This window comes from Gadus morhua, chromosome 2, assembly GCF_902167405.1.
Source record: "Gadus morhua chromosome 2, gadMor3.0, whole genome shotgun sequence".
NCBI classification, from domain to species: Eukaryota; Metazoa; Chordata; class Actinopteri; order Gadiformes; family Gadidae; genus Gadus; species Gadus morhua.
In genome coordinates, this window is record NC_044049.1 from 15,780,155 (window position 1) to 15,887,654 (window position 107,500).

Sequence of the window (107,500 nt, forward strand, 5' to 3'; positions counted from 1 at the left end):
AGATACGCTCCCCTAATCCAGCTTGCTCTTTCGTTGTACTGTCCGCTATTCCAGTTAGCCATATTGTTCTCATGCTAGCGAATTGTTTCTTCTGCTACACACTGATCCAGGTAGCTGCTTGATTCTCCTGCTAGCCCGCTAATCTAGGTAGCTTCTTCATTCTCCTGCTAGTCTGCTATTCCAGCTAGCTCCTTCGTTTTACTGCTAGGCCCCTTAATCCAACTAGCTGCCTGTTTCTCCTGCTTTCCCATTACTTCAGCCAGCTCCTTCATTCACCTGCTAGCCCGTTAATCCAGCTAACTGCTGGTTTGTCCTGCTAGCACGCAGCACGCTAGTGCAGCTAGTTCTCTTATGCTCCTGCTGGTCCTCTAATCCAGCTAGCTCCATTGTTCTCCTGCCTGTCCACTTTTCCAGTTAGCCATCTGCTTCTTCTGCAAGCACACTAATCCAGCTAGCTTCCTTTTTATCCCGCTAGCCTGCTAATCCAGTTTGCTCCTTCATCCATCTTGTCCACTATTCCAGCTAGCTCCTAGCAGGAATCCTGTTAGCACACATATCCATCTGGCTGACATTTTCTCCTGCTAGCAGAGCCTATTTGTCCTGCAAGCCCAGTATTCCAGCTAGTGGCTAGTGTGCTATTCCAGCAGACTATGATTATTATATTCATTGTCCCGTTGGATCACTATTACAGTTTGCTACACGTTTCTCCTGCTAGCGCGCTAATCTAGCTAGCTGCCCATTTCTCCTGCTAGCATGATAATCCAGCTAGCTGCCTGTTTCCCCTGCTAGAACACTAATCCAGCTCGCGGTGGCTCTGGGGGCATAATCCAGGATTAGGACCTCCTCCCTGCAGAGAGGCCTGGGGTCACATTATCGGGGCTCCCCCACCCACCCCCGTTGAATGTGCCTGAGGCATCTCAGCTCTCTACCCAGCATACGTGCGTGTGTGTGTGTGTGTGTGTGTGTGTGTGTGTGTGTGTGTGTGTGTGTGTGTGTGTGTGTGTGTGTGTGTGTGTGTGTGTGTGTGTGTGTGTGTGTGCGTGTGTGTGCGCGCGTGTGTGTGTGTGTGTGTGTGTGTGTGTGTGTGTGAGTGATTAGCGCTGCATTGCATCAGACCCGGACTTGTCACCCTGAGGGGGAAACTGCAGTGTTGTTGAAATGAATAGAGGTTAAAACAGGGGATATGGGTGGCGTGTGTTACCACCAGATCCTTTCATTTGTCATTCTAACCCTTTCACTGAGGGAGTCAAAAACTAGATTTCTTCAGCTACACCAGTACCCCATGTTTCTGCAATTGTCGTTTGAGAAAGGAATATATTGGGATTTAGGTGGCACACGTTGAAATGTACGTGTTGGCACATATTCACTGTGCTGTAACACAATTTCCATAACTAGGATTTGGGCTGTCTGAAACGCAACCGCCTTTTTCAGTATAGAGGCAGAGACTCTGTCTACTGCAGGTCACCAAACCCAACCAAGGTAGTTAGAAACTAATTAAGGTACTTGAGAGGATCTTTAGCATTTATAGAATTACGTTAGGGGGATCATTATAGGGGAAGGATCCTGTAGTAGCTGGGGTGTTTGACTCCCAGCCAAAACAATGTTGCTTCGATCTCCCATGTTCACAGTCTATTTCTCAATACTCTTGAGGGAGGTGCCCCAGCCTGTACATGGTTAGTAATTAGCTGTGTCTAAGTTCATTGTAGGTCAGTTTGGACAAAAGCGTCTGATAAATAACTGAATAGTAATCATGACTCTGGATTGCAACTAGTAAAGACATGGTAAAATTCCAAAAGGTTTTTTGAACTGAGTGGTGGCCTCCAGTACCTAAGGAACATTCACATAAATGAGAGAACAAGTAAAATGTAACAATTCATAAAATATGACAATAAACAACAATAGCTAAATATGATCTACGTCATTAAAAAATTACAATAGCCTTTACCCTATTACAATATTCCATGAGACTATATGCATTTTGAATGAATTTGATACATTTATATTGACATGAAGTTATTTAGCAGACGCTTTTTTCCAAAGTGGCTTGAGGGTTCAGGGGCGAGTACTATCAATATTGGACTATACAAAAAGTAAAGGTAAATATGAATCACTACAGTACAAGGTTATTTGTGGTAGGCCTATTCATGCACACAACAGGATAATGTATAACAAACAAACACAGTAAAACACAAGTCATTTGAGGCGCACACATTGACCAGTTTATCAGCCATCATCATCATCATCATCATCATCATCATCATCATCATCATCATCCCTTGTTATTCCTTCGGCTAGCATTTCCCTGCCCATGTGGGATTCCAACTTGCGTCAGTGCTCGCGACCCAAGGGCCCCGCGGTATAGCGCGCAAGGGAATAGCAACCAATAGCCAAAGCTGTAACTCTTTGTAGTTAGCGCTGCTGGTTTTCAGGATGAGTCAGGCACTTAAAAAACACATAAAGCAGACGACATGTGACAGAAAAGTGATGATCTTAGCCCAAGCTCCAATTAATAAAGACTAAGATGCTGAGATATATGTAGGCCTATAGAGGTAGCCTACACTCCATAAAAATCCAAAACGGAGGACTATATCTATGAGACTGTAGGCTATATCTCTCGTCTCATTTGACTACCGTTTGACTATCAAAAATCTATAGGCCTATTTGATCACTGAGTCTAACGGCCTATCGTCTGATAAAGGAATAACAAGTAGGCCTAACTGGACGAACGATATTGGTATATAGGGTGCAATGCCTTTAATTCAAATGATACATTAGCCTACGATTTCTACATTTAACAAATGTAAGCCAAACTCTAAACCTAAAATATTTGGATTTAAGAACTGAACAATTTTACATGAACATTCAAAAAAACGCCAGTGTATCCCTAAAACATTTTGCATCAACACTTAACGAGCTCTCAGTCTCACAGTGCAAAAGCATGGCTACGCGCCGTCCTTTCCCCCCGTTACTGCTATCATTCGCAGGGGCGACAGCAGCAGCTATTTTCAGACACGCCTCATTTTCCCCTCAATCTTCCCCTGACAAAACGCGCGGCGCCGACCTCTTCACTTAAACACCGACTCGGAGCTTGGCACGAGAGAGCGAGGCAAGGTTGAGAGATCTCGCATTGTTATGATAAGAGTGCCAAGTCAAACCCATTTGCATTCAAGTGTGAGGAGAAGACATCTATTTTCGTGTTATGTGTACATGAATAGAACGAGCGAGAGAGAGGGAGAGTGAGGGGATACGAGCTAGACAGCTAGGTGGTGAGATAGGGGTAGAGAGAGAGAGAGAGAGAGAGAGAGAGAGAGAGAGAGAGAGAGAGAGAGAGAGAGAGAGAGAGAGAGAGAGAGAGAGAGAGAGAGAGAGAGAGAGAGAGAGAGAGAGAGAGAGAGAGAGAGAGAGAGAGAGAGAGAGAGAGAGAGAGAGAGAGTCAACATACAAAGCCTTCTTAAAAAAAGTATTTTTTAATGCAATTCATAATACTCTCGAGTTCTTTGCAACAGAAAAAAATCGAATAACCTTGAAGTAAAGCAAAGGAACAAGGGTCAACTCAGGCATAGATTACATGCAGTTACAGCCAGTGATGATAATACGTCGAAAAAATTATAATATGATAATATGACTCACGAAGAACGGTTTTTATCACCAACCATACCTCAACAGAATGGTTCTAATAAACCTTCAAAGGCCTGTCACAGTACAGACTTGGAAATAATTTCAAATATTCAACTCAATGTATTCATCTCACTAACTGGAGTCAGAACAAGGCCGGTTTCCAGATCGAGATAAATAAGTAATGTGTTAGAAAGGCTTATTTGCTTCACATCCAGACCACAAAAGACCTTTTGTTGTCCATGTTAAAGAAAAACTGCTATTTGTTGCTGTCGAAGGGCAGTAATAATCACTGGATCATCGAAGCACGTCCAATCATTTAATTCTGCCCGAATTAAATTGAAATTTGCCTTCCTGGTCTACCCAGCTACCTGAGTATACCAGAAGGCTAGGCAGACCTCACACTAAAGCTATGAAGTTAGTCATGTGTTTTGGGGGAAGGATTTTTGGACGATTCTTGTTCCGGTTAGATACAACTAAATCTAATTTACCCTGGCAGCTTTCTCTAAATTGCGTACCTGTTGTTACCCCTTCAGAAAATGAAGAAAACAGTCACCAAGATATATTAAGATTATTTTATATACATTATATAATAATTATGTGATTATAATTATATGATTATATATTTATTTTTCTATTATATGTAAATGTTATAATGATGCAACATTTTATTCATTTAGGGAGGGTTGGGATTTTTTTTCCCGGTTGAATTCCTTTTTAATCTAGCGTGCTCTGGCTGGGTTCTATCAATTGCCTATAGCTGTCTCTGCACTTTCAGAAAATTCAACATTTTATACACATTAAAAAATGTTAACTAAATTTTTGTATTTTTTTTTAAAGCACACACACATATATATATATATATATATATATATATATATATATATATATATATATATATATTGGTAAAAAAGAGTGTGGCTTTTCACAGTGCCCCTTAACACAACATGCACCCCTCTCTCCCTCCTAAATCCATTAACAGCTGCCTTGATGGAGCAGCCGGTGGTGGTGTAGTCCGCAGTGCAGCAGTGGCAGGTCCATTAACACCTCCAGAGGCAGAGGGCCCGGCCCCCTCCATAAACAGCCCGGTCGGGGGTCCTTCCTAATGGTCTAGGCTCATTCCCTGCCCAGCCTGCTCCAGGTGTGGAAGTCGGGCCCTGTAATTGATAATTAGGGGGCAATAACCCCATGGTCAACGCAGGCCTTGTGACGACAGAGGGAGAGGGAGGGGAGGGAGAAGTGGGAGGAGGGAGTTGTCACTCACTCACAGGAGAGAGAGAGAGAGAGAGAGAGAGAGAGAGAGAGAGAGAGAGAGAGAAAGAGAGAGAGAGAGAGAGAGAGAGAGAGAGAGAGAGAGAGAGAGAGAGAGAGAGAGAGAGAGAGAGAGATCAGGCTGTAATTTGACCAAGACAGTAAGGTGGTGCGTGTGTGCGGTGAAATTACATGTTTTGACTCCATTAATATAACTACAAACATTATTTGCTTTCATATTATGTTTATTGATGATCGTGGTTTGGGCTTTTTGGTTTTTATCCAAATGACACAATGAATTAAGATACAACACAGATGTCTAATACAATTAACGCAATGGTTGATGCAGATATTTATCCTTAATCATTGATACTTGTACATTTGTTTGATTTGATTAAGTTGATTCATCCCTGAGGGAAAAGAAGGGTGTTTCTCCCCAGCAATGCAACACACATTACTTCAACTGCTCATAAAATCACTAGATGGGATGAGCATGTTATATACTAAACAATGTTCCTTGTTTTGGGTTTTTGAACCAACATTAAAAATGAAAGCAGCAGCAATAGCAGCATTAGACAGACCAGCTGAGGATCAGGACAGACCTGTAATGCATACCTCCGTACCCACAGCTTGGCTCCCAGCCGTACGGTTAAGCCACAGACAGATCTTATCGATGGTAAAACCAGCAAATTCACTTCTCCAATTCATGTTCTCCTCCTGTGAACATCCGGGCACTGCCCCAATATTCCTGAGGAGGATGGTGATAAGCTTATCATTAAACTACCTTCTTTGGCATCAGAAAACCAATATGGAATCGAATCCCCATGTTGGTCATCCAAATGTAATTTACATGCTTATTGTCATTTTCCCTTTATCATGTTTGGTGCTCTCTTGAAATGCATTAACCTTGAGAGAAGACATCAATCTGGAGATAATGGCTGTAATTGCAGGCAGACAGACCTCGACATCAGAGGCAGCCGAGCTTGGTCTCACAAACGTGCATCCCCCCCCCCCCCCCCCCACACACACACACACACACACACAGTACCAGGGACACACATGCAGAGGCACACTCCCATGCCTACATACGGCACAAGGGCACACATGTCCACACGTTCGCGCACTCACCTAACGGACGACGGACACAGGCTTGTGTGAGCACACACACAAACATAATTGCTTACAATGATTTAGGTCCCCGGGTGATCTTATGGTTTCGGTTCGGAACATTGCCAGCAAATTTTCCTCTGGAAATCCATTATCCACTTCTCTCACTTCTAAGGAGAATAAGGACCTGAAACCCAATAGGAACAAGTAAAGGGGGACGTTGTCACAAAAACACAACATGAGGAATAGAAAACCACCAGGCAAAGGTGTTTTGGTAATCTTAAAACAATGCCAAGCTGTGATCCAATTTTTATGAATTTGTTAAAGTATAGATGATGTTTAGATATTTTCCAAGAACAGCCATGAAAATATATATAAAAAGGCATAGAACTAGGCCATCCTTGAAAGTCTGAGAAACACTAGAGTGTGTGTGTGTGTGTGTGTGTGTGTGTGTGTGTGTGTGTGTGTGTGTGTGTGTGTGTGTGTGTGTGTGTGTGTGTGTGTGTGTGTGTGTGTGTTTGTGTGTGTGTGTGAGCCCCCCTGAGAACACACACCTGATGTCGGTGTCTGATGCTATCTCCACAGCTGTCCTTGACAGTAAGTTGATCGTTGCCATGTACCAGAGTCTGAGCCCCTTCTCTCTGTCAGACAGCCGAAGCAGGCGTAGAGATAAGCTTGTTTGGGATCACTACGGGTTACGTTCTATGAAAAACACATGTTGACAGTTAACCTTAACATGTTTGATTGGCCACAGAGTGTGGAGGGTGTGGGCTTTTAGTCATGGGGGTAAAAATGCAACACAAATGAAAAATTGAATCGTTTTTAAAGCTTTTTGTTTATGTCATTTCTATCAAAGGATTTTTAAAAACATATATTTCAATTCTTTTAAAAAAATAATTGCATCAAAGGATCTTGAGACAGGAGGAAGAAAATGGCGATTGTGTGATGTAGTTGTAGGCTGTTCATGCACCACAGAGAGGATCAGCGCTCAGCACAGACCGCATACGGGCACGCTTACTGCCACATGCACCATTAGGTTCAAATAAATCCCTCTTCAGCGAAAAAATATTTTCCATCTTCCTAGACGTATATAAAAATAAAATAAAAAATATAAACTCTGTTTTTGGATGAACTGCAGATATAACTGTTGAGTGTGTAGGACATGAAATTAAACAGACTATCAGGGTAATTGTAACACAAGTATTCCCTTTTTAATAATATGCAAAATGAATAAAAAGCATTTTTGCAATGTGTACAATAATGGACAGACAAAGTGTAACGGTAGTGTACATTCAACACTGTGTTCCCCGTATGCTGCAAACTCGCAGTGTGTGTATGTGGATGTGCAGACAATCATTGATTTGTTTGTTCGGAAAATAACATTTGAATAGAAATGTACACATGGACACACGCATTCATCTGCATGTGTGCAACGACGACCCACACGCACACAAACGCACACAGACACTCTCACACACCAATTACTTTCCAGCTGTGCACTTCTGGATTCGCTCACTTCAGAACCTCCATCCAGCCTCAACAGTCTCCCAGACGTTTGAGGAAGGCAGCTGCACATGATAACTAATGGAGAGGAGCGCAGAGCAATACACAACGCCATTTACCTCGACTGCATGGTGACAACCAGACTGGGAGAGGAGAGAGCGAGGGGGGAGGTGGATTTATGGAGAGAGAGAGGGGGGGGGGGGGGGGGGGTAGAGAGCCAGAGAGAGGTGGAAAGAGGGAGATGGAGAGAAAGGATGAGTGAGAGAAGGTGAGAAAGGGAGACAAGAATGGGGGTGAGGGAAGAAGTTTAGTGAGAAAGAGGAGAGGGGGGAGTGAGTGGGAAAGAGTGGTGGGAGTGAGCAAGAGAGGATGGATGGGGTGGATTTAAAGATCCTAATGCTAGCTTTTAGCAGCAATCTGAAGACGCCGGGGTCCCAGTAGGCCACTTCAGCAGCCCACCTGGGACCACCGCACAGCTGGGACTTGCAAATCTGCAGAGCACTACAGTCAAACTCCCCCCCCCCCCCCCCACAAACACACACACACACACACTCTGGTTTTATGTTCTCCTCCACAGTGACAAGACGGAGACCCTGAATGGTTGGTCGTTCTCTTTGCTCTTTTTTTTTTCTACGTGATGACTGGTATAATTAGGGGATTGGGAGGGTGGGGGGGTTGGGGAGGGGGGACATCAAAGACCCCTGCTCCTCTAACTCATTACCAGATGTGTGGAGGTCACAGCCGTGTGTACACACACACACACACACACACACACACACACAGACACACAGACACACACCCGGACACGCTCGCACAAACCTACACGTGCTAAATGAAAGTACTTGTTAGTGGATACATTCGTGTGGACAGACCCGGTTGGTTTGGTGTAAACAGTGCATTGACGTTGTCATTCGTTTGAAGGTGAGGGTGGAACGATTGCAAAAAAACTTTCAGAAAAACAGAAAACCACAGAACTTAGCTGCGGCCTGTTCTTCATCGCCCTGGACATGATTGAACACAAGGTGTGTGGTGATTTAAAATACATCCACCATAAATCTGTCTCCCTTTGTCGGGCGACAATGACTCATCCATAGCCCACTCGTCTTCTTTATTTGACAGAAATGTTGTGAGTAACGCGTTCTATGCTTCCATCTTTTCTTCACAGGACACCCTCTTACAGGATATCAATGTGATCAAGACATACTCCCCCCCCCCCCCCCCCCCTATCCTCCTCCTACCTGATGCCAGTGGGCGGGGTATTTAAAGCAGAGAGAAAGTATGACTATGAGGTCTGTCGTAGTTTATTTTTACAATAATCTGATTTGGGAAATATGTTGAGCCCCTACCCTAAAGGAAGTGTTTTGTTTTGTGTTAACACATTATTGTTGTATATAGTTTTTTTTTTAAAGAATTGCTCATGCAAGGATATATCTTTATCATATTGCTAAATATTTGTAATAACTGCTTGAAATGCAAATACACAGTTGCGAGAGAAAAGCAACAGATAATTCTTTGTAATCTTCTTTGTGAGTTCACCCTTCTAGCTTTTGGAGGATTGGGTTTCACATTGAGAGAAAGGCATTTGCCTTGCACTGACTTCAGATAGGCATAACATATATTCCTTATTCACACTGACATTCCACACCTTGTGTTATCCCAACCAGTGACATATTTGTTCAAGATCAAAAAACAACAACCGGTCCGTACAGATTCATTCCGGTCTTCAACGTGGCTCCTTCCCGTAAAGCCTCTGGCCTCAGCCCCAGTGAGCAGCAGGGTGCAACCTGGAGTTCCTGTGGACCGGCGACGCCGATGATTGTCAGCTTTTAGCTCGACCAATAGAAAAGAGCTTCCCTGGCCTCCCTTCCTCAGTGTACAGCGCCCCACCCATTAGGGGGTTGGTCTCGCGCCGCAGTGAGCATCTTGTTGAATCCATTTCCAGTAAGGCAGTGAAGAGGAAGTCCTGAACCGGGCGCTGTACCAAAATGGCGGCGGCGGCCTTCGGAGGAGGAGAGACTGAGGAGGGGGATCCCTGCACTATCCTCGGCCGATGCCAACAGTAATGGCGAGCGACCAAGCAGCCGGAGGCCATTGAAACCCCCTGGTCCCCTTCCTCTGTACGTCCCACGCCGCTTTAAGACTTGCGGAAGGTGAAAATGTCCCTGGCCTTTGAGCCCCTCTTGCCCTCGGGGGAGGGGGTGGGCGTGGGGTTGGGGGTGGAGGCGGGGGAGGGCGAGCAGGGCTGGGGGACGGGGGTGCCTCCATAGGGGCAGCTCTGGGAGTCTGGGTGCTCCCCGGAACACTCCACGGTGGGGATGTAGCGGCTGTCCCACATGCCCGGCCCGCACAGCTTACACAGGTCGTGGAGGCTGCAAGGGATTCTGGGTAGGAGGCGGAACTGGTAGAGCAGACTGCGAGCCTGTTTGGATGGAAGAGGAACAATAGAGGGTGTGGGAGCTGGGACAAGGCATAGCTGCGGGGGGCAGGGTTAGGGTTAGCATCCTTGAGCAAGATACATGAAACCAAAAATAAATAAATAAAGATACTGTTTTTTCGGTGTGTGACAGTTGAAAGATTTAAGTCAATCAACATCCTTGTTCCGTCTTGTTCCTGATGTCATCCTGCAGTATCCTCACTACAAGTATATTTCGTAGTGAGTAACATGAGTAAAAATGTCTTAGAAAATACCAAAACACAAGTAAAGATACTCCAAAAACTAAGTAACGTAACAAAGTATTTCTAGTTTGAACCAGAGTTAGTTAGTTTACTTCACACTGTTGGGGTTCAACTGATCTGTTTATTTACAGTAAAAATACCCCTGCTTAATAATTGCCCCCACACAAACGCTGCATGGTAACCAGGAAAATGGTCCATACGTCTTAGTTGCAGCAAGGCTAACACACACCCAGCTACTGTACAAAGCACAGTAACTGGGCAAGGTAGAGACTCAAACAAACCATAAATCTTGTGCATTGCTAGGAAACCATTCAGCACTTCAAGGCACTTGATCTATATACACTACATCAAGGTTACCCTCCCACAGCCTAGACTGGGGCTGCATAGTGCTCTAAAGTACAGTACTCTACCTGACCTGCATGGCTGAATAAACAAACACATCTTGTGAGGATATTTACAGACTCCGGGTAAGCAGGTTTACACAGCAGTATAAAGAGCAGAAAAACATGTTTAACATACAAATAACGTTCAGTTAAAGGGATATTTCCCTAATTTCTCAAGTTGTCCGTTGCAGTTAATAGTAAATGGATTGTTTAAGGCTTTAAAAGCCATCAAGATCTGGACAATTCAAACACAAACACACACTATATATGACACAGAAATGAATGAAATTTCAAATGTTTCAAAATGTCATTCTGAAAAAGGTTTTAGATTATGTTTTGTTTCATCCAAGTAGCATTTCTTAGCATAGATTAGCATGTCTTGCCGTTACCTTCCGTAGCACCAGCTCTCCATTCATGTGCATGGACAGGTTGCTGAAGTGAAGCAGCATTTGGTCGGTGGCTAGCTGCTGTTCGGTCACATCCTCGCCATACAGCACGATGATGGCCACACACAGAAACAGGTGGAAGTAGTCCGTCTGTGGAGAGGAACCGGCTGTTTACCCAGCAGAACTACTGCGTCACATAGAGAATCATAACCATAACAATTATTTCATCTGCATAGCATTTTTATGTTTCATTCCAGCTGCACTTTTAAGACAGTTTAGATAGATGAAGGTCAACGACGTCATTGTGGATGAAAAGGAACGTGCTTGGGTTAGAGCCAGTTGATATCGTAATGTTCAATATTAACTGGATGAGCTGTAATGGCTCTATGTAATTGGTCGTTATATCCCAGGGGTGTGGTTTCATTTCCCATTTCGGAATACAACAGACCTTTCCTCTTTTCTAATAAAAAACATTTCTGTCACAGCAACTTTACATTAAGAGGTTTTTGGGAACTAGTAATAGATAGCAACTTGACTTGGAAATCAATTAAATGTTACTCTTGCACAGATAAATATATATACTATATTGATATATTTTACAATTTAAAAATGACGCCAAAATCATAGTCTCCAAATCCCACTCCTTTGATAGACCTACATTATAACCACAGAGAAATGATACCTGTTCCCATACATGTGAGAGCAAGTAGAAGCATTAATATTACCAATAACATTATCACCATCATCATCATTTCCACCAGCAATGAAAATGTTGATATTGACATGAATAATGATAGCATCGTTATTGTATTTAGGATATGGAAAGCAATAAGTAAATATGAAATCCGACATTTCTTCTGTCCCTCGTCCATCCCTCCCAGCCCATAAGGGAGCTCATTTTGTGACCTTACCTAAAAAAAACACACAACAGATCCCACCCCCCTGGGACCTTGGCTGCGGTTGCATGAGAACAGGCAACCCTGTTATCACCCACACACCTTGTTATTCTCCATCCGGCAACAATGAGTGCAGTCATTTGTGCCATGAAATCACAGAGGAGAGCGAGCGACAAGGGACAACACAACACACATGCATAGAACACAAGTATGCAATACATGCAGTCTTCTTCTGTTAGAATCCAAGCTAATATAAGGTATGCCTCTTAGGGCTGTACACTGCGCGTTAACCTCCAGCTCGTGTGTCCTGCATGAGAACAGTTTTTCGTTTCAAGAGCGATCTATAATATGATCTAGAATTATATAGATTCAGAATATGGACTTCTTCATTTCGCTGAAGGATTATAAAGTGCTTATTATTGATTTAACATCCGAGGTTCGCCACGTTTTTTTAGCTCCTCGCACATCTAGTATTTCATGATTTAATATCTAGTGTTTATTTATTCTAATTCTAATCTGACAACTAAATGGTAACTTGCATTGTAATCAGAGCATACTTGAGAATGAGAATGTCACGTCTCAATGTGTCTTCTTCTGCTGGATAAATAAAGGTTTTGGTTGACACATGATATGCATACTTTCGGTCATCAACCGATACTCTGGCACCTGGCAAGCCTGAGCAAGGCTTGTGTTCTGATGCAGAGGTCTGAAAGCAGCTCTATGACAGCCGGGACAGCATCTGGGAACGAGGAGCACTACAAGCCAGGAGGATACTATATATTTCCGAGAGTCACACAACAGCCCTTCCCTAAGATGGCATTCACGGACCATCTGCAGACGCACATTATTTCCCCTCACTTCCACTCTCTCTCCATTGGGGTCAAACTCATTCCTTTATTCTGTCTTTCCCTTCGCCGTCATTCCCCACCGTCTGAGCGTCTGTCTGCCGGACGTCTTGTTTTCCACTTGCTCCGATGTCATAGGACCACACCTCAGGAGGGTCTCTGCATGTGTTTTATCCCCACTCCCCCCTCCCCCCTCCCTCCTCCTCCACATTAGACTCTGCCCGCCCTTTAGAGAAGAGGCCCCTTTCCCGCTCACTGAGCCGTTTGTTATGTTTAATTCCCCTGTTTCCACATCCTCCCTGTTGCTCGGCTCATTAGATTCATTTAGATTGATCGCCTCTTGTTGTTGTAACTCCCAGGACCCTATGACCTGCTGTTGGAACAGACATCATTGAATGAAATATATATGTATATATATGTACTCAACAACGACAAGCGTTGGATTCAGCGACCGACGTCGTCAGTCCCTAGTACAACACAATGTTTCCAACGCTAAATAAAGTCCCAGTGTCTGAAAACCCCGCTTCAAACACTGCTTCCAACCAGTCTAATCATTTCTCTCCAGCAACTTTTCCATGACCACACGTCTAGACCTAGACCCAAGCTAGCCACAACATGCGGAACCATGACCCCAACCTTTTTTCTGCGCGCGCGTGTGTGTGTGTATGTGTGTGTGTGTGTGTGTGTGTGTGTGTGTGTGTGTGTGTGTGTGTGTGTGTGTGTGTGTGTGTGTGTGTGTGTGTGTGTGTGTGTGTGTGTGTGTGTGTTTGTGTGTGTGTGTGTGTGTGTGTGCATACATGTGTGATTGCTTGCATGCGCGCTTGCTTGCATGTTTCCATGCTTTTATGTGTGTATGCTTGCGTCTGTGCACATGTTTGCATGTGTGCGAATGTATGTATCTGTTTGGATGTTTACGTGTTTGTATTTGTGAGTGTAAACATGTGTACGCACGTGTGTGCTACGTTTATATACTAGGGCTGTCAATTGCTTCCTCTTTTTTTATCTGATTAATCACATTATAATTATGGGATTTATCGTGTATCGTTATCTATGCACATTCATTACTCAATACACAGCAGGTGTACAGCCTCAAAGTCCAATCAGTCTGACTCGTGCCCGGTGAGGCTGCTTATACCAGCCATCAACCACACAGACTCCACAATATCAAAGTTAGCTTGGAAAAGCCCCCGATATTTAAATTTAAAATACATTAAATTGTTGTGGAAGATGAGTAGAGCATTGAAAAGCATTGAACACCCTGGTAGAATATGCTTAATTACACCTCTTATCATCACTACTGTGACCTAACTTTTAGCCTTTTCAATGATTCCCCTATCAGAATGTACCAGAATACATCATAATGTGGCTTGTGTTCTTTATTTAAAATACTAAATAAACGTACATATACCATACCCTTGGCTGATACAAACTTTGTTTTGCCAAGGCTTGCATGAGAAACACAACATCACCCCATGATGACTTTAGTAATGATCATTTCCTGATTCATTAATAAACAATGACCGAAACACAATTATCAACATTCCTATGCTTCTATTCCACAGAAATGGAGTGGGCATTAAGAGCTGTCGTCACCGGTACAAGCCCTATTGCACAAGGGAGCTCTATTCACCTCGCAACGCACATGTGTGTAAATGCGCGTACATGTGTGCGGGTATCTGCCCGCTATGTGTGCATGAGTGTCTGCGCGCCAGGTTAAAGCTCCAGGGCAGAGACCTCATGCGGGCCTCCCTCACCTGGTAGTGGGCCCAGCATGCCTCCCACATGCGCAGGGCGTCGTTGTCGGGGAACTCCCTCTTGAAGCAGAGCAGCACCCAGCGGTGGCAGAAGAGCAGCTGCAGGCCGTCCTCCCCCAGCTGGGTGAGGTGCTGGTGGAACGGCGGCAGCATCAGACGCAGCAGCTCCCGCAGGTACATCTGCAGAGGTGGACGGGGAGGGGGAGGAGGGAGGTGATGGGGGGGGGGGGGGGGGGAGGGGCAGTGGGAGAGTCGATGGGAGTGGAAGTAGGCCAGTTGATGAGGGTGGTGTTGTTGGGTTGATGGAGGGGGGGGGGGGGGGGGGGGGCGCGTGGGTGAGTTGATGGCGGGGGGGGGGGGGGGGGGGAAGGGATGGGGGGGTATTTAGGGGGGGCGAGGGTGTTGTTGGAAGAGGAGAGGATGGAGAAGGTGGAGGTGATTGGGGGGAGGGGTGTTACGGAAGAGGTGAAGTGGTGGTGGTGGAAGTGGTGGTGGTGGTGATGGTGTTGGTGTTGAAGGTAAAGGGGAGAGGGTGATGGAGTTGATTGGGTAGTTGTGATGGTGTTAAAGATAGGGTTAGGGTTAGGGATATAGAGATAATTTATTAATGATTAACAAATTACACAGTATTTCCCCTATACTTTTACTGCATAGATATAATATATTTGAAGTAAAAGATACAAAAATCAGGATTATCTTTTCCTAATTGTTGTAAGCGACATACAAACTAAGACTGTGTCTGACACACACACACACACACACACCAACCCAGCCCCTAACCCCCCCCCCCCCGTCAGTACCAGCTGGCGCTCCATGTCCTCGTCGCGGGGCGAGCTGATGAAGATGGTGTTCTCCATCAGGCCCACAAAGCACCAGAAGGTGTCGCTCTCGTCCTGGACCTCCGTCAGCAGGGGGGCCACCAGGTCAGACATGCCCTGGCAGTAGCCCATGTCCGGGTTAAACACGGCGTAGTTCAGCAGGGTCCGCCTGCAGGGAAGGGGTGGAGGGGAGGGACGCAGGCCGAGATAGGAAACGTCACCTACCGCTACACTCACTTGACATTTAGGCCCAATCCCATTTCTACCCCTTACCCCTTCCCCTTGTTTTGAAGGGGTAAGGGGTAGAAATGGGATTGGGCCTAAGGCCCAATCCCATTTCTACCTCTTACCCCTTCAAAACAAGGGGGAGGGGTAAGGGGTAGAAATTGGGCCATATCATTTGGTCATTTAGCAGAAGGTTTCTAGAGACTACCAGTGATAGTTTCTAATGAGCTGGATTAAGGACGCCTACGGCGATCGTAGTAGACTCAAACCCACAACCTCCCGGCTGAGCGTCGACAACCTCACGCTGCTACCCACAACCGGAGACAACCCCTTTTTTTGGAAACCCAAGAACTTGAACCACTTACAGCACAGCCCACTGACATTGTTGTTGTTACATGATTCACCCTTTCTTATGCAACAGTGGCTTTGGTAACAGAACAAACGCCGAATGGCACCACCCAAATTCCAATCATTATCATTGTTACTTCCAAGTCTCACTGTACTTCCTCGACTGGTTGCAGACTTTATGAAAGCAGTAATGAAAAACAGCTGTCTTTCTTGAATTGCCAGTATTTGGCTAAGCAAATTAACAGTATATGTTTACGTGTTATTATTTCCATACAGGGTTAGTTAAGGGTTCAGGCCTTTTCAGATTACTCAAGTGGTTAGACAGGAGCAGTGAGACCATGTTTTTTTCGATTGGTTCAGTGATCCCCCCTGTACATAACCAGTAGCCGTTGGCATAAGCGCAGCGTTAGTTAATTCCCAGTGCCAGAGCATTATCTCCACAACTGCTCTTAATACAGCCTCTATATAATGCAAACATGAATCTATTGTCGTGTGTATTAGCTTTTGTTTTCATTTCTTCGAGCAGACTATCCTATGCAATAATATATTTGTTCAAACTTAAAGTTGATTCTGATAATCAAATCAAAAATGCAATGAAACCGTCACAGTCGTCACAGGAATGTGACGACTGATAACACTCTGTGTGTGCCATGCTAACGCTATGCTATGCATATTAAACAGCTGTGGCAGGTGCCACTGGCTACATTTAACACACTCACATAAGTGAGAAGCTCTCTGCGCCTCAACTCGACACATTATATCCAGACACGTACCAACGGCCATAATGAGAGTCGCATCCCTAGCACGCTATTCAAATCCTCTTGTCCCTACTATTCATAAATAAATAAATAAATGAAAGCCATTAGCAGTGAGTGTGAGTCAATCGTGTGGTCGGGGGCTTAGTCGGACTCAACAAAGCGTGAAACATGTTAGCCGTTTCCCCGAGGGCTTGGTGGTATGAAATGAAGAGGTACTAGAGTGTACAGAGTCAGGCGATGAGCAAGGCAGGTATGAAAATGTGGAGGAACAGGCAGAGAAAATCAGTGGATTGAGAGACGGAAAGAGGGAGCTTTTATAAATAGATTTGGTCTCTTCAGATATCATTTAAACTTTTAAGTTGTGTTCTGCATTTTATGGTGTTTTTTTAGTATAATTATTTTTGTATGCATGTCAAAATCATTATTTATACTTTGTTTCATTCTTTTTATTGAAATAAGGGAATGCAAGCAGCAGATAAGAGACGAGAGAAAGATTTTGAAAGGGGAGACAGACAGACAGATATGTCTGAAATATAAAGTGTGAACAGAGTGAAGCTTGAGGGGGTGAAAATGGGCCAACAATTAAGTGTGGAAATGAAAAAAGAGTGACAGTTGAAGCAAAGGGGAACTGATAAAGAGGAGTGAGTGAAAGCGACAGAGAGAGGGAGCGAGAGAGACGGAGCGAGAGAGACGGAGCGGCCGTGAGAGAGAAAGATTTTCCCCAGACCTCATGATCTCCACATTGGGGTTGTTCTCCCCTCTGAAGAAGAGGTTGCTGCGGTCCGTCCTCACCACGTCCTTGTCCACCGTGAACTGGACCTTCCTCCAGAACTCGCTGTGCTCCTCAGGGGTCATGGACAACCTGCACGGGCCCCAGACCAGGACCCAGTTAAAGACACACAGAGGAAACCACATTCACAGCGTCTTTTAAAAGCTTGTATTTTGTATGTACTTCATAGATGTCACGATAACTGAGTTTGACTTGTAGTTGTTACTGTGGTGTAAAAGATTGTTGATTGGCTCGCAAAGGCGGAGGTATAGGAAAACAGAGGAGAAGGGAGGGTAGATGAGTGGTTGGAAGCAGTGGGGAGGTCATTTCTCCATCAAAGACACTCCTCAAAGAACAACCACAAGCCCGCAACAATACACAGTTATCATTGTATTATGTATCTTGCAGGTAATAAAGCGGGGCTGTCCTTTGGAGCGGTGTGTGTGTGTGTATTTAGATAACACCGTTTCCTTCATGAAAACCCACAAGGAACCACACCTGATGCCGTTGGAAAAGTTGGGCAACTTCAGTTATAGGTCTGGGATTTGAATTCTCCATCGGACAGATTCAGCAAAACAAAGCCAAACGGTCCAACCTTTTAGCGGAGACGGAGTTGACATTGCAGGCTGCAGTTTCTTTCTCAATACCCATATGAAGCAGCATTATCTTACATTAAAAATGATCCCAGAGTGATGGTTCCTCTTTAATACCCAATGCTGTTGGCATTTTAACATTAACGTTTACTAGCAACTGTCAACGGCTCTGACATGTATAAAGGGGAATGTCACAGTTTAAGAAAACAAAGTTGGCATCAGGTGTGGTTCCTTGTGAGACACTGACAATGGAGGAAGTAGTCATTCTTCAGCTACTATGGCGGAATTTAGGAAAGGAAAATATGTGACTATGTAGAGATTATATATACGGCATATCATTTATTTTGGTGTTTACTGATCAAAGTCACTTTAAAAGAAAGGTAGACTTGTAAATGTGACTGTGTAAAAGATTAATGATTAGCTCATAAACGCAGGGGTGTAGGGGAATAGAGGAGAAGGGGGGAGGGTGGATGCGTGGTTGAAGGTGGAGGGGAGGTCATTTCTCCATCAAAGACACTCCTCAAAGGACAACAACACCCCTGCAACAATACACAGTTATTATTGTATTATTCACCTTGCAGGTAATAAAGCAGCGCTGTCCTTTGTGGGGTGTGTGTGTGTGTGTGTGTGTGTGAGAGTGTGTGTGAGTGTGCGTGTGTGTGTGAAGGGTGGGGGGATTTAATTAACACTGTTTGTTTTCCATGAAACCCCACAAGGAACAATGGCAGCACACCTGATGCAATGCCGCGCAACTGTGTGTTTGGTGGTGTCCTTCTGGTTGCGTTGCTGGTGCCTCCCAGGGCACCTAGGTACCTGTTTTCACTCTCTTTCACTCTCCTAAAATACTGTAGAGTTCGGTACATATTTTTGCGATATTTGTTTTTTTCGCTAACAGGTAATCAGCCTAACACAAATAGGAGTCAAACTGTCAAACTCAGCTGTTGTGTGTGGTTGAAAAGTACATGTTGTTTAATTCTCTATTCTGGAACAGTCTGGTTCCGTGGTAAAACTGAAGAAAAATGTCCACCGTGAAAATAAACCGCTTAAATAACAGAAATGGAAAAGTATCGATTTTTCCCTACACCCATCAATTTTTCATAACATACTCATCATAAAATCCTACTGATGAGTCTTTATTATACAATCATGATCCGTTATTGACGAACACGCCTTTTATTGACTTCAAGGGGAATGGTTAATTCCCCACTATAGTCCGTAATCCAAAAGCAGAGGCCATCATTTGCACCAGAGGGAGGTGAATTACAACCGCAGGATCTCAACTCAACGCTGGAAAACATCTACATGCTTCAATGCAGCTATGTGGCTGTTAAACTACTAAAATATATAAATATATACTATATATCTTTTCACAATATTACAGTGTACAACTGCCTGCCAAGGGCATCGAAAGGGGGTTTAAATTGAGTTTCAATTGAGATTACCGAGATGACGCTGAAGCCTTGGTTCTTAATTGATCCAAGCTGCGCTTCCCTGGGGGGCTCCCAGTCAAGTGGGGGTTTCAGGAGGAGTCCAGAGTACCAGAGTACCAGCGGGCTCTAATTACTGGACTTAAGATGGGACCCGGTGAACTATTCAATATGTTAATAGAGCACACCGCCCACCCCCTCTAATTACCATCTTTATGACGGTGACGGAGGAAGGGGACCGGGTTGAAACACACACACACACACACACACACACACACACACACAATGACACTCACACACACACACACAATGACAGACGTACGCGATGATAATGACACTTGCACACACACACACAAACACACGATTACAGAAAACAAAAACACACACAAATATGCAAAAGAAATCACAGACAAATACACAAATACACACATCACAACTACACAATAAAGGACGCAAGTCGTGATAACAATGACACATGCACACACATACTGACACACACAATGATAGACATTCACACACAATTAAAAACACACACGGACAGACGCAAAAACACAAATCCAGACACACACGTATAACAACACACACACACACACACACACACACACACACACACACACACACACACACTGTATGTTGTGGCACAGCTCGGTGTTGATGTGAATATATGAAGAGATACGCGTTGACATGCCGTTTCCCCCAGAGAACATTTACTGCACACCTGCTGCGTTCCCTTAACACCCCTTCAGAGAAAGCGCCTTATTGATAGTCAGGAAACCACAAACAAATGTGTGGTTTGTCTGTGTTTGCATGTGTGCATGTGCGTGAGAGAGAGCGACTGAGTGAGGGAGAATTTTGGCAGCCACTGTGGCGACAATGTCATCGCTCATTAAATGCATCAATGTCAGGATATCGAGACTTCATTTTCTCTGCATGAATTTGTTCCGGCGTCCATGGATATGATTTACGTGGCTGCACTTAAATTTGACCTGAACATATTTATCACAGACAACAGTACAGGCACTTAAACTCTCTCACTCACACACACACACACACACACACACACACACACACACACACACACACACACACACACACACACACACACACACACACACACACACACACACACACACACACACACACGCGTGCGCCCACCTGCGCTGTTGCACGTCGTGGTAGTGCGTGCGCTTCTGCAGCCTCCAGGCCTCACGTTGCTCGGAAGAGGAGTCACAGCTGTAGTAGCCGAGCAGGAAGGGCCACACCTCGCCTCTGATGGACGGGTCGATACCACCGAAAAAGATGGCCTGGAGGCCGGGGGAGGAGAGAGGGGGTGGAGGAGGGTAGGGAGGAGGTTTCAGGCAACCGTTTGGTCAAATCTTATTTAAATCCCAGAGGACATATTTGGGTGTCACAGCAGAGCATATACGGGTATCTTCCATAATTGATGGCAGATAAAATAATCAAAAATAGAATGAAGAAATGTAATTTAAGAATAAGTACAACTCCCATAACATATACAAACAATATATCTATATACATAAGGACGACATATGTGAATAAATAGGCCAGATTTGGACTAACACTCAAAAGGGTAACAGGAAGAGGGAAGGAAGGGACAGGATAGTTTAGCTGCTAGGTTGTTTCAATCCCATCTAAAAGGGTACTGGGTTCGATCCCCAATATCCCCAGATGACTGGAAGGGTTTACTTCATCAATCAAAAAGGCTCTAGCCCCCCTACTGCTTAATGACCTTTCTCCCTGAATTCACTGGATTGCTCTGGATACAACTTCTGAATAGCATTTCATGCATTTGTATTTAACCATTGTCAAACCCACGAACTTGGTCTCATTGAGATTACAACCTATTTTTCAAGAGAGAGCTTGTGAGTGCTCTGAGGTAGTAGCCATCTTGCATTGTTTAACGAAGATCTACATCTAGAAAGAGGTTCATGAATGACAATGCTTAAAACACACTATGCAATGGTCACTGAGTTATCTCAGTACCTCCAGTGTGCTGCACGAAGCACAGATGACTCAGCATATAAAAGCTCAACCTCGCCCCTGACGAGGTGGTGCGCTGCAAGTTCCCCGTATGACTGGAACGATTTGTCATGTTTCAGTTTGATGACTAAAAAGAGGAAACAGACTCCGGAGCTAAAAGCAGCAGGTTTTGTTTTGTGCAGGGGTTAAACCAGCATTCAAATTAAGATCTCGGGGGGAACATGAATCAAGACATCATGTGATCTTTGACATCCACGAGATAACATAATTAATACTTAGATATAGCTAATATATCTTGTACCGTGAATATGAGACAGAAATATATATATATATATATATATATATATATATATATATATATATATACACATATACTTGATTCTTACTGGGTGTTAATTAACTTTCAATAACCGCACAGCTATGACGTACTCATAACATAACAGCACAGCTACAGTCTCATCACCACTCACTAAAATAAATGTGCAACCTTTTGTCCAATCAGCTGGCCAGCATGCCGTGAGCTAAAATAACCTTGTTAACTTTCATAGCCTACAGCAGAATAAAGAACCCAAAATAAAAATCTTCCTGAAAGTTATGTTATTTTCTGGCGTTGGCATCACTAAATCTGTTGTTCCACTGAAAACGGGATAGCTAAAAAATGAATGCAGAATTCAGGGCTGCAGTGGCTACATTTTTATGATATGAAAAAAGAAAGACTCATAGAATATCTTAGTTAATATACTGAGCCAACCAAAGCATTTTTGTGCAAATGTGCACAAAATTATTCAGTTTGGGACTCAAGGGGATATTTTGCAAATGACTGGAGCATTTATGACACTGGATTTACTATCATACTTTTCAAATATGTTCCATTCTCTCCCCCAATCTCCTTCTCTCTCTCCAACACAGGAACACCCCCCCCCCCCCCCCCCCCGTCAACAACACACCTTGCGCAGCTTGTACTCCTCCTCCACCTGTCCGTTGCGGTTGAAGTGCCTCAGCCAGGTGTTGACCTCCAGCCGGCGGTAAAGCCGCTCCTCCGGGTGGCTCTCTGCCGACGGCAGCACCGGTCTGCGGATGGAGAACTGCATGCAGGACTTCTCATCCACCACCTGAGTGAGAGTGAGAGAGTGAGAGAGTGAGTGAGTGAGGGAGAGAGTGAGCGAGTGAGTGAGGGAGAGAGTGAGTGAGTGAGTGAGAGTTAGTGAGAAAACAGAAATGGAAGAAAGAAAGTATACCAGGATAAAACAATTTATGTTCCCTGGATGGAACTACTCGTCGACGGGCGCGTTCTATTCATCGAGAAACGTTGGGAGTTCAGACGTATTTTTTAATGGAGTTAATTGCTGCGGTCGAAACGTGACACAGTGCAGGTTAAAATGGCGCTCTCCTGACCTGGTCTTTGAGCTGGGTCTCCCTGCAGCACTTCCACTGGTGGAAGACCTCGGCCAGCTTGTCCAGGCCGGCGTGGTGGAAGTGGAGGATCTTGTACTGGCTCTCTCTGCTGGCGATCACCAGCTGCCCACTGGTGCACGCCTCATCGCTGCCAGGGCACACAAACAACACAGTGCTTCAAAGGCTCCCACGATACAATAGCTCACAGTTTTCTCTGGCACAAAGACCCCCTTTCTCTCCCTGCGATAGGTGTGCACAAGAAGCGCCCGAATCGTGCCCGACATTCGCAAAACGGAGGATTCACTTCAATCCTAGATAATAGACCATAATTTGGCAATTACGAAAATGGGTTTACAGCATTGTCTGTTACTACACGCCAACCAGGTGGGTGCCACACTCCACCTAGGTGACTTTTCTTTTGGGCTCCTCAAGGCAAAGGACCACGGGGAAAGTGAATCCCGAGAGGTCGCTGAGGTCACGAAAACAACATGAGCGCCTGCCGACCTCCTCTCAACCCTGTGGACCCCTGCCGACTGACCTGAAGAAGAGTCGAAGGGATCGCATGTGACCCAGGTCCACCCGGAACACGCCGCACAGCTGCTCCAGCGCCAGGGCCTTCTGCTGCTCCTCCCAGCGCATGCCCTGCGATTGGCTGCTGCACTCGGAAGGGGCGTGGCTGTCCAGGCTGGAGGCGGAGCTTACTGAGGGGGTCATGGATTCGTCGCACATCTCCCTGGGGAGGAACACAGACAAGGAGGGGAACCCATGAAGATGAGATACTTGATTGACGATAGAGACCAAGCGTGTTTTTTGTTGGCGTCTTTAACAGTCTTGGAGTGAGAGCTGCGTCAAAAGAATTGTAAAGGCCTGCAAAGAAGGTTTTTTGTAAATCACTTCATTTTTTACCCGTTGGTTGGGTTATGCCTGAAGCCAAATTCTCACGATGAAAATTGCATAATAGATAATATCAATATTCCCTAAATCAGGGCTTTATTAATGCTTGTCTTGGCTTGACAAAAAGGCGTAGCCGTCTCGTAAACTCGTAGTTTTGTGGTTGAGTCCTCTGATGAAGGCTCAGACATATTGCCTAAGCCTGGACTCTCTGCTGATTCTGCCCTGTTGTCTTGTGTCTCAATATGGCTGAGACTGGGAGGAATGCATGGAGGCTGCACACACACACACACACAAACACACACACACACACACACACACACACAAATCACACTCTGCGCTGTCCAATTTCCTTGTCATTCCCCCAAGGCGGCCATGCTGTTCCCGTCATTGAAACCTGAGCTTTGGTTCCACTGCTGTAGGAGAAGAGACATGTGCATGTACACATACACAAAAATGTACACACACACACACGCACACTCAAACACGTACACACACACAAAAGGCCTGAATCTCTTTGAGGCCAACAAATGGGAATACCCAGGAAGAGCACACAAACAAGTTGTTTTTTTACAACACTCTGTGTGCTCGTGTTATGTTCCTATGTGCATTTGTCCTGCAGTTTATTAGGACTGGTGCAATAAACTGTAGCACACATGTGCGCGCACACACACACACACACACACACACACACACACACACACACACACACACACACACACACACACACACACACACACACACACACACACACACACACACACACACAAAGATTTGATAGAGCATGGCTAATGTCCATAATGGACTCTCACACACGCCTCTGACGAGCTAGCAGATCGGGAAGTGTTAACTGTTAGAAAGCCTTTGACACTCAAGACAGTCTATAACATACCTCTCCCACAATACGTTTACACAAGCCTAATCTCCAGACAGGAGTAGCCAACACGACTTCTACGGGTTTGAATAACAAAAACAAAAAAGAAAACACGTATTGGGCAGTTATTGTGCAAAGAGCAGATCAATGTACATTTTATTGAAGCCCACGGTGGAACAGGGAAATGTTTTGAGTCAAGCAGTTAACACTTCCTGAAATAAAGATTGGCAAATGAAAACACGCTCTACTAAAATAGAAAGAACAGATCATTGACAAGAGAGAGAGAGACACACATCTTCCGTTTAAACTGCCTTTTCAGTAAAAGGGACAAAATTCACTTCTAGACGACTTGAAATGTATCCCTACATTTGACACCTTCAACAGAAACACAAAGTTCTGGCTAATTCAGCAACAAACTTGCTGGCATACTTTGTTTTTTTACAATGTTCTCTCTCTATATCTTCTTTTCTTTTTCATTTTATGTTATTTCCACTAAAATGCAAACAACGGATGACTGTCTCAAGCTTATCGATGTTTCTTTATCTGTTCCTATTCAAATAAACCTCAAATAAATAAAGAAATACATAAACACGAGGCAGAGAGAGAGTTGTAAAGGGAAGAAAAAAGGGTTGCAGTAGGAAAGAGACAGAAGAACAGAAGAAGGGGGGGGGGGGGGAGAGAGAGAGAGAGAGAGAGAGAGAGAGAGAGAGAGAGAGAGAGAGAGAGAGAAAGAAGAAGAAGAAGAAGAAGAGACAGGGAAAATGAGAGACAGAGAAAGAGAGAGCGAGCAAGAGAGAGATAGACACAGAGGAAGAGAAAGAGAGGGGGAAAAGAGAAAAAAGAGGGGAATGGCTGATTCCTCCCACCCTGAATCAATCATGTCTTGCTAATCATTTCCCTTGTCGGCAGATGAGAAGCTAACAAGGCTGATCAATCCAAGCTGCAGCCTGGTTTATTTGCCCGCTAACCCCTGCATCAAACCATACAACTAGACGCTTAGCAGCCCAGGCCTGGAGCTCAGGGGTGAGGCCTAGGCCTGGAGCCCAGGGGTAAGACCTAGGCATGTAGCCCAGGATTGAATCCTAGTTCTGGAGCCCAGGGGGAGGCCTAGGCGTGGAGCCCAGGGGTGAAGTCCGGAGCCCAGGGGGAGGCCTAGGCCTGGATCCCAGTGGGGAGGCCTCAGGCCTTAGGCAAAGGGGTAGGGAGAGCAGGGGGATGGGGGCTTAAGTGACCTCAAATATGGAAGATACCATATTATTGTTTGAAATGTATACATACATTTCCTTTTTTTCTGTAGACCTGCGGATCGTCAAAGTTTGCGTTGTGTTTACGAGTCCAATTGGGCTGCTTGTGGAAATCAACAAATAATAAATAAACACATTAAACACACTCTCTTGGGACCTCTATGTGTGGATCGAGACACTGCGTTCCCTTCGTGTACGAAATGTTAATTCCGTCGACCCTATGAAAAAAGGTGTCAAGTGACCAGCTCTGGTCCTCATCAAGACCAGGGGGAAAAATAAAGAAAACAACAGTTGAAAAAAAGGGAAAAAAGGGAGTGAGAGAGAGTGAGGTAGGGGTGGGGGTGGGGTGGCAGTGTAAATCCAAAGAACCCGTCGTGTCAACAAGCTGTTTTAGAAACGGTGCGGCATTTTGAAACGGCTCGTCCCTCCAGGCCCGAGGTGTGACTGCCCCAAGGCGAGCAACACTTTCTCTCTCCCTCCCTCCCTCCCTCCCTCCCTCCCTCCCTCCCTCCCTCTCTCGTCCTCGCGTGTCATTCCCTGCCCAACTCCCCCCAGAGACACGACCTTCCATTGCACTCACAGAGAACCAGGGGCTTGGACCAGGGACGTCTGGAGACCGTCTCGTGGGAAACGCACCAACCTCCATCTAACCCTGGGATAGACAGACAGCTGTGTGGCCAACAGTCCTCAGAAAGTAGACATCTGTAACCTGTAAACTCTAAACAGGAATTGGTTTTCAGGCGTTTTTCTCCCCCCTTTAACATATTAAGTCTTGAATGGAGCTTCATGGTTTGATTTGGGTAGAAATCTGGAACGATCTATGTGGTGGTCTGTGAAGCACAAGCCAAACGCGCAGAAAAATTGTATTCCAAAGTGCGCACACCCGTACGCAAAAGTCACCGATTATTATTATTTTTTTTAAACATTAGGAGATTTTAATGCTGCAAACCTGCATGTCAGCCTCATTGGGGATTCATAATGAACAGAATATGAATAATCAAGTGAAACTAGCTAAATCAAATATGAACTCCCTTTCTCTCCCTGTATTGTCTCTGTATTATGTTGATGCCCGCTCGCTCAGCTCTCTCTATGTGAATGATTCCAAGTGACATGTTTCCATTTCCTGGCCCCTTAACAGTGTCAATTAGAGAGAGAAGGGCAGGGAGGGCGGGAGGGAGAGAGAACTGACATTCAGCCCAGCAACACCAACACACACACAGAGTCAGCGAAGAGGGTTGGGGAGAAAATAGAGAGAGAGAGAAAGAAATAGAGGAGCGGAGATAGTAGAAAAGCAGACAAAGAGAGAGAGAGAGGAAGAGAAAGAGAGGACAAACGATAAGGAGAGGGCTGTATGGGGAGCAGGGGGCATGTTGGAGGGTTGGTGACTAAAGTTAAGGGCAGAAAGAGGAGGGAGGGATGATGGAGATGGAGAGCATGGCAGGGCAAAGAATGAAGGTGGCGAGAGAGAGAGACATCTGAATGGAGCTGCGGGAGGAGAGAGAGCGAGGAATGAATGGTTGGTGCCAGCCAGGGTGCTGGAGGAGAAGGAGGAGGAGGAGGAGGAGGAGAGGCCTGACAGTTAAACAGGTCGCACAGCAGTGGAGGAGGAGGAGGGAGAGTTGAGAGGAGAAGCTGTGCACCAGGGAGCCTCGCTGCCAAGTCACACACTGCCTGCATTTCCAGAAAACCAGGCTCTGAGTAGTTAAAGCAGTCGCACACACAAATTCATTCTCTCTCTCTCTCTCTCTCTCTCTCTCTCTCTCTCTCTCTCTCTCTCTCTCTCTCTCTCTCTCTCTCTCTCTCTCTCTCTCTCTCTCTCTCTCTCTCTCTCTCTCTCTCTCTCTCTGACACACACACACACACTAACGCTCTCTTTCACAAAAAACACACATACAGGGCAGTTCCTCAACCAAATGGCTGTGTGGAAACAGGCTATGAGGGAATCGTAAAGTCAAATGGCTGTAAGGTCAGAAAAGCAAACCCAATAGCTCATCCAGATGGTTCCCTCGATAAGGAAACAGAATCCAGCAGCGGAGGGGCTATGCACTCAACGCCCTAGCGAGATGCAGGCGGTAAAGAGAGAAAACAAACATTATGGTTTTTTTGTGGTTTTTTTCAGAAAGGGTATGCACCAAATCTTGTCAAATCACACCAGCACTGTAAGCATCTCTAGATGACTCATTGCCATGCATCTTATTAGTCACAAGCACACGCCCTATGGTGACTAAAAACCCTAGCAACGCATGATCAGCCACCATGATACAGCCGACGACATACCACATCAAGCGCCGCAATAATACGCCTCTAGCGTCAATTCTACCCTCTTTGGCTCGACCGTGTGGTGGCATGAGGAAACTGCAGTGTGAGCTGTAGGTGGCGATGGGAGTTTCTGTCGTGATGAGCTCCACCGTGTGGTAAACTGTGGTCGAGTAATCAGGGTATATATAATATTTTGAATATAGCAGTTGGTAACTGAAAAAATTGAGTAATTTTTGATAAAAGTTAGTCAAAGCTAGACAACGTAGTGTTGCTGTTCTTGTAACATGTTACATGCATGTGCTTCTGTAGCATGTTACACATTGCTAGTCTTCTCATTACAGTCTAGCTAACTAGGATGTACACAAAAAAAGATTGATACCATGATGAGGTTTATATTTACCAAACCCCTTAAAATACGAAAGCAAATTACAACAATTTTAAGGACAACATTTTAGAAGATAACACACATTCAACTCAATTATATGCAATCCATATATGCAATCCATCATCATCTCCTGTCTAGAAGAAAAACGTACCCCATTATAAAAAATAATCTGAAATCATGTATATTTTTCATCAGTTCCATTTAAAACACACAGCAATAACACATACATAGCCTCCCATCTACATTTCCAATCCACCTTATGACCATTTACATTGACGTAAAAGCTAACTTTCGTAACCAAGCGAAGAGCTTAATTCAAGATTTACAAGCTAAAGAAAAAACACGCATTCATTCGAAAGTGGAGCAACTACAGAAAAAGGGCTGGGGACCTAGTTTAAACAAACAACTGGCCAAAATGCAGAGTAGCAATAGGAAATAGTCCGAAAAACAGTCTACTCCTACTTTTCCTCCACCCACCTGCTTTCGTTGTCCAGGAAGACGGAGCCGCTGCTCTCGCAGAGAGCCTCGCTGACGGGCGACAGGCAGAAGGGCGAGGAGAAGGTGTCCGAGTCCGAGCCCATGGTGCTGTCCCGGCTCACCTCATCCGAAAGCTCGTCTCCCTCGTCCCCCGTCCCCAGGGACGAGGCCTGGTGCCGGGTCGGAGAGGGCTCCCCACCAGCCTCCCCCGCCACTGGGAGCCTCTGGCCGTCGCTGGTGGTGCTGGTGGTGGGGACCGGCCTGGTGACGCTCCTGTCCTCGTCTACCACCACGTCCTCCTCCTGGGCCGTGGGGGGGCGTGAGCGAGGCCTGGAACGGAGAGGGGGCGGGGGAAGGGGAGATGGGGGTTGGGTTGGGAGTCCAACCTCATCTGAAGTTTCCCTCAACACACAATTCTGAAACAACCTCAAATACGTTACAGGAAGCCAATTTGTGTTGTGCACAAATCTCCCTGGACACGACAGGAGGCGGCACAGCTGAGATAGCCTTTAGAGTTAAGACCTTTAAACCTAACTAACCTTTAACTTACTAGAAGTATAAGTTGCAACAATGATCAATCAACATGTGACCTCCCGAGGTACCTTCAAGAAAAAACACAACTATTCTCGCTTCAGGAACATGCCTTGGCATTCACCACATCAGAGCCAAGACAAGAGCCCCCCCCCCCCCTATCCTCACCTTCGGCCCCGGTGGCGGGCGTTTCGGCGCACGGGGGAGCTCTCCGGGGTGATGTAGCGGAGGGCCTCCTCGTCCTGTCGCTGGATGCGGCAGTTGGGCACCCAGGTCAGGATGAGCGTGGTGCCCAGGCTGTCGTCCTTCTCCACGTGCACGCACAGGTAGCCTGCAGGGGGCAGCGCCACCATCAAACCACCACAGGGAGTTAGTGACAGGATAGGCAGTTAACAGTGACACACACACACAGAGGCACTCTTGTAACCCGAGATGGAATGCTATCCATTTACTAGGGTGAACAAAGTATGCAGGAAGGGGGTTGTATTAGGTTAAAGGGTGTCGTCATCTTTGCCTATGCTCTTTACTGCATTCTGAGTCGCCTTTGAGAGAAGTGTCTGCTGAATGAGGACATAGTCAAATTAACACATCATCAGAATTTCTACGATATGGCTTGATCATAGAGTACTTTGCGAGATTGATTCTATGATCTTTCTTCTGCACACAGCGTGTGACAATAATAATGAGAATCATCAAATAATAATAAACCACTTGCCGGCTTCTCATATAAAACTAAATTAGCAGCTATTATCAGGTATGATAACACATCAAGCCTTTAGCCTTCCATTGAAAACAGGGCAGGACAGTTATAAATGGATGGATGTTTACCTGCCTTCCTCCTTTAAAAAGTATAGCTAACTTTGTCACATAAGTGTAAGTAAGGCATTTTGAAAACAACAAAGTCATTTATAAAGTGACCTACAAGAATCCCATTCTGAAAAATGTGCATTCTTCCTGACTGTTTTAAAAGGGATCGCTAAATCACTCAGTAACATAGTTTATCCCAAATGATTGAGGCAGTAATGGGTGACTAGACTAAGGATCTACTACAGATAACTTGAAGAGCAGCTTCCTTCCATGTTATGTGTTGTTTGGACTTAACTGAGGAGTAAGCATGAATTGCTAAAGGCTAAAACAATTTGCATCGTCGGCTAGAATACACAGAAGAACACTGCACACATCCATTAACAGCCTTCAATGAAACCAAGTCATGAACATCAGCCCATGGTCGGAAAAGGTCATTTTGTCTGCTCAGAAAGTACAGCAGGTAACTTCATGCTGTACTTGGCCAACACTTCAGAAGATTATTTTTTACTTGATAATAAATAATGCATTGATGGATATGCTATTGACTCACAGGTTATTTTGTATTATTGTATTATATTATTGTGTTACAGTCGCCTACTCAATATACTTCAGCCCTGCTTTAAAACCATTATTCAAATAAACATCCGACATCATTAGGTTGATTTACTTAATGGTTTGCATTTGCTTTTGTATTTTTAAAACTCTGGAATCGCTACACGGCTCAGTAATGGTAGCTCAGGGACACCATAGAAACATCAAAATTAATGTGTTGCCTTAACTTCCATAAAACTTCAGTTCAACAGCTAATTGAATGCTACCAAGTATACCCCATTTACAGAATAACAGTATGTTCGACAAATTCTGAAAGTCAGAAGAGATTCGGAGGAGGGCCGACAGACTTCAAAACCCAACACGGTTATGTACCACAAGCGTTTGATTCCACATTGAATGAGCTTCTGAAAGAGTTTCTAATTGAACGCATGTCAGTACAATCAGTTGCTGTTCAACAGAGATAAGCGATTATATGTCTCCTGCGGTGGTCAAACAAGAACACTTGTTCGGACTTGCGTGACACATTGAGGAACGCACACTCCCCCCCCCCAGTAGGCTTCCCGACACGGGGAGGGGGGGGCAGAGTGGCAGAAGCGTACCTGGATGGTGTTCTCCGAGCCCGGGCAGCGGCTCGGCGGGGTGCACACAGACGTTGTTTTTGGAGAAGATGATTTCCCCGTCCAGGCCTGAGCGCGCCGACGAGCCCCCGGCGCCGGGGTTAAAGGTCAGGAGGTCGGAGGCCTTGGAGGAGGCGCGCCGCAGTAGCCGACCAAGAGACATCTCCACAGGTCGCCGGAACCTGGGCCCATCCTCTGGGGAAGGGGGGACAGAGGGAGGGATGGAGAGGGAGGAGGGTTAGAGGTATCCAGACAGAGGTATGGGGGGAGGGACAGAGGGAGAGATGGAGAGGGAGGAGGGTTAGAGGTATCCAGACAGTTGGGGTAGAGGTTTGGAGGGAGAGACAGAGGGAGAGAGATACAGAAATGGAATGGATGAAGGAGTAAAACAGAGAAGGGGGAAAACGGAGGTATGAGGAGGTAGAGAAAGAGACAAGGGGTCGTGGAGGTTGAGCGAGAGGAGGGGTAAGATGGAGATATGGAAAGGAGGGCATGTAAGGAGGTAGAATGGAGTCAGATGGGAAAGGTTTAAAGAGGAACAACAAGGAGAATATATGGTTAAGGAAATCGAGTAAGCACAGACTGGATGAGAATTACAACAAATGAATCAGTTGTCTAAACCTAGAAATGTATTCTCCTGTGGCACACTTTTTGTTCACTGCTTAATGCAGGGTCCTCCACCGGGAGGTCAAGCCCAGACTTTTTCCTTAGAACGTTTTAATTTTACAACAACATATAAATACACACGAGCACAAGGCAAGAGTGTATTGGTGTGCGACCCACCTTGTGTAAACACATGAAACACCCACCTGAACGCTTCAGAAAGACGTGAGCAAACAGTGTTCTTGTGGCACCTGTACTGACTCCCAAGCGCTTATCAAGAAAGGGAAACAAGGACACCAGTATGGATACTGAAATGACCTCCTTTTGACTCGCCACCAAACTGAGTTTGGTGTCCGAGATGGACGCTTTGTTTTCATGGTGAAGGAAAGTGTAAGTGGAGTGCGGTCAGGGTTTGATTGCCAACCAAAATTGGTACAAAATGTCTAACCCAAACTACCTGTAGGCATCAGTGAGCTAGACGCTCCAACCCCCTAGCTGCTAACATATCTGTACTGTTAATCGCTTTGGATGAAAGTGCCTACCAATCTAATAAATTAAAAGTCCCCAAGATGCAAAAGGAGATGTATGTTTTTATTTGCCCTTTAGCCTTTAGCCGTGCTGTGTGGCATATGTATATGACTGAATTACTCCTGAACCTTACTGTTATGTGTTCGCACCAACGCGTCCTACCTCGGATGTTATCACCACGTGGCCTTTTGGTATGCTTCTTCATGTTCCCATGTTTACCTTCCTTGATTAGAACAGGCTGGTCCACTTCCTGATGCCAGGCAGGAAGTGGGTACAGCCATGGAGTCCAAACACAAGCCAGGGAGATAGGAAACAAAAAAGCTCAAAAAACCTCAATAGTTCCCAAACCACCAAGTGCCAACTCAAAGAACTCAGATACATAAACTGGTATGTCACCCCATAAACTGGTCACACGGGATAGTCCAATCGCTGCAAATGTCCCATTCCTGGTTGATTATATTTAACCAAAATGCACATGGCCGACACACCCTGATAACAGTTACAATGTGCTCCACTCGGTCGGCACAGATAGACCTGTGGTTATTTTGGTCTGTATGTGACTGAAGGAGGTAAGTAGGTGATTTTGATGTGCCAACACGTCCAGATGCCAGGCCTGTGTAACACAGTAAACACTTTTTCTCCCCGACACATGTTAATAAGTGATGAAATAAAATCTACTGCCAGATTTAAAATATGATATTCAAACATATTTCTCAGTGGGGGGGCAACACTGGCATGGTATCTGCTGCCTCAGATTACCGTTGCTGCCATATAAATAACCCCCACTGTCATATGGGGCTTAATTTTACCATGCTGTACTGTAGATAAGAGAGAAGAAACAGATAAAATCCTCACAATTGTTCTCTCTTATTATGCTAATTCCACCTCTTGGCAACATTGGAATTATATTTTAGTAGCGAGGCTCTTTCAACTTTATATTATAGCTGGAATGCCCCAGGGTTCTGGAAACACAAATTTAGGAAATCTACACTGAATTTACAAATGGCCTAACATGAATACACATTATTTATTGCATAGCCTACATCTTCGTTAGGGTATCTTATTGTTACACATTTGTCACCAAAAAAATTTGGTTATTATCCATTGCGAAGACATTAGCACCATTCAATTAAATAATTAATAAAAAACAGATATTGAACATCACAGAGTAACCTATATATTAGCCACTGAATAGTAACATGACGAACAGGACTGATTCAGCCTTCCACATATGCCCATCTTCTGAGTACTATTAGGCTAGGTATATCGTCGTTGCCGTAGTAGTAGTAGTAGTAGTAGTAGTCGTAGTAGTAGTAGCAGCAGCACCACCACCAGCAGCATCATACCTTATCTGACAGCAGGCTCTTTAGGACAAGTTATTTTCCTTTATGTTTTTGCACCGTGGTTAGCAAAAGAGGATCCAAACCATTTCATTCAACGGTGGTTGTCCTGCAGTTACAGTTCATCTGTTGCTTTTGCATCTTTGAACATAAATATTTGAGTTAGCCAGCTCGACCCAGACGGCAATCGGTTCATATGACACAATCTATGGAAACTTAAGTTGAACACCGAATTAGAGTGAGGCATTGAGAACAATCACATCATGTTATTGTTGGCGACAGAGACACACCGGTGAATTGACGGAGGAATGAATGAAATGGCCCGACGAGGTAAACACACACACACACGACACACACAGACAGGAGAGAAGCGTCAGAGCTCTCACCTTCAATCCCGCCGGAGAAGTCTACAGTCCATGGCTAACGTCCATCTTGCATGGGGAGCAATAGCTGGCTATCATGCACAAACGTTGTTGTTTATTTGAGGTATGTTCCCCCTTGTGTTATTGGTAGGATGAGAGAGTATCCCTGTGTGTATCGGTGAGCTATGACAGTGACACCACACGTTTAACGCTGCTGCTTTAGACACAACCCCCAAATCCCGCTGCTTCCGGAATAGAAAAAGGCGAAGACTGAAAAGCCGTTAATTTACAATGATTTATGAACGTTTTAAACGTTTGTTTCATAAATAACATGTGATGAACCCTTTAGCTAAACAAATATTGAATATATAACGTATTGATTTAGAGGTCACGAGGACTAAGCTAGAATGCAGTTGGTTTTCTATGCGCATCATCAGGACCACTGCTCTGAGTCTGAACATAACGTCACGAGGACGCAAGAGACAAGAGAAGATCATCATCATCTCTTCCGTGCGGACTACCGTAAAATCCTTCCACGACCGGTATATCTTTTTTTTTTTTTTTTTTTAATAATTAACAATATGTCGAAACTATTTATTTTCTATTTGAACAATGATAACTGATATGCATCTTGTTAAAATGGTATAAATACGTATTGCCTTATATGTTGGTTGTAAACTAATAAATTAAGCAACAACCACCGGGGAGGTTGGCTAAATTAATAATCCAACGAGGACCACATTACAAATCCTTTATTGAAATGCAGTGAAAAACAAAAACAGAAGCACATTTAAATTCGAAAATCAATCGCTAAATGTTACTTTCTTCAGCGTAGCAGTGAGAAGCAGTCATTGCTAATAAAGTGACCAAGATAAATAATGATGATAGCTTCAAAGTTCGATTATTTAAAACAGACCAGATTATGTCCATTGATACATGGATACCATGGGTTTATGTGAAGGGGAGGTAAACAGTGCATATTTCACAGTGCACTGAACATGTTAACAACAAAAAGCTAAAGGCAATCTTACACATTTCTCCTTTAAAGGGAATTCACTTGATGAAATAAATACAAATGATATATACAAATGACTTCAGTCATAAACATTCTCTCGCAATATCCACTTGGCTTGGATGAAAAATCCGAAAGATGTTATTCCAACCATGTTGATTACTTTACTGTTTCCATGATCTGGGGTTAAAACAAATGACTTCATTTGCCTTACATTTTGGAGATAGACTGCTTGCTTCATAGGACAACCAACAGGTAAGAAAGCTGATGAGGGGGAACAAGTAGTGTGAATGAAGTGGCTTCTTCTTCCGAAATCACAGAGCCCACCGGACTGTGAAAACCTCTGACATGGGCAGGGCCAAACCCTTCACCTTCAACGCCTCCAGACAGACAGACAGACAGGCAAAGAGAGAGTTTAGAGTGTATAACCTGATGATTCTTTATTATGATCAAAATTAATTAGCATGTTTATGATCTGCGTAAACTGGTGAATGCACCCTTATCATCTTCCTACCATAATCATATTATCATAATGTGTACAGCTTAATTCAGTAATTTTTGCTATTTTTACGTAATATTCTAGTATCCTAATCTGTTCAGTTTTATTTTAGCCTTTTATGTGTATCTTTAATGTTAATTATTTCTAACTGTACTACTATAAAGTGTTTTGATGGCTAGATTGATCTGTTGTTTCTTTATCCTACCCGTTAAATCGCTGTATTGCTCTTATTGTGTTTCTGCTTCAGTCTCTCAGTCCATGAAAGTTTCTTACATTGCACTTCCGTATTTTCTACTGGAGATGCAATCATGCTTGTGGTCGAGACATGCTCCATGAAGATGGTGTGTCATCCACTCTGAGAACTATAACCTTGTCATCCTCCCATGGCCCTGCTTTTAGACTGTATACTCAAAGCTTGCCTAATGCCTAGTGAGTCAAAATTTAGTCTGTTGGTCACTTTAACATTGAAACTTTGAAACTTTGAACTATAACATTCATAAACTTCCATATAATCATATTAATAATAATCAAAACAATAATCATAATATTAAATAGCCTTATTGATTATAGACGATATTTATCTTTATATTTATATACAAAGCGCTAGATAAAACTGTGATAAAACTGGAATTGCTGGTATTTGATCAAACACAAATACGTAAAGTGAGATTTAACCATTTCATAAAAACAGTTGATGGAAGTTGACAAGTAATTACAACTACCACCTCAGATCCGGCCAGGGCCTCGGCTCACCTTGGTGTCTGTGCGATAGGTGAAGTCCAAGACTCTCAGGCCGTTGGCCCACACAGATACGGGCCGTGACGGCACCCCGAACACCCTCAGGCCCCCCAGAACCAGGCGGCTCAGACCCCCGTTCTGCCTGACCGGGTCACCCACAACCTGGGACTGGAGGATCGAAATCACCAAGGGGTCACCAGAATAGGAACAAAATATAGAGTTTTCTTGCATTAAAGGCACTGCTTGTAGGATTTTTACACACAGGAATCACTTTAAATTGCCAAAATATGAACAGGTTGTACATTAAATGTGCCCTTGCCCGACTTTCCAACAACCTTTGGGCAGATTTCTAGTATATAAGAAATAGGCCAGGAAAAAGGAGTGTATAAAACTAACATTAGTTTTTGATTGTTTTTGTCTCTACCCACAGGAATGTCTGATTCTTACATATTGTACATTAAAAGTGCCTCAAGGTTAAGCTTAAATTCCTAAAAATGATGGAACTATTCGGCCGAGCATACAATGTCGTTAAATCTCCTAGTCCGTGGTAGAGCTGTAACCTGAAGCACGTAATGAATGTGTTATAACCAGTTCAGAGTTTGATTTCCTTATGTTCCAAGGAAAATGTTTTCTTTTAAAAAATCTGAAATCTGAAGTTTCCAGACCAGACTATTTTGAGGTGTTGCACCTCGATTCTTGAACCTTAGATCTGCATAATCCCTCCCTATATCTTCAAAACACATGTAATCTACCATCTTCTGCGCTATGTTGTTTTAATTCTTGATAGAAATTGGAAAGAATATAATTTTTATATTACACCCATCTCCTATTATGCAACTGAATACCACTACACTAACAAACCTACTTCCTGATTCCTATAGCCACACTCTGTCATGTTGTATTTTTTATAAAAACGATTTTTGCAGCAACTGGTTCCTCATTTGTAGGTCAAGTTGCATATCATCATGTGCTAAATGACTGAATGTAAATGACCGGATGGAAGTGAACATCAGTGAAGAAGTTTTCCCCACCTGAGCAGCGATGAAGAGGACATAGCAGTACTCTCCGGTATGGAAGGTGTCCATGCTGTCCCCGTCGTCCCAGAACAGGTCCCCGCTGGCCCAGCCCCTTGGGGACAGTGCCACCGTGAGGAGGAAAGGATTGCTGCGCGAGGCGTTGGTTGTCAGGGCTGGCTCCTGCAGAAATAGAGAAGATTTTGTAGTTCATGTAACCTATACTATGTTTGGAGCCTGTAATGATAATGGGTCAAAAAAAGTAGACCTATAACCCTATGCTGACACAAAAATGTACGATAAAATCCTGTCTGAAGGTAAACACCTGAACTCAAGAAGATAATCGCATTCTCTCTTATTCTAATCAAGAGTTATTATCGGATTTTGCTCCAGTACCGGAGTACATCTCTGCATTTTATTCATTCATTCAATCTCCTGATTGAATGAATGAAGCTGCTCGACCAAAGGAGTCGAGCAGCTTCTCTGTGCGCCCCCATACTCTGACCTGCTGTGGGATGACGTGTCCCTCTCTCACATGGACGTTGATGGTGTCCAGCGGGGCTGGCAGGAGCAGGTACTGGCCCTTACTGTAGAAAGGCAGACCCTGCAAACCCATTACATGGGCAGGTAGACTTTTATTTTATAAGACTATAACGGGTTTAACATAACATTGATATTTTACCACTCGATGTGATGTCGATTTTTTTTACGTTTTGCAATGGCTGATCTACATCCATGGGATGTGAAAAATTTGTCCTCACAAACAACCCACAACCGGCCATTGGCAATTGTGGTCGTTCTCAGTGAAGGCAATACACACCTAAATGATCTACCCTAGGTTGGCAGTACTTTATTAGAAATATATTGATTCAAAGATATTCGTTTCATCTGCGTTTTTTTAAGCACGCAGGGCAAACAAACCATGGGCAAGGTGATTGGAGAGGGAGGTGTCAATGCTTACATCCTCCAGACTGTACCAAGTTCCTGCGGGCAGGTAAGCGGCCAGTTCAACGACCCCTGGCTCCAACACAGGGCTGATAAGCAGCGAGGGCCCCCACAGGAACTGCCTGTCTATGGTCTGGCAGTTGGGGTCATTGGGGAATCTGAAAATAGGATAAGACCAGCTCAGAGATCCTTATTACTGTGTGAGGGAGAGGAGAGCGGTGGGAGAGTGAGAGGCAAAAGCAGGGGAATGTAAAGATAGAAAATGAGGAGAGGGAGAGGAAGAAGAGGAGGAGAAGAGAGGCAGAATGAGAGGAGAGGAAAGGAGAATGAGATAGGAGAGGAGAGGAAAAGAGGAGGAGGGCAGAACAAGAACGAGAGGATAGAAGAACAGCGCAGATGAGAGGACGAACGGATTAAAGAGAGACATGAAAAGGATAAAGGGAGCAAGAAGTGCAGACGAGAAGAGACGGAAAGAGATGTGGAGAGACGTACTCCAGGAAGAGGGGCCGGGCCACCGTGTCTGCGGAGGTGTGTGCGTGATGGAAGAGTGTGTAGAGGAATGGAAGGAGGGAGTAGCGCTGGTTCAGGGCCCTCCGCATTGCCGCCTGGGCTCTCTGCCCAAACACGTAGGGTTCCTGGGGCTAGCGCGCACACACACACACACACACACACACACACACACACACACACACACACACACACACACACACACACACACACACACACACACACACACACAAAGACTTTAGAATAACCTCTCTTAGTACATCAAACAGATGGACTGCTTGTAAGAAAGAATCCTACAATAGCGGCTAAACACAAAGACAAAAGGCTCAAAAAGCTGACTAAACCAAAGTAAATAACGCAGCCTGTCCAAACAGGACAACAAACGACATTGTGTGCACAGCAAATAAGCAACAGCGTGCCAACATAGGGACATGTAGGGGCGGACGGTCCGTCTCACAGCGTTGGGCCTGTCGTTGTGGTTCCTCATAAAGGGGTAGAAGGCACCCAGCTGCATCCAGCGCACACACAGTTCCTCTGTGGTGTCCCCCCCGAAGCCACACACATCAGCCCCCGCCAACGCCATGCCCGACAGGCCCAGCTGCAGCACAGCTGGGAAGGGGGTAGGGGGGGGGTAGAGGGGAGGATAACAAACGAAAGGTCATAAAAAAAGGACAATAAAGTGACAGTAAAGAGACAATACTTTTTGATCGATTTGGGAACATAGCTGTGTATATATTTTTGGGGATTAAACCCCAGTGAGAAGGTAATCCATTGTGTTCTCTGGCACCACAGATGCACACGTGCCCCACCCTTACCAGGAACGGAGTACCGCAGCTGCTCCCAGTCGCTCCGGACGTCCCCGGTCCACACCCCGGAGAAGCGTCCGATTCCCGGAAAGGAGGAGCGGGAGAGGACGAAGGGCCGCCTCCCCCTGACCTCCAACAGAGCTCTGCCCACACAAGACAGTCACTGAAGTTTCAATTACAAGTTTACTTTATTTATGTAGCACCCAAAAAAAAAGTATATTTTTTACCAAAGTGCTGTAAAGATAAGTTTACATCCTTCACAGTCAATACACATGCATTAAATAAGCATTTTTTGTTGCTTAACAATTTATTATTGCTATGAATGAGCCACAATCAAACAGATCCTTTACAAATACGTCTATATTGAAAGTGTATTAAAAAACAGCAATCAATCTTTCTCGTGATGGCAGTCCGTGCTGTGAATGCTATGAATGTCTATAAATGACATTGATTGATGAAATCCATTGTGCATGTGCTCCTGAATCCCCTCATAAAGTCAGGCAATTTAAATGCTTCGGTTGTTACCAGAACTCCCCTTGTGCCTTGTAAATCTCAAATAGACATAGGTTGAACAAGGCAGTGCAGTTTCACACTTTTTACCAGATACTTGCTGTGTGCCATGTTACCTGTAGGTGGCGCTGGCCTCAGTCAATCCGTACAGATTGTGCAGGTTGTAGTGGGTGGACAGGTTCTGCTGCGCAGACATGCAGAGGGTGCCCACGTTCAGCTGGCCTCCGATGACACCCTCTTTAAATGGAAGACAAGACACACAGACACACACGCAGACAAACATACGTACACACACATTACAGTTCAAGGATGAAATAATAAGATAAGATATACTTTATTAATCCCAGATGGTAAATACATGTCTAAATGATTAAAACAACCTAATAATCATGGGCGCTCAAACTTCTGAAAAACCTGAAGTTGTCCCCCTCAACATAAATTATTTTTAAATACGTATTTAATAGAAGCCGTCTCCACAGAAATAATTCAAACAATTAAACAACACTTTTTCAAGGATGGTTTATGTCCCCCATGTGCATCTGACTGAACCGTTTGTTAGAGCAATGTCCCCTCCAGAAATTACTCTTGAAAATGAACATGTTTGTGATCCTAAGTTGTAATAAGATCTGCCCCCTTGCTACTATTAATAATAGAGAATCTTTTTTTTTTAAATGTATGCTGTTTATTTGTTGTTTAAGGTTCAAGTGCAGGTCATCACAAGGTAACATCGCTATGACCATAGTGGGGAAGAATAGTTTGTTAAGGCAGAAATGATTTGTCATAAGGGGAGTACATGGTTGTGTTTTTGGAAGTGCCACTGCTTTTCTCATGTTTCTCTCAATATAGCAGAGTATCGCCACTCGCCAACTAAAAATCCCATGATGCATTCTGATGTACCAGCCATATTCTGGCTGTAAACCAGGTCAACGCCTCCCCCTTTTTGTTCAAATGCCTGTTAACAGGTATATAGCAAGAACTCTCACTCTTTCTTGCTGATATCACCCTCCATTTTAAAAGATAACGACCACTGCCTGTATTGACCTAACTAACCGTACGCCCGAGTAAAAGTCGAATACATGGGCATATCCTGCTTGTAATGTTGACAGCAAACAGTATCTGACAGTATCTATGTAAACATGCCTGTTCAGTTTCAGCTTAACCCAACACCTGTGGGTTTAATGTTGTCCTATCTACTTTTTAGTCATTTGGTTGCCAATACTTTTTTTTCCAAGTGGTTTACACATTATACATTCATATACATGTCATGAAAGAACAGGTAGTGGGTTGGGCATCTCGCTAAAAGGTTAACACTATCCTATGGTCCACATGTGTGAAACAAAAAGTCAGAGGATAAATCTGGCATATAATACACTATATCCAAAGATGCATGCATACTCAAAACATCAGTACCAATGGTATTTTTTTCAGCAGAACCCATTGACTTTATATTAGACACATTCCACATTCAGTTGGGCTCCTGGTTTTCATTCAGCACTGTTGTAAACTCAAGCAGCAGGAGGCAGTCCCACCATTCTATGCAAATTCCCAAGCAAATCGCCAATCAAAGAAATAATGGAAAATGACTGAGGAAATGCACCCTGGTCTGCTAAAGGGCAAACCAATATCAAAAAGCTTCCAGACGGATATTTAGAGAAAATAAATAGTATGCACAAAGCAACTGGTCAAAACGAAAGGCTGATTTTATGAAGTACTTATGTCACACACTCACTCAATTGTATGTCTAGTTTATGAAAAGGGACCGTTTCACACTCTCCCTTAAAAGTTAGTGATCTATTTATTCTTGAATGGGCAAACTTACTGAATTATCTTCGTTCACAATCATCATACGAGTATGTTATAAGAGTAATTGAAAGTGATCAATGGCAGTGATCCAGTAGACTTACTTGGTGTATAGGGTGGAGCTTCCAGGTCACTGTCTGGACAGCCGTCCACTGAACCCTGCACAAAATTGGCTGGTTCGTTCATGTCCTGGGAAGAGAGGAAACTAGATGAAATCATGTAGATGTTAAATGTATAAAATAATAATAAGGTGCTGGAATACAGGTCAACAAAACATGCTTCTGTGTATACATGTGAGGTCAGACACAGCTCATTAGTGTGTGAGTGAGTGAGTGAGTGAGTGAGTGAGTGAGTGAGTGAGTGAGTGAGTGAGTGAGTGAGTGAGTGAGTGAGTGTGTTTGCATGTGTAAACAAAACGTACGATCCACAGCCCATCTAGTTTGACGGTAGAGTGGAAACTTTGGATGCAGTCTCTCCACCAGAGGATAGTCTCCGGGTTTGTGAAGTCGGGGAAGGCAGTCCGGCCCGGCCACACCTGGGAAACAGGGATAGAAATACAATACAGCGACTCAGCGGGTGTCTGCATAGCACTGGCTTCTGCTGTGCTAGCATATGGCAATTCAGTGCAGGAACACAGTTTAGAAACACAGACTCATTTCAGGAACACAAACTCATTTCAGCAACACAGACTTATTTCAGGAACACAGAATAATTTCACCATGGTAATGAAAAGCAAGGTTTCAACCTGAAACTATTTAGTTATTTCAAATACAGGGGCTAGGGTTAGGGATATGCAAAACACAAACAGTTGAGCCCAACCTTCCCGATGAGGGTGTGTCCCGTAGCATTCCTAATGAAGACCCCTCTCCTCTGTCCATCCTCATAAGGAAGGTACGTCCCTTTAGGACTGGTGCTGCTGATACCAGGATCCTGAGAAGAAGAAGAAGAAGAAGAAGAAGAAGAAGAAGGACTGGGATGGTACGTTCTGTCTGAGAGCACTGACCCCTATTGGCAGATTATAGGAACTACTTGGTTTTCTGCAGGGTTTACAGAATCAGGATAACCAGCTCTTTCAACAAATTGAACCCCGCTAAAAACTGTGCGTTCGTTTGAGAGTTAAAACAGGGGTTTTATGGTTGAAAGATATTGATTTGGCAACTGACCAGTATGAGAATATACTTCATCCCTCTCTGATGGAACTCCTCCACCATGTCTGGTAAATCCCCGAATCTCTGGGGGTCAAAGGTGAACACCCGGCGCTTGTCTGCGTAGTCCAGGTCATTCCACTGCACATCCTATTTCAACCATTAGCCACCAATCAATGCACAACAGTATACGTTAATGGTAACATCCCACATGAATCCCATGACCACCTGGTAGACGTTTCATTTGAATTTGGAACCAAATAAGAAATTATTTACCAGTGGGAAATTGTGCATGTGCATGCGCTGTACCACGGATCGGGTCTCATTGGAGGTGTGATAGCCCCAACGACACAGGTGGAAGCCCAGCGACCAATAAGGAGGCATCATAGGGTAGCCTAGGGGTGGGGAGGGCTTTAGGTCAACCAATCATAACTCACATGACCACTCATTTCCACCCATACCCGACAGACTATCAACAATAAAGGACCCCAACTATAAAAAGGTATGTCCTTTAGCATTCACGCAAAATGTGTGTGTGATCACATTACTGTGATTCATGTTGATAATCAAATTAGACTAAACAATTTCAAGAAAAAACAGTGGCCCATCATCACCATAAACATCAAACATCACTGAAATACAAAAAAAGGAGCCATTATCACACAACTTCTTCAAAGCCAGTTTGAATTGAGTTTACTGATTTTGGATGAAACGGAGCCCCATACCGACAACCTGCAGGTACTGTCGTACCACACTCTGGGGGTCGGGGCCCAGAAAGACGTACAGGTCCAGGATCCCTCCAACTGACACCCAGGTGAGGGCAGGCGTGGGCTGCAGGGCCACCTCTTATGCAAAAAATATCACAAAGAAAATATCGATATGATATATATACTGTATACATGGGAGAGTGGGTGCACTATAATGTTATCTTATTTTACCACCAGGTGTGACATTGATCAGTCATTACAGGCCATTTCAGTATCGACCCTTGCGTGACATCAAAAAGTTCACCCAGATGTATGATTTAGGTGGTAAAATAGGGGCACTCCAGGCAAAAGGGGTGTTGAGTACCCATGGCATTGCTGTTGAGCAGGAAGACGCCGTGCGCTAGGCCGTCCTCCTCTTGGACCAGGTAGAACGGGTGGGACCCATACATATTAGCATTAGCCTGTAGCAGCGGGTTGGGAAAACAAGGACATATACAATCAATTAGGTAACGTAGACTAGCATACTGTAATTACAGAGGAAACATAAGATTTAATTGTGAATGGTAAGGCTGTATAAATATACCATACAATTATTTTTATGAAGCCTGAGTCAAAAAAAAAAAGTTACAAAGTTAACATTGGTCAACAAAAACAACCATCCAATGCAGGTGCTCCTAAACTGACATGAGGCGCCATGTCCCTGTTCCAGAAGGTGAGGCTGGTCCAGTTGAGGTCCAGGCCCAGCAGGGTGTAGTGCTCCCCCAGGCCGGACAGCACCGGGGAGGCCAGGGAGGTGGAGAGCTGCAGGTACTGGTCCGAGAACAGCAGCGGAGCCACGGTGGTGTTCAGGCTGGACAGAAAGGGAGATCAGGGGGGAAGGTCAGTGAAGGGGAGTGAGGTCATTTAGGTCATTTGGGATGAGAATGAGGAACTTTCACCGAGAGGCTGGAGATAAAATGGGCATATAATGTTGCAGCCGGGGTACGGCTTTTTACAAATAGGTTGGAGTATACTTTTTGTTGATTTGTGGTTTCAATTCTCCTATTTTTGTATGCATGCTGCTCTACAAACATGTAAAATATAGAAGTTGTAGTTAATACAAAGCACTTTTTGTGATGTGGGAATAATTAACGGAAAGTTTAACTCATTTGAAAATGATCAACTCACATTACACGGCCATTGGATTTACGTTGAATGATGAAGCCAAAAGGGTCTGGCTGGAACTCGGCTGTATAGAGAGAGTCGTGGTCGGTCTTCAGCCCACCAAAGTTACCAGGAGGCAGAGGAACTTCATATCGCTTCGACGAGGGGTCCTTCAACTAACAAATACATTTGCATGGTGAGAAATGACCATATATTTTTTTTTTGCATGCATTTTCTTAAGTGTGATCAAACACAACTCCTAATCAGATAGTGAAATAGTGGCTAGGGTGAATGGTAAAAGGTAGTGGGTTCATTCCCCAACATACACAAGCACCCTTGAGAGAGATACCTATGCTCATTAATGACCTCTATCTGAATTCACTGATGCCTTGGATTAAAACGTCTCCCAAAGAAGAAATTATAAATAATAATAGTATAAAAAACTCACATAATTGCTCACACATGTACCTCAACTCAAATAAGGTACATTTGTTTCATTTTGTTTCAAATATAAAAATGCCTGATTTAGAGAAACTTACTGTGAGATGGAAGCAGTTCGGCGTCTCCTCTATTACCTCCAGGCGCAGTGTGGTTATGTCCCTGGGGAGGTAGGAGGGAGTCGGTCGTACCAGAGTGGCACCCCGGCCTCTCTTGGTGGGGCTGAGCGGACCCATCTTGTAGCCGCTATATGACCGAGGATAGTAGCACCAAGGAGGGCCAGAGGTGAGCGCCAGAGGGGCATAGCAACACCCTCGTTCCTGACACTCACTCCGAGTCAGTACTCGGTCTCTGGAGCAGTCGAATCTGCTGTCCAGGTTCATGAGACACTTGGAAGAACCAGCGTCCGATGGTTGTTGGGTTATTTCCGCTTGATCCGTCCATATTTTCACGAAGATGTTCCGAACTTTTTCTAGAAGGTTCACAGATGCTGGAGGACGTCCCACGGGTTCCTCAGAGCGGATTTTGATCGTATCATAATCAGACACATGGCTGACGTACAGACAGGTCAATAAAGCAGAGATGAAGAGGAGCCCAGCTGAGAGGACCGCCGCACCAGACAAATCTGCCATCAGATGACCTGTCCGCACCATCAGTTACTATGAAACTAGAGGTGACCGTTATTCACTGTAGCCCCTTAAGATACACAGATAAGATATCATTGCGTTTAGGCCCTTAAACGATTTGGCCATGTGTAACGTTACTTATTGTGTACTTACTGTTTATAATGAAGGTAACAGGCGTTAGAAGTAACTACAAACGAACTCAAGGGAGTCTAGTTTAGTTGCGAATAGAGGTACGAAATATCATATAAGAGGCAATTATAGTTCTTCGTACAAGATTATTGGCTTTTATATCATAAACCGGTTCAATGCATTCGCTTCAGTCTGCATTCACAATTAAAGGCTAACTTTCTGTTGTACCCCCGTGCCTCAGTTTGTTTTGGTTTGTAGTCTTTAGACTACGGAAAGCCTGATAGGACAGTGTACATATTCCGCGAAACACCCAAAGGTTTTGGTATGTTTAGCGACAGTTTAAATAGATGGAAATACTTCAGTTGCAAACTTAAATAAGGAACAGTACTGTGCCTAAAATCGTCATAAATCCTATTGCTTCTGGACATTTCCTTAGCAATTATTTGTATCCATTTTATTCAAAGCAATTCAGACTCCCTGTAAAACATAATTAAAACTTTGTCGAGAATGCATATATTGTTCAAATAAAATTATATTTTAACTACTTGTTGTTTTATCATCAATTCTTTATGAAAGATAAGCAGGATGGGGTGGAAATCATGTGTCAGTCTTTAGGCTGACAACACTCCTGAGTAATAAACACATGTCAACAGGTTGCAATTTAATTCATGATATGCAGTTTTAGCAGGTGGCCTTAGTAAAGAAGTGAATGATTCGACTGTGAGCAAGACTAAAGCATGGAAAATAGATAATATTAGTAGTCGAAAGTGGACATTAACAAATATAAGCTAATTATATTTGTAAATAAATCTTTGGGTGTATGGTCAAATAAATCCAAACGAATCATGAGAAGATTTAAAATATAATTAAAAAAAGTTTAATATGAGATTTCAAGTTAAATTAGACGACATGCGTAAGAAGTCAACGCTATTTTTTTAATAAAGACTGCTTCAAAGCGTTTGTCTTTGTACTCTGGTTCACGTGGATGCCACATCAAAGACGAAAGGATTTAAAACCAACTGCTGGATTCAGACTGTACGTCTGAACACCCTTTGGAATAAAATTCTCTCCCGCCGAGAAGCCAGTACAAAAAGCTTTGATTTGAGCTTGATTTAGAGAAGGAAAAATAAAAACTGAAAAATACGAGAGCAGCAGCAATGAAAAAAGCGGTACGGAGCATAATTCACTTCAGAAACACGTACCCCTCACAGCACAGTGTTAATCCCAAGGCACGGTGGCCGCGTCAAAATTACTTGATTATCACCGATCAATCCCGACTCTCAATCCCTCCATAGAAAAAATACACATCCCTGCAGTGAACAGACTCACTGAGTACAACAACAACGACAAGAACAACATTGCACAATAAAACATCCAATAGCAACACAGTGATTTTGCCCCTTACAATACAAGCCAGGTATTTATTTTGGGGGGGAAAATAACACTGTTCGTGTTGAAGTTGCCTCGGTAAAGTAAAGGCGTCGGACAGCATAAACGTTAATGCCTCTGGACATGCAAGCCCGACCAGAAGAACAGCGTGTGCAAGTGTGGGTGTGTGGGAGGATCCGTTTGGGTCCGCTATGCAACCCGGACTAACAAGCAGAAGGCACTTAATTTCGGGCTGCTGCTGCTCTGCATCCCGTGGTGGTGAAATCCAGGCACTGCAGGCCTGTTCCTCCCCAGCTCAAGGCAGCAGTGACAGCAGCAGAGCCCCAGAAGGTGTCCACTCATCGATTCAACCTCCCTCATCCTGCTGAATCAACCCCTCGATCCCCGGGTTTAGTTCCCTCAGGCAGGCTGTCCCGTGCAGGGGGAAGGTAGGGGATGGGCGTTTGGCTGAGTTTCGGCCTCTCTGCTCCAGGAGGAGTCCGTTCCCTCAGAGGACAGCCCCCTGGAGTTGAGCGCTGGGGGGGGCCGCCTGAGCTGGGACCACCGTAATGGGCAGGAGGGCCTTGTGGCGCGTCAACGCTGAAGAACATGCCGGCTCCTCCTCGGGCTGTGTGTTTGGCACTGTTGTCTGGCTTACTGCATCAGGGACGGGCACTGGCTTTGTGGGTTCCGTTGTGGGCGGAGTTTGTGGCGTCAGCGTTTCGCCGACCGCTTGTGTGACGGACGGTAATGTCTGTGGTGGGGGGTGTTGTGTTGGCGATGCTTGTGTATTTGAGAGGCATTGTGTATTTGGCATGCCTTGTGTGTTTGAGAGGCCTTGTGTGTTTGAAAGGCCTTCCGTGTTTGGGAGGCCTTCCGTGTTTGAGAGGCCTTCCGTGTTTGAGAGGCCTTCCGTGTTTGAGAGGCCTTGTGTGTTTGAGAGGCCTTCAGTGTTTGGGAGGCCTTGTGTGTTTGAGAGGCCTTCCGTGTTTGAGAGGCCTTCCGTGTTTGAGAGGCCTTCCGTGTTTGAGAGGCCTTCCGTGTTTGAGAGGCCTTCCGTGTTTGAGAGGCCTTGTGTGTTTGAGAGGCCTTCCGTGTTTGGGAGGCCTTCCGTGTTTGGGAGGCCTTCCGTGTTTGGGAGGCCTTCCGTGTTTGGGAGGCCTTGTGTGTTTGAGAGGCCTTGTGTGTTTGAGAGGCCCTTTATTTTTGATAGCCGTCGTTTGATTGGCTCATCTTGTCTCTGTGGGGCTCGGTGTGTCCGTGCCAGCTCCTCCACGCTGGGGTAGTAGGGCAGGAAGGGCCTCTCGTGAGCACAGGTGCGCATGGCCAGGTAGGTGTGCTTCAGCAAGTGAGGGAAGCGGGACGTGAAGTAGGAGACAAAGTCATCAGGGATGGTGCCCAGGGTCTCCTGCACATCCAGCGGCAGCTCTCTGTAGTGGTGCTTCTGTTGGCGTCAAGACACACAAGTCAGGTGAAGTGAGGGAATGTGTTGGGACAGTGGATGCTTTAAAAATGGGCTTGACACGTGACAGGTTACCTTGTTTCTCATCGCCCTGAGCAGATCTCGGACCGAGCCACCCTTATAGGAGCGGAATTTGCGCAGATCTGAAATGAAGTAAGAGAATTTAGTTTAACTAGAGATGGAATTCCAAAATGTTGGCACATAAACACCACCTGCCAGTCTCTTAGTACTACATTTACAAGAGATATAGGGAAAAGCTTTTCCTATCTGAAAGACTTGGCAGCTGCTCTGGCAGGAGCAAAGTTCTGAAGTATGTGCACACCTTCCTTGAGGAATCACCCACATACAACCCCCGGTTCCAGCCTGTCCTGACCACAGGCTCATACCTGTTTGCAGAGGCACTGTAATGTGTTCTCTCCAATCACACTTGACAACAGCCCGCCCCCCTCGCTCTAGCTGTCTCACGATTGGTCCATCCAGCGGCTCCTTTTCTATTCGGTCACTGACGTCCTGCAGGCGGATCAGAGAGATGGCAGTTAATATCAATGTGGCATAATGATCTTGGATCTTTGTAAGTTGCATTCAAATTCAACTACTTCTATTAAGGTGGCATTATTTTAAAATAGTTCATAACCAATATTAAAACAACAAAAAGGATACACGTGTTCAAGTACCCCTTCAACACCTCAAAGTGCCCCTTGCGGTAGATTAGCCCCATTTAGGAAACACTGTCTTGCTTTATATACACTATGCAATGGCAGCTGTGTACTCCAGCTTAGGGCTCATGACCTCTGACCTGGAAGAAGTGCAGCTCCCGCTCCAGACTCCAGAAGAAGGGGTGTTTGAGGACACTCTCAGCAGCGGGCCTCTCCTGGGGCTCCGTGCTCAACATCTGCTCTATGATGTCTCTGGCCACAATGTCCTCTGGAAGGTGGTGGGGGTGGGGGGCAGAACACACACAAACACACACACACACACACACACACACACACACACACACACACACACACACACACACACACACACACACACACACACACACACACACACACACACACACACACACACACACACACACACACGTGAGCAGGTGGCCTCCAGCTAGCAAAACATCAAGGGGAGTGTGCTGTGTAATCTAGAGTAGTGAACGTGTATGAGTGTTGTAGAAGGCTGGACTGTTAGGGTGTACAGAGTTTGGAGTTTGTTCCCCGATGTTGGCAGTTGACCTGTATGTCGATTTTAACAAGATGCCCAACCCAACCTGCTCCTTACTATTAGGCATCCGAATTCACTTTAAAACAAGAAAGCTTTAAATAACTAATAAAATAACTTTATAGTATAATGGTACAACTAGGGCCATTATCAAGGTTTTTCACTATGGAAATGCATGAACCACACCTACTACAGAAAGTATGTTCTCTGCATCTACCTTGAACTACAGGTTAGGGTAGGTCTACACTTTAAACCTTGAATGGACAACGACAGATGGGCAGAATTCATTCAAACCAGCCATGTTCAAAGGGCTCTTGCTGGATGCTTAAAGAAAGCCGTGGTGTGGACGGCTGACGAAGACACGGCACTGTGCTCCCCTCACCGTGTCTGTCGGGCAGCAGTTTGTCCAGACTGTAGGCTCCCAGGAGGATGTTGGCCTGCCTCTGCAGGGACTTGCCGAAGGGGTGGCTGCCCTGGGCCACCACGTAGTAGAAGACACAGCCGGCGGAGAAGATGTCCACAGTGCAGGTCTACGTAAAGAGAAGAGGCTTCGTGTGAGGTGGAGGTGACCAGAGAAGCACCGGCTTCCTGAACATAGCATTCATGGACAGACAGTATTGGTATGTGGTACACGATGAAAGAGGGAGGGGGAGACACAAAGAGAACGAGAGATAGAGAGTGAGAGAAAGAGAGAGAGCTGAGAGGGGGCCTCTCACCGGGTTGTCCTTGCAGTCCTCGCTGAGCACCTCGGGGGCGATCCAGCCCTCGGTGCCGGGCACCCCGGACCTCCTGCTGAAGCTGTGGCGGCCCACCGCCAGCTTCTTGCAAAGGCCAAAGTCAGAGATCATGGCCCGCACCCGGCCGTGGGCATTGGGCATGGACACCAGGATGTTGTGGGGCTTCAGGTCCCGGTGCACTGGAGGACAGACACAAAGAAAGACTCAATATATACGCCGGGAAATCCGTAGGTACTTAGAAAGACACGAGTTTAGAGCATGTCGAACCCTAGTTTGTGGTCTGTGCTGCTGTTGGGGGTGGTAACTTACCTATGTTGAGAGAGTGCAGGTGAGCCAGGCCTGACATGGTCTGCTGAAGTAGGGCGACGGGTTCCAGTCCACCGCGGTCAAAATCCACCGTCTCCACATACTGTGTGAAGGGGATGACCGTTAATAAAAAAACAGAAGCTGCAATGAAAGCAAAGACAGAGGTGACCACTTGCTTGTCCACCGGGCCCAGTACCTCTTGCAGCGACGCGGCGCACAGCTCGATGGCGATGTACTGGAACTGCCGGTCCCGCTCGGTGCAGAAGTAGCGGATGACGTTGGGGTGCTCGTCCGACTCCCGCAGGAGCTGCACCTCCCGGTCTGCGAAGCTGAAGCATTCTGGGAGGATCCTCTTTACCGCTACCTGCCGGTTGTCAAACTGACCCCTGGTGGAGATCATCGGCATTACATTTGTTATTTTTGGGGTTTTAAATTATTTTAAATTACACAAAAAAGTCAAGACAGTGTACTTCAGGTAAAATCGCAAACCCTTGTTTCCCCTTTCTTTTAATGAACAGATTTCCCTTCTTTATTTGCTCTCATTTAGAAAATGAGATGAACAAAATATAACTAGAACTGCAAGCAGTTATGCAGGGGTCCAAGAAGGGTGCATTTCGCCGGCACAACGCGACAAGAAATGTGCGTTTCGCCGGCACAAAGCGAAGCATGTGTTCAAAACGCTACCCTGAACCTGTGGATACAAAGGATTTGACTGTGGTAGGAGTAGCGAGAAGTCAGTCTAGCGTTTCCGCGGCGAAATTTTGTAGAAGATATACAATTTCCTCGTTTATTGCGCCCCCTAATGGCGAAATTTTCCGAAATTTTTATCGAACGACATTAAGGTTAGCACCAACATGTTTGTAAAATGTGGACTCGATCCGATGTCTAATTTTGGATTTCTTTGGATTTTTGATATTCCACGTCTAATTTAGCTCATAAACCAATATTCAAAACGCTACCGTTTCGTTATCGAAGGACGGATCAAAAAAGTGTTTCATGCATTCTTTGCGTGTGCGTCTGAAGATGTCGTGTGCAAAGTTTGGTGTCGATTGGTCAAGAAATGTGGGAGGAGTAGGGAAAAAACAGTTTTGCGGTTTTTGCGATTTTGCGAAAAAAAATTGTAGACGCAAATGGGCGTGGCCTATGCCAAAAGATGCAGCAGACTCCAGTGAATATGTGTGTACAAGGTTTTGAATGTGGGAGGTTCGGTGTGGGAGTTATAGCCCCAAACGCGTCTTTCCTTGGTATAGCGCCACCTAGTGGCCGGCGTGTCTGGATTTGGTCGTCTGCTTAGAACTCAGGGACCTGGATCTAGTCATGCAATTGGCGTGTCGGCACCATTTACGGCTTGGGCTGTGGACCCACTTCTAGGGGGGAATAATAATAAAAAGAATCCTTACAAAAACAATAGGGATCCAACCTGTTGGCTTGGACCCCTAATAATCAGTTTGGGAGGTGCGTCTGTCTACCCATTAACCAATGAATAGCTAGCTCTGGCCAAATAGTGGCAGACGGAGAACTCAGATTCTAAGACTCACTTGTAGACTATGGTTCCTTCAGCACCGTGGCCCAGGACGTTCCTGGGGCGGAAGGTGATTTTCCCGATTCTGACTGTGCTCGACTCCTCATCTGATGTATTGAAACGAATAAGTATTTAAAAAAACCAAACAAATAAAAAAGGCTCATCATTACGAAACAATTAACTTTATTAGGTCCAGATGAGAAACTTGGGCAGTGACATTTTTTAAGTTATTTGACAATTAGTGTATTGTACAGAAAAAAACATTTCATTTTGGCAGAGTCTGACCAGTGCTCATCCATAGGTATGCCTCTACCGGTGCTCGTGTTAGAGTATTGTGGGAGTGTGTGTGTTTCTGCCCAGTCCCTACCTCCTTCGTCGTGCTCGTTGGCCGAGCTGCCTAGCTCCGACACCGACATGTTGGAGTGGTTTGAGGCTCGCGGGGTGATATTGGGGCTGCTGTGGTCCGAGCTCTCGGAGCGTGTGCGGGCCACCTCCAGGTAGTCGCTGTCCGGGGTGAGGCTCAGGCCCATGCCCAGGTCGCCCAGGGGGGGGAAGGGCTGCTGGCGCTGCAGCAGCTCCAGCCTCTCCTCCATCTGCCTCTGGAACTCCTGGTGCTGCAGCTGCTGCTGCTTGTGAACACTCTGGGTATTCAGGAAAGAGGAGAGAAGATCAGGATTCAGTAGAGGACAGAGGAAGAGTGGATCAGGATTCAGTAAACAGGAAGAGAGGATTAGGATTCAGTAGAGAACAGAGGAGGAGTAGATCAGGATTCAGTAGAGACCAGAGGATGAGTGGATCAGGATTCATTAGAAAACCGAGGAAGAATGTCAGAATCCTCAATGTTCTGTATTTTGGTCATTACCGATAAATTGTCAATTGCTCCAAATTTGTATTTATCTAATAAATTATGGATGATTATCATCTAGTTCTATCAATATATTTGGTATTTAGTTGTCATTTAGTTTATCGCTTTTATCCAAATGTCGACATATAGTGAACACAGGTCTGTCGGGTCACCCATACCTGTGGAACAAAGGCCAAACCTAAAACAAGCCACAAATAACTTGGCCCAACTCCGCTAGCCACTCACCTTGGGGTAGGTGATGACGAAGGCCACCCAGCCAGCCAGCAGGAAAGTGGAGAAGATGATGGTGGCCAGGTCCTTGAGCATGGAGTCCACCGGGGCCTCGGGTCTGGCGGCCCGCCCGCTGGAGGCCTGCTCCTGGATGGAGGTCTGGGGCCTGTCGGGAGGGAGGCTGGCGTCCATCTTGCTCTCGTTTACCTTCTACCAGAAGAAGAAATCAAAATCCCCCCCGAAAAAATACCTTCCTTCCGGCCCCCCTCTAAAGCCCCTCCCCCCAAATATACGACTCAATCGCTACCCAGAGCAATAGTGCTCACTAGTGTTAGACTGTTTTTAGACTGTGCCCTGTGTAATAAGTGCCCGGGCCGAATGTGCGCAGGTAGCCGGGTAGGTGGATAGACATTAGGGCTGGGTAAAAATATCGATTCATAAATGCACTGCAATTTATTTGTTCTCGACTCAATTTGGATTCAGATTTTTTTTAAATCGATTATTTCCAAAAAAAAAGAAGCATACTCATTGTAATCTAGAAGCGAGTATGCCTAAATGTACATGCCCTTTTACATTTGTCCATGCTATGATTTTTACATTTATATTGCAGGTTTAGCTCAGGAACAATAATATACAATGGTGTATTCCCTTTTTGCTAGTTAAAGCACAATGAATTGATTACCGGTTATGCATTATGAAATGGTTAATTCTAATTAAAATTTAGGTATTTTTGTCATCTGCACGTATTATTGAATCGATATCGAAGCAATTGGATCAATATCACATCGAATCGAAATCTAATCGAATAAAGACCTAAAGAACCGAATTGAATTGAATTGTGAGGTACCTGGCAATACCCAGCCCTAGAAGACATAAAGGTAGGCCGTCCAATAATTTAATTTGGGCCGAATTAAATCATTGGACAGGCTTAATACCGGCCCACGACCGCCACATATTCTGGATTATTCAAATATTTTTGTCAAAGCACTTGATTTATTGATTGCTCTCGGAATGTACGGTAAAGAAAATCTCAACAGATATGATAAAAAAAATACTTAATAAGATAACCCACCTCCTCCATGGTCTTGTCGGTGGAGGGGGGGATGATGTTGCCCTGATGGCGAGGCAGGTTTTTGGGGAACCTCTCCAGGATCTTGGTGGGGGCCTCGGGGGGGGTCTCGTGGTGACCTGCAGGAGGGAGACACGTATTCCTCCACATTAGAACAAAGAGGAACCGTGAAGTGCTTCCTATGCACCGTTTGATCTGGAGCGCCACAGGCTCCACTCTCTCTGCAATCATATCAAAAAACAATCAACCCCCACCACCCACAGTCACCACACATCCCACAACATGTCATTCAATCTGCATGATTTCACGTTTTCAGATGAAAAGAGTATCGATATGTTTGTTAGTATTACTTGATTGCAAAAATGTCAATAGTTTTTGATTTTTATGTTGGGAAGGTTTTATTTATTAACTCTTTTTACTTTTATCATTTGGATTTTTATTAAGTCATTTCACATTTATAAGTTTAATTTTTTCATCGAAATCATGATTACTGCCTCTACAATAAACTAATCATGAAAGGTGGAAAACCCATATATATTTTTTTAAACATTAGTAAATCTGATTTTATATTTATAATAAATCTTATAGTAGCCTATAATAATGCCATAATGGAGGCGGTGGTGGTGGGGGGTGGTCCGGCAGTTACCGATGAGCAGCAGGTAGTTCCTCATGAAGTTCATGTGGTGGCGCTTGCGGAGGCCGGCGTTGAACTTGATGCTGGTGGTGGGGGTGATTACACACTCCTCGCTGTCCTGGCTGCCAGGACCCTCCAGCATGGGGAGGGTGCTGCCCCGGGGCTACACACACACACACACACACACACACACACACACACACACACACACACACACACACACACACACACACACACACACACACACACACACACACACACACACACACACACAAATGTAAACATTAGATAGCAGATAACATTGGGTGTCGGGTCTCTGCGGTGTAGCACTAAGTGAAATTACAGTTATATAAACAGCATTTGGGTCTTGGGAAGGTGGAGGTGGTAGTGATGGAGAGGGTCATTTAAACAATAGAGTCAGGTTGACAAAAACTTCAACACACACTTTTGCTGTTACGATGAAAGTGCAAACTCTTCCTTCCTGGGGCCGTGACTCCTGTGACCTAGTTTGAGGCTTAGATTTGTCTGCTGCAAAGACAGATACCCTTCTCGTATCTCCTACCATGCACGTGCACACACACGGTACCTTCCCTGGCCCAATACAGTCGCCATGTTATATAGACAAGCAGGAGGACCTGTGTAGTTTAGCGGGAAGGCTGTACCACTCACCACAACAGTGACTCCATCATGCACCAACGAGGGAGAGGCGTACAGACTGGATGAGTATTTTCCCACGTACAAAGTTGGCCTGGGGGTAGAGAGAGGGATTCAAATAAATGTTGGTTTACCATAAGAAAGGGTCAAATCCATCTAGCGATGATTATCAATGTTAATAATACTACGCCTCTACATTTCCTAGGTCGGTTTCTCTATCCTTCAGATCAAAGCGGGAAGCCAAACTTTTCCTCTTTCGCAGCTCAAACATGCCGTTCCGTTTGCAGCTGTTTACGGTCGGATGTTTGCTGAGCCACAGAGCTGGTGTGCAAAAATAACATTTCATAGAATTTGCTGTTGAAAGTGAGAAACAGTACTTTAGACTGAAACTATGGCTAGGGACAGACAGCTGTGCCCACTTCTCCACCTAACCAAATTAAGTGCATGTCAGGGCTTACCCACCACTACCGTTGGTGGCCTTACACGCCTTTCCCATCACTGGTTTCATATAGTGTAACTCTGAGGGCATTGGGGAAGAATGAAACGCTGGCGTGCCAATGTTTGTTTTTTTCGATGAAAATTTTCTAAACGAAATGCATGGCTTATTCAAAGATCAATTCAACATTTGACTGCAGTAGTATCAGTTGTTACCACATGTTATTGTGAGAACACCTGGACCACACAATGACACAAGTGCTAGATTTGGGAACAATGAAAAATGTCTATTCAAGATCAATGAATAATGATAAATAATAATAATAATAAATTTAATTTAGAGGCGCCTTTCAAGACACCCAAGGTCACAATAGACACTATAGTGTCTATTGAACTGGGACAAAGCCCCCTTTGCGGCGCTTCCCCTGCTAAGCAGGCGTTTTTAATGTTCCACGCTTGAATTTAAGCTCTCATTGAATACAATAAAACATACCATTGATATTCCCAATTCATCCCATGCATTTCTATCCAGACATTGTGAACGGCTTTCCACCAAAAGATCTCCTGTGAGCCCCCCTTCCCTCCGGCCCGTTCCCCAGGCTTACACTAGCTTGTTCTTGGCCTTCTTCTCCTTGGGGAAGGGGTACTTCCACTGGGTGATGCGGCCCACCTCCCCGGACATGAAGGTGAGATAGCGCAGGGTCTCAGCCGCCACGTTGGTGAGGGGCACCTTTCGCAGGCCCTCCCTCTGCCAGATGTACATGGCCACCACAGGCGAGTTGTAGTTCTCGAACCAGTGGACGTTGCCCGACTCGCTGTCCACCGTCACCACAAGGCCATCGCCGTTGGACACGAAGTGAGCCATTTCTAAAGGAAAAACAAAAACGGGATACGAAGGTGACGTCTTTGAGGCTGTGTTTGTGTTGTTTGGACACTGGCTGCAAACCAATTCCTCTGTTGAGGGGCCATAAGGAACTTGAATGGGTTGATCATTATTTTATTTTAGGGGGAGATGGTGCTGGAACATCCGGACCATTACTCACACTCTCATGCACTCTAGATAAGAGGACAGAGTGTAAAATGCAATTCGGAAAAGTCAGTACTTTCGGTTCTATTATTAAAATTTAACAATCATCTTTTTGATTGTTCAACAACTACAACATTTTACAATTCAACTGTCTGGGATTATTGTGGTTTATGTAAACTGTTATTTTCACATTTTCTTTGTGACGCAAGAGGCTGACCTATATGACAAAGTATGACTCTCAACAAAAGCTGCGTACCGAGAAATAGAGAAGTGAAAAAGTCTTGGAGAAGAAAAAATTGGCAGTGGATCAAGAAAACAGGACTCCGTTAAAGGCGTCATAATTTTGCAGCGGCCACTAGTAGCATTGAATGCCCTGTGAGTCGGTTATGGTGGACCAAATGCTCTGGTGCTCCTGTTTCACACTGTTCTAGTGTGGTGGAGGAGGTGGGCGGGGAGGAACAGAGAGACTCAGAGAGAGGGAGAGGGAGAAAGAGAGAGAAAGAGAAAAAGAGAGAGCGAGAGAGGGAGAAGGAGAGAGAGACACAGAGAGAGGGAGAACGAGTGAGAGACAGAGAGAGAGAGGTAGAAGGAGAGGGAGACACAGAGAGATATCATGGCCAAGAAAGAAGAGTTGAGGAAATAATGGTTGGATTGGACGTTCATTCACTGTGACTGCGGCCCGGGCATTCCCCCCGACTCCCGGCCCAGAGGAAAGGGTAATCCCCTCAAGTCTAGGCTACGAGAAGCAACAAACCCGCTCAGACAGGCGGAGCGGTACTGTTCTTTGCGGTACAGTTCCGAGCAGTGCGGTTTGGTACGGCTCTGTTCGCTTATATTGGCGTTTCCACCTCCAGAAGTTGGCCAAGCGCCGCGCTGACCCTACCAATTTATCGGCACTCCTCCGTTAGGTTACCAAGCCATCTGAAAGGGTGCCAAAAATCACACCCCGTAAATCTGAAATCCCTTTAAAAATGTGAAGTTTGGTATGACCAGGTCACTGATATCTCTGCAACACAAACAGTTAGGAGGATTGACTGGATCTATAAATGAACTCCCTCAATCTTAATTGGCTTAACACCATGACCAACATTCTGAAACATCCATTAACATCCACATCCACATCCAAACAATGTTAGGCTTACAGCCCATGTAAATAGTTGTGCAATGATGTTCTTGTTGTTCTTTTAATTGTTTGTTGCTCTGACCGTTCTGTTTGATATTGTGGAAGGATGTTAGTGATTGGTTCAGAGCATGATGCATTTTAAATGGTGTCACTTTAGGTATTTTTCTTAAAAACATTGTGGCTTAAAATAAACATTGCCAAATTGCGATATTTTTATTTAGTTTTACAAGTCAAGAGTAGGCCTGATTTGACTTATTGGCTTTGCATCCTTTCCTTCTGCCCTTGTAGTCCAAGACATGGCCCACCAGCTTTCAAAGCACAATGCTGCCACTGGTGGATTTGGATCAATTCTATTCACGTAATTATCCCTCCCTGCTATTTTGTAGTTCACCAAAACACACTGAAACAACTCGAGTCTCACATACTTACACGCCACTAAAAATGCAAGCAGGCCAATGGCAACCAAGCGCAGCCCTTCCTTCCTCACTATAAAAACCACCTGCCACCACTGTGCAACGTTGATTTGTTATCGCCACAAATAGCACAGGCGCGAACTTGTTCCGCAATGTAAGCACCTTGCTGTTACCTCCTACCTGCCGAGATGGGCTCTGTGTCACCTGGCCACAAAATCAATACTGTCTTCCCGTGGGCCGTCGCAAGCCAAGGTGGGCGAGGCCACGAATACTAATTCACCAACTGTCGTCGGTTGGTGGACTTTTCTAATTTGCTTATTTAAGCGTCTATTTTCTTTCATTTTCTAATGCAGGCAATCGAGGTAGAAGAACATTTTCCCGATCAGCATGCATATGCAACTCCGAGTGTATTTCAAAAGGAAGATTAAACAGTTTCTCGGGGAATGACACCTTTAAGCAGAACCCAATTCTGGTCTAGATAGTAAGCAGTTACCCAAGTGTTATGGACAACGGCATTTTATCCGGCATCTTACTGTATTTGGTGTCGTCGTCAGGCAGGGTGGAGGCGTAGTCCGAGTAGGTGGCGTTCCACCGCACCTCCCTGCTTTTTGTGTCGTACATGGTGATGGTGTACTCTGCGATTGCAAAGAGAAAACATTGCGTCAAAATCGACAGTGAGAGGTCAAAGGTCGCCAACATTTCAGAGCACCAAGGATGCAGTGAATGGGGAAGCACCAGAAGTACACTTCTGAATGTGCGATGGTCCCATCCGGTGATTGTTAATCAAATAATTCTCTCCCTCTTTGGTTAGTGTGTGGGAGGGGGAACAGTCAATGAACCGTCCCAGGGGATAAGAGGCTGGGTTATTGTTATGAACCAGTAAGGGAGTGTTAGACAACGGACAAACTGCTTTCAGAGTTGAGCCTAGCCAAACGTGTTCCTCTTGCGTTTTTGAGCACGTGTGCATAGTATGTGGAGTTCATGTTTTGTCTTTTGGATTCCATTTAATGGCATCTATTACATTTGTTCCTGAAGATTATTTAAAATATGCAATCATAAAAAGCTTCCCAAATGAAAAGGTAATTTGATGTCCCAGCGAACGCCAACATAGTATGCATTTCGGAATATGTGAGAAATAGATATTTCTACGGCTGGCAGGTATAACCAGTCCCTCCAGAAAAATGTGGCGTTTTTATGTGATTGTTGCGGCCAAAAATCCTTGATTATGCGGCACGTTTTCTTAAAAAATGCGATGCGATGCGATGTGGCATATATGCTATTTTATGCGATAAAATTGCGGGAACTTGCAAAAATTGCAGGAACTTAATTAAGTCACTTCATAACGTTCCCATGGCAAAAGGGGGTAATGGCTGCTCTTGTGTGAAGTAAAAGCCAATTTTTTCAACTTTCTGCTAAGATATATGCAACTTTTTTGCAACGAAAATGCGGGGATTATGAAATCATACAAGCCCCGCATATTTTGCGCGGAAATCTGCAATTTATGCGGTGAGAGTGCGGCATATTTAAAAAAAAATGCTGACTTCGGCTGATTATGCGTTGAATTATGCGATCGCGTTTTTCTTGAGGGACTGTATAACACGTTTTGGACGAATGCTTAGGAAACGGGCGTCCTAAGGTGCCACCCTGTGCGATGTGTGCGTGTCGGTTTACCTGTACGTCCCAGGTACAGGAGTGAGGAGGAGGGACAGAGCATCTCGGCAAAGGAGGAGGTCAGTGTCTGCTGCTTCTCACCGGTAAGCAGGTCCACCACATACCACAGGTCCTGTTTCTTACCTGCTCACACACACACACACACACACACACACACAGTAAAAGGACTGTCTTGGGAGCCACGATAGGATACACAAGCATAGAATTGTTTTCTGAAGCCCAAATGACCAAAACTTTCATTCCAATACAAGCATCTTCCCAAGAATCATTGAAATAATTGTATACATAGTGCATATCTATTAATACACCTGAGTGATGGGTGATTATTACATGAAGAATACAAATGCAATCATGCGACCGGGCTAACGCTGGACAATGAGCCAATTCACACTACTCCCAACTAAGCTATGGGGCGTGGTAGACAATGGTAACCAAAGACTGCCGCTAAACAACACGCCTAAGCAGCTTTGCGTACTATTATCTTCCAAACTATTGAATGAGGGAGGGGCCGAAGTGGCACCCAGCCAGAGATTAATGTCACTGGCCCAGTGGAACCGGTGTGTGTCCCCTAATGTGTCTTTTCTATTCTTGTTCCTCTCATTAAGGAAGTAGGCTGCTGTGACCCAAGCACTTTGTCAAACTTGACAATGTCACGCTGCTGGCTTCTTTAGAGATAAGAATTGCTTGTGTCCTGCACAACATGACTCTCCGGGTTTGATCATTTCCACCCCACAGGATTAAAATACATTACAGGCTTTGCGCGTGGCTTTGCATTAGCTGAGTAGCTTTGGCTGAATGAATACAAATGGCAGACAAGATAATGCTCAGAAGAAAATGTAAACCGTTTTTTTGCCCCTTGGACAAGGCTGTGCTCGGCTGGGACCGAACGCAGATAAGAGTTTTAACCTTCTGGACTGCTGTAAATTCAAATCAGCCGAAAGAGACGCCAGTGCCATCATTGTAGTTGACAAGGCATTGTGGTGCCAGTCTTTTGTTCAGCAGAAGACAGCACTCTGTCTTTTAGCAGACAGGAGATGGAACAGCACCTGTTGCATGCATAATGAAGCTTGTTGCCATGACTACATGTTTCCCGTGGCCCGCCAGCAATTTAGCCCATGAATTTAAAAATAAAAGTTCGTAATTCTGCTCGTTTACACTTTCAGTTTGGAACCATTTACTGTTTTGTTGTTTTGGCAGACGCTTTCATCCAAAGCAACTAACAACAAATTCTGATAAAAGGAGCACGCAGGGGCGGGGGGGCAAGACATCATGACATCATCTCTCAAGGTTGCACACAGGTATCTGCTGATAATCATTACCTTCATCTGGGAATCGGCCCCCTTGCTACCACACTATATAGCCCCAAGGGCTGCATGATTCTTTAAATGCGAATCACGATTTTCTTGCTTAGAATTTAGGTCACGACTCTCTATGATTTTTCTTTGAATAAAAATATTAATCGCATTAATTTACCTGAGACAGAGGGAAACACAAAAAAACATATGATGGGGCCTGATAGAGGACCGGCACATCAACTTTGGAAGTTGATGTGCCGGAAAAAGGGAACGCTCCTGGTTTGCAGCTTAAATGCAACAACTTCATGAACCATTGAACACGTCTGTCCCAATTTTGCTTCAATGTGGAATGGAGACATGTTAGAATGTTCCTTCCTGAACATCCTTTCTGAACGGAAACTTGTAGCAGGAATGCAAAGATGTTTCCTTGTGCGGCATTTTCCAGTATACAGTAGTATTACGGTGAAAACGACAGATGGATTCAACCCTGCTGCTTCTACTAGAAAGCACTGCTTTTAACTTTTTTCTCATACAGTCATTTGCGGGTTTCTCCCTCGCAATTGTGGTTTATTTCCCCTGGTTTTCCCGTGGTGCAACACTGTATTGTCATTGGTTGATAGAGAAAGTAGGACCCCTTGCTTTGATGCAGTTCATGTCCCTAATGAAAATGTGGCAGAATCGTTGTCATTTGGAAATTAGGTCTTATAGAGTTATGAATCAAGATCACGATTTGAATAGGATTACTCGTGCAGTTCTAATAGCCCCCCTGTTTTTTCCATCGTCAACGTTGTGAACCTGTGTCCATGAAATTTCGGCGGAGCCTTACCCATGTAGAGGACGCCATCTGAGCTCCTGCAGGGAGAGGCCTGGACCAGCTCGGGGATGGTGAACGGTAGTTTCTGTTTTTGAGTTAAAACACAATTACATGGGACTTCTTCACAGAGTGGCTACCTTGATTCCATCTTGGCCTTCAGTTCCCCGCACCATGCTAGCATTTTAGAGCCAAGATGAGCATAGCATATCCCGGATATCACACAGACACAATCTTCTATCCATCTATGACATTGTGCTGTGCGCGTGTGGCCGATATCTCTGCGGTGGATCGCAGCTATGCTGTGCTGCAGCCATAAAAGGGGAAATTAAAAAGAGGGTTGTGGTGGCTGTTCTGCTTACTGTGAGGCCCTCGCTGTTCTTGCCTCCGAGAGAGTACAGGCTGCCATCGTTGGGGTCTGGCAAGAAGGCTGGCCTAGGGATTAAGATGAGATAAGAATAATGAAGAACAAAAAGAATAAGAAACAATGATATTGAAGATCCAATTAAGCAATATGGATCTTATGAGCTATTATTACAAAAAATTAGTGCTGTCAAGCGATTCAAATATTTAATCGCGATTAATCACATTAATGTCATAGTTAACTCACAATTAATCGCGATTAATCGCAATTCTTTTTTCTATGCTAAATATCCCTTGATTTCTTTGTCCCATTAATTTTTCTCATTTTAATGCTCTTATCAACATGGAGAAGTGCATCGGCTTGCCTTGTGCAAATGTTTTTTTATTGATAACAACATTGGCATATACTGATCAAAACAGGACGATACAAAAATAAGCCTATAGTGCAATTAAACGATGAACATACAAACACACTGCCGTGAACATAGCAGTCAGGCTACTGCTTCTTTGTTTTGAGCCAAATAAAAAAATAACACCGTTAAAATTGGTTTGCGTTAACGCGTTTAACTGACAGCACTACAAAAAATACATATAAAAATGTGTGACACACACACACACACACACACACACGAGGATACCTACTCTGCGACGTGTGTGGGGACCTGAAGAACAGGATCTGTGTAGAGAAACAAGCATGACAGAATTACAGTTTGTCTAAAAACAACAACCGTACAGTCGATTGGCCAGGGGTAGCTGAGCAGGATTCCTTTAAAAAAGTGTTGAAGGCGCTACATTGACAAGATGGAGAGAGGAGGCCTTTCATCAAGGCCAGAGATGGGCAGTGGACAGCACAAATCACCAAATAAATAGAGACAGAAAACATCGCATGACGCAAAAAGACCCAGTGGCAAAACAAGTGTTGGATGTAAACAAAATAAAAAATCATTCAACAAAAGATATTGAAATGTCATTGTCATTATGGTGAATTTACAGTTTACCAATCAGCAACAAATATTTCCTCTAAATTACAAACGTATGGACACAGTGCTTAGAAGTGTTTTAAAGTTCAAACCTGGGGTTGGCGACCGGGAATTAAGCTAAATGTTAAACATGTTGAGCTCGTTATGCTATTAGCCAAACATAGGCGTCCCCGTGGTGCTGGGGGAGGGCCAGTTGGCCTTACGCTCTGTGCGGGGGGGGAAGGATGTGGGTGTGAGTAGGGGTTCAGGGTTCAGCAGTTAGGTGTTAAGAGTTTAACGAGACGACTATTGTATTATGGTAGACAACAAATACACACAGAAAATCCAGTGAAGTGAGTCTACCAAACAATAAAGACAATTTTTCTTAAAAAGAGTGGGGGTTCAGTGATTGCTCCACCGATACGTTCTAGGCTAGGAAGATACAGATAAGACGATAATGGGGGGGGGTAGGAGTGTTCCATCAACATTGCAGTGAGTGGGTGAGCATCGCTCATCGAGCTGCTGGTCTGCAAATTTCAACACAACACGCGTTTGCTTTTGTCACCCACGTGCGAGCGAGAACAGGTCCGGACACCATATTCAACAGTTGCTGGCACTGCCGACGGACATGAAGATTACTGGACGATAATGATCTGGGTATTAGGTGTACCCAACCGTGGTGGGTTGTCCTGGATGCTACCTTGTTTTGCACTTTCCATCTGGCTGAAAGGCCCTGGTCACTCTGACTCAAAGTGTGCCCTTTAGGCTGGAATCGCTGATGCAATTAGCCGGGCCGAAAGCGGCAGACATCAACATGCTAATCGCGCTCAATGCTTACATAGTCACACTGTTTAGACAGGAGGGTCATAGGGGGTGGGGGGTTGGATCACGATTTTCCAACATGACCTTCACTATTGGCGCTACATCTCAAACCCAACTGGCCTCTCCAGCTTGCCACTCAGTCTCCGTAAATGATTACCGGATTGGCATGCTCAAAAGCAAGGAAACAACAACACAAGTCTTTCAAAAAGCAAGGGGAAAATAAATGTGTTGCAAGAGACTCAGAATACATCCCCGGGGTGACCGCCCAGTCTCATCGTATCCAGTTATCTAGGCTGCCCAACAACTACAAAACAGCTTCCTTGTTCTGCTTATGTGTGTGTGTTGCGATACGGTACCCTCCAATGGGAACGCGATTGCATCTTACGCCTCGCAAGAGTATTTCACTTTCAGAAAAGGAGAACAGAATCTGCTAGTTGGTCCTGGGGAGGGCCACATAAAGGCACTCTTGTTGCACAATTGAAACCCGAACGCGGGAGTGAGCCTTCAACAGAGGAACCGGTGAACGCGGACGCAAGCAGGTTTCTAGCGGCCCGGGGAAAGTCATCCAACTCTCCTCTTACCTTCTTTCAGAGTCCACTTGATAGAACCCGATCTCTTGCTGACGGCGTGCAGGTCTCCGTCCAGTGTGGACACAAAGAGCAGGCTTTCAGTCAGGGACACGGTGCTCGCAGCGCAGAAACCCTGCAGGACACGAGCACATGAACAAGAGACTGTTGATGATGGGATGTCACACACAGCGGCAATATTGATCAATTAATTTAAATGAAGGAAAAACAGCGACCTAATCCGCACACGCACATACGGACACACGCATGAATGCACAAAAGGGTCAGGTCAGAGATGTGCTCCGCCGTCCCAATCCTGAATAATCACCGAAGCCTCTAATCACTCGCACACATTACTACTCATGTATTGCGCTCACCTTCCATAATTCAAGTAAACTACGGCCACAACCAACCCCATAGAAATATAACAAGACAAAAGGAATATATGTTTGCTCTACTCCTGTGGCCAGATTTTATGGCTCAAGTGGAATGCTGCAGATGTAGATGTTCCCACATTTCCAGGATGTGGTCGACCGAGGGGGGCAGAAGGGAGCTGCCTCAGGCCTTAATTGCTGCCCTCGCCTGCATCGCAAATCAATAAAACGCCTGCCCCTACCTCCACTACCTCTGTCAGGGATACAAAGCCTAACTTGGTTGTAAAGAGTGCAAATGAGGGGTTAGCTCCCAGATAGCTACCTCAGAGGCAAGTTTGATGGGTTATCTAGATAAGCCCCAAAGGGTACAAAGAAAAAAAAGTGCAAAAGGACAAGGGTTAGGATCTTGATGATCAAATCATCGTAAGGCCTAAAAAAAAAAAAAGTTTGGTTCCTGTTGGTTGTCAGTTGAGGTCATGGGTAGGTAGGGAATTTATTTTATTCTTTTATTTTATTTTTTCCAGCGGCAGCGAATGATAGGTAGGTTGTTTTCATTTAAAAACGAGAAAATTCGCTTAGCCTTGTACAGAATGAAGAAGTGCTGTACCAAAACGTAATTATAGTTTGCATCTAAAAAAGAAAAAATTGGGTCGCACATAAATTGACAGGGTCGATCGGAAACCGGAACCAACAAAAAAAATTTTTAGGCCTAGCCGTCGTCTAGCGTCACTAAAACATCAGTTGCCATTGTGAAATAACATTTTTGTACTGATTCTGCCAAGGAGCATTAAGCGTGTTTGTGCTGGTCAAGTATATAAATAACGGAAAAAGTTGGACAGTACGGTGTTTGTGGACGAAACAACAATGAGACACTGTACATGTACTTAAAAAAAAAAAAAAAAAATTGAAAAGATGCCTCATGTTGGTTGTAATGGATGACAGAGAGAAGAACATTTTGTGACTGCACAGATGAACGGTGGGCCGAGAGCTTGGGGTGTGGGCGGGGTAGGTGGTGGGTTGGTTTGTTTACAAGCACTGCTCCAACAAGTAGATCCCACTCAGAAGCCAGAAGGCATGGGACACAAGAGTACATGTGGACACAGAAATACGGCTCAAAGAAAAGATGTCCTGAGGCAGCCCATTCCCTGCTTACATTGAGAAGGCTGAGTATGCAAAAATAACAACTTTCACAAGAACAAATATCCAACCGTAAAAAATAAATAGATCGCTAGTTAGCAAAAAAAATTCCTAGAACAATTCACAGCTTGACGAATAACGGAAAAACAACAAAAAAAGGCATAGTAACAGACAGTTATCTTGACCGCGGGACTTCTGTTTAAAGCCTGTTCAACCATTTGTTGACATAGGCCTCAAACTGGCTGTGGTTGCTATTCCACAGTGTGGGTGGTTGGCAACAAAGGCCACTTACAAAGGCCGGAAAGCGTGGCGGGCATGTTTTTAACATTTTTTTTTATAAAAGGGATGCTGCCTTGCAGTGTGAACTGAAGAAAGTCATTTGTGTCATTTAAATTCTTAACACCCTCACACCATATTCTAAAAATAAAGATGCATTCGAATGTATCATTCTCCAAAGCACCCAGATTATTTATTTTTACGATAGAGGGACTGTAGCATAAAACTATAGAACAAACTACTTTGTCCGGATTCTCTTGTTCTGCACTTGCCAACAGATCCCGCTCAGTGCAATCTCCGGGTCTACAGTGGCGTGTCTGTACAGCTGTGGCTGTTCCCAGCGACTGCAAACCATAACACAGGCATGACATTGGACCAAATTGTATGGTGTGGAGTAATAGTAAAACAATCAAAACATCTGCCGTTCTCTACATTTGGCAACATCGATGTTATGAAAGGTTATCTGTTGCAACTCATAACGGTCTTGATTATTGCTGAACTATGGCTTGAATCATTGATTAAGCAATCGCTGTTTTTTTCTCTGGGTCGAATAATTCTTGTTGCATTTCTATTTTGCGGATTAATAAAGAATTAATCTGAAATGTATTGCGTCATTAGGCATGAACACTTTTGTACATTTTATAGGGTTACATCTGGCAAGTCAAAGTTTTCATTAGCCACGGTTACAGTATATTTACGTTGATTTGGGATTTTACTGTACCACAACTCTTTTTCCCTCTCAATGTGGCAGAGTATCGCCATTAAACTCCCATGATGCATTCTGATGTACAAGCCCTATTATGGTGACTTGCAGCCTTGATCAGGGTTACCAAAGAGCATTGGATGTCTGCTCTGAATACCGGAGCCGCTGAATCTTCCATTTGTATAAGTAAGCGGACATGAGGGACAGCAGCAGGGCTTGCTCTCCTATGCTTGTTTCTCTTGCTTTTAGACAGACAGGATAGCCAGACGTTGCGCAAGCCGGTTACATCATGGACCAACATCAGGACAGGGAGGAATCAAATTCTTCGCAGGTTGCCTTGCAAGGGCTCTCTGCAGTGAGGGCCCCGATGGACATGGCATGAAGGGGGCCGTGCCTGGAGCACATGTTGCTGCTTGTGGTTGGGCAGCAGTAACATGTGGAGGTATCATTATGTGGATCCACACATCTTCAAAGAAAACTGACTGCACTTGAGAGATTTATCCAAGCCTTTCATTGCAACCCTGAGTTCAGCAGTGAAGGCAATGTTATTGAATGTTGAGAGCCTGTTTATCTGAGTGAGTCTCAATAGAGTAGAAGCGGCATAAAAGACAAATCAACTGTCTTCCTGTTTCACTCTGGTGTGAAAACCAGTGGACACATGACGTGCGAACAATATTTACAAGGAAAGATACAAGACACAGTTTCGAAAATATAAGTATTCCTTTTGAATTACCTTATAGTTCCTTTTTTGTTTTATCCATGACCACATAAGAGGACGAGACCTCTGGTTTAAAACTAGTTTTGAGAATAATAACAATCATGATTGCTGCATCTTTAAAGCAAACATGCACAACCAAATATGTCTCCTTCTGACAGGCTAGTAAGTGAATCATGTAAGAGAAGAATCAGTTATTGGCTTGCAATGTTCTCAGGCTATGCCCAGGCAGACAGCCCAACAACTTGTTTCCACAAGAAAATACAGATATAAATTGCAAGTAGGAGAAAGAGATTGAGAATTAAAAACCACAGCTAGATAACAGACAGTACAGAGCGCCTTGTTTCAAGTGGAACAAATCAAACCTTGAATCTGTTTTTTCTTCCATCATGAAATTGGGTTACAAGGTTTTACATTATACACCTCCGGTTACGTTTATTGTATGTTTTGTGGTTCAGGGGCTGATGGTTTGCAAATAATACATCCTGTATTGTTTGCTCTGATCAGAAGCCTATACTACTATAGTAATATGGAAAAGAGGTAAATGAAGAACAACAACCCGTTGCGACATCTTTGGAAATTACTTTTATTTATTTATTTATTTTAGCTCTGCATCACAAATCTCACTGGAATTCTTAATACTTTTTCACCCTCTGCGTTGGGGAAACTTAATTTGTGTTGGTAATTGTCCATCATTGTTGTTCACAACATGTATACCAATAACCCTGTTTTGGGAAGTCTAGCAGAGAACTCACGTGTAAGCTTCAGGCACACGACAATCTACGTGATAAGATAGTGTAAGTAAATAACGTTCACGTACAGTAGAGCATTTGGTTTAAACCCTTAAAAGATATTTCGGTTAGAGAAACATCTCCAAACAGTGCAATGCGCATTCAACACTACCATGGTTCGTTTGTACAAACTAGACTATACATTAAACGTCTGTCATATATCGAAGAGACAGCCCGTATACTACACCAATACATTAGGGTCTGTGAATGTATATTTATTTTGAGCAATGTCTCAACACGTTTTTGTTCACAAGTGAAAATAAATTGATCTCAGTCAAATTAACCTCACACCTAACATTTAAAATTTGATTCCATTTGGTGATTTGAGTCAATGCTATGTTTCCCCCCGCTCTGATTTATCTGTAGCTACATTGATAATGACTTTTGAAAACATTATTTTTAAGCAGTCGATAAAGAAGATGGGACGTTTATAATTGCTAATGCTTACTGGAATAATCGTATCTATGTGCTTATAGGCTACGTTCATCAGCCTGGATTGGAAGTATGTAGTGGTGCTACGGATTTTTTTCTGAAAGAAAGCAGTGTAGCTTCCTACGATCACACGGTAATTTAACATTGAGGAGTAACAATAATAATAGTAATAATAATAATGACACCTCTAGTGCACCCATCTCATGTCGATAAAGAAGTTGAAAATAAGGCTTAGTTGTATCATTAGCATTGTTATCGTTAGGTCAATGTGAGGTCTGTCAATATAAAGAAGGTATCGATCATTGTAAAGCATTGTGGGGTTCTTGTTGGCATCTGCTATTTGTTGACCATTTAAGTAGCACACGAATCTAGCTTTCCAGCTAGTCTACTTACCACCAGTAGTAGGTAAAGCGATGCGATAATGTACCACACAAGGGCCCGACTGCTAACTGTCCAGTCCATCTTTTGAGTCACCAACACCGGCTTCTAGAGTGGGGTTTCAGCTACGAGGGTTCCCGTGGGCTTCATAGAAAAGGCCAACTGGATACAACCAAACGCAACACATAAAACGCTAGTGCGATATAAAAACATTTAGTCTGATGTATCTCAGTTATAAGGTGGTTAGAAAAACTGCTTTCTTTGCTTCTTCCTGAAACGACTGATGTGAGGGTTGGACTTTGGGATCAAGCTCCATGCCAGTGGAGGAGGGGAACCTGTAACATTTCTTTGGACCAATGAGATGTCTTTAAAATAACCGGATGTACTAGAAATAGCATCCGGGCGACATTTTCTTCCAGGTTTGGAGAGCACGCTGGTCTAGCTCTGAGGTTGTTAGAGAGCGTTATTAGTAACTATGGACAGAGTATGTAGTGGGCTTTTCAATAGCCGTAGGTCGTTTTGGCTGTTATATTTCTGCTTTTTTGAGCTAATAACCTGATCAAACCATGTCAATCTTGAACAGAATGGATGTTTTAAATAGACTAGAAGCACGCATGTGCGTCAGCAGGGCTACAAGTCCGCCACATGGGCGCCCACGAGGTGAACGAGCAGGCCGACAGAGCAAACCGAATGAGCAGGTAATATTGAGTACACTTACCTGATGTTGGTGAGCTATCTTTTTTTAACCCACTATCGCGTGTAACTTTAATTGATTTTTATTTCCCTAGTTTGTTCAAGATGCGTCTTGATGAGTTCATCGGAGTTCTGCAGAGGGCCCAGAGCCACCACGCCACTAAGATCCATACACAACGAGTTTTATATTGGGTAAGAGAAAAGGTTTGCTTGTACCATGTTTAAGATTGGTTACAAAGATTTGTCACAAATATTTGGCCTGTTAAAGCCCTTTGAGACTGTAATGGTGATTAAGGGCTATATAAATAAAATTGAATTTAATTAATTAATGATTTTATTGTTAACAATGCGTTAGACTTCTGAAAAAACATGAGGTCAATCTTTAAAACTGACGAACCATTTGCACCCGAAATACTATTTCAATAATTGTTTTTTCTTAACACTGCATTTCCCCCCGATTGTTTTCTTCTTTTAGTTGGCCTTGTTTGTTGAATGCGGATTGATGCTGCTGCTGAGCATGTCCTAGTTCTACAGAGGTTCCAGGCTCTCCCCTCGGATCCAAATGTAGACAAACAAAAAAGTTATATTGGGTAAGATTAAGTTTACTTATACCATGACTTGGATTTGTTAATGAATGATGTTAACCATGCGTTAGACTTCTGAAAACATGAGGTTAATCTTTCAAACTGACTTACCATTTACGCACGAAATATTACTCCTTCAAATTGTTGACTGTTTAAATATTTGATCTACTTTTCTCCAAACAGGAAGGATTGCTTTGGATTGCGGCTATTGGGTAAGATTAAGTTTGCTTATACTATGACTTGGATTTGTTAATGAATGATGTTAACCATGCGTTAGACTTCTGAAAAAACATGAGGTCAATCTTTCAAACTGACTTAGCATTTACACAAGAAATATTACTCCTTCAAATTGTTGAATATTTAAATATTTGCTTTACTTTTCTCCAAACAGGAAAGATCGCTGTGGAAGGCGGCTCTGAAATGTAGTAGCGCCCTAGCAAGCGAGAAGAATATATTTCATTGTGGCCGTCTATATCCTGACAAGACGAAGCAGACCATTGTCACAATGCATGTGGTTGACTTGACTGTACAAAACCTCAATTGAGATAAACTTGAATAAAAGTATCAATAGAATTTCGTCTGGTTTATTTGGCTATACATTTTAAACCTGTGAGATTCAAGCACTATCTTTGAACCTGCATGACCATTCTCATGGACTTACAGGCCAAGCTATAGTGCAAAAGTATACAATGACTTGTTATAACTGGGGTCCCTTGGCTCTTCCCCAAGCTTCTCTTTTAAATGCAAGTTACATCAAATACCAAATTGTACCACATTTTGAGTTAAACAATGCATTTGGTCCTATCAGGCTATACTTGTAGATGTTTACCAATGCATATTAAGGAAAATATGCTCTAAAGTAAGTTATATAGACTTTCAAGCAAAAACGTTCTTTAATCAAGATCCAATCATTCTGTGGAACACTGCACAATGTGATAATTTCACCACTGCCAATAAACCACATGACCGACTGAACACGGCGCATTCGAAACAGACTGGCACAATGAGCCTCAATTTCAACAGGATGCAATCAATGTCTTCGTTGGATGGAATGTTTGGTCATCTATAAAGGCACTTGTGCCTATTACTGTAACCTTACATCCAGACAAATGTATTGGAAGTATACTAAAATGCAACATGTCTTGGCAAAATGAATCTGAAGCTCATGACTATTTGTTCAAACAAAGGGAGCAACAGCATTGGACAGGCAGTCTACTGGGGATATTGGACAATATGGCTGAATCCATTGATATTACATATTTTTTTATAAATGTCAACCATGATGTTCTTGTCTCTTGGTCCCTTAACTTACCTATCACGTCAGATTGCTCTTGCATGGAATGGTCATGTTTTTTTTTTTTTCCTATGCCATACATCGCGACATCAGGCTACAGTTCATTATACATTCATCGTTTGACTGGAATAGATGTATCTTAATAGCTATAGATTCATTTGTACATACAGACTAGTTGGTTGGAGAACTCACTAAAACAATGTATGATATCGACCAAAAAGTACCTGCTGAGATTTGTATAACTTCCTTTTTCCAGATGAGATTCATGACATTTTCACATAGCCTACATTAGGGACCCCCTTGCATCAATATGGTAGGAGCAGTATTGAGAGACAATAAAGAGGCCTATCAAAAAAAACCAAGAGTAAAGATTTTGGGTTTGTTTCGAAGAACTGAAATCAAACTGGATTTGATCGGTAAATAGGCCATAATCACGCCAAGACTCTGGCTGTTTGGTTTCAACTGTACATCACAGGTATCATGGTTCTCATTTGGGTAGATTCAACGTTCAACTTCCCCACTCCCAACTCAATGTATTCTAACGAGCCAAATCTAAATTGTATCATTCCAACTGACAAATATTGATGCAATTAAATTACCGGGGGGGGGGGTTAACAATGAGCTTGCCAACTCATAGTCATGGTAACTAGACAAGTCATTGCGCTGAGGAAGTGGAACAAAGTCATAAAACATGGACGTTTGGTCCACCTGAAGGTCGTGGTGGTGAGGATGCGTGTCCATGTCACTTGTTCAATAAATATCCATCGACGAATGCGTTTAAAAAATATAAGTCTTCACTCTGAGACTTCGGACTCTGTGGGCTCGGGTTCAGTCAAGGCATCGTTTGTCTCTGTAACCGAGTTGGCGTTGGAGCGTGGGTCCATGGCAGAGTGCATTATGGGAAGCCAGATGTCATCCATGTTTGGCATCACAAATATTTTCTGTTGGACAGCAGAAACAAAAAAAGGGGAGAGGATTGAAGTGCTGAGCAAAACAATTTACAAGACACAGGTATAAGAGCATATGCCCTGTTGTGAATCTTTCAATCTCTCTTGGCTTTTTGAAATAGGATTGTGCAACCTTTACTGTTGAGGAATAACTCGATTTGTGTGCACTAAATTGCATCTCTGATTTATGCTTGATGCCACATAGACTTCTAAACTGCCTATAACAGCATTTATAGAAACACATAGCTCTCCAATTGGTGACAACACGAAGCATTGTAGCCCCTTTGGGTTCCACTGGAGGCAGGCCTCTGACCAAAGATACATAATATTGATGTTGCATCACAACGAGATGAATACAGTTTCACTGCAATACAGACGGATTACGCCACCAGTCTCTGCCACAGGCCTGTTATCTGTTGGGAAAAGTGTCATTACTGGGACTTATATAGAGCAGTATGGAGCCACGGGCACATGGCTAAGTATTGTTGTGTTAGGAGGCAAGCCATTCAATCATTCTAAATTTCTCTTTTTATTAGCCAATTCCCATTTAATCCCTATCCTTGTCTCAGCTTGATAAGCAAGTTCAAGCGTTTGAACAAAATTACACGCCGTCTGAATGATGCATCCATATAATGCCAATGGGAACAATTCCAGTATACATATTCTACATACAGCTCATACAAACAAACATCTAGTTTTACTAAAGCATCTAGCTTTGAGGAAAACGATGTGCCGTTCACCTGGAACTCCTGGTCCAGTTTTTTCTCAATCCAGTCCGTCACATTGGCAAACGTGACCTCCCTCTCGCCCAGTTTCGGCCGCGCTTTCAGCTCCAGGTGTGGGGGATTTCGAAAGCCATACCTGGCGACCGAAAGGGGAAAATCTCTCAGAAGAATGTCTTCTAAAGTTACTTCTTAAAACACAGTGTTTGTTCGATATGTTAAAGGACACCAGGAAGTTGCTTGGGTATTTTCTTTCGTGTCTTTGAGCTGTGCTGGGTCACTTACAAACCTGAATTCTGAGAATAATAATTAATAAAAAAATATATATCCTTGTTTATCTGGTGTAGCTTTAGTTAGTAATATAGTAATATATTTCTTCACAGAGGTTAAGCAATTTGAGCAAGCATTGTGGTCACAGGGCTATTTTGAGAAATTCTGCTTAATCTCATACGTGGTTGTCATATCTTAACAGTGTATTCTTTGGAACGAATCAATATGAACCAAACATTAATCACTGATAATAAGTTGCAAACTGAATGCAGCGCCTTATAAATGGTCTTACTATCCAAATCGTCACATAGCATTTAAACTGCTTTTTTCTAAAAGCCCTGTACATTTTTCTGCATGCATTGCATGTAATTCTGCATTGCATGTAATTCTGCATTTAATTAATCAATATTTACTGCAACCCTTCGTGATTTGTATTCTTTATTTTGGTTAATAATGTTTCCCTACCGCATAAGATGAAGAAAAGCTGGCCACTACAACAGCATTGGTGTCAAACATAATCCTCTACCCTTTCATGACTGTGTTCCACCACCAGGGGGAAGTATTGTGCGCTTGTGGTCCTAAAATCACCATGCAATGATAATAAAGGACACATCGATAATTCGATAAACAACTACCAAATCCTGTCCGTGGGGGGCGGGGGGATGTTGACGGACAGCGTCCCGCGACACTCCTGCACCTCCACAGTGAGCAGCAGGGGCGTGTTTGACATCTCCTCGATCTTCTTCTTGATGAACTCCGTCTCCGTGGCCTTCTGGAAGTACTTGGACTTGGCGATCTTGTCCACAAAGCGCATGATCTTGCTGGGCCGGTGGCCTCCCATGTACCTGAGCAAGAGTGGTCCAAGAGTGGAGGAGGAGGAGGAGGAGGGACGGGAGGCTGGGAGTGAGTCAGAGTCATCATTTATTCATAACAGCATCTCTCAGCTTCAGCCATGGAGAGGACAATGTGAGTGTGTGTCATGTATAACATTAGCAGTGAGCTTTCAAAATGTGTGGGTTCAAATGAGGATGGGTAGCTGGATAAAAAATAGACAATATCTGACGTACACGGTGCGTTTCTAACAAACGTTCTATTAACAATGAAGATGACGATCAGTAGAAGTATCCTAAGTATGACGGTGATGATGATGATGATGGTGCAGCGGGCTCACCCCTCGCCTCCCGGCAAAATGGCGGCCTTATCAGCCAGGAGTTCGGCGGTGTCCTCCTCGTCAGAGGAGCCGGCGCTGGAGGACTCCTCGTCGCTGTCCGCCAAACAGTACGTCCGAGGTCTGGCCACTGAAGGTCACGCAAAAAGCACAGTAGCCATCAAAAGCCCTACAGCCACTGGGGAACAGGCCTATAGATCTATGAGATCAACGTCAGTATCTCCCTAGTCCTTCACGACATTTAAGGTTAAAGGGGAGGTTACTATTATGTTAAAGGGGCAAGTGTGTAACATTGAAACAGAGCATTTCTAAAGGGTACTGCAGTCCAAATTCACATTTTTCGAGAGATTTTTCTCCGCCCGCTGCCTCCTCCCCAGACTCAAAGCTCAGGCAGGTAGCCAGTTTGAGGACACTGAACAAACACGAGCACAAGAAAAGTCATGGCATCCGTCTTGAAATCCTACTGTCCCCATCTTTTAAATGCAATTCAACGATGGACCCATGTTTTAGTTCAGCCCTAGTCATGGAGCTTTGCGAAAGAGATCGAGGCTTTTTGGGTCATTTAGAATCCAGTACAATCTAATTCGATTTTGTTTGTTTGTTTTTTTCCATTGCCACACTACGCTGTGTTTGTTTATTCAAATTTCTTTAGTATCTGGCGACCCTTGGTACTCGGAAAAAAGTGAATCATAATACACAGGCAAACAAAAAAAGTTCTGACCCAGAACTGACATTTTTAATTAAAACATACTGGCATTTGCATTGTTGTATAGTAGTTCTAATAATAATAATAATAGTTGTTTGTGATGCTGTAAAGTATTAAGACTTAGCATGTTTCCTTAATCGCTGATGATATATTGTGGTAATTCTATGATAGTACAGTCAATTTGTTACATATAGGTTCTTTAACCACTATTCACTATTCATTCATTTATGTGACTTACAGTGAATTAAAACCCTTCAATACCCTAACCAATACAAAAACATCCTGTCCCTAAGTCAACGTTTGTTTACAGGTCTTACTAACTGAGAAGAAGAAAAATAAGATTAGGTGGCATGTCTCAAACTCACCATCCAGAAAACCAATACACAGGAGGCGGGAGGATCCAACCAGATGACCAATCAACACACGGACAGGGGGGGATGCCACCAGATGACCAATCAACACACGGACAGGGGGGGAAGCCACCAGGGGCCGAAACAACACGCAGTCAGGAGGCGGGCAGAAAGAGGAGAGAAATATACAGCTGCATTAGTCGCATTAAGGGGAATCCATCCAGTGCCCACTAGGCTCTCATAGCTTTTTGTCACATCTATTAATTTAGTGTTCTCCTCCACTCCCCCAAAACTCTTTTCTGATGTCACTGAATAATCATCAGTAATCAAAACATACAATTGCAAAGGAAGGAACGTCAAAACCCAAAGATATTGTATTCAGGTTTTTGGAAAGCAGAATCCATTTAAGATTGGAAAAAAAACGCAAAAAATCAAACTAGTTTAACGAAGAGCAAGGCCTCACCCATCTTTCCCCGGCTCCCCCAGACCCTCACTCTCCTTCCCTAGCCGGGCCAGGTTCATCTTGGTCTCCAGAGTCATGAGGAAGGAGCCGGAGTAGGATATCTCCAAGTCAAACCACAGGCCTGCAGAACCAGACAGAGAGACAAAGAGACAGAATGAGAGAAAGAGACATTGAGCGAAAGAAACAGAGAGGCCAGGAGAGAGCGGAGAGAGGGTCAAAGATCGAGAGAGAGAGAGAGAGAGAGAGAGAGCAGGCGGGAGGCAAAGAAACTTTAAGGTAAGAGGGTCAATAACTATAAATAACTCAGGATGAATGGCTGTTGATAATGACCTGGAACTTTTATACCTACTCCTTTTGTTTCCTTTCCCCGCTAAGACTCTATAGGGGTCCACTGTTAATGGTGGGTCTATAGCCCAATAGAGCCTGGAAATAACGTGCACATTGCCTTATCACCAGCAGTCCTCGGCCCCCGACCAAGCACTGGAAAGGTCAGCTCCGATGGGGCATTTGCTTGCTGTGTTGGCACATAGCCTGCTACTTCCCGTTCAAAGACAACCAGAAACCCCCTACTGTGAGCCGTAAATCCTCCACCTGGATGGCTGCCTGATGAAAAGTGCTGCCTGGTTCTATTTAATCTAAAGCCTTATTGCAGACATGTCCGGGAGACGGTGACTGAAGGGATTGAGCTTTGTATAAAGGGATCTGGTGAATGAATGAACAAATCAATCTGCATGCGTGTCGTGTTGGTTATGTTGTGTTATATTGGACCGAGGTGGACACAGCGAGACCAAAACAAAGGAATCATATTAAGGGCATAAGAAGAGGTAATGAGTTGTAACATCCAATTCAGCTGCACTGGAGGAGGTAATGGACGACATGAGCCTCGAAACATTCAGGAGAACAAAGGTGGAAGGAGAGATCACGTAGTTCCACTTTAAACCAATGAGACAAGCCGTGGCTCTGTGTACAAAGCTGTGCAGTGAGTAACATGACAAGATGGCCAATGATGATGTCGCTTTTCCAACCTTGGTGGTCCACAGAAGGCCTGGAGGCCTGCAGGATCTTTGGAATAGCGAAGCCCATGTCCAGTTCTTTCAGGGTCAGCTCGTTCATGAAGTACGGTAACTGGAACACACACACACACAACACACACACTATAAATCCCAAGACTGGTTAGAATGAGGGGGAGTTATACTTAAGTTAAGTATCAAATAGAGAATGCAAGAATAAACTTTTTTTTCATACATGAATAATCTTTTGCGTAAACAGATTGCCCTTTTGCCATTGTCCACCAGTCATTGTCCATTGTTTGAATTTATAACAACTATTTAAGAATGCACACTTATGTTGCCTTCTGGGTAGAACTGCTAGCTCAGCGTGGCGCTACGCACCCGGATCTTGCTGAGCTTCATCTGGATCTTCTTCGAGACCATGTTGGCCCAGTACTTCTCTCCCAGGAAGTCCCAGAACACTCTCCCCAGCAGAGCGTTCACCCACGCCTCAGGCTCCATGCGCTCCCCTTGACCCCGTGGAAACTGATGGAGGAGAAACATAAATGTAATATTTGATAATCGATGGAAACGTATGGATACGGATGGGGCAGCTGTCGAACCCCCTTGGTTTGCGTCATTCATTCATGCATCCCTCCACAGATGTTTCGACCCAGCCATCCATCCACCCACAAATGGATGCGTCCACCCATCCACCCCATGTGTTGATTCATACATGATTCCAACTACTTCCCATCACCCCACCCCTCCCTCGCTCCATCATCCCATCCACCCCTCCCTCCCTCCCTCCCTCCCTCCCTCCCTCCCTCCCTCCCTCCCTCCCTCACCCTCTTGGCGGCCAGGGGGCTGCTCTCGGGACTGTGTCGCGCTGCGGCTGCCGAGCTCTCCGTCTCGTCCTGGGGGTTGATGTACTTGGCCATGTAAACGTTGTAATCCAGCAGGGACCTTGGTCTGGCCCCCCCCGCCGCCAGGCCGGACCCCCAGGAGGGCTCTCTGTTGCGGGGCAGAGCCTGGGGCACCTCGTCCATGCTGCTGCGGGCGCTGCTGCTCCTGCTATCCGCCTCCCCCGGGCCTCCTCCTCCTCCTCCTCCCCCGTTGGCGTTGGCTCCCCCAGGCGCCGTAGTGCTACCGTGCGTAGACCCCTGGAAGCCTGAAGCCATGGTGGGGGACGTGAGAGGTCGGACCTCAGGGTCGTGTTGGATAACAGAGACTAAAGTCATCTGCACACTTAAAGCACAACTTGAGACCCAGTAGCTCATACTTTAAGCTATATTGGTGAAACAGTGTGGTCATGTTACATTAATGTAAGCCATTTCCACTCGTGTCTGCTGTCTTGGCGCTAATGATATGCTAACATTGGTAGGAAAACAGACCTATTTAATGGTATTGAGTATTTTAAGAGCTGATGTGCATTTGGACGCCATTGACAGCTTGATTTGCACCTGGACTTAACTACAACAAGGGAAAAAAAGTAATAGTACATTCACTAGAAACGTAATGACAACAATGCCTAGAAATGTAAAGCAGGGTTGTGTTATGGTGGTCTTGTGCGTGTGTTCATAATGCAGAAGCATGTACATGGCATGCATTATCAAATGCATCTGTAAACTGCATGTTCAACAATTTCCGGAGGCAGTGAAGTTGTTTGCATCTAATTGGTATTCTGACATCCGGCATAGCCTGCGTCATACCACAGTGCATTCATATATGCATACCTTGGGATGGATGACACACAAGCGTTCCCTGACTCATGCTAGAGAATCATGCTAGCCCACTCTTTCCCATTGTTTATTTGTGTACTATCAATGCTACATCCCAATTAAAAAGAAATCTGTCGTTCTGCTAATCCTAGAATGCTAGGTGGCATGCACCCTTTAATACTTCACTAAGCCCAGACTAAACGGTGCTAACATTTTCCTTTTTAATGTTATCTACCATCGTGCTACAACACAAGTAATGCAGTTGTTCCGGTAATACTCATGAGGTCCTCAGAAAGTAGCCTGGATATGACTGTGATCTGATGGGCCTGCAGGTATCAGATACTGGGAGGCAGCATTGACCCGGCACTGTCACTGAGTATGGGTGTTGTGTAAAAAGGAGTGTTTAAGGTGTGAGGAGTATGAATACAAGCAGGCAAAGGTGAAGTGTCTGATTGTGTGTTTGTGTGTGTGTGTGTGTGTTTGTGTGTGTCGGTGTGTAAGTGTGTGTGTGCTGTGCATGCATACATATGTGCATTCGTATGCTCTGAGGGGTTGCAGGAAAGTGTGTGGTGTATAGGGCGGTCGAGAGCCAATCAAAGGTTTAATGGGTCCACTCCCCAACGTCTGCATGCTTAAGCAAGATGCCCTACCAGCACCTTAACGGCATGCTTCTGAGTTTACTGTCGCAAGTGTCTGCTAAATGAACAAACAAGAATAGGAAATAGTATGCATATATATTGACATCTTTCTGATGGTGCTAACATCCACATCGCTTTAGACACAGCGACGATATATTTCCAGAAATTATAAAAAGCTCCTCCCTAACGGATGTTATTATATTCAGGGTGGGTTTACCTGCTGCATATTCAGCCTCTACCTCCTCGTCCTCATCTGCCAGAGCTGGTGGCCATTGGGGCGGATTCACATCGCCCTCGGGCTCTAGCTCTGCCCTTCACCACTAGCCTTGCCCTCGTCTGGTGCTCATTACGCTGCTCAGGGACTGATGCCAAGCTCGCAGAACACTGGATTAACTGTCTTTTTATAATTATCCATGTTGTCTGATTATACACGAGGGAAACAAAAAACTGGCTAGCCAATGGTGTGTGTCTGCATACGCTTTTATCAAAAGCGATGACAGTGAATGCCAATACAGGTCCCCAAAGGCTTTTGACATGAGCACTTTTGGCAGTGCAGAGTGAAACTATGACACACTGATTGAGTGGCATGTGATTGCTGAAATTTATAGTCGACGTGGTTCATTCCTAAGGTCAGGGTCAAGATCATCATGTGGCACTCTGGGAAATATGTGTGATGCATGGTCAAATGTTTAAACAAGACTCATCTGTAATAAATCGGCTCTCAATGAGCTATTGAGATTTAGAAGTCACAAACTTCAAACTGAATTCAACATTGCAGATATCATTGGTTGAGTTCAGTCTGTCTGAAACCCAAATATATTAAAAGTCCCTCAAACAAATCAATAAACTTTTACAGCAGGCTGTAATATATATAAAAAAAAATAGGCAAAAAAAAATAGGCTACAATAAGCGTGCAAATCATTGTGTTATCGACTCAAGACAAGCTTGTCATCGGTTAAAGACACACCTTCGAGCGGTTATGTTGTAATGGGGACGCAAATCCCTGCGGCACTGAGTGGAGCCAGGCCAGTCAAATATAATGAAAAAAGCCATAAGGAGCAAAAAGAGGAAAACATCTCGCCCGAGGATGCCTTCCAGTAGGTTGGTGTGGACATTGGGGATTGAACCTGACGCTAGAGTGTCTCTATATTATTTGTGTGGTGTATGGCATAACAGTGGCTGCATCAGGGCTTGGAGTGGAGTGAGGACTAGCATGATGTCAGGACTCACCCCCTTTACAGGCACCAGACCCCGACCCACCGCCTCTCCCCTCCCACCGCAAGCCGGACGCCAGCAGGAACCTCCTGAACCACTCCTCCTTGTCCCGGCCCGTTCTTCCAAACAGGAAGAGGGTGAGTCCTCCGCCGCCAGTACCCGCACCCCCAGCTGCACCCCCACTCGGAACCACAGAAGGGGGTCTCCTAGGCTCCTCTGCCTCCCCATTGTCCACTCTGTCCTCCCCGACCTCGGGCCTCTCGTCCCCAGCCTCGGGCCGCTCTCCCTGGGCCTTGGACATGAAGTCTTCCTGCTTGGCCAGCTCAATGCAGACGGGGTACTTTTTGTTCCACACCCGCTTCCTGGCCAGGCTCTGGGGAACCAGGTGGATCTGTGGGGCAGAAGGAGCTACGTAAGGACACGTATAAAGCTAGCCACCCCCGTTGTTGATATTATTACATTGTCATCATAACCGAACGTCAACAAATCGTTCATGTCATTCTTAATCCAAATCCAGTCCAAGACATATATCGGTATTCAATAACACCAAGAGCATTAATAATATAAAGCATAATAAAAAAGATAATCTGATTACCGCACGTTTTCCTTCTGTGCGAATCTGTTTCAAATCGTTACGTCCAAAATATATAAATAGATAATAGATAATATAAAGGTTTAGTCTTTAGTTGCATTTACTTTGAATGTTCCACGTCCACCCACTGCGGTACGACGTTACATAAGCCTGATGTAAGCTCATCTGTGGTTGCCTGACGAATCCAAAAGACAGCTGGCATTTATCAGCCCTGAGGTGGTCTGAACTCCTGGGCTCAACAGACACGCTGAGCCCCTGCAGGAGGTCACAGCTATCTCTGCACGGTGACCGGGGATGTTTATCTCAAGTGCTTTTTTCATATGTCGTGCAGGAGTCACTTGGCTGCGGTCATGTTGAGATGATAGCGAGATGGCCACGCCGCTTCCCTTTCACCGTCCAGTGGGAGTGCATTCAACTGGTTCACTCATAACACACACAGTGCCTACATACATAGGCGTGCCCAACCAAAAAACTCTTGACAGTATTGTGTGTCGACATCGGCCTAGGACAGACACGCACTCGCTCACTCAGCCTCACACTTCTCACACGCTCATAAACGACATAAACACCAATGTAACGGAGACCACCATAATTCCACCATCCATTCTAGTAAGCTTAATTGGGTTATCTCAAGGTGCGTCGAAACCTCCCAAAAATCGACCTCCAACATCAACACACATACACAACACATGCGCCCGCGTGCGAGGGAGCACCTTGCTGTGAGCCAGGTCGTAGATCTTCTGGCTGATGTAGCTGACGTCCGGCTTGGGCTCGTTGTGCGTGGCCCGCCGGGCGATGTTGTGGTTGGGCTTGGACAGACGCAGGACGGAGCCCTCCAGACGGACGTAGACTGAGTGGGTGTAGGTGGCGTGGTACGTCTCCGGGTCGTAGCTGCTGATCTCGTTCATCCAACCCTTGACCAACACACGCACGTGCAGGCACACACGCGCACGCACACGCACACACACACACACACACACACACACACACACACAAACACACACAGAGGATTAGAGATCAATCATTTCTTTATTTTTTACCTAGATACATTAATATATATATATATACATATATATATATATATATATATATAATTAAAACTAAAGCAGAAATTGGGTCGTACATATTGTGAGTGAAACTCCCGTCTAGCATCTATCCCTATCGGATCACAAGCAAGGTCATGTTAAGTTTACTCTTTGATGATCCTCTCAGAACCAGGTGTTCCATCCTCTTATTAAGAAAGCTACTTACACACTGTCTGAAAAACACCAATGACCACCAACATCGAGCCAATGGCCCATATCCGTTGTTGGTTGTTGGCTTGTGTTGGATGAAGTTCGGACAGCCTGCCGTCGAGAGTGTGACACGGCCTACTTCGTAAATGTTTAACTCAACTGAACTGGTTTACTTATATCATCTGTGATCATCAGCCATACAGAGACAGGCGGCATAGCATTTGGACCCTCCTCTTATCTGATTGCCCTGTGTGGAACTGCAACATTCCCTGGAGAAACAATACCTCAATATGCTGTTGCCTGTTGCTATGAACCTGCACAGCCTGCATGTGTATGCGTGTGTATGTGTGTGTATTTGTGTGTGTCTGCATGTGTGTGTGTGGTTGTGTGCGTGCGTGTGTGTTTGTCTGAGAAGCCAATTGAATTCAAACACCAAGGGAAATCTAGGAGATGGAGTCGCTACACCATGAAGACGGGTAAAGGTAGAGCCAGAGAGTGGGCTGGTTTTATTTGATAGAATGAGGACTTATATTCTAGCCGACACAAATCAGGTTTTTCCAAAAAATAAACCGCATGTTGTATGGTCTATTCTGCTCCACAACTCACCATGCCACTACTCACACTGAGGACAGTGTCTAACGCTGTCCACTCAGACATGGACTTACGTGTGTCTCTTATGTTACACAACCAATCATGTGGACCAGGGCCTAAATCCCCCCCCCCCCCCTCGCCGAGACTGATCCTACCTTGAATATACCCGGTTCCTGGATGTCGAGCTGGGCCGCATTCCAGTGATCCATCCTCTTCCTGCGTCGCCTCATTCCAGAAGACTTCCTGCTGGACGAGGACAGCCACAGCAGCAGTCCGGCCAGCATCACCCCGGCGACCGCCCCGTGCACTACGGCGCACGCGTACTGCGGCACGGGACACACCAGGTAGCAGTACACCACCTGCGCCAGGAAGACCAGGGCAGTGAAAGGCACAGCCTCGACCTCCGCCTCTTCCTCCTCCTCCTCCTCCTCTTCCTCCTCCCCCTCCTCCTCCTCCCCCTCCGTGTCGGGCTCGCTGCACAGCCCCGTGCTGGTGGTGCGCAGCTGCCGGGACCCCGGCCGCTCCCCGTCCGGCGAGTCCGTGTCGGTGCACGCCTCAAAGTCCCCGCCCTCCCCCAGGATGCAGAAGTCCTCGTCCTCCTGCCGGGCCACCAGGGCCGACATGGAGCAGCGGCCCAGCGTCAGGGAGGGCGACCGGGGCAGCGGCAGCAGGGCCAGCGCGGCGCCCTGGGACGCCGGCGCCAGGGCCGAGGACAGCGAGGGGAAGGAGAAGAAGACAGAGTGGGGGCCCTCCCCGGTGGGGGTCTCGTCCTCTTCGCCCTCCGGACAGTCCTCCTCCTTGATGCTGTAGTTGTTGTTGTTGCTCTCGCCGAGTCCGTTCAGCGCCGCCGCCGCCGCCGCCCCGCTGAGCTCCGACGCGCTCGACGACAGGGACCTGGAGCGATGGGCGCCGGCGCCGCCGCCGGCCAGGCCCCCGTACGCCGCCGACTCGTCGCCCATGATCTTGCTGAAGAGGTGCAGGGGGTCCGACATCACCTCCGACAGCCGGCGCTTGGTGTCCTCGATCCGGGCCTCCACCTCCTGCACCTTGAAGAAGGAGCCCCGCCCCTCGGTGGGCGTGAGCGGCGAGGAGGGCGCCGTCTTGGAGGAGTCGGTGACGGCCTGGGTCGCGGCGGCTGTGCCGGTGTACAGCCGCGGCTGGGAGAACTGCTTGAAGAGCTGCATGTTGCGGCGCGACTGGGAGGTCTGCGGCGGGGGGGGGTGCGCGTGGAGGGGCCCCTCCGGACCCTCGGGCTTGGGGGCGTCCGTGGACAGGGACTTGACGAAGGACTTCATCAGGTGTCTGTGGCGGGCGTGGTGGGGGGGCGTGGCGGAGGCCGGCAGTGCGGCGGCCGCGTCCCGCGGCTCCACGTCGCCGGACAGGGAGCGCACCAGGCTCAGGAAGGGCTTGGAGGAGGAGGAGGAGGAGGAGGAGGAGAGGGAGGGGCCTTTGGAAGGGGAGCAGGAGGTCGAGGAGGCGGTGGCCGCCTTCGAGGCGAGAGGCGGCGGCAAGCCGTCCGAGGGCCAGGAGGAGCTGGCCGGGGGGTTGGAGGAGGAGGAGCCGGAGGAGGAGCTGTAATGGGAGGAGGCGGCGATAGGCATGGCGGCGGAGGAGGGGGACTGTTGGAGGGGATGGGTGGGGGCGGCAGGCCTTCCAGAAGGTCTGGTGGTGGACACAGGCAGCGGCGGGGCCCCCCCGGCGGAGTGCTCCAGCAGCAGCTCCTCACTGGCCTCCAGGCCCCTGGTCACACCCTGCTCTTCCTCCTCCTCATCTTCCTCAGAAACACCTCCTCCCCCTCCTCCTGCCCTGTCCTCACACTCAGACCCCCCCGCCGCCCCCAGGGAGCCGACCAGGGGCCCATACAGCGCCTCCTCCTCGTCCTCCTCCTCTTTCCCCAGGGCTGAGAAGTGGATGGTGATGGTGTCCCGGGAGAGGGAGCGCTGCACCTGGAGCCGGGGGCCCGGGGCGTGGCGGGGGGTGGACGCCTGGGCATGTGGGCCCCCACCCCTGGAGCTGTTGGAGTTGCTGCCCAGGCTGGCCATCACCACACAGCACAGGCCTCAACGCCTGAAGAAGGGGAGAAGAGAGGGAGGTAGGGAGAGGGAGAGGGGGAGAGAGAGAGGGAGAGGGAGAGGGAGAGGGGGAGGGGGAGGGGGAGGGGGAGCGAGAGAGAGGGAGGGAGAGGGAGAGGGGGAGAGATGGGAAAGAGGGATAGATGGAAGGGAGCAGGGAGATGGTGAGAGGGATGGATGGGTGGAAATAGGGAGGCAGAGAGGGTCAGAGTAGCACCTTGATTCAGAACTCTTACGCATCAGCTAAAGACCAGCTAAAACCATCAGCAATCATTTATTACAGATTAGGCTGTGTCTGTGTGTGTGTTTGTGTGTGTGGACGGGAATGACATTGAGACGGTGGCGTTGGTGGTGACACAAATTGCCAATTTGAATAAAGCCGAAAGCACTGCCTTGGAGAATGAACAGAATGTGACAGTGTGACACACAACCAAAGAGACACAATACAAGAACAGCAATAGACCAGCCTCCCCGAGGCTTTATATTCATAAAGTGGTCTGGAGGACTATTTATAGTTTACCCCCTTCTCCTCCTCCTCCTCCTCCAGCCATCCCTCCTTCTATCATTAGCAACCCTGGCTGACACCCCCCCATCCCAGCACGCAGCCCTGTCCTCCCCCCAGACATGGGACGTGATCCCTGGATTTGTTCTGAACCTAGAGCTTTGAGTAGAGGGGGAAGGGGTCATCATTTAGGCTGCCTGTAACACCCAGTCCCATAGGGAGCAAAAATAAAGGGAGGTGGAGGGGTGGAGGTGGAGCGGCCCTAGCAAAGGTTGCCATGGGAAACCGCTTCTGTATCAGTAAAAGGCAGCAATGAGACACTTGGAAAACAAGATGTAAATCGGTTCCGATCTACAGATGGCGAGCTTGTGCTGGTTCCATCAACATGCGTCATCATCCCCCACACGATTGACGTTGCAGGCCAGCCCACATGAGCCAATATGGGCAAGCGGTAGTGACACATCAGGTAGCTGCTTAACGAGCCACCATTTCCTGCTGGGGGCTGTGTTATGGAAGGTCAGCTGCACGGGTCTATTGCACCTGTTTATTTCCGAAAAAACACTTCATCATCGCTGTGATCGACACGCAGATAGACCCACACATACACAACCAAGACACACACACAAGCTGCCAAACTGTTTCCTTGGTTTCAGGTGGTTGATAATGAAGGTTCAGTAATGGAGGAGGAAAAGGAGAGGGAGGGGCACCAAACTGAAATTATAATTGTGGAGCGCATGCATTTGTGGGTGTATGACGTGTGTGTTGGTCTGCGCGCGTGCGCGCGTGCGCGCGTGCGTGCGTGCGTGCGTGTGTGACTGTTTCTTTGTGTTGCATGGTGGTGAACATGAAAAATAGAAATACACATTCAATAGACAGACCAGACTCAGAGACAGCGTGACATAGAGAGAGATAATGATAGATGGGAGACAAAAAGAAAAGAAAAATGAAAGAGAGAGAAAATGAATAAATGGAGAGGGTCTGTGGAGGTCGTGGAGGACCCTCTACAGCCAACCACCACTCGATGAACACTCTAGTGGAAACTGACGGAAAGTAAAAGAGCCTAGGATTAGCCAGCCTTTGTGAACGATGGACCGGAGATGAGGGAGGGAAGGAAATAAAGAAAGAAAATATCTAATGAACAAACAAGGATCGTTGGAGAATGATTCAGAGAGAATTATAAATTATTGTGGGGGTAGAAACGGCTGAACCATGTGAATATAGTTTAATCTGATGGTTTGGAACCTTTAAGGGGTTGCGAAATGTTTGAATATTTTTACATTTGGGTAAAGTGTGAGTTTGCGAGTGGTATTTCTGCATACATTGGTTGAAGATATATACAGAGAAGTGAGTCAATTGGTTTTAAAGTAGAGAAGAGGAAAGGCTATAAGGAGAGGAGGAGGAAAGAAGGTGTTGGGAGGAGGGGGAGGAGTTTGGAGGAGAGGAGAGGAGCTTGGAGGAAACAAAAGGCGAGGAGAGGAGAGAAAAACTGAAAAGGAGTAAAGTGAGGTCAAGGAGAGGAGTAGGGTGAATGACAGAGGGAAGGTGAGGACAGGACACCAGAGGAGGTGAGAGGGAGGGGGAGAAGGGCAGAAAAGGGAGGAGGGGAGGGGGAGAGGGCATGGAGGAAAAATGGCAAGCAGACAAGACTCTCATCTAATTAATCCCAGCAGAGCCACTCCAATCATCTGAAGCAGCTCCCTGGTCAGAGAGGCCAGCGGCAGCCATGATGCTTGCTTTGGCCAGGGGAGAAATAAAGAAGCATGAAGAAGGGAGGCAAGAAGGAGGGAAAAAAGACTAATAAAGCTGAATGAACGACAAAGTAGAGGTAGAACCAGAGAAATATGGGAGTTAAAGAAAAAAAACTCGAAAAGGTTTTCACTTGTATAAGAACAACATTAGAAGAACACCAACTATGTGTTTTGTTCTGGAGCTGGTCGTAACTGTAAGCTAAAGGTGAATTCAAATTCAGATATTAAATTGCAGAATGCTCTTGCACCACTTCATCCATGCCTCATGTACCTGCTCTTGCTCTTCATCCTGCTTCTCGGACCTGACTGTTATTTATCACACAGGAAAAATCAAGGACCATAAAAATCGATTAGAATGAAATAGAAAGTAAATCTAAAGTAAATATAGTATTATGGCTTATTATTAAAAAAAAAAGTGTTTCTTTGTGTTGAATTGTAATGTTTTCAAATGTTGGTTAGTGTTCATTTGCGTTTTCTAAATAAACACATTGGGAGATAAGCCGCATTGCTGTATTATTATTTTTTTCCCTGTTTGGCTATGGCCATGGCCTTGTGTATAAAGGGGCTGTTGGCACTCTTCGCTCAGCCACTACATGTGTATTTGTTATAGATATATTTTTTTTTGCATAGAGATGGCCTTTATGGTTTTCTTAAAGAAAAAGGTTTAAAAAAAAAAAAAAATTAGTTTAAAAATAAATCATTTTTTCATCTTCCTCATATCAGGATCTTTTATAAATAAATCGGTGATCTTGTCTTTTCTCTTGTCCATTATGTGTCAGGAATATTAAACTTTTTTGAACAATCTTTTGCTGGCTTATTAATTTATTTATTATCATTGTTGTGTGTGGTGTCGTTTACTCTATTGTCATTTTTTTTTTACATTTTGTATTGGTTTGACAATAATTTTTATTTTACAACCTTGTAGTTATGCAGTATTAAAGACATAACTAGCTGGCAACTCTAGCTGCTACAAGTCTTGCCCTTCTTTGCTGTGATTGGCCAGTACTCGTCACCTCAATGTTTCCTTATGATTGGATGTGAGCTGTGATTGCGGGGAGTCCTGCCCTTACTGTTCTGTGCTGTCACCGACATGGAGTACTATGGCAACCCAATTAATGTTGCTGTTCAAGGCCGGTAAGGTAAACCTTCTCGGACCCTTGTAGTGTAAAGGCCTGTTGTGTTTGACGAACTGTTGATGTACCAATCGACAATACTATAATTTATAATAGTAGTATTTAGTGTGCCACTACTTTTGTACTTTTACTCAAGTATGATTCTGAATGCAGGACTTTGAATCGCAAGGATGCGTCGACCACAGCACAGTATAGGAGTTGCAGCAAATAAGGAAACGTAAGGAAAGCAAAGAACAAAGAGCTACTGTCTTATTTGTCTGCCACAACTATTGTGGATCAAATTTAACAATAGTTAAGCAGAACTTGCTGGTGGGATGACTGAATTGCAGCAATAAATGCATGGACAATTCTTTCTACCATCTTAACGCTGTTTTTAATTAAGCGATTTCTCTTCAAAGGCTTAGTTGGGGTGAGAAAAGCCTTAGGTTGCCTTTTCAATGCAGCCATGCCTTTTCGATGCAGGAAAAATCCTGCTTCAAATGAACAACATGCATTTCCTTGTCCCCCCTCGTTAATGGCCCGTCACTCCACTTTAATTGGCAATCAGATTATATTTGTTGCTAGAGAAGGAGATACAAGGTCAGATTTTTTTTAAATAAAGCAATCACTGAAGATTCACCATATCCTGAAAAGGAGATTGATATGACCTTGTGGATACTGAGAGATATGTTACACTTCCTCCTATCCAATCCAAATGAATAACTCTCTGATATACAGGACTATGAACAACACACGATAAATGTCCACAATTTAGATCCTTGAGTTAGATGCTAGGCTGCCTGATATTGACGTGTACAAACACTGTAAACAACTTATAATAAAAGTTATAAAAAGTTTCTGCTAAATGTCTAAAATAGAGAAATATAATCTGTTTACAGAGCAGATAAAAAATAATCAGCATAAGAAAATATGCGCAATAGGCAGTAAAAGAGATGAGTCTACATGGTTTTTGAAACCTTATGAGTGTTAAGTTCGTCCATCTCGTTTCCTTGCTGCTAATTGGACCACTCAATAACACCAAATTACAACTCTTGAAATAAAAGATAAAATTACTAATTCCATTACCCGAGTACTGCTGCTGTACCATCAAAACATGGTTTACCCGTGATTTACGTTTTCCTGGTCATTTTCAGTCCCTCCTTCCCTTCCTTCCTTGTCTAGACAGATACTATTCATTACAGGCCTTCACTTTGTTTGATTGATGGGCCATATGATTGGACTGTCTAGTCAAGGACTTGTGAATGTGCGCATGTGTGCAGGTCTATTTCTATTAAAAGACACTGGAATTCTCGAAACAGGGAATTAGCTGTTGAGGTAGATCTTAAGCATGGGAAGCTATCACACTTAAAATGTAGGTTTCTTCAGCCACGTGCATAGGGGCTAGACCAAGCCACCGCTCCTTTGCCCTTATTTGTCTAGGTGCCCCTTTAGCCAAACAAAACATTGACACAAAACAGTTGTATTGTTACTAATGCAGAAGCTGTTATTTATATATATAGAACTTAAAATATATCAAAGCAAACTAAACCGCTGTTATCAATTGAAAGGCAAATTCTTGTTAATTTACATGTCTGAAAAAAATCCAGTCATGCTTCGATTGAGCCACGGCCCCTTACAACGTTTCTACACGGCCCTGGTTTTTATAATGATCATTAGGCCTCAGTCAATATGATCCAATAAAATGCATTATAAGCATGCATTACATAAATAGGCAGTAAGCTGTATTCATTGTGGACAGTGAATCTGCACCCTGCATGAACTGACACCCACGTGGAAGGTGGACAAAGCTTAATCAATGAAGATAGAACTGTTTGCAACTAATAGGCTCTCTGAAATTTAACCTGCTGAACCACAGCGACGAGGCGGGGAGAGAGAGAGAGAGAGAGAGAGAGAGAAAGAGAGAGAGAGAGAGAGAGAGAGAGAGAGAGAGAGAGAGAGAGAGAGAGAGAGAAGCAGCCTTGGGTCCGTAGCTCTGTGTTTATCACCTCTGTATCCAGGCAGAGGCTAATCCATGTTTTTGGTTTCAGTGTTTACTGCTCAGGTGATTGGGATTCAGAGGAGAAATCTGCCCCCAGAATATAAACGGGACTGCTTTAAAACACTTAGCTGTTAGCTCAACAGTAGCATAGCATTCATTAGCAATGTTCACGTTGCTAATGTTTTTCATTCCGCCTCACCAATAAATCAAGGAATAGTTGTTTAAATAGGATGGTACACATCAGTTGCACAACACAGGGAGGACCAAAAGAGGAGGGAAGGATGGAGGGAGAGACAGCAGATAGTGAAGAGGAGGGAAGGATGGAAGGACGAAGACACAGCAGACAGAGAAGAGGAGGAGGGAAGGATGGAGGGAGAGACAGAGAGGAAAGGATGGAGGGAGAGAGAGTTTTGATAACAACAAACACAACTTTTTCATTGTCATTAATGGAAAGGACTTTTCACATTTTACAACTCTGTCCCTCCCCTTCCCTGACACTTGGAGCCAGCAGACCACCTCAATATATAGCATAAAGCATGAAATTAGAAAGGCCAGGGTTAGAGGCGCAATTACCATGATATGCACTCTCGGTATTTGGTATGACGGTCTTGAGTCATTGGATGAAAGCCAGCCCCAAATGGCATAAATGGTATGGATGTATTTTTTATCTTTGTGTGCTAGAAGCGAGGCAGTATTTGTGCAGTGTATCTTGTTTATCCCTGTCCACTGGGGAGACAGACGGGGCCCTGGTTTGTTCACCTGCTCTCTGCTCATTATGTGACTGTGTGTCTTTGTTTGTCTGCCTCTTTGTCTATTTGTCTGTTTGTCTATCTATTTGTTGTATCATGATCGCTCTCTGACTCACCCTATTCTTCTTCTCATATCAACCTCCCCACTAATGCCATACTACCCTCCTCTCCTCTTCTATTCCTGCCTTCTCCCTCCTACTTTCCTCTTCTCTCTCTATTCTCCCTCCCTCCATCTTTCCATCCTCCTCTCTATTGTCTCTCCCTCCACCCCACCCTTGTTCTCTCTTTTGACTCTCCTTCCATCCTTCCATCATGCTCTCTATAATTATAATCTTTTTAAAAGGTACACATTGATACCGATCGTAGGGTACTGCAGTCTAAATTCGAAGTATCGGAGAGGTTTCTGCCCACCCCATACTCCCCAGACTCGAACCATAACAAATCACTGTCATTTTATGTTTTTGTAAAGCATATAGGTTACATATAGCTCTTTTAAAAAGAAGAACAAAATCACTTGTCTTTTTTTATTGTAGGTTAGAGCATAACAGAATGATATTACCTGGCCCTGTCCTTCTACTCATCCTTTGAGGCAGATGATGAAGAGGACCTGTGATTAAGGGAACGGCTGGTAGAGAGTGGCCGTGTGGGCTTGTAGAAGATAGAAGGTACAACATTGTGGGCTAGAGTCTAACGCCCCCCTGCTTTAAACCTCGTCCAGGACATAATGACCTGCTCTGGGCAGCCGGCCAAACAGCGGAGAGAGGTGGGACACAGGTGGGACACAGAGGAAAGGAGGCGAGGACGTATGTGTGTGTGTGTGTGTGTGTGTGTGTGTGTGTGTGTGTGTGTGTGTGTGTGTGTGTGTGTGTGTGTGTGTGTGTGTGTGTGTGTGTGTGTGTGTGTGTGTGTGTGTGTGTGTGTGTGTGTGTGTGAGAGGGAGAGGGAGAGGGAGAGTGAGAGCAGGACCGTTAGAGAGACTGTGTCAGTAAGTGAGTGAGTAAGAAAGAGAGACAGAGAGAGAGACACAGGAAGGGAGAGAGGACGAGAGAAAGATAGATAGTGCAATGGAACAGGTATGTACATGACAGGTAAGTACTCAATTAGATGGACATTTTCAGAGGAAATTTTAATTTTTCGATACACACACACATTAACGTACACACATACAGTCTGAACATATAGGCCTGCAATGCAATTAGCATCTAGGTAGCCGCATTTGCAAACAGTGTTGAACCGGGAGGAGGCCTACAAACAGACAGGACTGGTGAGAATCACAACACATTCCAAACTCGATAACAAACAACATCTAGTAGGCGGATATAATGCCCACACTCCTGAGCCAGACCGGATCAAACTAGTTTACTCTGTCTTTCTCTCTCCCCCTCTCTATGTCCCTCTCCATCACTCTCTTTCTCTCTCTCTCTCCCCTTTCTTGGTCTATGTCTCTCTCTCCATCCATCCCTGTCTCTGTCTGTCGCTCTCCCTTGATCCCACTCTCTGTCTCTCCCTCTCTGTCTCTACCGCTCTGTCTTTGGGCGTCGAACATCAAACCTCACCATCCACATCAAGCACTAGTTGCCATGACGACGGTGAAGCTCTTCATCTGGTGCTGCGCTCGGTTCCTTTGTCCTCTTGTTCGGCAGCTCCACAACACCCTGCCACCTCGCTCTCCACCAGTGGGTTAGCACAAGCTCTCCAGTGAGGAAGCTTCAATGTGTGTGTGTGTGCGTGTGTGTGTGTGTCTGTTTTTGGCTGTGTGTGTGCTGTGTTTTTATGTGTGGGCTGTGTGTGTGTGTGTGTGTGTGTGTGTGTGTGTGTGTGTGTGTGTGTGTGTGTCTGTGTGTGTGTGTGTGTGTGTGTGTGTGTGTGTGTGTGTGTGTGTGTGTGTGTGTGTGTGTGTGTGTGTGTGTGTGTGTGTCTGTGCATTTTGATAAGTGGGTGAATCCCTAATTTTGAGTGTGAGGAACAGTCCAAACATTATTGTGTGTTTTGATTATTATTTAGAACTACACTTGCATTGAATGAATAACCAAGCACTACCTAACGCGTGATTAAAAGTCCTTATCCACTATGGATGATGGCATGGATGTAGTCGAGAGACTCGGTAGAAACAGAATGCGAGCTAGAGAGCAGAAATTTAGAGGATAAACAAAGACAAAAAATGTATTGAAAAGACCAGCAAATATTTGTGTGCGAATACAATACTGAACAGCACAATACGCTGATCATTTCATAATGTAATTGTCATAAATCTGCTGTGTTTAGCGGGGACGGGCTCAGTCTGTGTTTTGTGTGTAAATCTCTGACATGGCAACAGCCAGCATTGAGTTTAGTCGGTTATTATGGATGGGCTTTTTCCAGTGCTTCACTTTTAAAATGATTATCTTAGGGGCAGTGAGAAATAGTAGGGAAGAATGGCTGGGCTCAGACACGCTTGTGTTTACAATTTACTTTGCCTTACTTTACTCTAAAACCACACTAAGAAATTAAAGGAATCAAGTATGCCAAAATTGGCTTCTAAATATCGTCTCTAATTTGGATTTGATAGCACTGCAGGGACGCAGTCATAGGGCGTCCAAAAGATAGCACATATTACAGTAATTACAGTTACATTACAACAGGGATGACATGGGGAGATATGGCTGACAGTGACTGCAAACAGAAATGGGTTTAGCCTTTTCTCCATGCCTGTGTTCAGATATACACAGTCACACACACATACACAAAACCACAGATACGTGCAGAGTCACCACCTGACACATACAAGAACACATATGCAGAGACACAAACACACACACACACACACACACACACACTCAATATCCCACAGTCACACACACACAGACCCACAGACCCACAGACCCACAGACCCACACACACACACACACACACACACACACACACACACACACACACACACACACACACACACACACACACACACACACACACAAAAACAGTCACAAAGAGACAGGAAACTCTCTCTCCCTGGCTTCAATTGTGCAGTATAATTGAATAGCTGCTATTCTATGTGTGAAGTGGCGCAGCCCAGCACAAGCTAACAGCTAGCGGGGTACATAAGCCCTCTTGCAACGCAGTCTCAGACTGCAAGGTAATCCCACTGTAATGGATGATATCAGGATTTTAACAGCTGAATAGCATTCACTCAAAGAAGGGGCTAGGTATGACAAGAAACGGTGATTAGGAGCAAAAAGCAAATAAGGAAAGATATGTATTTGCATGGCACAGACAGAAACAGACACAGACAGACACACACACACACACACACACACATACGCACACACAGACATATAATATAAAAAAACAGAGACAAACATGAATAGAACTCAGACTGAATTGGACCTATAAGAGTGAGCCAGTGGTGTTTGAACGCCACAATAGGTTGAAGAAGGTCAGCAATCACCTCAGCTCACAGCAGCTGGTGAGTTGTTTTGGCTTTTTTTGTCTTGGGATTCAACTTAAAATATTTTTTCATACCATTCCATACCGTTACCAGGACACATACAATTGAGATCAAAATTCCAGTAATTGTATTTGAAACATCCTTTGGTATCAAATCTGCGCTGGTACACCTTAACACTTTACTTTTCTTGTCAGATCCACTATATCTTTGTTTTTGAAAAACTCTGTTATGTTGTTGCATTCATTTGGAACAGGAAGTCATTGTTACTCCTCTAACTTGCAACTTCCTGTTATTTCTTTGCGACCAGACGGTGTTTCTCTCACCCTCTCCCTCTATCTACCTCCTCCCTCCTAAACAAGAGCAGATGTCTATATGATGAAGCTACTGTTATATAGGATATAACTCATTGTCATTGAGATGGCTTACTCTGCTGCGTGCTGCCCTGGTTGATAAAAGGTGGAGGAACATATACACACTACTGCACTACCAACATGATGGTGTCAAGCCCAATTAGCAGAGACCTGTGGCTTGTTGGCGGAGTTACAGGTGAGCAGTACTGTTTCATGTTGACAAACACACACACACACACACACACACACACACACACACACACACACACACACACACACACACACACACACACACACACACACACACACACACACACACACACACACACCACACACCACACACGACTCAGTCTCTTAGAGCTGGCTGGACATAGAGTGCCATGGCAAGCTATACTTGTTTAGCCCTGCAGTTCAGCCTGAAAAACAATTCAACACAAATAACTCCCATCGTGGTATGCAGCATGCTGCGATAAACACACAACTGCACAAGCATCATTGATCCCATACTGCCCCACTAGCATACAGCCGTGCGCTAAAGGAGACGTATACACATGCATTAGGCCAATGCCTTTCTAAGGTTGTCAGTATTAATCACCTTACATATTATGTAAGGGTCTTGAGTACATCTTCAGATCGGGACTCGGCTACAAAATATACAGACTGAAATATAAGGCAAAGATGACCTAATGTCCCCTTATGCTGGCTTCTGCTACTCTACTGCAACTAATAGAATCAGTGGAATCACATGTTTTATTGTAAGGTGAAACAAACAAAACCAGATGTGTGTATATATGGTGGGACATATGGTGTGTGTGTGTGTGTGTGTGTGTGTGTGTGTGTGTGTGTGTGTGTGTGTGTGTGTGTGTGTGTGTGTGTGTGTGTGTGTGTGTGTGTGTGTGTGTGTGTGTGTGTGTGTGTGTGTGTGTGTGTGTGTGGGGGGGAGTGGCTGTTCAAGGCCACAAGTTGGATCAATGGCCGTCACACACACGCGGTTAAGGTTAAGGTCAATCGAGAAGGGGCAGTGCGAGATGAGGGGGAGGAGACAAGAGGAATGGAGAAGAGTGGAGTTGAGAGGAGAGGTAAACTGAGAGTAGGAGGAGAGCCGAGAACTTGATTTACCTACCTTTTGATTTTAGTAGCATTCAATCTTCGTCGGCAACGCAGGCTGGATTAAACCAGACACACACCACACACTCATGGACCATGACGCTACCAGGCCTAGCAGAAACAGGCAAGGTGTATTTAAATGGTAGAGGCCATTGACAACGCTCAGACTCATATCATCAATGCTTGACACAACAAGCGCCAAATATGTAGTTTCTATTTTCATCTAGGCACCTTTATAAATCACTTGCATAATCATTAAAACGTTAATTGAACAGCACTGTGCAACAGCGTCAGGGATGGGCTGTTTTTTTTTCAGTCAAGAGATGAAAAGTAATTCAAAATGAAATAGTTGGAATAGCTGAGTAAAGGACAGCCCGTTTAAAGACTCCTCCAAGTCACCCAACCAGCCCCATGAACTGATAATAAGCAACAGTAGGCTTTATACCACCATAGCTTTTTTGCTTATAGAGGCTGATAACCTGAGCTGGCTTTCAGAAAAGTCTTGTTATGGGATATAATAAATCACTTCACCGCCAGACATCCATGGCCTACGTAGTCTAGGCTGGGGCTAACGCCATCACGGGTTTTCTAGCTGAATGTCATGGTCATGGACGTTAGAAATGTTCAGTAAAACGTGTGATTTTCTTAAAGACAATAATGGAGCAGCCGACATTTAAGCTAGTACAGTCTGAAAACCCCAACTGTTGTATCGATGGGATGATTTTTCCCACCCTTTATGTGTTTTCAATATCTCACTTATATTGATAACATAATGTATTCACGGTTTGTAAGATCGTAACAAAATGTATATTTTGTCCCCTATTCTTGTTGTATTCTGCTCTATGATAGTCTGAGTCTGAATAAAGTGGGCAACCGTTGACCAAAAACAGCTGATAAATAATGAAAGTGTACGACGGAAACAACCAAAAAAACGGATTTGACTCTTCTTCCTACCTTGTCGTCTCTTTCAGTCGGAATGATGATACCCTCTTCGGTGTGTTGGGTTAGCTGATAATCACCGTATCGATAGAGGCTTCCCAATCTTTCACCCCCTGCGCACAGTGTTGTTATGTCGGCGAATCACTCCTGCAGCCCTCAATGACAGCAGAGTTGATGCTCGGCGGGCGTTTCTGCACTACAGACTAGAGAGCTGCACATTGTAACTAGGCGAGAGAGGAGACTGAATTGTATCGTTATCCCGGTCTACCACATCGCAATTTCCAGTCTCTTACCTCCTTTTAGATGTGTACACCAGTTAACAGTCCCCAAGGCAGAAAGACTAACAACATGAAAAAAATAACAACAACGACAAGAAGACTAAATATGGAGTTTTGAAGAATAATTAGACAAAGCAACAACCAAATATATAACGGAAACGTTTACAACTCTATCAGAAGTCCCTCCCTCTATCTCGCTGCTAAACCGATGTAAGTGAAAGTCCCTCCCTCTCTCGCCGCTAAACCCATATGTGACTCCCGCCCTCGCTTTCGCCAATAACGCTGATTTGGAGCATCCCTTTCCAAGCATTCCGGCTTGAGATAAAGACGCCTGGGAACGAGGTTGCTATAGAATGAAGAGCTGCTCATTTTAACCAACTCCGTCGAAGGAAAGAATAATCAAATTTGATCCGACTATCAAACAACCGTGGTAGCAGATGCTCAGTTGTCAAGACGCTCACATGGGTGTGGATAATGGTGACAGATAAAGGAAACTGGGCTTGTGCGTGGTTTGGGTGAATGGGATCATCATCGCCAAACACACACATCACAATCGCTAATCAATAAGAATAACTCGAACACATAATGCTCTGATCTACGTTTTACCTTCTTTGGCTGATGGCGAGAGCATTTAAGTGTTTTGATGCGGGTAACACACATAGCGAAAAAGCCTATATAGTCTTAATTAATTTGCTCTAGACGTGCCTGAAATGTTATGCACAGAGTTATGCACCCGAAACACGTACGATGTTATATCATGCAATTACTTTAAATATACGCTTAAAATAGATACAGCATGAGTCAACTATATAGAGGTCAGGTAACTATAGCCAATAGTGATCGGTCGGTCGCAAACGAGCCAGTTCAAAGAGCCGGCTATTTTAGGTCAACGATGGGAGTCGGCTCCCGACCGCGGGCCGTTTCTTTTTTCATATTTTTTTTAATATAGGCCTACATATAGTTTGCCTAGGTAGAATGATATGAAGATCTCCGCGCTACGGGGCTCCGTGCATTCTATGCGTGTGTGCAGCCAGTGACTGTCACTTGCATGCAGGGTTCGAGTTATGATTCCATTTCTGTGGGGGTCTCTTAAAGTTGTTTTACGGGGGATAGAAGACCGTATTGGCCTTGCGCTGAATTGTTGAAAATAAGTCGTAAATAAGCCCCTTCAGGTCGAAGCAAGACACCTCCGTTTCGCGTCGGTGTCCGGTTCGCCCTGTCTGGGGCTTATTTTCCCGATAATGACCGGCGTTCTATTATCCCTTACCTCAACGTCATTCTTACTCTGTATGTGGACGGGAAAATTGCTTTATTTGTAATTACATAATTATGCTGCTGTATTTTCAGAGACCCCCACAGATATTTGAGGTTGCTGCTTTCATGGGAGCCAGACCTCTCTCTATGGGAGCTCAGCTCCCACTGGCTCCCACCTAACTCGAACCCAGCTGCGTGCATGCATGCAACCAATAAAGTGGGGATAGACAAGGAGGATCATACCCTTAAGCAAGCAGCGAGGGGCGGGAATGCAATGCGCGTTGCGCTCATATGCAATGAAGACAATCAGCTACAGCAATTTATTGATATTAGAAAATGTAATTTTTACTTTTGAATAATAATAGGATGTATTGAATAATTTAAGTGATATATAGGCCTACCCATACCTACAAATCATAAGTCGAAACGGGTTACATTTGGCTGAATTATTAAAAGTATAAGTGAGAGGTATATATTAAGAGCCGTTTGAGAGCCGAACGAGCCTGCTCTTGTTGGTGAGCTGATCCAAATGGTCCGGCTCCCTAAAAGGAGCCGAAATTCCCATAGCCACGGTCAACGTAAAATCCACTCGATTTTGTAAATATACCCCAACGCTTGTCTACATTGGTTTGGATTGGCTGCCACCTAGTGGATCTGTTGGACTACGACATAAAGAATTAAGCGTCAATGTCGTGCATTTAATTATTCATGACAGAGCAGCAAGCAGCCATTCAAAATAGTGATCCTTTCTTTTTTATTTCATAAGCTTTTATTACATTTAATTTTTAGAATCTTATTAAGAAAATGTTAGGAGAAATTTAGTTTTTTCGTTTTTTGTTGATTTAAAAGGCACAATGAGGATTTTGCATTTGAAAGGAAAAAAAATACCAAACAAAGACTGAGAATTAAATATTGAACAAAATAAAATATATATATTTCTAAATTTCTAAATACATCCAAAGGCCTTGGGACCATGATGTCGACTTTCAAACCACAGCAGCCCATGCTGACAATATTCTCAGAGATATCAACACTCTATTAACTGTAGGGAGAGTACATATTTGCACCTTGCTTGCACTCAACCAGTGCTTTGGTGGAGCATACAAGAGAATGCTTAAAAAGCGTTTGTTGTCATGTGCAAATTTAGTCTTTATCTAATCATGTGTTTCTGTGTCTGTTTTGGTATACCCCCCCCCCCCACACACACACACACACATTAACATTTCTATCAATAATAATAATAATTAAAGGTGAATTAACAAAGACACACCCTCCTTTGACACCCTCCTCCTTTTTCTATGAATGCAAAAGGTGTATAAAACCCACATACACATGCATACACCTGACACACATACTCACGCAACCACACACACACAAACACCCACAAATACACACACACAAACACACAGACACACACACAGGATTCTCTTGCCAGCTGACCAATCAACGTTCTTTAACATCAACATGTGAGACCTTTTTTTTCTTCTTCTGCTCCTTTTTTCTCTTCTCTTTCAACACAACCTTTTCTTTGTTGTGTGCAACCTTTTTGATGTGAATGAAAAAAAAAACAGTTTGGCCAGTTTGTATAGTAATGTGGGGGGGGGGGGGGGGGGGTAATGCTAGAAGAGAAAGAGGTGTGTGTGTGTGTCTGTGTGTATGTATGGGTACATGTCTTTATGTGTTTATGTGCGTGTGTGTGTGTGTGTGTGTGTGTGTCGTGTGTGTGTGTGTGTGTGTGTAAATGTGTGTGTGTGTGTGTGTGTGTGTAGATGTGTACGTTTGTGTGTAGTTGTGTAGATGTGTGTGTGCGTTTGTGTGTTTTTACCTTTCCATGTTGCCTCTCCTCCACTGCCACTTGTGTAACCAATGTCAACCGGGCCAACACAAAGCCTAATTTGCATATCATAATCCTCGTCTCGCGACCTTATCATCATTTGCACTCTGAAGCACGCCTTTCAAAAAACACTGTGAAAGAGAGCAAAGAGAGAGAGAAAGAGAAAGAGAAAGAGAGAGAGAGAGAGAGAGAGAGAGAGAGAGAGAGAGAGAGAGAGAGAGAGAGAGAGAGAGAGAGAGAGAGAGAGAGAGAGAGAGAGAGAAAGAGAGCGATTGAGAATAAAAAAAACTAGCGTGAGGGGGAAAAAATGCTGCCGTTCACTTTGAACTCTTTTTGAAGTTCTCCCCCCCCCCCCCACCCTTCCATTCCCAGAGTTCAAACAACGCCAACACATGTGCATGGCATAGAGTGGCGGATTTGTGTTGTTGAGGAGGAGAAGAAAGAGGTGAAAAAAGAGAGAAGGCACGTGGGGATAGAAGGAGGTCAGGAACAGGGGACGAGCGTGAACTCTCTCATTAAAAACACCCCATGACCCCTGAATCCTATGCCTTGCGTGCACTCAGACCAGAGCTGCACTTCCTAGGTCTCTCTTCATACTTCTCCTTCTCTGCAATGAAGCCGCAACCAATACTTCTGCAATATTTATTCTGGTAGCCCAGCCTCATAGAAGAACATGACTCAGTCTAAGTAATAAATATAATGGTTCTGCGCTCTGTTTGTGTGTTTATGTGTGTGTGTGTGTTTGTGTGTGCGTGTGTGCGTGTGTGCGTGTGTGTTTGTGTGTGTGTGTTTGTGTGTATGTGCGTGTGAGTGAGTGAGTGTGTGTGTGTGTGTGTGTGTGTGTGTGTGTGTGTGTGTGTGTGTGTGTGTGTGTGTGTGGGTGTGTGTGTGTGTGTCTGTGTCTGTGTGTGTGTGTGTGTGTGTGTGTGTGTGTGTGTGTGTGTGTGTGTGTGTGTGTCTGTGTGTGTGCGTGTGTTTGTCTGTGTGTGTGTTTGTCCCTATTAGTCTTTACTCTCCACGCCACCAGGCACCCGATCTAAAGGTCAGGGACCACCCTAACTGTGGGCTCACAGTCTCCAGCGTTTCTCCAGCCCGTTGATCCACAGTGGCTGGATTGTTCACAAAGGGGCTGAACTAGCTTTGGATCACAACCAGTGGGCTGCTATGTATCTGCCCTTTCTCCACACAGCAACACTGTCGGCCCCTGCCTTCTGGCTCCGGTAGCCCGTTCTCAGCGGCCTGTGGTTTATGAAGCCCACCCCTCCTTTCCCAGGCGCGGAGAGGGGCCTCCAGCAGAGCCCGGGCCGCGGCTTCCTCCTCCTCCTCCTCCTCCTCCTCCTCCAACCATTGTCCCGGTCCCCCTCGTGGGTTGGCCAGAGATGTAAAGTCCGGGGCCCTGGGAGCGGCTGGCCTCGGCTGATGATCTGCTAGTGGGAGCCTGGCTCTGGGAGGAGGAGGGAGAAGAGGCGGCCTCGCCAGCTCCTTTATCCCGATCACGGCACACCAAGGGCAGGCAAAGCCGGAGTGACAGTACCCCGCTGCCTCCAGAGCCTCCGTCGTTCGTTTTTTTTTAAACGGGCCGGATCCCCCAGCCCAGCCCCCTCTTTCCAATCTCCCAGGCAATTAGTGAGAGATCCTCTCCTTTGTCATTCACCCAGAGACGAGAGGGAGAAAAAAAAATAAAAACAGGAGAACCGATGATGTGGCCAAGTGTGTTGTTGGAGGTTGCAGAGCGCAGGGCCCTAGCCTAGCCAGGAGCCACTTGTCAGGGGCCCGGGGTATTAGGAACTCACTGGATTTGTTTGGAAAGGCTTCTCCAGGGGCCAAAGTGGGATTACGTTGCAGATTGCAGGTTCCCATGGACGGGGCCCTATACGGACGGGGTCTTTGGTGGGTGGGTTTCAGGTTGGGGGCCATAGAGGAGGTCTTTATGAGTTTGGGGGTCTGGCTGAATGGAAAGGGCCAACTCCCAGCATGCAACTCCCCGTGTTAGATGGACACAGAGAGGCTATTGAAGTTAGCCAGACTTCAGCTCTTTTATTTTTCCACCATGGTCTTTTCTCTCTCTCTCTAGCACTCTTTCCCTCTTGCTTTCTCTCTCTCTTTCTCTCTTTCTATCCATCTGTCTCTTCTAGCTGTTTCCTCATGGAGAAAGCCACAGTGGCGTTGGGGACTGAAAGGGAAACTAAAATTATATCTGTCTCTCAAACTTCAATAACAAAAAAAATGGCCACCAATGTTGACCCGAATTTGATTTTGAAAATACGAAATATTGAATATCAAAATCTAGGTTATGTTGTTTTAAGCAATAAAAGAAAGGCTATCTCAATCCCAGGAGGCATTCTCCAAGAAAATAGGTTTTCTGGGTTTTAATTCACACTTCAGTGTGCCAATGACAGATTGGTAACTTGAAATATGTTTCAGCTTCAATATTCATTTTTATACCTCAGAGCTGTTTTGATTGTAGAAGAGATGATTTTTTGGAATTAAACTTTAAGCCAGAACTTTTTGTCTACTTTTACCAGTCAGAGAAATGTCACGAGCATTAGCATAATCATCGTTAGCATCAGGGAGAGCTAAGAGGTGAGCTATATTTCACTGACTTATTGAAGTGACAGAAATTACTTCAAAGTAAAGTTATAAAATGATGATCTATGAATGAATGTTGAAGAAGAAGGAAGCCTGAGTTAAAAAATACTGTAGCAGACGACAGTAAAGGCTGGTCTTTGAAGCAGCTCCCAGGAGTATTTACTCTGATGTCCAATCAAATGCTGGAATGCATCAATTAAGGTGGGCACAGGGGGCCCGACATAGGCCCCTACAGAGAGAACACAGACTACAGAGGTGAGGGAGGACTGGTGTTATTCAGTTTGTCAAGCAAAAGGTTTCCCTTCAAGTTCAGGAACCCAGCCCCGACACGCACTTATAAATGCCCTTATGAGTCCCATGCAGTTTAACACTATGTGGCTACTGTCGGTCTGTGTGTTTGTGTGTTTGTGTTTGTGTGTGTGTGTGTGTGTGTGTGTGTGTGCGTGCTTGCGTGCGTGCGTGCGTGCGTGCGTGCGTGCGTGCGTGCGTGCGTGCGTGCGTGCGTGCGTGTCTGTCTGTCTGTCTGTCTGTCTTTCTTTCTCTCTCTCTCGCTCTCTCTCTCTCTCTCTCTCTCTCTCTCTCTCTCTCTCTCTCTCTCTCTCTCTCTCTCTCTCTCTCTCTCTCTTTCTCTTTCTCTCTCTTTCTCACTCACTCTCTCTCTCTCTCTCTCTCCCTCTCTCGCTCTGTCTGTCTGTCTATCTGCCCATTCATCCCATCCATCTTTCTACCTATCAACCATTCATCCATCAGCAATCCATCCATCCATCCACCCATCATCCATTGATCCATCAGCAATCCAACCATCCACCCATCCATTATCTACCCAAAAATCAATCCATTCATTCATCCTCCATCCATAATCCATCCGCTCATAATCCATCCATTCGTCATCCATCCACCCACCCATCCATCCACCCAATATCCATCAAACCATCAATCCACCCATCATTCATCCATCCATCATCCATCCATCATCTACTCACCCATTCATCATCCATCCACCCATCCATCCATCCATAGGTTGCAAGCTTCCTAGTGGCAGCTTAAATATTTCATGTATCCTATAATATTTATATCTCCGAAGGCAAAGAAGAGTTCTACACACATTCCCAAGTCTCTCGGTAAGTATATATATTCAGAAAGAACACAAAAAATATAGAAAGTAAGAACAAAGAGAAGAAAGAGGAATACAATGAACGCCACTGTATCTCAATAATGTGTTTTGCTCATGATGAGCAATCTAGATCCTGTGCTGGTGGCCGTAGATGTTGTCTTTTTCCTGTGAGGGAGAACTGCTTTTGATCTTAGCCTAGCTGAATGTGATAGGTTGAGTCAAAGTGTATATGTAGTATTTGAGTGAGGGTGACATTCAACATTGCTGAAGACATTATAGTGCTGAACTTGTTTGAACACCAAACCTTGAACTTTGCTAAACAGAACAAAAGCAAACGATTTAAAATAAATACATAAAAAAATTGTGGCGGAAGCCCACTGCTCTGCCCTCTAGTGGTGCTGCTGCAGTACTGTATGTCGTTGTCACTAACCGTGCTCTTGAATAGCAAAGCAATAAAACTGTGTTCATAATATTTTCAATCTGGAGTGGGGGATTCGGGGGGGGGGGGGGGGGGGGGGGGTCACACACACGACATGCTATATATATGATGGGTCGCTGGATGTGAAGGCTCTGAACTCTGAACTATGAATCAACACAACTTAGTGCTGCTACGTCCTCCAGCTGTTCTGAACCCCATGTACCCCCCTCCCCACCTTCTCTGTCACATATACCCCCCCCCCCCCCACACACACACACACACACACACACACACACACACACACACACACACACACACACACACACACACACACACACACACTCACACACACTGTCTCTACCCCCTGCAGCCACATAGTAGTGCTAGTGCATAGTGCTAACAGAGTGCATAAATACATAAATCTAATATCATGTGTTTTTGAGTGTGTGTATGTTTGTGTGTGTGCTCAATATCTGTGTGTCTTTGCGTTTGTGTGTCTGTATGTGTGTATGTGTTTGTGTGTGTGTGTGTGTGTGTGTGTGTGTGTGTGTGTGTGTGTGTGTGTGTGTGTGTGTGTTTTGCTTTTCTGTGTGCGTGTTTGTGTGTCGGTGCGGGTTTGTTTGTGTGTGTGTGTGTGTGTGTGTGTGTGTGTGTGTGTGTGTGTGTGTGTGTGTGTGTGTGTGTTTGCATGTGTGTGCAAGTGTGTGTGTGTTTGCGTTGTGTTTTTGTGTGTCTGTGTGTCTGTGAGTGTTTGTGTGTGTGTGTGTGTGTGTGTGTGTGTGTGTGTGTGTGTGTGTGTGTGTGTGTGTGTGTGTGTGTGTGTGTGTGTGTGTGTGTGTGTGTGTGTGTCTGTGTGTGTGTGTGTGTATGTGTGTGTTCCCCGTATAGACAGCGACCCGGCGGCCCCCACAAGCCGAAGCCCTCGTGAATCACCACATCACAGACACTCAGTGTTTACACTCTAGGACCCCTCAGGACAACAGCCCCAAACCCCTTACCCTCCCCCCCCTACCCCCACTCTGGCCTGCCTGCCTGTCCCAGTAATACCCCCTGCCGCAACACACGCACACACATCTCCAGATCCTGTCAACCCAGCTGGAGAGTCGGGGTTGGGGTTAGGGGCTACAGGGTGTGGGGTGGAAGCTGGAGGTGGTGGTGCCAGACTGGCTCTCTGAAGTAGTCGGCCTGATGGGCAATAAGGTCAAAGGTTGTGGAGGTCAGCTGACCTCTCTCTTCTTGAGGGCCCCGACCTGGCTATCTCCATA

The 107,500-nt window shown here is 45.0% G+C and overlaps 4 protein-coding genes, 1 long non-coding RNA gene and 1 other non-coding gene across 8 annotated transcripts; 2 read left to right on the top strand and 4 right to left on the bottom strand.

Moving 5' to 3' along the window:
• Positions 1-7,159: 7,159 nt before the first annotated feature.
• tbc1d16 (TBC1 domain family, member 16) lies at positions 7,160-34,796 on the bottom strand. Its single transcript, XM_030346969.1, has 13 exons — positions 34,245-34,796; positions 31,370-31,582; positions 29,580-29,742; positions 28,881-29,210; positions 23,289-23,483; positions 22,751-22,898; positions 22,303-22,467; positions 20,510-20,658; positions 17,293-17,427; positions 15,217-15,403; positions 14,417-14,596; positions 10,925-11,071; positions 7,160-9,895 (listed from the first exon to the last, which is right to left on the bottom strand). Exons 2-13 carry the CDS (start codon positions 31,548-31,550, stop codon positions 9,611-9,613), a joined length of 2,265 nt encoding a protein of 754 aa, XP_030202829.1. The 5' UTR covers positions 31,551-31,582; positions 34,245-34,796; the 3' UTR covers positions 7,160-9,610.
• Positions 34,797-34,957: 161 nt separating this feature from the next.
• On the bottom strand, positions 34,958-46,816 carry gaa (alpha glucosidase). Of its 2 annotated transcripts, none has more exons than XM_030346957.1 (19): positions 45,585-46,816; positions 45,070-45,221; positions 44,587-44,752; positions 44,267-44,363; positions 43,921-44,040; positions 43,472-43,590; positions 43,214-43,345; positions 42,870-42,980; positions 42,472-42,585; positions 42,155-42,239; positions 40,367-40,487; positions 39,750-39,883; positions 39,392-39,543; positions 38,920-39,062; positions 38,444-38,585; positions 37,988-38,086; positions 37,501-37,665; positions 36,485-36,637; positions 34,958-35,612 (listed from the first exon to the last, which is right to left on the bottom strand). In XM_030346957.1, the coding sequence occupies exons 1-19, from the start codon at positions 46,134-46,136 to the stop codon at positions 35,547-35,549; spliced, it is 2,823 nt and encodes a 940-aa protein (XP_030202817.1). In that variant the 5' UTR covers positions 46,137-46,816; the 3' UTR covers positions 34,958-35,546. The 2 variants fall into 2 exon arrangements, with proteins under 2 accessions (XP_030202817.1, XP_030202810.1); XM_030346950.1 differs by having other exon boundaries at positions 38,920-39,068.
• Positions 46,817-47,092: 276 nt separating this feature from the next.
• ern1 (endoplasmic reticulum to nucleus signaling 1) lies at positions 47,093-70,877 on the bottom strand. Of its 2 annotated transcripts, none has more exons than XM_030346936.1 (22): positions 70,584-70,877; positions 65,778-65,898; positions 64,058-64,091; positions 63,415-63,487; positions 63,068-63,140; positions 60,947-61,069; positions 59,809-59,910; positions 57,318-57,579; positions 56,293-56,371; positions 55,636-55,786; positions 54,993-55,108; positions 53,936-54,127; positions 53,213-53,486; positions 52,862-52,952; positions 51,520-51,709; positions 51,327-51,426; positions 50,997-51,196; positions 50,663-50,810; positions 49,865-49,992; positions 49,455-49,578; positions 49,144-49,211; positions 47,093-49,050 (listed from the first exon to the last, which is right to left on the bottom strand). In XM_030346936.1, the coding sequence occupies exons 1-22, from the start codon at positions 70,650-70,652 to the stop codon at positions 48,115-48,117; spliced, it is 3,654 nt and encodes a 1,217-aa protein (XP_030202796.1). In that variant the 5' UTR covers positions 70,653-70,877; the 3' UTR covers positions 47,093-48,114. The 2 variants fall into 2 exon arrangements, with proteins under 2 accessions (XP_030202796.1, XP_030202788.1); XM_030346928.1 differs by having other exon boundaries at positions 53,936-54,130.
• An 86-nt stretch (positions 70,878-70,963) lies between these two features.
• On the top strand, positions 70,964-72,418 carry LOC115535617 (uncharacterized). The gene is made up of 5 exons (XR_003974528.1): positions 70,964-71,266; positions 71,357-71,453; positions 71,737-71,851; positions 72,029-72,057; positions 72,237-72,418. It is a non-coding gene; the product is annotated as an uncharacterized LOC115535617 (long non-coding RNA).
• A 45-nt stretch (positions 72,419-72,463) lies between these two features.
• Positions 72,464-72,601, top strand: LOC115539484 (small nucleolar RNA SNORA50). The gene has a single exon (XR_003975934.1). It is a non-coding gene; the product is annotated as a small nucleolar RNA SNORA50 (small nucleolar RNA).
• A 118-nt stretch (positions 72,602-72,719) lies between these two features.
• tex2 (testis expressed 2) lies at positions 72,720-99,231 on the bottom strand. Its single transcript, XM_030346915.1, has 13 exons — positions 98,764-99,231; positions 97,826-97,920; positions 84,902-86,813; positions 83,634-83,834; positions 82,344-82,719; positions 79,603-79,925; positions 79,157-79,300; positions 78,791-78,890; positions 77,766-77,886; positions 76,250-76,369; positions 75,714-75,923; positions 74,827-74,947; positions 72,720-74,080 (listed from the first exon to the last, which is right to left on the bottom strand). Exons 3-13 carry the CDS (start codon positions 86,786-86,788, stop codon positions 73,934-73,936), a joined length of 3,750 nt encoding a protein of 1,249 aa, XP_030202775.1. The 5' UTR covers positions 86,789-86,813; positions 97,826-97,920; positions 98,764-99,231; the 3' UTR covers positions 72,720-73,933.
• Positions 99,232-107,500: the final 8,269 nt, after the last annotated feature.

Coding starts and splice junctions, on each gene's coding strand:
- ern1 (XM_030346928.1), bottom strand. CDS start 70,652: ATGGACTGGACAGTTAGCAGTCGGGCCCTTGTGTGGTACATTATCGCA. Junction 57,580..59,808: donor TGACGACGACACCAAATACA/GTAAGATGCCGG, acceptor TTTTTCCTTTAG/AAATGGCTCACTTCGTGTCC. Junction 54,131..54,992: donor CCGACAAGACCATGGAGGAG/GTGGGTTATCTT, acceptor TTCTTCTGGTAG/AAGGTAAACGAGAGCAAGAT.
- gaa (XM_030346950.1), bottom strand. CDS start 46,136: ATGGTGCGGACAGGTCATCTGATGGCAGATTTGTCTGGTGCGGCGGTC. Junction 39,884..40,366: donor GAGGCCAGCGCCACCTACAG/GTAACATGGCAC, acceptor TTGTGTGGGCAG/AGCTCTGTTGGAGGTCAGGG. Junction 37,666..37,987: donor GACACGTCATCCCACAGCAG/GTCAGAGTATGG, acceptor CTATTTCTGCAG/GAGCCAGCCCTGACAACCAA.
- tex2 (XM_030346915.1), bottom strand. CDS start 86,788: ATGGCCAGCCTGGGCAGCAACTCCAACAGCTCCAGGGGTGGGGGCCCA. Junction 83,835..84,901: donor AGGAACCGGGTATATTCAAG/GTAGGATCAGTC, acceptor GTGTTGGTCAAG/GGTTGGATGAACGAGATCAG. Junction 78,891..79,156: donor TGAAGCTCAGCAAGATCCGG/GTGCGTAGCGCC, acceptor TGTGTGTTCCAG/TTACCGTACTTCATGAACGA.
- tbc1d16 (XM_030346969.1), bottom strand. CDS start 31,550: ATGTCTCTTGGTCGGCTACTGCGGCGCGCCTCCTCCAAGGCCTCCGAC. Junction 20,659..22,302: donor AGGAGTACAAGCTGCGCAAG/GTGTGTTGTTGA, acceptor CCCGGCCTCCAG/GCCATCTTTTTCGGTGGTAT. Junction 14,597..15,216: donor AGGACATGGAGCGCCAGCTG/GTACTGACGGGG, acceptor CCACCTCTGCAG/ATGTACCTGCGGGAGCTGCT.